The following is a 144,179-nucleotide window of genomic DNA, read 5'->3' on the forward strand; positions in this document are numbered from 1 at the left end:
AAGCAAACCATCAAAACCAACAACAAAACAGGAACATTTGAATTCAGTGTACTATGATGCATTCTAAAAAAATTATAAAAAATAAAATAAAAAGACAAGTCTCTGCAGATTATTACTAATGCACAGCCTTGTCAAAAAAAAACAAAAAACAAGACAATCTGTGTTTGAAACTATTTACAAACAATACAAGAGGTTAACAGTAGTTTGCAAAAGACCATCTTTGTCTGAATGCTCCAGTCCCTGTGGTACCTGCAATTCTTTCCCTCTACCCGTGATGATTTGTTTTTGTTTTATCATAATGGCAAAACAGTAAAGTAGGATGCTGACATTTAATGGTGTTGTGCATGTATTTAACTAGCAAGGGCCATTTTTAAATGCTTTGCATTTTTAATTTGTTTTTCTTTCAATCACCACTTGTTCTGAATATACATGAAAGGTGTGTTGACTAATTGAATATTCAATTATGTTTTAGTAGTAGCTGTTAGAACATGTTACAATTAAACTAATGAGTAAGAATTGCAGCCAGATAGCAAAGGCCTGTTTACAGGATAATGGACACACCTTTTAGATGTCAAATCATGTCTATATTTAATGTTTTTTGTTGTTAACACATGCTACATGGTATTGCTGAATTCAATTGTAGTGTCCTTCAATTCTCATGCAACATGATGTTTCATGACAAGGTTCTTTTGAACAACAATTGAAGCTAAAGCCCATTTGACACAAATATCTCCTTAGAATTGTATTCCAGGGCGACCTTCTATTGAACTGTCTTAATAAGGACTCCTCCATGAATGCAGGTGTTAATCCTAATTTTAGCACATACATATTTCACACCATGAAATGTCAAGCAAGGCTACTGACAGGGATGGGTTCTTGAGTTTGGGTGTCCTATACAAGTCCCAATGGGCTTTATAGTTATAAAACAGTGCAGATAAGATCTGAGTACGGGCTCAGATGTCCATGTTAAAGCTGACTTTTGACTCTTTTCCACTGCGATGAGTATACCCAGAACCACTTTATTCCATTATGACCAGAGCCACCACTGGTTGCGCGTTCTGAGCTTGTAGTTCCGCATTTCTTTATACCACTTACTGAGCAGGGCACCAAATTAGGTTCTGAGAACCTCGTCTGAAAACGAGACATATAGCGTGAGGAAACAAACGCAGAACCCGTCAAATACGTTGCATGGCACGGTGCACGGTTCACTTAAGTTCTTATAGCGGAAAACAGCCAATTCCGCCATGGCAGTTGAGCTTCAGTGTAGGGACTTGTGATTCTCTGAGTGTGCCCAGGGGTCACTAGAGCACCACCCAGAATGGCTACGTTCTTTAGAAAGAGCTTTGGATGGACATCATCAAACCCAGAAGACAGTGAGTGGACCCAGGAAGTCCTCTAGTCTGTGACGCAGGCAAGCCAAAGACAAAAACGTCTCCAAGAAAACAAAAACATGATGAAACGATGACTACTGTATGAAAAAAAATCTGTTGCCAAAATATCTTAAATAACATAATATATATAATATATACACTTTCATAAAGTTTATGACGCAGATAATACAAACGTCAACATACGCACACGCAAAACGGCAAACGACTACATATCTCTGGGGGGGGGGGGGGGGCAAAAAACAACAAAAAACTTGGAGAACCATCGATTCAAACATATTAAAAAAAAAAGAGAGAACAAAGTACTGTATATGTACACACCTTGTGGTCTTTGTCATCGTATGTGTTATGAGTTGGTGTGTTTGTGTGTGTTTATGAATATGGGTGTGTCTATATACTGGTGCATGATTCTGCATCGTATGTTTCCCCGTAGGAATTTGGCAAAAAATAAAAAATAAATCCAATACTGCGGTACATGGTGGAGAAGAGCAGTGGTTGGAAAGAGGGGTTTCCAAGGACCCCCGGGTTCCTTGAGGGGGGGGTCCAAAATGGACATGGTATGTAAAAGCACGGTTCATACTCCTTTCGACGTCAGAACATTTCTTCGGAAAGGGAGGTGATATAACTACAAAGTAACGTTATTCCGAGCTTCGGAAGGGGCGATCCCAGAACATTTCCTCAGAACCCGTGCACCTCCAGATGTCCTGATCCTTGAGCTATAGTTCGGAAATCCTGTCCGAACCGGAAGATTTTCCGATGTTTTGGCCTTGAATCTGAGAGCGTACAAATGGAACAAAATGGACCATTAATGCGTCCATTCGGTTCCATTTGTACACTCTCAGAGTTATTGGGGATCCTTGAAATAAATTAAAAAAGAAACGTGAGAACCACTGGAGTAAAGATGGGTAAATTGAAGTGATGGCTTCAGAAGCCAGTCCTCAGAGGGCTCAGCATGGTGGTGGTAGTGGTGCTGCTGTTGGAAGGAAGGGGGCTTCCACAGGGTCCCACGCAGTGACAGATTGTGTTTCAGCTGGCCCGCTCACAGCACTGCCTTCTGCACGTGTCACTTCTGCAGCTCCAGGTACTTTACTCCAAGGAGGAGGGAGGGAGAGAGGGGCGGACACATGTTAATAACATCATCACCAAGCAGGGAAAGCAAAACATTTTTCACGAACAGTTTTCACTGTTCGTAATGACATACCCAATAAAGTAATCGAATATTAACACCATGTAATTTTTATTTAATCGATTATTATTTTATCTGTTGCAGCCCTAATCTGAATATCAATTCATGATACTGACATAATAAATATCATAAATAAGAAAAAGAGGTTGCGCATCAGCAATGGTTGTAACTTTGTCCGCCATTTATTTACAGTTTTGGATGTGCTACCTTTTTGGAATTGTTTTAATTCCTGCTTTTTGATCATCCATATCATGTCAGTATCACCGTCACGGTCAGCATCATGGTCAGTGATGTGACAGGGCTACAGAAACCACAGCTCATTTGACTGCAGTTAATGTCTAGGATGAAATGAAGAAAATGTGCACTTGACTATATTAAAGAGCTAGAGATATATAACACTTGCGTTTAACAAGCACATACATATCACTCACCCTTTAATAACACAATTGCGCCTACATCTGGAAAATACCTGTGACTCCTTGAATTGACTTTTTGTTAGCTTAATGTGTTCAGACATTGTTGGCTAGGGTTCACCATGTGCTATTGTTTTGTGCAATAGTCCTATGTCATACTTGTTGCAGTTACCTGGTCGCTGGGAGCCTTCTGGTCCCCATTGACTCCCTTCAGGAGGACTACTTCCTCCGTCTTCGCCTCTGTCTTCATCTCCACAACTATGTCATCTTTGGTGGTCTTTTCTTTGGTGCTGCAGACAAAGTAATCTCAGAGTTATCATATCTGAAAGCTAGTGGAAGAAGTACTCAGATTATTTATTAATAATAATCTAAATCTAATAATCTAATAATTAATAATCTAAATATGCAAAGTAACTAGTAACTAAAGCTGTCAAAGAATTGTAGTGGAGTAAATAGTACAATAATTTCCTCTGAGATGTAAGTCGTTTCTGGTTGGCTGTAGGGCTGAAAGTCTCTCTGTATTCTCTACTTATATTTCTCCTTCTCGAATGGTGGTTGATTATAAGCAATGAAGCAGAACTGGGAGCATCTGACGGTACTTACATCTCCTGCTTTCCGGAGTGTCCGCAGGGAATCTTGCCCTTCTTATGGAGGAAGTAGAGAACACTGCCCAAGATGGCCAACAGCAGGATGCACAGGATAATCACTACGATGATCACCCCACTGCCTTCAGCTACACACAGAGAGAGAGAGAGAGAGAGAGAGAGAGATGTTAATAAGACGCTCATCAGCAGGATTGACTGACATTCAAGGTCCTGTAAACTTTTTTTTTTTTTTTTTTGAACTTTGTTTTTATTTCAAAAAATGAAACACGAACAATGAAACAGAAATCAAACATAAATGTGAATACAAGAAAACAAAAATACATAACAAAAACAGAGACAATAAAAGAAATCAAAGAAAAACAGAAAAACAGCTTGACAAACTTCAAAAACACAGCATTCTTCAGACAGTACAGGACAAGGCAGGGAACAGCAGGAGACATGACTCACAATACCATACAATATACAGCAGATATCCAACATTCGAAGCATTTTTATAGACTCAACAACCCCTACCCAGCACTCTTAGACCTCTACACATACACCGAAACACCCAAGTACAATATTACCGAAGTCCATTTAAGTGTGAAACTTTCCATTTTTAATTGTAACCTTGCCGTCATTTCCTCCATTATATAAACCTGCTTCAGTCTCTGTTTCCATTGGGTTATAGTAGGTGGTTTTACCTCCCTCCAATTTACTGTTATCATTTTCTTAGCAATCAGTAAAAGTATCCTTAATATGTAACTCCATCCACGCAACTCCTCGGGTATAATTCCCAGCAGAAATAACTCAGGTCCAGAAGGAATATTCAACCCCAAACACCTTTCAATTTCCTTTTTAACATTTTTCCAGAACCCTGAAATTATTGGACAATCCCAAAAAATGTGTGTATGGTCTCCAACTCCCCCACAATTTCTCCAACATAATTCTATGGATGGTGTTTTCACGTATGAAGAAATGACCAGAGGAGTATTGAAATATCTAGTTTTGAGTTTCCAATCAAATTCCTTCCACAACTGGCTATTTATTCCCTTGTGACAACCTTCACACATGTCCTCCCAGGTTTTGTCTTCAATTATTATATTTAATTCCAATTCCCATTTATCCTTAATGTACCATGTATTTTGAGAAACATCATCCAGTGCTTTATATAAATTAGAAACATGTTTTTTAGTTGGGAATTTTTTTTCTGCAATACCAATGAAATACACCTCAATTTCGTTTGGGGTTTTCCTAACCAGCTCTCTCTCTCTATGATCCATGATATAATGCCTTATTTGGAAATATCTAAATAAATCACTTGAAGGGAGTTTAAATTTCGTCTGGAGTTGAGCAAAGGATTTAAAAGTTGTTCCCTCAAATAACTGATTTATGGTTTTAAGACCCTTATCAGCCCAACGACTGAATCCAGTATCACTTATGGATGGAGAGAAATCAATGTTACCCACTATTGGCATTGCCCTTGAAACTGACCCTGGTCCCCACAGTGTTTTCCTAACTGCTTCCCACACCTTTAATGTATGCTTTATCCATTCATTTCCTATTTTAATTTTGTTTTTATCAATAGTTTTTTTATCAAGGAAGGGCAATGCTGACAGAGACACCCCTTTAATTGTGCTCTGTTCTATTCGGTTCCAACCTGTCTCTTCATCATTACCTATCCATGCGACAATTGCAGTCAGCTGAGCCGCCCAATAGTAATGCTTTAAATTGGGAAGGCCTAGGCCTCCCCTAATTTTTGGCAAAAGAAGTGTTTTGAGCCTTATCCTGGGCTTTTTATTTTGCCAAATAAATTTAGAAATCATTCGATCAAGTGCCTTAAAGGTGGAGATGGGTACTCTGACAGGCAAGGACTGAAACAAGAACAGAAGTCTAGGCAATACATTCATTTTCACCGTTTCAACTCTACCCAATAAAGAAAGGGGAAGAACATCCCATCTCCCCAGATCATTTTTAATGGCTCTAATTAATTTTGTATAGTTTGCATCAAATAATTGTGTGGGATTTGGTGTGATTATAATCCCCAAGTACCTAAACCCCTGTTTAGACCAACGATATGATACATCTTTGTTTAGTTGTGTAGGCCAGGACCCAGAAATCATCATTGCCTCCGATTTGCTTTCGTTAATCTTATAACCTGAAACGGATCCATAACTTTGCAGGCACTGCATGAGTGGGGGGATAGAGAGCAGTGGATTTCTTATGAAGAGCAAAACATCGTCAGCGAATAGCGCCACCTTGTGGACGAACCCACCATCGTCTGGAATGCCTTGGATCTGAGTATTTCGACGTATAGCTTCAGCCAAACATTCTATACTAATTGCGTAGAGAACAGGGGATAATGAATCTCCCTGTTTTACGCCCCTCTCAACCTTGAAAAATTCTGAACAGTGACCATTAACTCTAATTCTTGATTTGGAATTATTATATAGCAGATTAATCCAAGAAACAAATTCTTCTCTAAAACCCATTTCCTTTAAAGTCTCTTCTAAAAAGAGCCAATCTAATCTATCGAAGGCCTTAATCCCATCGAGGCTAAGGAGCATCGATGGGTCTTTATCTCTCGCTGCTAGTGACTGTATGTTTAATGCCCTCCTAATATTGTTTGTCCCTTGTCTAGTCCAGATGAACCCCGTTTGCTGAGGATTTATTAATTGTTTAATGTACTTTTGAATTCTATTCGCCAATATAGAGGTTAATATCTTATAATCCACGCACAAAAGACTGATTGGGCGGTAACTAGAACACTGTATGGGGTCTTTTCCTTCTTTATGTAGTACCGTGATGATGGCTTCTGACCACGACTTTGGGGGGTCTCCTGATGATAATACACAATTATATAATTTGCATAACCTAGGAGAAAGTTCATTTACAAAAACCTTGTAATATTCCCCTGAAAAGCCATCTGCACCTGGAGATTTGTTGTTTTTCAAGTTGGAAATGGTTTCTCTTATTTCCTCCTCAGTGATGTGCTTTATTAATTTGGATGCTTCCCCCTCTGCCAATTTATTTAATTCGAGAGGTCTCAAGAATTCAATAATCTTTTCTCTTTTAAATTCTTGTTCTTGACCCTTGTATAATTGTTCGTAAAATTTGGCAAAGGCATCCGAGATCTGCTTAGGCTGCGTTTCAACAAGGTTGGTTTCGGGGTGTCTGATTTTGGCCACAGCACGACCAGATTGGGCCTTCCGGAGTTGAAAGGCCAACAACCTGCTCGCCCTATTTCCCATTTCATAATATTTTCTGTTAGTGTACCTAAGTGCCCCCTCTGCCTTATACGTTAACAACTCATCCAATTGTTGTCTAATTTCTTTTAATTCTTCCAGTGTTTTCCCATTCCCAAATTGTTTGTGTTCTTTTTCTAGGATTTTTATTTTGTTTTCCAATTCTTGTTGTTTTGCAAGCCTTCGCTTTTTTATTCTCGCTCCTATAGAAATAATCTTCCCTCTGATTGTGGCCTTACCCGCATCCCAGACTACTGAGGGTGAAACACTCCCATCATCATTTATAGCAAAGTACTCAGAAATGGCACCCATTATTTCCTCCTTAATACTAGCATCTGATAGTAATGAGGCATTAAGCCTCCAGTACTTTAAGTGGTTGACTAACTCAAAGCCAACTTTCATAGAAACTGGGGCATGGTCTGAAATAGTGATCTGTCCCATTGTGCATTCCCTAATACGAAAAAGATCCTTCTTTGACACACAAAAGTAATCCAACCTAGAATAACTCCCATGTACTTGGGACATAAATGAAAAATCTCTTTCATTCGGGTGAAGATGTCGCCATGCATCCACCAAGCCCAACTCCCTCATCATGTTTGTTAAAGCCATTGCCTTTTTGGATAAAGGTTTCGTTGATGACGGTAGTTTATCCCACTTATTACTCAAAGTACAGTTCTGATCTCCTCCCATGATTATGAACCCCTCTCCGTTGTCTGCAATTAATGCAGCAATTTTTTTACTAAACAGAGGACAATCCTCGTTCGGGGCGTACACATTCAAAATTGTGACCTTTATGCCTCCTAGCGTCCCAACCACCATTACATACCTGCCCTCTTTATCCTGGAAGGTTTGCTCATTGCTGTAATATACAGATTTACTGAATAAAATAGCCACCCCTCTCTTCTTTCCACCCGCACACGATGCCCCGTACACTTGATCTACCCACTCTCTTTTAAGTTTTGAGTGTTCAATCTCAGACAAATGAGTTTCCTGAATCAAAGCCACAGAGCACTGCAATTTCTTCAATTGACTAAGTATCTTTTTCCTTTTTATAGGGTTGTTAAGTCCCTTTATATTATAGCTAATAAAATTTAAATCTGCCATATTTTTTGCTTTTCATTTTAACATGCCTCCCCTCCTCACCACACAAGCCCAAGTCTGCCTTACAAACACAAACAATGAATTTAAGCTGTATAAACACTGAGTCCCAAAAGTATGCCAAGAAAAATGAGAAAGTAAAGTAAAAACAACAATCCAAATTCCCCATAGAATGCTTCATCCCCAAAACAAAAACACACATAAAACCCCCCCCTATGAGCATTCTGGGTAGAGAGAAACTCTCTTGGTTTGCACAGAGTGCAGTTGCAACGGGCCTCCACCTGATGTCGCCCTCATCCCATTGCTTGATTCGCATATCTCTTAAACTTAGAGCATGCATAGGTTCCCCCCCCTACTCGCACTAAAACCTATCTGAAATTAAGAAAAAAGGAATACTTTGCCCCCCCCCCCCCCCCCCCCCTCGGCAGGCATCCCCCTTGATAATAAAATAAAACAATATTTGAGGATATTCCCTTGTCTCTCTGTCCCCAAAATATGCTTGTTACCCAACATACACTTGAGAGATTGTTATTAACCAAACAATAAACAAACAAAAAAAACCTCAGTATTTAGCCTGCCGCCCCTCCCCTAGAAGAGACAATCCAACACTGAACTAAAAAATTATGTCTACATTTGCTGTCCCTTCTTTACCCCCCCCCCCCCCCCTGGTAAGCCAAACCCTCATATGTACACACTCAAAAGATTAGCATAAATGTATTAGCCTCCCTGGCAGGATCATATATTATTTCACAAAATTCACATAAATCAAAAATAATACAAATTAACAAATCCTTAGACTGACTTCCGTTTTTACATATTTCCATCTGCCACCCCCCTCGCACCCTCACCCAAAGCATTCCCCTTCATTTCAAATAATAACCATTGCCTTATATATTTTTTACCTTAAGTCCTTATTATACTAACAAATGATTCAATTTATCACTACATCCCTTCAGATGATACTGACCTCCTGGACGTTCATAGATGTGATTCAGAATATCTAGATAACTCGCTGTCCTCGACGTCCCTGGATGAGATACTCTGTCTGTTGCTATTCTTGGTCGTCCTCTTGAATGGTGGGTCTGGTGTCATCGGGATTTAATTGACTGCCTCTTTTTATGGCTCTGATGTCCTCCAGGTTCAGCTGACGGCTCCTTCTTTTCCCTCCTTGCGTCTTCCACCCGTCCTGTGTCAGCTCCCTGTCGAACACGTCTTGTTCCTCAGCATCCACGATGATTCCAATCTGCTTCAGTGTCTCTCTAGCATCCAGTAGGGATGGGAAGACCTTCTCTCCGGTGTCCAAGAAGATCTTTATTTGGGCCGGATAGATGGTGCGGGCTTTGATTTTCTTTTCTTTCAGCTTTTTAATCACTTCCCACACCGCTTTTCTCTTTCTTTGTAAATTATGTGAATAGTCATGGTCAAACGCCACTCTTCTTCCCTCATACTGGATGTTTCCCTGTGACCACGCTTGCTCCAAGACTGTCTGTTTTACCCCATAGTCCAGGAATCGAACGATTATGGATCTTGGTGGTGCTGTCGGCTCTTTCGGTTTGGGCACAGTGGCCCTGTGCACTCTCACCACCCTTACAGACAGTTCTTCTTCCAAATGCAAAGTTTCACACATGAATCCTTGTATAAAGCCAGGCATATCATTCTTTTCTGCCCCTTCTTTAATTCCAAACAAACGAATGTTGTTGCGTCGTGACATATTTTCCATTTGATCACACTTAGCAGCCAGGCTGGCCTCCTTTTTTAGCAAGTAAGCTAATGCTCTGTCATGTAGCACGCTTCTGTCTTCTGTTTCACTCACTCTTTGCTCTGCCGTAGTGACTCTCTGGTCCAGCGTGTCCATCCGTTGTTTTATTTCAGTCATGGATGCCTCCAGTCTGCTCAACGAGGTCTTTGTGTCTCTATAAAAGTCACTGTTTTCCGCTCGGAGCTTCCGTAGCTCTGTTAGCATCTCCGACTCCACGTTCCCTCCACCAGCCATGGCTTGCGATGATTCACCGGTTAGCTTCAGCTGTGTTAGCCGTAGCTGCCTTGTGTTTGGTCTTAATTCGGACCCTTCTGTGCTTCCTTTGCTAGAATCTTTCGTAGTCTTGCCTTTCACCATTCTTTGACGACCATTTCAGTATATTTTCGAACTCATTTGTTAGGTTTTGATTAGTTTTAAGGCTATTTTTTAAATAGGTTCAGCGGAGCTAGTCTTTCACACGTCTGCCTCGGTCATGACGTCACCGGAACCTCAGGTCCTGTAAACTTTTGATCTGACTTTGTGTCCTTTTATGTTAGCCCTTGGTTGAGCCAAATTTAAAGGGCCGTAACAATGCTAGAAACTGATTTGTTTAGTGGGAAACGTGTATAAAGAACTTGATCCTGATCAAATCAGGTTCTTTACTCATGAATTGATAGATTATTTGATGTTGTACAACAGTGATTTTGAAACAAAGACTGATTTGGACACCTGGCCTTTCAGTTCAGGTTTTTTGTATCCTGAAAGGATTCCCTTGCATGGATGGTTCTGGTACCCAGACGAGAGACTGCTTTCCATGAACTGAACTGGGACTTTTCAAGTCAACAACTTAAAGTGGGCCCCATTTGTTTGTTTTTCATGAATGTTCAAAGCTGTTTATTTTCTCTGAAGTTTAATAATACTTTTTCAGTTAACCTTTAATCCCTGTTTCAGACTCATTTCATTGGTTTTCACTCATTGAGCATCAGATAGCCGTGAAAGAGCTGGCTGAGGAGGTGGAGAATGGAAGCTTCTGGCTGTGGATAAGGAGGAAGCATAAGAGTTGAGGGAACTAACATCACGTATAGGGCATCAGCAGGGGGTGGCAGGGGGGAGGGGGCATGAGTCCCCCTTTTAACCCCTTAGATCGCTACATACGTCATCGTAGGCTCTACTAGGCTGAATATAGATTATAACAGCCGATTAAAACAGCCGATCTACAAACTCACGTCACATGGGACCAGGCACGGACTGGCTAAGAAAATCGGCCCTGGCATCTCTGATGGTCTATGGCCCTATGACGTCATTACTGTATGTCAAAACCACGCACAAAAATGTTGACATATCCCATTACTTTGGGACATATAGTTTTACGGTTTAAATAACAGTGCAAATAGTGTTCTAAATGTATATAAAATGAAACATATCATTGTGTTAGTTAGTTGTATTTTGAATATTGCTTGTCAAACGTTTTAGGCTTAGTTAGCCTATTTAATCTGATTGGTATAGCTCTGCATGGTTGCTGCTTCTGATTAGTTACTAATTTACTAGACCAATTTAAAATAGTATTAGATGTTTTTCGTTAATAATAACCTATGCTAATTATTACTGAACCATTTTAGATGTTTATATTTCACCAACAGGCATGAATGATATGAATTTATAGGCCAGTGGCCGCCGGCCGGCTCCATTTTGCGCAGTACGGCACAATCACAGCTCAGTCCATAATATCATAGCGCTCACTTATCTATCAAATCATCTACTTGTACTCATTAATACTACAGCTTCATACTCCACAGAGAAAAAAAAACAACGGTCAACAACAACAACTGCCTGCTGACTTCATCCAGTCAGCCAGGCACCATACTCCCACTGAGCATGGCTTTACGCATAACCATCAAATAGCCTATAAATAATGCAAACGGAATAGTTACTCTTTCGCACGCAGACAAAGAGGCAAGAGCATGGCACAGCAGCAGCCAAACACTGTAACGCACACACCAACATTGCACTGCGTATGCAGTATACACAACAGCTTCTACATAATTATGATCAGCGACAAGCAGTGCTTAATTTCAGCCGGAGCTTGGCGGAGCTCAGCTCCGGTACCTGTCACTTGAGCTCCGGGAGCTCAAGCCACCTGTAGAGGCAGCTCCGGTAGTTGTAGAGGGCGCTCCGCCACCCCAAATGCACATTACAATATACAATACTCTCTATTATTATTTTAGTTTAATTTTAAAGTCAACTAGGCTTCTTCCTCGTCATAGTTACTTCTATTTCCAGTACGATTCCAAAATAAAACATGGCTTGAATGATCGCATTGCAAGTACAAACAAAAAAACACTCTTATTTTGAAATGTGTGCCCGTTTTGAGAGGAAATAGGTGGCTATGGAACCCCGGCGTCGTGTGGCTTGACGCCTCACTGTTGACGGTGTCGGATGCGTAAATAAAAACAACTCTCGTCTCGCACTTTTGCAATTTGCATCTGTTGTCGTTCGTTGCATATGGAATATGGAACTTTCATACTTTTATGGAGCAATAGATTAACTCATGCTACTTGGAGTTTAGCCTTGGGGACAGCATGCGTTTTGTTTTCAATACAACATGGACATGGTGAGTTATTATGAACAGAACTGACAAATCTCGCAAAGACACCCGGCTTTACAACATGGCTCGATCATAATCGAATATCATAACGCTTGCTTTGGTGGGCCCGAAATAAAAAAAGACTAGTACAGAATGAAGTAGTAGTAGCATTATTGAGTTGTCATCGGAGGAGGAGGGGGAGGAGGAGGTGGTTGGAGTCGGAGGAGGAGGCGGAGGAGGAACTTGGATAAGGACAACAACAACGCGCATGCAGGTATACATTGCGTACTGTTCTGATGATGGGCCACCCTAACTTAATACTGTATTTTATACAGTATTTAATATAACGTTGAGCCGCTGTGCCAACTGAACTGCAAATGCCTACTGTAGTTGTGAGCCGGCGGGCCCCTGTGTTAACTGCTGCTGCAAATGTTATTGATTGACTGATTGGAAATTTTATTCCGTTTGTAGAATGGGTACAGTTCAAACGAAAGCCTACACAGGTCAATACAAAATCTGACTGCTACGAGTATAAAACCAGAAAAAGCTTAAGACTTTTTACTTCAGGGTGCTCCATTTTCAATTCATCAGAACATTTAAAGACATATAAAAACGTCTATATGCCGACTCGATTGTGTTCTGATGGGTGGGCTGGCCGTTGGTTGTGCAGTGTGCAAAAAAAAGGCAAAAACATCCGGGATAAAAAAAACGAATTTTGCGCGTGCATGCGCGCGTGCACGTGCACGCACCCGAGCTCCGGCACCTAAGAATTTAGAAATTAAGCACTGGCGACAAGTCACAACTTCACTAACATTAGGCCGCCTACCTGCTTCTTTTTCAATCACTTCAGCCTCAGCCGTAACATTATTATTCTCCCCCGGTCCAAGTCCTCGGGCTCGGGGTCCTCGGGATTAACAATGCGCGGTGGTGGTGGTGGTGGAACCGGAGCAGCAGCGCTTGGTGAAACACCACCACCACCACCACCCGCAGCGGTGCTGCTAGTGCTAGCCGGCTCCTCTGCAGTTTCGTCGCCGACAACAACACGTCTTTTCTACCGGCTTTTTTTAATCCATAATGTCACTTTCCATTCACTTTTTCTTCCGCTGTGTTACCTGTTAATGTCCTTCACCGCGCCAGTCTTTTTTGAATTAGCATACGTCAGAGTAAAACGGAGCAAACCACTTCAGCGGCCGAGGGGGAACAGAGGCTCTACTACTCCTCCACCAATGTCACATTAACTTCAACCCCCCTATGAGATTATGGACAGAGTGGACTGGGCCGGCCCAATTAGCCGGCAGCAGGCCGGTGTTTTTTGTTTTGTTTGTTTGTTTCTTTTGCTTTTTTTCTGCGCTTGGGCCGGCCCCTCTGGCAAATGCCAGAATTGCCAGACTGCCCAGTCCGGGCCTGCATGGTACGCATGGCTGCCAGTTCCCACCTGATGTTGTGTGGGAGTTCAGACTGATCCAGGCCATACTGAATAACTGCCAGCTTGCATAAGGTTTTCAGTCTAGGACTCAAGTCTAGGACATACAGGTCATCATATAATGTATATGTTTTTCCTCCAAAGAGGATGATACGATCTCCCACCATGCAACAGCATACGTGGCTCCCTAATGGGTTAAACGTTCTTACACATGGAGCATTCCCTTTGGACTCAACCTTCTTCCAGGTGAAGGTCGCTGGACTGAATTTACACAGATCATAGAAGTACTGGTCATTGTTCCCGCCACCAAATATGTACAGCTCTCCATTGTAGGAAAAGGCTGAATGACAGTAGCGTTCTTCTGGAAGAGGCTGTGCAGAAGGAGTGAACCATTGGTTCGTCTCTGTCTCAAACATTCTGATGGTGTTGTTGGACAACCAGCCCCCAAATACAAACATCTTTGTCCCAATGATGGTGGCAGAGTGGTGTGCTGACAAAGGTGGAGGAGTTCCTCTGGTGTTGATTGAAGTCCAGACCATCGTGGTGGTGTCCAACTTGTAGATGTCATTATGCTCACTGTATATCTGTCCAGTTTCCTGGATGAATCCTCCATGGATAAACATGACCTTCCCAAAGACACAGGCTGAGTGGCCATACCTCCCCTTTGGAACAGTCCCAGAAACCTTGGGTGTGAGCATTCTGTGGTCATAGACATCAAATGCATAAAGCACCTTGCTGGTGTCATTACACCCCCCCCAGATGTAGATGAAAGGGCCAATCAGCACAGCTGTGCGGCTGGTGGTCATGGGGTGAACCTCAAGGGGGCGTTGTCCTCTTCCAGGCATCTCTGGGGGCAACTTGATCCAGCATAAAGACACTGTGTTGAAGACATGCACTTCAGTCCGACGCTTGGACTTGATAAAGTCTCCTCTAAAGCAGTACACTTTGTGGTCCACTGCTACAGCAGCATCATACGGTGTCTCTGGAAGCCATTTTAGGTGCACCGTCCAACGAAGCATTTCACACAGTAGTTGATAGGTTTATCCCTGTAAAATAATGCAGTACTTAATACCTTGAATGAATGACTTGAAGGAATGCAGTCCTACTGTGTGGGTCAGCACTTATATAGGTTAGCGGGCCTACGTGTGACGTAGACATGATGTCACATGTAGGCCAAGTTGGTGTGTCGTAGATGACTGACGTCATAGACTGACCTGCTACTACTCTGACAACTGCTACAGTGGTTATTTTTGAGGGGCGCTAGCCCCTCCTATGTCCAGCTTTGAGGGTGTTTGTAAACACAATCATTGTCCCAAAACAAACATTAAATGCCATTGATAATAATAAATTAATGTACGAGTTCCAATCTGGCTTCAGAACGTCCCACTCCACTGACACATGCCTTCTCTATTTGAGCGACCACATCAAACATGAGGTGGATGCTGGCAAATACTGCAAAGGCTTTTGACACCGTGAACCACTCCATACTGGTTAACAAGCTAAAAGCAATTGGTTTCGATAGCACATCAGTGAGCTGGATGCAATCCTACCTGGAGGGGAGAGAACAGATGGTGGAGGTGAATGGAACACTGTCCCCCCCCCTCCCAGTGAGCTGTGGTGTTCCACAAGGGAGCATACTAGGGCCTTTACTGTTCCTAATATATGTTAACGACATGACTTCAGCTTGTGACTGCAACTTGTTCCTGTTCGCAGATGACTCGGCACTGCTAGTCTCGGACAGGAACAAACTGCAGGTTGAAAAGGCCCTCAGCTCGGAACTCGGTAGAATCTGCACCTGGCCCGCTGATAACAAACTATCTTTACACCTGGGAAAAACTGAATCCATTCTCTTTGGCTCTAATAGTAATCTCAGCAAGGCAAATGGCTTCTTGGTTAGAGTGGGTGACAATGTTATCACACGTAAAGATGACATTACCTACCTAGGTTCCATCCTGGAGGCTAATCTTTCCGGTGATAAAATGGCCACCAACGTAATCAAAAAGGTCAACCATAGAACAAGATTCCTTTACAGGATCTCCTCACTGGTCGACAAAAACACCTTGAAGACCTTAACAGGAGCCCTTGTACAGGGTTTCTTTGACTATGCATGCACCTCCTGGTACCACAGCACCTCAAAGGCCCTTAAAACCAGGCTCCAGACTTCCCAAAACAAACTGGTCAGGCTCCTACTTGACCTCGCCCCCCGAACCCACCTCACCCCTGCCCACTTCGACAGGCTGGAATGGCTTAGGGTCGACGACAGAGTACAGCATCTTGCAATGGGTCTGGTCCACAAGATTCGATACACCACCAAGATACCCATGTACCTGTCTAGATACTTCCTTAATGTTAACGAAGTCCACACCCACAACACCAGAGGGAGTGCAACGAACCATGTACAACCCAGATTCGGCACAAACAAGGGACTAAATTATTTTCGCTCCTATGCCACCAAAATGTGGAACGCCCTACCAACAGTCATTAAGACATGCAAATTGACTCCTTCAAAACCGCTCTCAAAGGGCACCTACGGACGTCTGCAATTCGAAACTGGCCCCTGTAAAATCGGAATGCCTCAAACACGGACGCAAGGGCAACACAAGAGACGGTCGCGGCCACACAGCCAACTCAAGGTATGGCCACTGAGCCGACTTGGGGACCCAACACAAGGACAACACAAGAGACGGTCACGGCCACACAGCCAACTCAAGGTACGGCCACTGAGCCGACTTGGGGACCCAACACAAGGACAACACAAGAGATGGTCACGGCCACACAGCCAACTCAAGGTACGGCCACGGAGCCGACTTGGGGACCCAACGCAGCTCCTCCAAGGAAAACAAATAAATGAACGGAGCTGAACGTGAATCCCCCCCACCGCCCACCCCTTTTTTTCCCTCACTCACATGTTTCTTTTCCCTTTTTACCTCCTTTATGATGAATTCCTGTTTTGTCCTTATATAGAAGTGTCTATTTGTACGTCTCTAAATGTTTTTGATGAATTGAACATTGTTGTCTATTATACATTTGAAAAGGTGTACCCAACCCAGGAAAAGGGACCCAAAGTCAACAGCTACTACGTCACTCACACGCTGCAACACACACTGCAACAACACACTAAGACGTCACAGACTTACCCTCCGCGTCGATCCACGGCTATCTCCTCATGTCGCGCCGCACGCCCACACTCAACACCACCCGCGTCAAAATTGTCATTGCACTGCCACTAAAGCCGGCTCCCGTCCAGACTCACAAACAATATCAATATCAATAATAAACACAAGAGGGTTCCGGTGACGTCATGACCGAGGCAGACGTGTGAAAGACTAGCTCCGCTGAACCTATTTACAAAATAGCCTTAAAACTAATCAAAACCTAACAAATGAGTTCGAAAATATACTGAAATGGTCGTCAAAGAATGGTGAAAGGCAAGACTACGAAAGATTCTAGCAAAGGAAGCACAGAAGGGTCCGAATTAAGACCAAACACAAGGCAGCTACGGCTAACACAGCTGAAGCTAACCGGTGAATCATCGCAAGCCATGGCTGGTGGAGGGAACGTGGAGTCGGAGATGCTAACAGAGCTACGGAAGCTCCGAGCGGAAAACAGTGACTTTTATAGAGACACAAAGACCTCGTTGAGCAGACTGGAGGCATCCATGACTGAAATAAAACAACGGATGGACACGCTGGACCAGAGAGTCACTACGGCAGAGCAAAGAGTGAGTGAAACAGAAGACAGAAGCGTGCTACATGACAGAGCATTAGCTTACTTGCTCAAAAAGGAGGCCAGTCTGGCTGCTAAGTGTGATCAAATGGAAAATATGTCACGACGCAACAACATTCGTTTGTTTGGAATTAAAGAAGGGGCAGAAAAGAATGATATGCCTGGCTTTATACAAGGATTCATGTGTGAAAATTTGCATTTGGAAGAAGAACTGTCTGTAAGGGTGGTGAGAGTGCACAGGGCCACTGTGCCCAAACCGAAAGAGCCGACAGCACCACCAAGATCCATAATCGTTCGCTTCCTGGACTATGGGGTAAAACAGACAGTCTTGGAGCAAGCGTGGTCACAGGGAAACATCCAGTATGAGGGAAGAAGAGTGGCGTTTGACCATGACTATTCACATAATTTACAAAGAAAGAGAAAAGCGGTGTGGGAAGTGATTAAAAAGCTGAAAGAAAAGAAAATCAAAGCCCGCACCATCTATCCGGCCCAAATAAAGATCTTCTTGGACACCGGAGAGAAGGTCTTCCCATCTCTACTGGATGCTAGAGAGACACTGAAGCAGATTGGAATCAGCGTGGATGCTGAGGAACAAGACGTGTTCGACAGGGAGCTGACACAGGACGGGTGGAAGACGCAAGGAGGGAAAAGAAGGAGCCGTCAGCTGAACCTGGAGGACATCAGAGCCATAAAAAGAGGCAGTCAATTAAATCCCGATGACACCAGACCCACCATTCAAGAGGACGACCAAGAATAGCAACAGACAGAGTATCTCATCCAGGGACGTCGAGGACAGCGAGTTATCTAGATATTCTGAATCACATCTATGAACGTCCAGGAGGTCAGTATCATCTGAAGGGATGTAGTGATAAATTGAATCATTTGTTAGTATAATAAGGACTTAAGGTAAAAAATATATAAGGCAATGGTTATTATTTGAAATGAAGGGGAATGCTTTGGGTGAGGGTGCGAGGGGGGTGGCAGATGGAAATATGTAAAAACGGAAGTCAGTCTAAGGATTTGTTAATTTGTATTATTTTGATTTATGTGAATTTTGTGAAATAATATATGATCCTGCCAGGGAGGCTAATACATTTATGCTAATCTTTTGAGTGTGTACATATGAGGGTTTGGCTTACCAGGGGGGGGGGGGGGGGGGGGGGGGGGGTAAAGAAGGGACAGCAAATATAGACATAATTTTTTAGTTCAGTGTTGGATTGTCTCTTCTAGGGGAGGGGCGGCAGGCTAAATACTGAGGTTTTTTTTGTTTGTTTTTTGTTTGGTTAATAACAATCTCTCAAGTGTATGTTGGGTAACAAGCATATTTTGGGGACAGAGAGACAAGGGAATATCCTCAAATATTGTTTTATTTTATTATCAAGGGGGATGCCTGCCGAGGGGGGGGGGGGGGGGGGGCAAAGTATTCCTTTTTTCTTAATTTCAGATAGGTTTTAGTGCGAGTAGGGGGGGGAACCTATGCATGCTCTAAGTTTAAGAGATATGCGAATCAAGCAATGGGATGAGGGCGACATCAGGTGGAGGCCCGTTGCAACTGCACTCTGTGCAAACCAAGAGAGTTTCTCTCTACCCAGGATGCTCATAGGGGGTTTTATGTGTGTTTTTGTTTTGGGGATGAAGCATTCTATGGGGAATTTGGATTGTTGTTTTTACTTTACTTTCTCATTTTTCTTGACATACTTTTGGGACTCAGTGTTTATACAGCTTAAATTCATTGTTTGTGTTTGTAAGGCAGACTTGGGCTTGTGTGGTGAGGAGGGGAGGCATGTTAAAATGAAAAGCAAAAAATATGGCAGATTTAAATTTTATTAGCTATAATATAAAGGGACTTAACAACCCTATAAAAAGGAAAAAGATACTTAGTCAATTGAAGAAATTGCAGTGCTCTGTGGCTTTGATTCAGGAAACTCATTTGTCTGAGATTGAACACTCAAAACTTAAAAGAGAGTGGGTAGATCAAGTGTACGGGGCATCGTGTGCGGGTGGAAAGAAGAGAGGGGTGGCTATTTTATTCAGTAAATCTGTATATTACAGCAATGAGCAAACCTTCCAAGATAAAGAGGGCAGGTATGTAATGGTGGTTGGGACGCTAGGAGGCATAAAGGTCACAATTTTGAATGTGTACGCCCCGAACGAGGATTGTCCTGTTTAGTAAAAAAATTGCTGCATTATTGCAGACAACGGAGAGGGGTTCATAATCATGGGAGGAGATCAGAACTGTACTTTGAGTAATAAGTGGGATAAACTACCGTCATCAACGAAACCTTTATCCAAAAAGGCAATGGCTTTAACAAACATGATGAGGGAGTTGGGCTTGGTGGATGCATGGCGACATCTTCACCCGAATGAAAGAGATTTTTCATTTATGTCCCAAGTATATGGGAGTTATTCTAGGTTGGATTACTTTTGTGTGTCAAAGAAGGATCTTTTTCGTATTAGGGAATGCACAATGGGACAGATCACTATTTCAGACCATGCCCCAGTTTCTATGAAAGTTGGCTTTGAGTTAGTCAACCACTTAAAGTACTGGAGGCTTAATGCCTCATTACTATCAGATGCTAGTATTAAGGAGGAAATAATGGGTGCCATTTCTGAGTACTTTGCTATAAATGATGATGGGAGTGTTTCACCCTCAGTAGTCTGGAATGCGGGTAAGGCCACAATCAGAGGGAAGATTATTTCTATAGGAGCGAGAATAAAAAAGCGAAGGCTTGCAAAACAACAAGAATTGGAAAACAAAATAAAAATCCTAGAAAAAGAACACAAACAATTTGGGAATGGGAAAACACTGGAAGAATTAAAAGAAATTAGACAACAATTGGATGAGTTGTTAACGTATAAGGCAGAGGGGGCACTTAGGTACACTAACAGAAAATATTATGAAATGGGAAATAGGGCGAGCAGGTTGTTGGCCTTTCAACTCCGGAAGGCCCAATCTGGTCGTGCTGTGGCCAAAATCAGACACCCCGAAACCAACCTTGTTGAAACGCAGCCTAAGCAGATCTCGGATGCCTTTGCCAAATTTTACGAACAATTATACAAGGGTCAAGAACAAGAATTTAAAAGAGAAAAGATTATTGAATTCTTGAGACCTCTCAGAGGGGGAAGCATCCAAATTAATAAAGCGCATCACTGAGGAGGAAATAAGAGAAACCATTTCCAACTTGAAAAATAACAAATCTCCAGGTGCAGATGGTTTTTCAGGGGAATATTACAAGGTTTTTGTAAATGAACTTTCTCCTAGGTTATGCAAATTATATAATTGTGTATTATCATCAGGAGACCCCCCAAAGTCGTGGTCAGAAGCCATCATCACGGTACTACATAAAGAAGGAAAAGACCCCATACAGTGTTCTAGTTACCGCCCAATCAGTCTTTTGTGCGTGGATTATAAGATATTAACCTCTATATTGGCGAATAGAATTCAAAAGTACATTAAACAATTAATAAATCCTCAGCAAACGGGGTTCATCTGGACTAGACAAGGGACAAACAATATTAGGAGGGCATTAAACATACAGTCACTAGCAGCAAGAGATAAAGACCCATCGATGCTCCTTAGCCTCGATGGGATCAAGGCTTTCGATAGATTAGATTGGCTCTTTTTAGAAGAGACTTTAAAAGAAATGGGTTTTAGAGAAGAATTTGTTTCTTGGATTAATCTGCTATATAATAATTCCAAATCAAGAATTAGAGTTAATGGTCACTGTTCAGAATTTTTCAAGGTTGAGAGGGGCGTAAAACAGGGAGATTCATTATCCCCTGTTCTCTACGCAATTAGCATAGAATGTTTGGCTGAAGCTATACGTCGAAATACTCAGATCCAAGGCATTCCAGACGATGGTGGGTTCGTCCACAAGGTGGCGCTATTCGCTGACGATGTTTTGCTCTTCATAAGAAATCCACTGCTCTCTATCCCCCCACTCATGCAGTGCCTGCAAAGTTATGGATCCGTTTCAGGTTATAAAATTAACGAAAGCAAATCGGAGGCAATGATGATTTCTGGGTCCTGGCCTACACAACTAAACAAAGATGTATCATATCGTTGGTCTAAACAGGGGTTTAGGTACTTGGGGATTATAATCACACCAAATCCCACACAATTATTTGATGCAAACTATACAAAATTAATTAGAGCCATTAAAAATGATCTGGGGAGATGGGATGTTCTTCCCCTTTCTTTATTGGGTAGAGTTGAAACGGTGAAAATGAATGTATTGCCTAGACTTCTGTTCTTGTTTCAGTCCTTGCCTGTCAGAGTACCCATCTCCACCTTTAAGGCACTTGATCGAATGATTTCTAAATTTATTTGGCAAAATAAAAAGCCCAGGATAAGGCTCAAAACACTTCTTTTGCCAAAAATTAGGGGAGGCCTAGGCCTTCCCAATTTAAAGCATTACTATTGGGCGGCTCAGCTGACTGCAATTGTCGCATGGATAGGTAATGATGAAGAGACATGTTGGAACCGAATAGAACAGAGCACAATTAAAGGGGTGTCTCTGTCAACATTACCCTTCCTTGATAAAAAAACTATTGATAAAAACAAAATTAAAATAGGAAATGAATGGATAAAGCATACATTAAAGGTGTGGGAAGCAGTTAGGAAAACACTGTGGGGACCAGGGTCAGTTTCAAGGGCAATGCCAATAGTGGGTAACATTGATTTCTCTCCATCCATAAGTGATACTGGATTCAGTCGTTGGGCTGATAAGGGTCTTAAAACCATAAATCAGTTATTTGAGGGAACAACTTTTAAATCCTTTGCTCAACTCCAGACGAAATTTAAACTCCCTTCAAGTGATTTATTTAGATATTTCCAAATAAGGCATTATATCATGGATCATAGAGAGAGAGAGCTGGTTAGGAAAACCCCAAACGAAATTGAGGTGTATTTCATTGGTATTGCAGAAAAAAAATTCCCAACTAAAAAACACGTTTCTAATTTATATAAAGCGCTGGATGATGTTTCTCAAAATACATGGTACATTAAGGATAAATGGGAATTGGAATTAAATATAATAATTGAAGACAAAACATGGGAGGACATGTGTTGTCACAAGGGAATAAATAGCCAGTTGTGGAAGGAATTTGATTGGAAACTCAAAACTAGATATTTCAATACTCCTCTGGTCATTTCTTCATACGTGAAAACACCATCCATAGAATTATGTTGGAGAAATTGTGGGGGAGTTGGAGACCATACACACATTTTTTGGGATTGTCCAATAATTTCAGGGTTCTGGAAAAATGTTAAAAAGGAAATTGAAAAGTGTTTGGGGTTGAATATTCCTTCTGGACCAGAGTTATTTCTGCTGGGAATTATACCCGAGGAGTTGCGTGGATGGAGTTACATATTAAGGATACTTTTACTGATTGCTAAGAAAATGATAACAGTGAATTGGAGGGAGGTAAAACCACCTACTATAACCCAATGGAAACAGAGGGAAACAGAGACTGAAGCAGGTTTATATAATGGAGGAAATGACGCAAGGTTACAATTAAAAATGGAAAGTTTCATACTTAAATGGACTTCTGTAATATTGTACTTGGGTGTTTCGGTGTATGTGTAGAGGTCTAAGAGTGCTGAGTAGGGGTTGTTGAGTCTATAAAAATGCTTCGAATGTTGGATATCTGCTGTATATTGTATTGTATTGTGAGTCATGTCTCCTGCTGTTCCCTGCCTTGTCCTGTACTGTCTGAAGAATGCTGTATTTTTTAAGTTTGTCAAGCTGTTTTTCTGTTTTTCTTTGATTTCTTTTATTGTCTCTGTTTTTGTTATGTATTTTTGTTTTCTTGTATTCACATTTATGTTTGATTTCTGTTTCATTGTTCGTGTTTCATTTTTTGAAATAAAAACAAAGTTAAAAAAAAAATAATAATAAACACAAACACGCCACAAGCACCGTCACCCCCGCACGCACACACTCACACACGGGCCACGGAACACTGTTGCCAGGTCTATGCAAACAATCCCAGAAAACAACACGCTCCTCACACACACTACAACACGCTTAAAACTCGCGAACCTGGCAACACTGCATCCTTTTTTCCCATTGGCTACTGTTGCTAATTTGTTGCCACGTCTATGAAAACAAGCACAGAAAAAATGCCATTCAACACGTTACTTACACACACTACCACTCGCTTACAATACGCGGACCTGGCAACACTACATTCCCTCTCCCATTTGCTCAAAGCCCACCACGTGACCCACGAGAGTTTTTATGATACCTTTCTTACTTCCGATTGCACCACCGGACGTTACACACTACACACACACACACATTACAATATGAACAAGACGAACGCTTGCCAGCCACACACACAGCCACACACACACACACACACACACACACACACACACACACACACACACACACACACACACACACACACACACACACAGTGTACAGCCTGCCGCAAACCAAAAGTAGTAGAAGAAGAACAACAACACACCGCACACACTGATTCTAACTTGGATGGAGAGCGCCGCGATTACATACACAGTTAAAATAATGCAAACACGACAACAACGGGACGAACCGAGGCGCATATATGGATAAGAACAACAACACACACACGCTCGCGCGCCAACAACGCGCTGCAACACAAAACAGCTGCGTACAACGCACGTGGGTGTGTGTGTGCGTGCGCTGTGGGGGAATTTTGGATCGCCTCGCGATGCAGCTGAAATGGCACGCACACACACACACACGCCACAAAACGCTAATAATAATAATACAAAATAAGAACACAACACTAATAACTATAATATCAACAGTACAGAGTACAGTACAGTACATCAGAATATTAATCCATGTAATAATAATAATAATAATAATAATAAATAAGAACACAACACTAATAACAACTATAATATCAACAGTACAGAGTACAGTACAGTACATCAGAATATTAATCCATGTAATAATAATAATAATAAAAAATAAGAACACAACACTAATAACAACTATAATATCAACAGTACAGTACAGTACAGTACAGTACAGTACAGTACAGTACAGTACAGTACAGTACAGTACAGTACAGTACAGTACAGTACATCAGAATATTAATCCATGTAATAATAATAATAATAATACAAAATAAGAACACAACACTGTCCTGCGCCTTGCCATGCTCGCTTTCATACGCAAATACACAAAAACAAACAAGGCCACTCAGCCAGCTTGGCAACTTTGCGCTTTCCAAGCAAATGCATAAATGAAAACATCATGGCTTGCCATTGCCTTCTTCCCATTTGCGTATCGCATGGCGCTAGGATGAGCGGGCCGAAGGCCCGCAAAATTCTAGTTGGAAACAAGTGTAATGCTTAATTGGGTCGTCCACTCACAGTTAACAGCCTTTGTATTGAGTTTGTGCTTGAAATGTACTGTAATTCTGCAAACTGTTAATACATTTTTCAATCAATCAATCAAAAGTGTTTGTGTAAACACAAACATTGCGTAACACGAACATTGATGATGAAGGTGAGGACGCAACTTCTGATTGGCCGGAATGAGATGAGGTATGATGATGTACGATGATAAGAGCGCCCCTCACTTCACACAGGTGTGATTTTTATAAAACATTTCGAGTAATTGCAGGACTAATGAGAACCATGAAACTGATAATTCACTGATACAAAAAAAGAAAAGAAATACAAAAGATTTCTAATCAGCCAATCAGGGGACTTGTAGACAAGGTCATCAATGTTGTAGCTGGAGACCCTAAAGAGAAATGTGACGTCTCCCCCGGGACCCAAGCTAGTGAAAATAGACCATCTACAAGCTCACAACACGTGCTGTGAGCTTGTAGATCTGATATTTTCAGATCCACCCCCCCTCTAATTCATGTTTATTTTAGGCTATGTTTTTAAGAAATTAGACTTTTTTTTTTACTTCGGAAAAAGGGAATTTTCTTTAAAAATATTTTTACATAATTAAATACAAAATGTAGTCGCATTCACCTCCCTTTTGGCACGAAGGAGGATTCTGCTCATGTGGAAATCCCCTTCCCCTCCACCTATATCAAGCTTTAAGATGTTTTTCTTAAAGCTTGAAAAAGTTAAATTCACAATTGGAGGCTCAATCGAGAAATTCCATGCTAGATGGCAACCCTTCATATCTCACTTCAAGAACTTGGAAACACTCCCGAGCGATCAGTTGTAATTTAATTTAACTAATCAGCATCAATTTCAATGTCCCAAGGAAGTATATGCAGTAGGCTATATTATACAAATGTATAACTAAAGGACAAAGCAGTCCTGAAAGGACTTGGTCCTTTTTTGGAATTGCAATTTATTTTCTTCCGCCAAAAATAGCAGTTCTGGCTGAACCGTGCAGTCGGTTTTCGCGAAATTTGGAGATATGGTAGAGGGCCATGCCAAACGGTGAGGATGCGAAGCCCACAACCATTGGCCAAAGGGTGGCGCTATATTGAAAATGCAAACTTTGATCATGCATAGCTCATGAACCATTTGACCGTCGGCAATGAAACCTTGACACACATATGCGTCTCCTCATGCCGAACAAGTTCCGTGCTGTTACTTTTGACCTCTAGATCACCCGCCATTTTGAATTATATGAAAATCAATTAAAATGCATCTCCTCCCAGGATCTTTGATCAAAATGCACGAAAACATCTACACGTGAACTTTGGGAAAGTATAGTACGTTTTTTTAAGTGAAAAATGAAGGTTTTATGAGCCAATGAAAATTGCCGTTTTGTGAAATTCTGTCTTTACTTTGTTCTGTTGTAGTGCCTGTGGCTTTGCTGACCTATGCTGGTCTAAAGTGCCTCACCTGTCAATCACCTGAGAGTTCTAGCTGCCACACCCTTAGTCAGCTGTTCTTGATTAGTTGCAGGCTATATAAGTGGACCTGTGGCCAGCAGCTCATTGTCTCCCACACACCCAACAGGTGTGTTCCCTTTTTGTTGCTGTTATTACTTAACCCTTAGAAGAGCAAAGACGCCAATTGGCGTTAAGTAATTAAATTCCGGACGAGAGCAATGACGCCAATTGGCGTCTTTCTCGTTTTTTATTAATATGTTTAGATTAATATGCTCCGGAGCGCTGTTTATATTCCTGACCTTTATTTCGAACTCCATTACCCAGAATTCCTGTGTCACGTGACACACGTGTATGCTTTCCTATTGGAAACTGACGCCCAGCCCCCAGTAAACAGGGGGGTTGGTTGACTCCTCCGAGGTGGGCACTGGAGGAAGAGTTTTTCAGCCAGGTTTGCAGTCGCCGCAAAAAAATCAATCTGAAAAATGATCCATCCGTGTCCAGTGGCATTCTCCAGTCCCAGACCGTTGGCCGGGCTGCAACATCCACCCTCGCGGATTACACGTGTGCAATGTTTTTTCTTCTCCCCACCGGAGTTACCACCCAGGCTGATGCCTTCGCTAAAAGGTAATTTTATTGTATTCGAAAATGCCCTAATATGACATATGACATGTCTAGTAAGACGATCCCTATATTTGGCCCGAGCCGACCTAGTGCTGATATCAGATAGATGTGGTAGAACCATATATGGATAGATCTAACTGGTTTAGTCATCGTGACAGGCATAGTCGGAGAATATATAACAAGGGTCGGTACTATAGGTGATCGACGTAGCTAACAAAAACATCTTATCAAATTAATGTATTGTGCTGTGTCTTTGTGGGCCGAATCGTGGCATGATCGCTACAATTAGATGCTTGTATAATTAGTATCACGATAAAATAATATGGCGACGTTAGAATGACACACCAATGAGTGATCGCGGGTAATGTAGCTGCCCAGCGTATATCCAGCACCATCGCGTCACCACATTCCACTGGCTGTTGGCTAGTAGTAGTTGCTAACAAACACTGCACAAATGGTACTGGCTATTGGCCGGGCCACAAGCCCGGGCAATAGCCAGTACCAATGTGGCTGGATGATTGCGACGCAATGGTGCTGGATATACCCTGGGCAGCTAGCTACATCTGAACACTACACAGTGTAAATGCAGGCTCTTTTAAATGGCCCAACACAAAAACTATACATTTTATCAACTCAGTTAATTTTTAAGTTAAGTTTCAGATGGGCTGGTCGTAAGTATTATTTTGGGTGTCCATCAGTCCCTGTTTTGCAATGCAGGATTTTAAATTCTTAATGTGTAATATCCTTGTAAACTTTTGATCTGACTTTGTGTCCTTTTATGTTAGCCCTTGGTTGAGCCACATTTAAAGGGCTGTAACAATGCTAGAAACTGATTTGTTTAGTGGGAAAGGTGTATAAAGAACACAAATGTGGTAATCTGGTTCTCCAAATTGGAGAAAGAGACTGCTTTCCATGAACTGAACTGGGACTTTTCAAGTCAACAACTTAAAGTGGGCCCCATTTGTTTGTTTTTCATGAATGTTCAAAGCTGTTTATTTTCTCTGAAGTTTAATAATAATTTTTCAGTTAACCTTTAATCCCTGTTTCAGACTCATTTCATTGGTTTTCACTCATTGAGCTCCTCATCCGAATCTGGTATATTTTCTGGTTTATACGCAGTCAATTCATAAATCTTTATACCCACCTTATCATTAGTTATCCTTACGCAACTTGCTACAAAAACACTGAATGATTTTGCTTGTTAGCTCGGTTAGAGCTCTTGCCTTTGCAACACAAAGTCATGGGTTCAAATCTGGGCACCGCCAACTCTGTGTATGAGTCTTCAAGAACCCTTACCTGCCTCCCACTATAAAAAACCGACCCTGTCACAATTCCATGGTCTTTTGCTCAAGTTTAGTCTTCCATGTTTCTTGTGCATATTATTCTTATTGCCTTCCTGCGTGGTCCTGCCTTATCGCTGCTTGCAGCGATTAATTTCTAGTTTTTATTATTATTATATATATATATATATATATATATATATATATATATATTTTTTTTTTTACAAATTCTAGTCGTATCCCCTGTAAACGCTCCTCAGAAATGATAAACATTTGCATCACTTTTGTCTTTCCTGATTGAAAAGGGATTAACTACTTAAGCCCAATTGTGAAAATAGAGGATCTTCAAGCTCACAACTGATAGATAATTTTGGAGTTTGGTGGATGGAATTGTCAATTTCCCTTTGGCCCAGACCGTGTTCATATTTTGTCATCTTGCCCTTTTGTCATCAGTACTCTTAGCCTACTGCCTGTTTACTCTGGGTTGTTCTCCTTATCCTATTTATGTCATGTCACCATCCACGTGCCTAATCATCTCAGCCCTATATTATCCTTTATATTATTTTATCATTTATATTATGGATTGCCTGACGCCAAGTTCAGATTCACTGTCTGTCCCCAGTCAAAAGTTGGCTTGCATACTGAGAGGTCTGTTTTGATGTGACACTGCATGTATTTGACCTTGATGCCTAGTGAGAAAAGAGATAAGCTGCTCAGGGGGAGTCAGGGAGTATTTCTCTCTGTCGAAAGTTTACAGCTAACAGGGAAAGAAATGTTATCTTCAGGTTGCCATAGCAACGCCAGCCTCAGTGCTTTCCCGGTTTATGCAGGCCCTCAATGACGGAACCAAGGAAGCTGTCCCGATATCAGTCTCATCATCCATGTGCTGGTCCAATGAGCGCTTGACAACCAGTGCCAGCGTGGAATAGCGGAAACTAACTGTGTATTCAGCCAATCAATGTGTATCAACAATTGACGTATTCTACAGTATTAATGCCTGTGAAATGAATTGTTCGAGAGAGACTACCCTGTGCCTTTTGGTGGTACAGGGGAGAGTTATTTGGCTGTATGTGAGTATCATTCTGTCTCTCAGATCTGGAAAATGAATTAACTAAACCACAATGTTCTGACTCGACAATCATTCTTCTGGTGGACTCATCTTTTTAATTGAGTACTTAAGGTATTTTTCTAAAAGAGTATTTCCTGCTTAAAGTAATCCTGTTAAAGCTAATTGTGAACTTGGTCATCTAAAAGGTTTGGAAACCATTTTTACCATTGTGGTGCTGAGTATTTAGGTGTACTCTTTGAGTACTTTCTCAAAAGTATTTTTATAGTTATAGCTCTGTGTAGCTCAGTAATTCAGTATTATACAGTCCTTTATATCTTTGGTGAATCATTAATTGTCCCTTCTGCATTTTATATGCAACTAATTGGCCTTCCCTTATCTGTTATCTTGACAATTTATGTATCAAATTGGTCTTCGAGCCTTATAATTGGTTTTATCTTAATTATAAAGCCATCAACAACGCATTGCAACGTGACACGTGAACCTTCCCAAAATAGGAATACCAGGTTTTAAACAGCCGTGGAAATGTTGATCTCCCCTTCTCCTTCCAATGTACTACTTTGACTGTCTTTCCAGGCAGAGAGAGCAAGAGAGAAAGCGAGAGAGAGATCCCCTTCCGTGATGATGAAAGACACATGCAATAGGTCATGTGGATAATCTGACTCTGGTGATTAATTATTAAGGATGCAAGATAGTTGTAGGCACCTGAGGTAATGTTAGCCTACCAGCTTGCGTTACACAAATGTATCAAAAGTAGCAGATCCACCAGAACGTGGCGCGATGCGATGCATTTTGAGTTTGTCGATCTGCTACTTGAGTCCAGAAAAGTTACTGCTTTGGACATATGAGGTTCCCACCCGACAGAGACTATATTGAACAGCCCTTAATACTTGCACTGCCGTGCACTGCAGGCTCACTGATTAAGTGCTGCTGTGGATTCCAAGCCTGTGACAAAGTTCTGGCAGTTGTGGAAAACGTTGTGCCACAATCATGTAGTGTGACAGGTGATATAATTGCATCGCAGTGAGAAACATGGCAGAGAATGCCCACATGCTGGCACAGCATTGAAGGGGAAGTACTTTGAACTAAGAAAGAGCAAGGTGCACTGAAGAATGAAGGTACAGTGGAATAAGGGGATATCAGAATAATAATTAATTTCATAATGTCTATAATGTGGTGTTAAAAATGTTAACATGTGGCAGTTTGAGAATATTACTCGTATTGGTCAGTTCTGAGCTCATCATTTTAAAAGTATCTTTTCCTTTGATTTCAGAATATTACAGCTGCTCCAGATAGCCCTCTGATAAAAAGTTTACATTTTTTACAATGCCCTTAGGCACATTAGCTGTATGCTACATGGGTGGATTGATATGCCTCAATTATTCCAATACTACAGAAGCACTAGTCTGACAGCCAAACGAAAAGAGATCTCCGCCTACTGATTAGTCTCTGGGGAAATCTAAATTGAATGTAGGGACTAGAATAGTGGCGAGAACGGCTGCCTCGCATGGCTCATTCCCCCCTAAATGCATTCAACTGTGCTGCCACCAAAATGTGGAATGACCTACCAAAAGACATAAAGCTTTGCGACTCCATACCCTAACTCAAAACTAACCTAAAATAATTGTGAACATATAACTCCTTGAACATCTCGATAGTAGAATCCTCTGCCCCCCCTCCTTTCTCTGTATATACTGTACCGTATGATTCTACTGAGCTTTATTCCAATATGTTTTGTACTGTATTTGTATTGTATTGTATTACTGATTAATTTAGTGCATCGTTTTTGTTTAGCATAACCTTTGACTGTACTGTCTGTAATAATCATGATAAGGTATTCAATCAACCACAAACCTACACCTACTGCGTTGAAACACACAACAACAAACCAGTCCAGGACAACCCTTTAGTCTTTACATTGGTTCTACAATGCAGTTGTTTTTTTTAATTCTCAAATGTTTTAGCCCATTCACTGAATTTAGATGTCATTGTGAAGGACACAATTGCATTTAAACTACTGTATATTATCGATTAATAAAATCAATGGTAAAATTTGGAATGCCGTACAATTTAATTGGGGGTACAACATTAGATACTAAAGAATGACATTGGAAAACAATTCACAATCTGTAAAGAATAGAATGATCAATTATAATTTAGTACACAGAACATATTTCACTCCTGTTAGTTTGCATAGGATGGGTGTATCTGATTCTGACGTGTATGTTGGCATTGTAAACAGGAGCAAGGTATGTTTTATCACATGGTAAGGGCTCGCCTCGTACTAAAGTTAAAATCTTCTGGGAAAATGTTACACAATCTCTGAGTGAGATCATTGGCTACACGGTTGGTTGTGATCCTGTAATGTGTCTGTTGAATTGAATTATACGGTGGAAGGAATTTGGTCTAAACATAAACCGATAATAGCACGACTGATTGTGATTGCAACAAACTGTAAGGATGCAGATCATGGGGGGGGCTTTTTTCTGCCTTTATTTATAGTTAGAGTTATACTACAGTATAGTTTATAGTGGAGAGGGGGAGAGAGATGGGGAGAGACGTGCAGCAAAGGCTGTCAGGAACAGGACTTGAACCTGTGGTGTGCTGTCAGGCTACTGCCCAGACCGCAAGGCCAGCGGTCCTAGCCTGGAAACCAGACGAATATGCCACAGGAAAAAGAAAATCCCTGTGGAGATTGGTCTGGCACTCCTCAGTTTGAATCACATTTCTCTCACCCCAGAGTTGTGGGTGACCAATCAGAGCCCACTATTCAAAGTGAGACTTTTTTGCTGTGATGTTGGAATCTGTTAGTAACACGTATATTTATTCTACGTCCGAGCATAGACATGGTAACGCCCCGTCTGCCTCTGATTGGCCGAGCATAGACATGGTAACGCCCCGTCTGCCTCTGATTGGCCTACCGACACTGAGCATAGACATGGTAACGCCCCGTCTGCCTCTGATTGGCCTACCGACACTGAGCATAGACATGGTAACGCCCCGTCTGCCTCTGATTGGCCTACCGACACTGAGCATAGACATGGTAACGCCCCGTCTGCCTCTGATTGGCCTACCGACACTGCCGGCCTTACCAGACCTTCCTCCGATGTGGATTATTAGTCTGCCGCGAGGTTACTCCGTGGTGGGAAATAAATAATACAAGTACGATATAATACATGTGTACAAAACTTGAAACATTATTGTACTGCAAAAAAAGTCTCTTTTCCCTTGATCTTTATCTTTTTTAGTATACTGTAATAGTATTAGTTTACTATAATTACATTATACACAATAATCAACACTAACACTTTAATTTAGAACACACCCAAATCAAATCATACATCTCAAATCTCAATCAATCATTCAATCAAAGCAAACGGCTTTGATTTGCCTCTTCTACAAAAATAAATGTTACAAGTTACTGTTGTGTGTGCCAAGCTGTCATTCTCTTGTAGCCTACTTGTATTATTTATTTCCCACCACGGAGTAACCTCGCGTCTCGGATGACAGTCTGGTGAGACCATTAGGGCAAGGGTTAGTCAATCAGAGGCAGGCGGGGTGTTACCATGTCTATGCTCGGACGTAGAATAGATATAGGCGTTTGTAACCACCCCTTGAAAATAAATCTTCCACACCGAAGTTCCAGACTAATATCTAGATATTAGTCTGGCCATGCCAGGCTACAGCGGTCCAGGCCTTTTATTTATTTTAACTTTAAATTTAAAGGTGTAAACATTGTCATTTTAGTTTAGTTAGATTTAGGCTTTAATTTTGTGTACTGAAAAGAAAACCTAATAAAGTACAAAAAGAAAAAAATACGTATGATGGCATTTGTATCATTGGCCGCCTAGGCAGAGATCTCATTCAGAGAGATTCATGTACGTATATAATAATAATAATAATAATAATGTACCTTTATTGAAAGGATAAACCTGTTGAGATGTGTCATCTCATTTTTGTCGGGGTACAAAGAGTACAATAAACAGAGCAATACAACAAATACAGTCATACATAGACTAAAATAGAAAACCAAAGCTCTCCTGTAACTGGCCGATCCTACCCCACATAATCACCCCCAAAATGACAAACTAGAGCTGAGCAACAAACAGAATACATCATTGTCAATTTGACTTGACATGTTGCCTACACCCGCTTTCTGCATCCTTTGATCCATATTGTGTTGATTGATGTATGCTGTACATGGACTCAATCCAGCTTTGAACATTTACACCCCATATACATCATTGACCAGAGTTCTATACTAGGCCCTCCGCTCTTTTCTCTGTACCAAATCTTTGAAATCTCAGAAAATTGCGGGTGTGCTACATCTGCTATTTTTGTGAGCTTGTTGGTCTGCTATTCTCCCCATATGTTTGCTTCATAACAGGGATGATAGGGTTCACATTGTTAGAACAGCATTAAAAGCACTATAAAGACCGTGATACAGCATAGTTCACTGAAGCAAAGCAGAGTGGTCTCATCTTGGAATTTGAGTGGTTTGTCTGTTGATAGATCACGTGTCTCTAAACAGAGCCACGGCTACACTCAGACTGCGGTCTAACTCACATAATCTGTGGTCTTTTGTTAACAGAAACCAAAAAGGTTCGATGTCCAAAAGTTTATACACAGCAACATCCTCCGTCTTAATTTAACTCAGAGAGTGTAAGAATGGACCCACACTTTCTACACTATCAGGGTTATTTTAACATTCCTGATTTAGCTGTGCATGGAGTTTAATAGGATTTCAAGCCAACTTCACATTTTGATTTGACAAAACAAATAATAATTAGGACCAAGATGGACTGGCTGGGCAACAATCATTTTAAATGCTGGGTAGTGTGGGTGGGACAAAAAAAAAAAAAACTATACTTGTGTTATAATTTGCCATAAACAATACATGTTTTAGAAACGGATACTATCATATAATCAATATATATATTTTATTACATTTCTAGGTATCTGGTTTTGAATGCTAGAAATATATAATTTACGGTATATAAATTAGATCAATATTGAACCAAGTCTAAGGCCCTTTCCCAATTCCCCCCTTCTCCATGGCCCTTAGCCCTTCCCCTTGCTGATGCGCGTTCACGTGAGGAGGAAGGGTTTTCTCAATTCTCTTTGGAGCGAGGGTTAGGGCCGAGGGCGAGGGTTAGGATCCCCTTCAAACGAAGGGACTTCGCGACCAGACTTAAAACGGAGGGACATCACAGAGGGCGGAAGGCGGACGAGGTAAGACGCCTTTTCGTCCTTTATTATGGAAGAATATGATAATAACCAATATTATTTGAATGTGTTAACAATCTGCATCGCCAAAAATATCGCAATCTCTAGCAAAGGTTAATTAATTTGGCATCGGCGCTTTTTTATTTTTTATTTACCGCCGGTGCCCCGATGGAACAACTCGGATGCAAACTAGCTTAACTAGCAGGCATCAGTCCGACCCCCCAGACCACGATATGTCAACATTCTGCAGTGGAGCTCTTAAAAGCCGTGAAATAGCCTACTGTACCTACATAACGCTGTCGCTGCATAACGTTGGCTACTCGCTGCAGTGAAAGCTGGTATGGTTTTATCATGACCAATGTTATGCTAATCCCCACAAGTTGCAAAAGTTACATAACTAATTAGCAATGGTGTTGTTTTTTCCCCCAGGCAAACCAGCTATGGCAGTGTTTCCCAACCTTTTTGGTCCCAGGGCACACTTTTCATAGCCTAAAAATCTCAGGGCACACCTAGATATACGGTGTATAGGCCTATCTATATACATATACATACATATGTGTATGTATGTGTATATAATATATACAGTATATATATATATATATATATTCATCATTCAATATTTTGAACTAAAGTTCATGGTTCCAAAAAATGAACTATTTTAGTTATTTTTTGTTCTTTCTTTTTTGAATTATTATTATTATTATTATTACCACAGTACCACAGCCCATAGCCATATAGAACCTCAGACTTTATTGAATAAAAAAAACTTTGGGGGATTTAATAATACAAAATTAATTCCTTTAAAAAAATACATTTTGGAGAAAAAAAAGATCATATACAATGTGAAATGCCACCTAATTCTTAATCCTTTTCCTTGTCTTTATTATGGGCCAACTTGTGAAAGCTGCATGCTTTTATTGTGAAGGGTCTCAGTTCTCACAGCCTGCATATTTCCACGTGCTGAAAATAGCTGATCGACAAGCTCACAACGCGGTGCGTCCGCAACGCGTTGTGAGCTTGTAAATCAGCCATTTTCAGCATGGAACACGTGTACGACGAAGAATAAATCAGGAATCACTGCGCTTCTGTGGAGGGAGGGAGATATATTGTGTTGGCCGAACGAGGCGATCATGTATGGACACTTGGACAGTTGTTGGACAGCTATTTTTCAGCTATATGTTTATCACAACAACGTCACGTTTACTTTACCTCCTCAGTGTTTGGGTCGGGACATGTAGGACTGTATGTGTCTGCTGTCTATGTGCATATGCGCGAAATGTAGCGTCTTCTGGATGCATCTCTTTTGCATTAACATTTCAATGGCCGAGGGTCGTTAGAGTCTATTGTTCCGTCGTTATCGCACGTCTAATGGTTAGACGTGTGACAACAACAACGACGCAACAATAGGAAGCCTGCAGCCCAGTAGCTATAATATTGCTTTCGGGGGAGGGTTAGTGTTATTTTCGGTCAAATCAGGCGGAACACCTGGACACATCAAACGGCACAGTAAAGTGCCGCGGCACACAGGTTGGGAAACACTGAGCTATGGAACAGACTGCAAGCTGCTGTACAGCCTGTACATTGTATGGAGATGAATCACGATGACATTTCCATTGTCCTAAATGTTGTTGAATTTGAAACATTGTCATTCATATAATCATATGTAGCATACCACGACTTGTCATAGGACATGATAGAACATTCTATACTGTAAATTGTTTTTCCTTTTTCTAACCCTGTATATGATATAACTGTACCCATTCTATACAAACTGTTAATACAATATCAATTAATCAGGTACAACTGTTGAGCAGGTGTCAGAATGAGCTATATCTAGCTGAATTACATTCTGGTGGGCTACCAAGATGAGACAAAATTACAATATATTTATTTCATCATAACCACAGCAATGTTTACGTTCCATCACTTCTCCCAAAATAGCCGATCTACAGCTTATGGAAAGTGGTTTCCAAAGTGGGTTATGGGGACCCCCAGGGGTCCTTGGGAGAGTTCCAGGGGGTCCCCAGCTAAATTATAGTTTGTAACCAAATGGACCCATAAGGGTCCATTTATACACTCCGAGTTAATTAACATTGGGGGTCCATGGACTAGAGTTCTCATCGGGCCTGAAAATTAAGGCCCGGCCCTACCCTACCCTAACTGGCCCAGCCCGAGGCCCGGCCCGACCCTAACAATTACCATAATGTCAGGCCCGAAAACCCGAAAAAGCCCGAGTGAAAAAAAAGAAAAAAAGGAAAAAGAAAAATGCCACTATATGGCAGCGGCGCCGTGGATTATTGAGACGACCGTGTCAGAGAACGCACTAATAGTCTAGTCGCCGAAATAAAGGATTTATGTAACTCACGTTAATTGGCTGATAATTTTCCATTTCCAACATTCTAATGGTTTCCAGCAATTTCCAGGTGAGTAAACATCTTCTGAATCAAAGTAGCAGCGATCCTCTGAAGTGACGCAGTTAATTATGTCCAATAGGCTACTGTAGTGCAACTTTTTCATCATAGTTTACATTAATCATTGCCTCTCAAACCCACATACCACGCGTAATGTGCGTTGCCTAACCAAAAGAACAGACATACAAACCATCAACATGCCGCTCGTCGCTCGATGGCCTGTCGAGTCTGTCGACAGCTTGCAGATCTTTTATTTTGGGCAGTGGGCACACAACAAGGCGCGCTGCGCTACGATGGGGAAATTAAATGGCTGTACCTATAGCGTGCTGCGATACGATTTGTAAACCAAATAGCTGTAGCCTACAGTGTGACTGTAACATTGCTTGGTCATCATGTAACTATATTACGTGTATGCAGGCGATTTCATAGTTATATGGAGCATTTACCGTGGTGACGTTGATTAGGTAGCCTAATTTAGCTTATTCACCCAGCTGGGTTCAACGAGACAGCAGTGTCTCGTTAAGCCCCGACGTTTCCAAAACGAGCTATTGCGGATGAATCGATGGTCTTATAAAACATTTAAGCATATGGCAAGTTAACTTAAGTTATATAGTTGATGCTGAGCAGTAAGCAGCTCATTTGGTTGGCAAACCAGAGGCCAGCCAGCGGTAGCAAGTTCAACAACCACCGTTCTATTCTGTCACTTTGGTGCGCTGCTGCTGATCATCGCCTCCTCCTTCAGTATAGTATAATAGCCTAAACTGTAAAAGTTAATCGCCAACATTCACCAGCTCAGCCCTCTTCATATTAAATAAATACATTATACAAACAGAATTGTTATTTTTGTTATAATAAAATTATTTAAAAAAAATCACGGAAAATCACAGAGCCCGAGGCTCGGCCCGGCCCGACTAATTATCGTGCATTTTGGGCCCGGCCCTGCCCGAAAATGTCGGGCCGGGTCGGGCCGGGCCGGGTTCGGGCAGAGATTGAGAACTCTACCATGGACTAATGCATGTCACACTGGCGGTCCGTGACACTGCTAGATTCGTAAAAATCTATGGGGTCCCTGGCATATCTCTTCAAATGGGGGTCTGCGGGCTAATTATTGTCAATTTGGGGGTCCTTGACATGAAAAAGTTTGGGGACCACTGGCCTGTAGTGAGCTTGCAGATTTTCTGAGAACAGGTTGTATATCAATATATCAATATCTACAAGGGACGTTCAATATTTAGGGACGTTCCAATTCCTAGGGTGATGATTTATCCCCCTACCCCTTGACACTCATTATGTAGGGGCAAGGGGAAGGGGCAAGGGATGAGGGGTAGGGTTAAAAAAGGAATTGGGAAAGGGCCTAAGTCTAAATCTAGCAGCTTCCTCCACTCACAATCTCATTACTGTCAAACTCTATTCTGCTAACTGTAGGGTCACCATTTTAAAAGCGTTAATTTTAAGTAATTTCCATATGATGGGGAATATATATATACATTGCGTGTACAGGGTTTGATGAGGTCAGATCAACATATGGAATGTCAGAAACGGTCAGCTCCATACAGTATATGGAGATCTAAGGGTGGTAGAGGGGACATTCTCTTGAGGGTACAGGGTTTGATGAGGGTTCAGGTAGGGCCGGGCCTTCATTTTCGGGCCTGTTGAAAACTGTTTTTGCCGGCTGCCGGGCGCGGCTGCACTAATAACTTTGAGGTCAGGCCCGTCTAGAGTTTGAAATTTGAATGGACAGGTATCAAGAGACATAATAAGTCAAAAGGGAGACAATAATATAATAATAATAATATTATTATTTGTTTAAGTATACTAGACTAGATGTCCCTTATCTGTTGCCCCAAGTATAATCTCCCCCACCAACCACTCATATGCTCCCTAAATATAGGCTTCTTGTTTTTTTTATCAACTCAGCACTGCTCATGGTCTTCTTCTATATTCAGCACTTTCACTACTATTTTCCATTCTTTACCTCAACTCATGTTTTCTGTGTTTTTGTGTCCCTCTTCCAAACTATGTTATATGTGTGGATAGTGCTGATGATGTGTAGTCCTGCTGCCTATGAGATCCAATGGCTACTGTACAGTGAGGCCTCTATGTTCTCCATAAAGAAAGGACCAGTGGTTTAGTTTTTCTGGGATTATTCACTTATTCCTCTATAAATGTCGAGCAGCTCCTCCAACATATGGCACGCCTCCAAACCTCAGCCCACACATACAGCCAAGCTGCCTCTGAAGTCAAGTAATTCATTCTTTGTTTTGATTTGACTTCCTAAGAAGCCACCATCAGTGTTCTGTGCATACAAAACAACTCACAAAACTCAAAATTGCAATTCTACAGTCGTATTCCTCCATGCTGGAGACGTCAGTCGTGAATTTAAGAAGCTTAGAGGATATTTATGAACCTATGAGCCTATCATAAATCAGTTTTGTTTTTTTCAATGAAGTACCCCTTTTTTCAACCCTCAACTCTGGATCACAGCCATAGTCATTTGGGGGAAAACAACCCACTAGAATTTTCCTGTTAACAATACTCATCATTTTGACAATAACAATACTGTTTTGTGTTTCACGTCTCACATTCGACAGCAATTATGAAGTGCATAATTATGCAGCCAACATATTCCCTACAGACTGGTGAGGGTTTTAATGGTACGTGGGGACTGCTTTGTAAAGGAACGTGAGTAATACAGTCTCACTGCTGTGCCCCACTCACAGGCAACCACTCCACAGTGCAAATTGCTCCGTTATGTGAAAAATCCACAGTAAAAGGCAAACAGTGTGTTTTTTTTTACGGGATGGTAGCACAGAGTCAACAAAACAACGAACAATTTTCAATGTAATGATTCAACCCTTTTGGCTCGGTGTTGGCATTATCAGACGTTTCTTGAGGCAAACAAATAATATTTATCAGTGAAGAACATTTGGCGCTCTGCCAGCAGCTTTTTTAGATATCATGCGTAGTGTTGTCTTGCTCAGTTGGTGCTGCTGTTTTGATTCTGACTTTCCTTTTCCGATCACACAGAATATTTAATCTAGCCAGAGGCTACCCAGAAGCCCGAGCGCCATCTAAGACAGAGATAAATCCTGTGCTTGTGTTGCGCTGCTTGGATGAAAATCATGAAATATTGAGGCTGCGTCTGTGTCTTCCACTGTCACTGATGCACAGCACGGTGCAATGTTCACAGTTGTCTCTGTCCATCCCGTGTTTCATCATTGCGCACAATGTTCTGTTTGTTTCCCGTAAAAGAGATTTTTACACTGTAGTCCTACAACAAGTCAAATTCCTAGTACAAGTAATTGTTTCTGGCAATAAAAGTATTTCTGATTCTATTGCAATCCATCTTACATGGTAGTGACTTTGCAGTTTATTACCATTCTTACCATTTTCCACTATGCAGAGTGCAGACACATACTATATCTGGGGAACGGACGGCCCCAGCTGCCCCGCCGCATTGGTGTTTTTTGTTTGTTTTTTTAGATTTGTTTTTGGCTTTTATGCCTTTATTGATAGTATCAAGTGAAGATGGACAGGAAAGAGGGAGAGAGAGAAGGGGAGAGACATGCAGCAAAGGATGTCATGAACAGGACTCGAACACGCAACGCGCTGTCAGGCCAAAGCCCATGTGGCATGAGCCTGGACCACTTGGCCAGCGGGCGCCCCCGCATTGGTGGTTAATGTCCACCAATGCAACATATTCCCTCACTCTGTGAGGGAATATGTATGAGGGAACATAATAGACCTGGTATCGTTTAAGGCCAACATATCTATGATCACAGCAACTCTCTGGTCAACCAACGACAAAAAAATAATAATTTAATTGCTCAATCTCGTGTCCATCCCTGCCTTATTTGATCAAATCCACTGTCTCTTAAATAATGTCTGCAATTGCCAAATCTGTGTTCTGTGTCCCACGACAAATTTTGTATTTTGTATATTTTATCTTGTTTTGTACTGCGCATTGGAGCCCTTGAAAAAAGTATGTTGCATGTTTGTATGTTGTAATGTTCTATTGTCATGTGGGCCAGGTCGTTATTGCAAATGAGAACGGGTTCTCAATTAACTGATGAGGCTAAATAAAAGCTAAATTAAAAAAAAGAATGAAAGAAAGAAAATGAAAATTGTAGCAGATTATATAAAGTGGGACCAGAAGCCGAGATCAGAAAAATGAGCAATGAAATGGATTGGAAATGGCTGGTAGCGCAGAGACAGAGGACGAAGGACGCACAGAGCAGCATTCTAGGACAATGATCTTACCAGGCGAGTAGGGAGCTGCAGAGGTGACCATTGGAACTGTGAACAAGCACAACAACACGTAGGATGAGGACCGCTTTCCATGTCTATCAGGTTTACCACAAACATGGACAAATGTTTCCCATATTCCATGACCAGACCTCCCACACTTCTTTAGCGGTGATTCACATTCCCACATGCCATTATAAAAGCTCTCTGTAATACGGTGAGGGTAGTTTATCTGCATACAGCAGATGTGTAGGTGGTGTGTTCCCATACATTCCAAACAAATATTCTTATGTTTTCAAGTGTTACGTTCTGCCAGCGACAAGCCCGCCTCTCTCTTCCACAATTTCTGTCATCTCTTCAGACTGGAAGGTATTCAACCAATTTACGATACAGCATTCACCAAAAAATAAAATAAAACGTTTTAACCAATTGACTGCAGGGTCCCCCATGAATCTACCTGGTCCCCTCATTTAACCAATTGACTGCAGGGTCCCCCATGAATCTACCTGGTCCCCTCATGTATTACTGCAGGGTCCCTCATGGATCTACCTGGTCCCCTCATTTAACCAATTGACTGCAGGGTCCCCCATGAATCTACCTGGTCCCCTCATTTAACCAATTGACTGCAGGGTCCCCCATGAATCTACCTGGTCCTCTCATTTAACCAATTGACTGCAGGGTCCCCCATGAATCTACCTGGTCCCCTCATGTATTACTGCAGGGTCCCTCATGGATCTACCTGGTCCCCTCATGTATTACTGCAGGGTCCCTCATGGATCTACCTGGTCCCCTCATTTTCTACCACCAAATCTCTACAAATCTCTACCCTCTATACAAGCTCACAACACCATATGCTGTGAGTTTGCACAACTGTTTTTCCTTTATATACTTTCTATCTAGGCTTCATCAAATTTGTTATATATATTTATTATATATATGAATGCGTTATTTCATACGTAATCTCGTATGACAGCGTCATAGTAAATAGAGTACAAGCTCACAATAAATTCAATTACTTTTTAATGTTCTTTGTAAAATAGTACTAATATATTTATGTAATATACTGTATAATGACATGCCCAAAACAGGAACAACAGGTTGAAAGTGTTTTAGTCTGTCTCTGGGGTTTTAAAAATATTAGAAGAGCTTGATGAGTGAAGAATAACTACATTGGATCAAAGTTTTTTTTTTTTTTTTTAGGACATACAAGGTTTCCACTCCACAGTGAGATATGGTTCTGTGTGGTTTGTCTGCATCTCCTCTCTATCTCCTTGTTGCTCCTCCTTTAGCCTGGAGGGGGCGACAGTGGCTGACTGGACAGTGCGTCAACCTCAACCACTTGATTGCTACCTCCCGGTGTGTTCCCAGCCGGAGACCTGTGTCGCATGTCTCTTTACCCCTGGCATTACTGCCACCTCTCCTATCTATCCAAAATAAAGCAAAAAACTGCTTAAAAAGTAATATTTTTTTGTCAAAGTTATTTGTCCTGGCGGCTGCCTTGGTCTTGCCTTGTAATCCCTTCCGAGACGAGCTGTTATCTACAAGCCGAGGGAGAGAAAGACACTTACTGGCTTTGATGCTGAAGGCCTTGATCTCTGTTCCCATGTCGTTGGAGGCGTTGCACAGCGCGCTGACGTCTGAAGTCACTTTGACTGACACCACGCTGTGAGCTGTGTTCTCATTGGCCCTGTTCACCACCTCATGCCAGCTCTGTGGGCATCCAAAAACACATATGCATGCACATAAACATACTGTACGTTGTTGGTATTAATATACCTGTGAGGACCTTTTAGGATGGCAATTTTACCTGCGACGCCCCTGCATGCAACTAAGAATACATCAGGCATATCTATTCTATAACCCCTAAACCTACCCTCTAAATCAGGGGTTCTCAACCCGTGGGTCGCGACCCCTCGGGGGGTCGCCAATTTTTTTGTGGGGGGTCCCCAAATTATTTTCAAAAAAAAAAAGAGAAAACCCCCTTTTTTTCCCTTTTCTTTTGCAACTGAATGGCTGGAAAGTGGAAATGAAGAGTTTACATATAGTACACATAGTACATGCATACACCTTCCCTAATGATTATATCTGGTTTCAGTATTTATTTATGGTGTATTGTCTCTATTATTAAGGTTAGGGGAGGGGGCGGGGCGGGGGTCCCGAGACATTGCCAAAGCATTTCCGGGGGTCCCCGGCCAAAAACGTTGAGAACCCCTGCTCTAAATGCCTAATCCTAACCCCACCCTGAATCTTTTCTAATTGTACATCTAATTGTACATCTAAAACAAAAGATATTTTTAAACCATAAAAGAACCATTTCTCTTGGAGGATCAGGGATATTGTCTTCACAATGTCTATTTCTCAAATTCTTGGTCCTCTCAAGTATAGGATTACAAACACACACTCACATACGCGCGTGAGTGCACGCACACACAAAATCTAATTATTTGTCTCTACCCACCCACGCATATTCCAGCAGTTAACCCAAGGCTGGATGCCTGCATGTCTGTGTGAAGCTGTGTGTGTCATGCCTTACTATAGTTATCTCTTGCCTTGGGACATACAGTAACAGGCCCCCTAAGATTGACGAAATGTCTGCAAATGAATGGTCCTGGAGGCGTCCAGGTCTACCGCAGCCCAGCTTGGAATGATATGTTTAAAGGAGCATGAAACTCTAAGGGTTTTTCTAATTTGTTTTCCTGTACAGGTTAAAAACTGTTGAAAGGTAAACAAAACAAAAAATGTCAGCCAAGTAAGCAACGCAGCTGCTGCGCATACAATGTATAATCGATGTGTTTGATTTAGGAGTGTACAGACATCATGTGTGTACCAATGTGTAAACAGAAGTGTAGACAGAAGTCAACAATATTGCCAGTGTTCGACCAATTGGCACACATTCATCTACACCCATTAACCATTTGATTAGCTGCAGCTGTATGCGTATTATAAATGTTTTACCCTTCTGTAGTTTCTAACCGAAACCAACAAAAAACTGTCTTGGGTTTCCCCCCCCTTTAAATTGATTCCCAGCCCGTACAGAAATTCTAAAGCAATGAAAATATGCTATGTAACATAAAAACAGGAGTACTACCATGTTTTTATTTGAGTCCATTATTTGACTTTTTGGACGAAATGTTCTAACTATAAATGCACCAAGTTTCTGTTTGTCTGTGTGTGTGTGCTGTGTGTAATCCATGTAACTCGAGAACTGTTCGCCCCACGACTTCAAATCCAACACACGTGTTCCACACCCCCACAGGGAGTGTGTCGAGTCGGTCGGACCCACGGTTGTCCAGAACCGCCCTAAAAGGCCTCTGCCTGTTCTGGCATCATTCTGACGACATAGACTCCATATTTGGGCATGCCTGACAAAGAACTCCATATATGGGCATAAAAGGGACACAGACATAATATCTGGGTGGGGCATTCATTTTCAACTTGCATTGTTCCAAGTATCCCAGTTGCCCCATGGGCACCGCTGTACATCATACTAGTGTCATGTCAAGGGGGCGTACTTGTACATCAAGCTGCCCCTAACCTATGTATGGATCACATGGTTTGTTCATTGTATGATCAAAAATATATGTTCTTCGCATAATAATATTGAAGTGTAATATATTGTTGTCAATTGTTCTCAAATAGAAACTTGAATGGGTCGGACTCTAGTTTTTATTATGCTCTGATGAAGGCTCTACACAGCCAAGTAGCAGTAATCTCTCTGGTAGCCATTTCCAGTCTCTCTTGGTGGTTATTTATACTCAGTATTGAGTGTAGCTGAGCATCCACCAGCCAAAGAAGCAAACAGGAAGGAAAAGGAAAGCGCACCTGCTCTGTGTTTTGTTTTAAAAGCTATGTTTTCACCTGGATTACCTCCTCCTCCACCACATTGCAGTTTGACTCACACTTTCTGAGGCATTGGAGCTTGGCAATATTACCCAGGGATGAGGTTGGCAGCCAGCGCTGAATCAATAGGAACACCACGGCTGCACAGGGGTCGCACTATCTTTACACACACACCTGTGCAACCCAGGGAAACTATTAGAGTCTGTATTTGTATGATACGAGACGTGGGTGAGGTGTAAACAACAAGAGGGTATATATAATATACCACAGCCCATGGAGAATACATTACTCTGATAGGCCGTGGGGTGTTGTATTTTCAGACAACCGTGCACCGTCGATGTAGCAGCTTCATTGTTGTTTTAACTTAAAACATATGATAAAAATGGTACGATAGTTTTGACGTCTTTACCTACTTGGGCTCTCGGCGGCGAGAATGTCTTTTTAAATATAAACTGATTACGCTATACAACACTTTCTGCTGTGATGAAGAAAAAAAAACAGGGGAAAAAAACGGTTTTAGAATCCTAATATCTCGGATTCTTCTTCCAGGTTGCGTTTTGGATCAAAACAATCTTGATTTGCGGCTGATTTCTACAAACGATATGATCACGGCTATAAAATGTATGTTTTGGGTGAATTAAATTGGCGGGACCTGGCTGTTACATAGCAATTTTCCACTTCTCTGATTCAGAGAGAAACGGCTTTCAAAATAAGATGGTTAAGATTCAAGTGAACGGCAGCAGCCGTGGCAATCTACGAGTATCGATTCAGCCACCAGATGTCTGTGTCGGCGTGGAATGAGTTTTAATCGTGAAAATAAATGCATAGAGTAGACATTTCCGCTCATAGCCACGATCTGGCTTGAGCGTGGAAGAGGAAGTAATGAATCCATGAGGGTCACCATTGGTTATGACACTGCTTGTCAACGTGGGGTTGGTGGACCCATAGATATTATAAGAAATAGATGCCTCACTGGCCGTTGCAGTTCATTGGAGCGACGTGTATCCCAATGAAGGCGGAAGTGCAGTGCTGAAGGCTTTTTTTTTTTTTTTTAACAAATCTTTATAACAGTCATGACAATATACATTACAATACAAAACAAGACAAACAAACAAACACAAACAACAAAGTTATTAACAATACAACATCAGAGCCAGGGGGGATTAGATTACTAACAGAAAACATTAAAGAGTGAACACAAAGCAACAGTTCTCCGCAGCTTTCTTATTTAGAAGTGCTGAAGGCATTTGCTGAAGGCGACTGCGTCGCTGCCCAAGTGACGTCACTCATGCGACTCCTCCATGTCTCTCGCTGTCACTCAAGTGACTACTGGCCAATCACAGCGCGTCTTTTCCGGGACTTATGTTACGCACGCGGAAGCTTGACAAGCTTCCGCGAATGCTTTGCAAGGAATGTCGGGAAAATTGTGCCTTCAATGGTGACACGCGCCTCAGAGCCGGAAAGGGCGTCTACGTATATATGTCTATGGGTGGACCCCCAAGGGCCATTGATGGCTTTCCAGGTGATTCCTACAGTAGCTAATTGAGATTGAGATTGATGGTTAGGAACCAAATTGACCCTTAAAGGTCTGTAACTCAAGAAAGTGGAAAGAAATTGACCTGTATTTGTATGCTCTTTGAGTTAAATGAACACTAAAGATTTCACAGTGTAGATCTCAGAGATAAAAAAAATCGTATCAAATTGGTTGTCAATGACCTAATTCGTATCAAACTGGAGGTCCTTGAAATAAAAAGTAGAGAGAATCACTGATCTATGGCAACCATTGCAATAATGACTCGTAATTCGCAAGTACAGGTATATCTCCCGATAGTCCCATGATGCTGAGGGATGAACTAATAGTGATTAATTAAAACATATTTTCTCCCTAACTCAGTCCTTGTCAATTCCTTGTTCAACTAGCTGATCTACATCAACACGTTGTGAGCTTGTGGATCGTCTATTTGAGCTATTCAAAAATGTTTTTTAAAATAGTAAAAAAGGCAAAGAAGTTTAGGGATAAGTGACGAAAATAGGGCCCTTGGTGCCATGTCCCCTAAATCCCCTCCGTGCTGTAGCCCTGACCAGCCAGCAGGGGACACCAGCGCTGTGACAAGGACATGATCCCCCTCGCCAGTGTCCCATTCTGCAGACACTGCCAAACAGGTTGCATGGCTGCTGGGAATTCAACATGGGTCTCTGTGGTGCTGTGTTTTACCTCTATGTCATAGAAGCAGATGTCGTGCACTGTGTGTGCAGTGTGTGTGTGTGTGTGTGTGTGTGTGTGTGTGTGTGTGTGTGTGTGTGTGTGTGTGTGTGTGTGTGTGTGTGCTGTGTGGGGGGGGGCAATGATACATGTGCTTTCACACACATTCTCAAACTGGGTTCAGTGTCTTGCTCAAGGACACTTTGACACTGAGCCAGGAGTCGGCAATCCAACTGGGAACCTTCCCAATCCCAAGCGGCCGATCTACCTCCTGAGCCACTGCCGCTGTACAGTATGAGCATTCTGTGTGTGCAGAGTGTGTGTGTGTGTGTGTGTGTGTGTGTGTGTGTGTGTGTGTGTGTGTGTGTGTGTGTGTGCGTGTGTGCGTGTGTGCGTGCATGCGTGCGTGTGCGTGTGTGTGCATGTGTGCGTGTGTGTGTACCTGGCTGCCAATGATGTTCCAGGAGATGGTGGGCAGTGGGTGTCCGTGGGCCTCACAGCTCAGGTTGACCAGGCGGCCCTCTGCCTCCTCCAGTGCCACATCCTTGTCCTCGTCATTGAGCTGGGGTGCACCTGGACAACAATTTACAACAAATGTACAATTTAGGTATTTAGCAGACGCTGTTAATTCAGAGCGATTGACAGTACGCAAGAACAAAAACATGGTAATACATCAAATACATAAAAATTGTCATCAAGAATCGTACATAAGAACATAACAGTGGAATATCTATATAATGGGCTATGTCTACATAAAATGCTATCTAAGTTACATAGGTTGAGCCAACACATCACAACCAAGTAGCCAACACATCAACACACAGCATGTTATCCAGTGTTTATCAACTATTTGTATTCCTACTCCACTACATGACAGAGGAAAATATTCTACTTTCACCCCGCTGCAATTTTTTTGAGGGAAAACTAAGCCCTATTTTATACTTGTTAACCCATTCAGGCCTGACGTCGAAATAAACAAAAAAAAAGTTTTCTAAATCATGACAATTTTCGGAAAGATTTGAGGCACATTTTAACGATTAAAAAAAAATAGCAGACCTACAAGTTCATAGCGCGCCACTCGGTGGCGCGCTATGAGCTTGTAGATCTGCTATTTTTCAATAGCTAAATTATAACAATGTTTAAAACACCAAAACGGGTTCCCGCCCCAAAATGGGTTAATGGTTAATGTGGTTAAACGCTAACGTGACATGGATGCGTTCCAGGTCTCAATGGATTAAGCGTTGTAGATCAACGCAGAGAGTGAGAGTGCTTGTTTGCATTTGTGGTGATACTTTGTGGTACCGTTTTGCTTTGCAGCGATTAGTTTGGGCCTGTTTAAATACCAGGAAAGTTTATTTACTGTGATTACTCTTGATTTTTACAGATGTTTTAATTTAAAACCAAGCACATTTTCTCAGCAAGTACAACTCCTTCAGTAATCCCTTTATTCATTATGAATCTATCTTCTCTATCTAGGTTCCAGGGATCTCTGTGTGTCTTGTTTGCCAAATATGGACTATTATGGAGATTCCTATAACACCACAGCCCGGCCCTAAAACGTCGGGTCAGTCAGCCTGGTCGGGTTCGGGCAGAGTTTGAGAACTCTAGCATGCATCCCCCAACTTACATTGTTCCCGAGTAGGATGGAATATTGGAGCTTATTTAAATGTAAACTCATCTCAATGCTATGCACCTAATAGACAAAAAACAACCAGTATTGTGTCTGAAATTAAATCGAGCACAAGTTCTCAGTTGTGGCAGAATGCTTGGGCAAGGACAAATTGCAGACCCCCAGCCTACACTGACATAAACCTAAACTAAATTCTAAACGCATGTTTAGTGAGTGTAGTTCTTTCAGTGTAGTAGCTCTGTTGTGTTAGTGAATCCTCCTGGTCTGCCACTATCGGAAAACATGCAACACCGCGTCCCTGGGTGGGCTCGAACCACCATCCTCTCGGTTAACAGCCGAGCGCGCTAGCCTATTGCGCCACAGAGACTGTCCTACAACCTATCTTCTCTGTCCTACAACCTATCTCAAACCCTAACCCAAACTCCCACGGGGCAGCACACCTAAACCTAACCTTAACCCTAACCTTAACCCTCTCCCAAGGTCTCCCAACCCTTAAGGGTTGGGAGACCCCCAAGGTCATTTAGATGAAGCTAGATTCTGATTATGAATTAAGGTATAGATACATTTTTCGAATAGCCCTATATGCCGCACCGCTTACAATCTTACAAAAATGGTTAGATGAGGATCCCCCTGACATAAAATTATGGTATGAAAAACATATGTCGATTCTGCCAATGGAGAGGTTATGTATTAAGAGGCACTCTTGCTGACTTTGTTAGAGACTGGTCACCTATTGCAAGGTTTTTAAAAGAAGAATGGAAAAGAGTAATGGGAGTGACAACTGTATGAGAATAATTTAAACTGTATGATGGGAGTATACGTGACTGCTACTTTTTCTGTATTACTGTTTGCTGGCATGTTGTTGATTCTATCTTGTGTTTTTTCTTTTGCTTTTTGTACGAATTACACAGAAAGAGCAAGTATAAAGTATTCCGGAGAACATAGGGCCTCATGCGCCAATAAGTTCCTAACTTTTCCTCTTACATTTCTTCCTAAGTGAATTCCTAAGAGAAGTCCAGTCAGATTCATGAAACGTTCTTAAGTAGGCAGAATTGTTCGTAAGCATGTTCTTATGATGATGAATCCAAATCCTCGTAACTTGAAGGGGTGTGCCAGTTCATTCAAATTATCATAGGTAGACGCCCCACATATCCTAATTAGCATCCTAATTACCATAGGGAACCGCCCCACCAATCCCATATAAGGCATTGGGAATTCACTTTCCTACCTGTGTTCACATTACATTACATTACATTACATTACAGTCATTTAGCAGACGCTTTTATCCAAAGCGACTTACAATAAGTGTATTCAACATAGGTAGGGAACAAAAACTACTAATCACCAGAAGTCTTTAGTGCATTTTCTGCAAAAACAAGCAACCAAGAGTATACCTAGCGCTAAGGTAAAAGTGCAATATATCAGCTACCTATTTCCTTAACCAGATGAGACAAAATAGCTAAATCAAATGAGCATGAGCTAAAACAATTAAGTGTATCGACTAAACAAGATCCAATAAACAATACAACAATAGAAAACAAGCGTTCGTACAACTAGTTAACAACAAGTAGGTCAGGCAGAGAGGAAGGGTAGTGTTTCCTGAAGAGGTGGGTTTTCAACCTGCGGCGAAATATGGGCAGTGACTCTGCTGTCCTAACATCAGTGGGGAGTTCATTCCACCACTGTGGGGCCAGAACAGAAAAGAGTCGTGACCGTGTGGATCGGCCAGAAGGACCCTTGAGTGACGAGGCAATCAGTCGCCCCGAGGTGGCAGACCGAAGTGGTCGGGCAGGGGTGTAGGCATCGACCATAGCCCGGAGGTAGGAAGGAGCTGTTCCTTTCACTGCCCTATAGGCTAACACCAGGGTTTTGAACTGGATGCGGGCCGCTACGGGGAGCCAGTGTAGAGAACGGAGAAGGATGGTTGTGTGGGAGAACTTGGGGCGGTTGAACACCAGACGAGCCGCAGCTTTCTGAACAAGCTCCAGAGGTCTGATGGCAGATGCCGGAGCACCAGCAAGGAGGGAGTTGCAGTAGTCCAGGCGGGAGATGACGAGAGCCTGGATGAGCACCTGGGCTGCCTTCTCCGTGAGGAAGGGGCGAATCCTCCTGATGTTGTAGAGGAGGAATCTGCAGGACCTTGTCACTGATGCGATGTTTGCCGAGAACGTCAGTTGATCGTCCAGGGTCACACCCAGATTTTTCGCAGTCCGAGTTGAGGTCACCACAGCATTATCAATGGTGATGGCCATGTCTCGGTGCGGACAGCCCTTCCCCGGGAGGAACATCAGCTCGGTCTTGTCCAGGTTGAGCTTCAGGTGGTTTGTCGACATCCACGCCGAGATGTCAGCCAGACAAGCAGCAATGCGTGCCTCCACTTGGGTATCAGAGGGGGGGAATGAGAGGATCAGCTGGGTGTCATCGGCATAGCAGTGGTAGGAAAAGCCATGGGAGTGGATGACAGCACCCAGAGATGTAGTGTAGAGAGAGAAAAGAAGAGGACCCAGAACCGAGCCTTGGGGAACCCCAGTTGTGAGCCTGTGTGGTTCTGACACAGACCCTCTCAGCATCACCTGGTAGGAGCGACCCGTCAGGTAGGATGCAAACAGGGAGAGTGCAGAGCCCAGGTGGGTGTGGTTTTGCATGACTCCATGGCCTTGCCTGCAGTCACACCTGTGTGTGATTGCAGCTCACAGGACCTCACACATAGAAATAAAGTTGAGTGAAGTCAAGAATACCTAAACTAAAGTCTAAATATGGTGGAACACCAGACTCCAAACATTAAAAATCAATAATACTGTGGAGGTACTGAAGTGAACAGAAATTTTCACATTTTCAATATTTCAATATTTTAATATTTTCAATATTCATGAATGTATTTTATTATTTATCTCACAATAGTCAACTGGGGGGGGGGGGGGGGGGGGGGGGGGGTTATGTGGTGGGTATGGTGCGTTTGTTTGGGTTGGGTTGTGAACACTAAACCAGTGGTTCTCAAACATTTTCATGTCAAGGACCATTCTGCAGACCCCCATATGAAAATATTTTCTGCTAGGGTAATGTTTTGAAGATTTATCAAAATGTTTTGAAAATAGCCGATCTACAAGCTCAAAATGGGCAGTAATGGGACGCGTTTGTGAGCTTGTATATTGGCTATTTTCAAAGTATAAAATGGGATTAAAGTGGTAAAATATTCCATATTTTGCTGTGGACTGCCTGGAACTTCCTCAAGGACCCCTTGAGGTCCTCAGACCAAACTTTGAGCATCATGCAGATGGCGCTGTTTTCCCTTTATGTTTTCAGATTGCACTTAAGAACGAAAAAGGCACCCTAAGAGTGCTCCACAGTGTGCGTAGATTCTGTTCTTACCTACGAACAAATCACAGCTAAGAAAAGATTGAGGGATCCCAAAACCTTCTTAAAAACTTCCTAAGTGGGTCTAAGAACAAATTTCCTCTTAAGAACTTCTTAAGAACGGTTGGCGCATGAGGCCCTATAGAATCTAAGGAATATAGGGAAGACCCCAAGTTCTCAGTGTAGTAGCTCCTGGCCTGCCACTATTACAATTTGAAAACATTCAAAGTCTCATCCCTGGGTGGGCTCTAACCAACAGACGGGCGCGCTAGCCTATATAAAAAAAAAAAAAAAAAAACATGGTTTGGTATGAAAAGAGGTTTAAGTTTTTTATTAAGACATATTTAGAAAAACACATCAGCCTACATACATGTCCAGGAATGTAGGCTGACAGGTGCACACGACTCTGGTGGGACTCGAACCCACAACCTTTGAATGTCTTTACAAACATGCCTAGAAGTCCAATGCGCTATCCATTGCGCCACAGAGCCACACACCAACGTGGAAATACAGTGTAGGTATATATAGAAATCCAGTTTTCCAGAACCACAGATCCAATGTCCATATATGTGGCATGCCCATATATGGGCATAAAATGGACATGGACAGACCGATACAGACGTCTTCATATATGGGTATACTATAGACGGGACACAGGCTTAAAGACGAGCACAACGGGTACTCTGAAAATGGGTAGAGCAGGTACAATGGGTAATGGGTATAGCATAACGGGGAGGAGTATGCATTCCCAACTTGCATCGTTCCCCGAGTAGGCTAGTGCCCAATGGCCACCGGTCTAGTTAAGCTAAATGTGGAAACAAATAAATCATTCTCAATTGAAAAAGGGTTGCGGTTCAATGGGCTATATGCATAATTGCATATTATGCACACAGAATAACTCTTCCTACTTCCGGGCTGCTTCCCTACTTCCTTCACAGGTGTTTAGGTGTTAATTAAGGCTCTGTTCCATTTAGTGTGGAGTGGTTCTCAAACTTTTTAATTTCAAGGACCCCCATAACTCTGAGAGTGTACAAATGGTCCCTTAAGGGTCCATTTTGGTTCCTCTCAGAGTTACACATTCGTATAGGGCCATTTGGAACCCACTCAAGGGGTCCCACTGGTGTAGCAGTGTTTCCAGTGAGCCAACAAGCACAATAGCAGCACCCTGTCTCTATTTGACCAGAATGGAACAGAGCCCTCATTAGTATCAGCGGTAACACCTGTGAAGGAAGTAGGGACGTGGCCCAGGTTCATCCAAAATGGCATTTTTAAACTCTCAGAGTTTTTACATCCTCAGGATTGTTCTGTCTGTGTATATAATGCATGTGTTGCGGACATCAGTGATGACTGACCTTGGACGATGATGTGGACGGATCCAGTGGTGTGCAGGTCTGGCAGGGCAGGAACGGTCACCTTACACACATATTCTCCTGACGTGTCATACGTGGCGTCCTGCAGGGACAGCGTGTGGCCTTGTCCTACCTGCGTCCCGTCCTACACACAAACACATACACATTATGTACACATGAGCAAAGTTACACAACCACACTAGAGCCAGCCTAATACACTATGCACAGCTTTGTGTGTGTGTGTGTGTGTGTGTGTGTGTGTGTGTGTGTGTGTGTGTGTGTGTGTGTGTGTGTGTGTGTGTGTGTGTGTGTGTGTGTGTGTGTGTGTGTGTTTGTGGCACGGAATGTGATGATTTGATAGGCTGATGTATGATGATGTATAATGATAAGAGGGGCCCCTCACTTCACACGTGTGATTTTATTTTATTTTTTTACTTTTTTGAAGACATCAGTCCCAGTTTTTACATAATAAAAATGCAGCACATTTCAAGAGCACCAGGCGCCATCTTGTATGTAGCTGAAGTAGCTAGATGTAGCCAAAACACCCCAGAGGCGATTAACAACAACGGGAGGTATGAATAATTCTAACGCGACTAGCGACGGGACCGCGATGGGCCGTCACAAACATAATCTTTCATTAGAATCGGACGGATTGATTTAGATCAAGAGTTATTCACGTATTAAGATTTTCGGTCTCATCCACTAAAATGGGGGGGAACATTTTGGATGACATCCCAACCGGAAAGGACATCGAATGTTGCCCAACAGGCGCTCCCAGCCTGTGGAGCGATGTGCTCGGTTTTGATATCAATAATGTTCCGTCCTTTTATTAATCTCCGTCCTGAGCGTCGAGCGTTACTATTTGATAGGACGGAGAATTCCGTTTATGCCGCTCAGGGTGTTAACAGTCAGATTGTAACTCCAGCAGAGCTAACAACACTGTAGAGCTCAAGACCCTGACGCTAAACAGGGGGTGTGAAGGGCAGCGATTCAGGAATCCAGAGTCGGTGTCGGCCAGTCCGCACTCTCGCATCATATCTCATTGTAAGATCGGCAGTAGATCGGCAGTATTGACATTTTTGGAATAGGTCTTAAGTGGGTAAATATAGTACCGTTTATGTGTGTATTTTATATTTTATATGTAATTCAAGTTAAATGTTTTAATCGGTCAAAACATTAATAATAATAATGATAATTGGTTGTCTAGGACTCTCCAAAATCGTGATTCACAAGTATTGACTCTAAAAAAATGGGCTCTAAAACACATACTATACACAAATATAGATACACAAAGACTATACTATACACAAAGAGTAGCCAGGGACAGGGGAAGCAAATGAGTGTGACCACCGAACCAGTGTTGGATGGGAGTGAAAAGGAATGGCACGTCAGCTGCACTGTTGAAACTACAATCTCTATTTGCTGTTATCAGGGAGTGGGTTGAGTTCAGTCCAGTACTCCCTTCATTATTGTTCAAACAGATGGAAAATGTGCACATACAGTAGATTTCAAGGGTAACATCAGTTATACAAAACCCTTGGCAGTAGGATATGCACATAGATATGCACATAGATATGCACATAGATATGCACATAGATATGCACATAGATTTCAAGGGTAACATCAGTTCTACAAAACCCTTGGCAGTAGGATATGATGGCGGTCTTAGATTTCAAGGGTAACATCAGTTCTACAAAACCCTTGGCAGTAGGATATGATGGAAGGGTAACATCAGTTATACAAAACCCTTGGCAGTAGGATATGATGGAAGGGTAACATCAGTTATACAAAACCCTTGGCAGTAGGATATGATGGAAGGGTAACATCAGTTATACAAAACCCTTGGCAGTAGGATATGATGGAAGGGTAACATCAGTTATACAAAACCCTTGGCAGTAGGATATGATGGAAGGGTAACATCAGTTATACAAAACCCTTGGCAGTAGGATATGATGGAAGGGTAACATCAGTTATACAAAACCCTTGGCAGTAGGATATGATGGAAGGGTAACATCAGTTCTACAAAACCCTTGGCAGTAGGATATGATGGAAGGGTAACATCAGTTATACAAAACCCTTGGCAGTAGGATATGATGGAAGGGTAACATCAGTTATACAAAACCCTTGGCAGTAGGATATGATGGAAGGGTAACATCAGTTATACAAAACCCTTGGCAGTAGGATATGATGGCGGTCTGCCGGAAACCTCATATGTCTAAAACTGTTACTTTTCAGGATTCAAATAAAAAAATGTCAAAAGTAGAAAGAAACAGATCTTTCGAGCTTGCAGATGTGCTACTTTTGATACTTTTGTATGACTTTTGTATACAATCACGTTTTATTTTACAAAAAAATAAAAAATAAAATATGGAGATAAGAGGTTTCTGCTGAGCAAAGATATGGTGGCTGTTGGGAAACGTAGTAAAAATAGCCAATCTACATTACAAGCCCACGATTATAGATTTTCTAAACGGTATCACAACACCATTAGTAGGTCATTATTAATCGCCCCCCCCCCCAAAATAAAACAACGTTGAAAATAGAGATAAAAGGTTTCTTTCAGACAGCAACAATATGCTAAGTTTGTTATCTTTATGAGCTAGACGTGCCATCTTAGTTTGTTATCTTTATGAGCTAGACGTGCCATCTTAGTTTGTTATCTTTATGAGCTAGACGTGCCATCTTAGTTTGTTATCTTTATGAGCTAGACGTGCCATCTTAGTTTGTTATCTTTATGAGCTAGACGTGCCATCTTAGTTTGTTATCTTTATGAGCTAGACGTGCCATCTTAGTTTGTTATCTTTATGAGCTAGACGTGCCATCTTAGTTTGTTATCTTTATGAGCTAGACGTGCCATCTTAGTTTGTTATCTTTATGAGCTAGACGTGCCATCTTAGTTTGTTATCTTTATGAGCTAGACGTGCCATCTTAGTTTGTTATCTTTATGAGCTAGACGTGCCATCTTAGTTTGTTATCTTTATGAGCTAGACGTGCCATCTTAGTTTGTTATCTTTATGAGCTAGACGTGCCATCTTAGTTTGTTATCTTTATGAGCTAGACGTGCCATCTTAGTTTGTTATCTTTATGAGCTAGACGTGCCATCTTAGTTTGTTATCTTTATGAGCTAGACGTGCCATCTTAGTTTGTTATCTTTATGAGCTAGACGTGCCATCTTAGTTTGTTATCTTTATGAGCTAGACGTGCCATCTTAGTTTGTTATCTTTATGAGCTAGACGTGCCATCTTAGTTTGTTATCTTTATGAGCTAGACGTGCCATCTTAGTTTGTTATCTTTATGAGCTAGACGTGCCATCTTAGTTTGTTATCTTTATGAGCTAGACGTGCCATCTTAGTTTGTTATCTTTATGAGCTAGACGTGCCATCTTAGTTTGTTATCTTTATGAGCTAGACGTGCCATCTTAGTTTGTTATCTTTATGAGCTAGACGTGCCATCTTGAGTCAAGTGTTGACTGTTTAAACAATGAGCTGCCGACCGCCTTTCTATATGTGATTTGTTACTCTGATGAGACTGTTTTCACTGCTGACCTGAGCTGGCAGCACAAGACGCAACAATTGTTATCTGTAACAAGTACATGTTTCCCTGTATAATCTGTAGCTATTTGCGGATGTGGACAGTGGCAGTTTGAACATATAGATATGATAATATGATGTTCAGTGGTGAAGCCACACTATGCAGGCTGGATGCTTGTGTTCGACACCTTATTTGACCATTATGTATTGTAAGCATGAAATGTTTCACCAGATAAGGTCATTACACACTGGCGAATTAGCGACGCGAATTATTCGTGCGAATAATTCGCCTTTTTTTAAAACCAATTGAAGTCAATGCAAGCTTCCACATCAGTGGCGAATGTGCGAATGTGCGAAAATGCGACCGTTTTCGCTCTTTATTTGTTCGCTCCGGTGTTCGCTCCGGTGTCGAATTTTTTATTCGCGTCGCTAATTCGCCAGTGTGTAATGACCTTAACCACGGCAGTGTTTCACAGGAACAATTAGGGTTAAGAATTAACTAAGAATCATCAAAAATGAAATATGTTTATTTTATATGTATAGATTTTCAACTACAAACCAGCTTTCATGCTCTTTGTGATTGTGACTTCTCCAGGCATTCATGGCATGTAACAGCATGAGCAGTGATTGGTATACTTTTGATGGGACATACTGTACTGTTCTAGATCAGGGGTTCTCAACCCGTGGGTCGCGACCCCTCGGGGGGTCGCCAAATTATTTTGGGGGGTCCCCAAAATATTTTCCAAAAAAAAATAATAATAATAATAATTTAAAAAAAAATTATTTTCACGATTTTTCAAAAATAGCAGACCTACAAGTTCATAGCGCGCCACTCGGTGGCGCGCTATGAGCTTGTAGATCTGCTATTTTTCAATAGCTAAATTATAACAATGCTTAAAACATCAAAAGGGGTTCCCGCCCAAAATGGTTTAAGGTTATTGTAGCAGTCAATTTATATTGGGGGTCGGGAGGGGGCGGGGCGGGGGTCCCGAGACATTGCCAAAGCATTTCCGGGGGTCCCCGGCCAAAAACGTTGAGAACCCCTGTTCTAGATGACTTGGCCCACGGTCACGCTATAAAAATGCTCTGAGTCACATACTGTAGACTAAAGTAACATTAACTACCTAAAAGGTGATGTCACTGTTTCTCCCCTTGCTTTCACCACAATGAAGAATTACAATGAAGAATGACTTTCCACATGGAGGTGTGTTATTTCACCAAGCAATGAAAGTATCCCCCACCTTTCAAACACCTGTGTGTTCACTCATCATTGACAGTGTCCGGTCATTCTCAAAGTGGGGTCCAGGGTTTGTTAATGGACCAAGTCTGTAACTCTGAGTGTACAAATGGAACCAAATATGGACCCTTCCATTTGTACACTCTCAGAGTTATGCACAGGTCCTTGAATAAAAAACGTTGTGGAATTGGGTGAAACTCCAGTGAAGAGTACTGTACCTTGAACCAGACAGTGGAGGTGTCTAGAGAGGAGAGGGCGTTGCAAGACGCAGCCAGACTATCTCCTTTTAACACGATCTCAGATTCTTTGGGCATCATCACAGCTGGGTCCAGGTCTGGACAAGGAAAAAGATAACATGATGATGACGATCACACAAAATTCTCAAAAATGTACAATTATTGTTTACAAACTACGCAAATAAAAGTGAAGGGAAAATAAGAAACTCCATTCTATGAGTGTGGAGGCATCCATCATTTGTTCAAGTTAGTAATTGCCTTTATTTGATAAATCTCTACAAATGTAGAAAACTAGTAAATTACGATATTTTTTTTATTTTATTTTATAAGCGATGGTCTAATTGGAGATATTGAGATGATGCTGGTATTACATAGGTAATGACCAGGCCACCTTGAATCTTGAGCTGCATTAGGGGCATTCTACAGTCTATATTCTACAGTCCATAAATGTGCAGTATAACCAATACAATGTACAAAATTACATGTGTTGTCCTTACAGTGCACGGTGAGTTGCACATCTCCAGTGACTGTGTCGTATTCATCCTGAGAGCGACACTGATAGACTCCAGTGTCGCTGCGTGTCACTTCTGTCAGGACCAACGTGTCTCCGCTGCTGTCCAACCCCACCTCCGGCTCCTACGCACACACGCACGCACGCACGCACGCACGCACGCACGCACGCACGCACGCACACACACACACACACACACACACACACACACACACACACACACACACACACACACACACACACACACACACACACACACACACACACACACACACACACACACACACACACACACACACACACACACACACACACACACACACACACACACACACACAAAGACACCCCACCCATTAGAAACGTTCCCAACATCCTTTATCTGTATGATCGTTTCAAATGCAGGACAGAACACAGGCTGACCATGACTTATCATTCAATTGTATTCCAATTAATTAAATATATGGTTTATAGATCTCTGTCATTTGTATGACAATTAGGGGCTTTTAGAGTTCATCAAGAAGTGTTTCTTGTCTGTGAATTAACCACATGAACCCTAGCATCCCTTCTCTGAGCATTTCTTCGTAAGCGAACAAGGATAGCATATTTACAAGCTCACAACATATCACGACACGATTCATTGTGATGTGTTCTACTTCTGCTATTTTCAGCAAAATTGTGTAGAGGGAAAATAAGGGAGGGGACAAATATAGACCCATGGGGGACCTCGCTGAACTCAAGTATTTACGGTTTAAAGGGTTATACTGGAGGAGCTTAGGGATATTTTACGCTAACCCGTCTAAAAGCGGCAAATTATGCACAGATGTAGCCAAGCGCATGTTCTTAATGATTTAGCTAGGACGCCCAAGCCGGTGCTCGAGCCGGTGACCTTCGGTCCGCCACATCGGCCATATCCATATGGCCACCATTAGCAACCTAAATAAGGAAGAAGAAAAAACTTGTTTGGCTAAAAACGGCCATAGCCGTCATCACAAATGTGATGAGGTGGCTATGGCCGAATTAGATGAATTAGGGCGAAATATCCCTCATCTCTCCCTATGCTCTTCCACTATTAGTTCAGATCAGATAGATACTGGACACAAAAAATTGTTCCATGTGACAGAGGGGTCAAAAATGATGTATGGTAGAAATAGAAATAGGTCAACAATACAAATGACGCTAGTTTTGTGGATGGCAATGAATCACCAACACCCTCTAGTTGTCTATAGTGGGGGATTTCACTGCAGTGGACCCTGACATTGACCTTCATTAGGCGATGGTCATAATGATGCTTAACACTTTGATTGCTACAAGATCTCGACAGGCCTATTTGGATGTTGCTACCGTTTAACATTGCACAAAGGCCTTGTTCGGGGGCCCACAGCAAAATGTTCTCTTATAGCGAGAATCACACGCATACATCAAAAGAAAGCTGAACTTGTCCACTTCAATTTAAAAAATACATTTTGATTTTACCATGTTCCATTCTGGAGATATTGACCTTTTTGCAACACCTGCATTTGCCTGGAAGTGGTTATCTTGAACAGCGAGCAGAGTTATGGATGGTTTAAAGTCAGAGACATTGACAGGCAGATATAAAATTGAACCCAATAAATATCCTATACATCCTATACACCGAATGAAAGCCCTGAATGTGTACTTTTACGAGGAAAAGAGTAAACATTGATCCCATGTACAGTTAGACAGTAATTGGTTATTGAATGCAGCTTGTGCCCACCAGATAACTTCAGAGAAGACATGGACGTGAACTCCTCAATATTCACAAAATAAGGCCTATAACGACATATAAATACTATATACCGTATGAAACAGAAGACTCTCTGCTTTCATAAGAAAAAAACTTCTACTGTAGTAATAATAAAAATCACACCCATGTGAAGTGAGTGGTGCAACTCTGTCCCATATTCTGTTCTCTGCTTATTCAATACAGCTCGCTATATACGGACTGAGGCAGAAAGTCATGTAAACCTTTTATTTACAGTTTGGTCTGTAAACTTCTACTGTAATAATAAAAATCACACCCCTGTGAAGTGAGCGTTGCAACTGTTCTGTACTTATTCACTACAGCTCGCTATATACGGACTGAGACAGAAAGTCATGTAAACCTTTTATTTACAGTTTGGTCTGTAAACTTCTACTGTAATAATAAAAATCACACCCCTGTGAAGTGAGCGGTGCAACTGTAGAGAACAGTTTTTTTCTTATGAAAGCAGAGAGTCTTCTGTTTCATACGGTATATAGTATTTATATGTCGCTATAGGCCTTATTTTGTGAATATTGAGTACGGGTCCATGTCTTCTCTGCAGTTATATCTGGTGGGCGCAATGTGCATCCACCCAGTAACCAATTTATGACAGACTGTACATGGGATCAATGTTTACTCTTTTCCTCGTAAAAGTACACATTCAGGGCTTTCATTCGGTGTATAGTATGTATAGCATATTTATTGTGTTTATTGTTATATCTGCCTGTCAATGTCTGACTATAAACCTTCATAACTCTGCATCCTTTAGATGATGATGATGATTCACTGCTTTCATTGTTTTGATCGCAGTAACATGGGGGGGGGGGGGGGGGGGGGGGGGGGGGGTCATGGGCACATTGGGCAGCAAAAGTCTTGATCGTACGGCTATAAAAAGTCCCATTCCACCGTTCGGTTCAGAACTATAGTATAACGGTGAGACGCGTTGTCATCATGAGCTGATTTTGTTTTTCAAGCTAGTATAGGGAACATGCCTGGGCATGCACGGTTTAGGACGTGGAAAAGTTCGTTATACATTACACCCGGGTCGATTACGTCCCCGACGCGTTCATTGCGGTCTTATCACTACAATTATAATGAATAAAAAAGCGTTACAATCACACGTCTGAGCGATCTCCGATTATGACGGCTCTGCATGGCGATACGTGATCCACCAACGGTAGACTGTCTGTTGTCATGGCGGCCCCTCTCGATACTGTAGTTCGTTTGTTAGTTCGTAGTATTGTAGGCTCGGGGATCGTTTGGTCGCTACAGTATGAAGAAGTAAACATGCATCTGTCCATGTGTGTTGCCGATCTGGTGCAGAATCTGCAGATCATGTGTTAGGCAGCGTAACAGCGTTCCGTATGTTTTTTTCCGAGACATGAGCCCCCATCTCGCAAGGCCCTCCTCCTGCAGGAGAAACAGGAGGGGAGGGGGGAATCGAGTATAAAAGCCAATAGGTGGAGGAAAGCCTGGTGAGGCGAGGTTAGGTGAAATTTGATTCTTTTCACACACGGGCTACATCGGCATGGGCGCATCCATTCTACACTGGTTTATACACGTAAAGCGGCCCGCCCTCCTGTTTTCAGGAGGGGAGGGGTTTTTTTTTTTTTTTGGTTTTTTTTCTGATCACGTGAGCGGGACTAAGCAGCAATGATAGGGCGATGGTTCTTCATTGTCCGGGTGGGTAAAAAGATGAATGAAAGTATGCTATAAAAAAGTGATTGAAACGTATTGATACGTGATCCGCACCCGACGTTTGATTAATTGATAACGTATTGATACGCGATTCGCGTCGGCTGTGTTAACTAGAGAGCCTGATGTGAAATATGATTATATCGTGTTTGATGCGTTTTGATGTAAAGGAAATTGTGTAAATGCAATAATTGTCCATGTAGATTCACAGTGGTGATGTTGAAACATATACTGTACATGTGTTATATTGTAATAATTACAAATTAGCCAAATTATAGTGACAACTAGTCATTTGGCTGTGGACCCCCTGGGGGTCTGTCATGCACTGAATAATCTACTGCTCACTCAGTAATGTGGACCCAAATAGACCCGTAACGGTCTGTAACTCTGAGTGCACAAATAGAAACAAATGGACCTGTAACGGTCTGTAACTCTGAGTGCACAAATAGAAACAAATGGACCTGTAACGGTCTGTAACTCTGAGTGCACAAATAGAAACAAATGGACCTGTAACGGTCTGTAACTCTGAGTGCACAAATAGAACCAAATATATCCATTAGGGTAAGTATCTCTATTTGGTTCCATTCTGTACACTCTCAGAGTTACATTAACACTGAGGATTTTGCTGTGTGCACTTTCTTCTTAGCCTGCAACATGCCTGCTACTGTTTGCTGTGCTGTAATTCACTGTGACTGGGTGATTCAGTCTCCCGTTTACTGGAAAGCATTCCAGATGTGTAACAATGGACTGGAATGGACCCAAAGAGATGTGGTTGACTCACAACAACAACAATGACAACGGCCGCTCAACTGCATACTGTAGTCTGTGTAGTGAGTGTGTGTGTGTGCGTGCGTGCGTGCGTGCGTGCGTGCGTGCGTGCGTGCGTGCGTGCGTGCGTGCGTGCGTGCGTGCGTGCGTGAGTGAGTGAGTGAGTGAGTGAGTTAGGGATTTTTCACTTCTGATCCGATACCAATGTGGCACCATCAATTTACGATCCGATACCGATCCGATACAGCACATATTTAAGTCTCTCTATGCTGTGTATTGCTGCTGCTAAGGGGCATACGTAGACATCCCAACAGTCCAACAGTCATGAGGTAAAAATCACATGTGCTGCGGGTAAAAAAGCACCCATGCTGTGGGTTAAAAAATCACCAGTGCTGTGGGTTAGAAATCATCTGTGGCTCCCGACATGCATGGCGGGTTAAAACTAATCCGTGCTGCTGGTTAAACATCACCCGTGGCTTCCTGTGAGGTGGGTTTGGGGAGGGTGTCTGACTCATGGTGTGTTTGACTGTTGGTATGTCTAACTAAACACATGCACCCGCTGCTGCGTTCTGCCTGTGACTAGCAAACACTGTTATGATCACGTGGCCTCTACATGCTGCTACATGCTGGATCTGCTGGATAGAGGTGCTGGAGCGGACTACTGGAATGGATCGATTGGATCGGAGAGTTAAAATCGGTCCTTTTCGCTGCAGTCCGATCCGAGTGAGTGAGTGAGAGAGTGAGTAAGTGACTGAGATAAGTAAGTGTGAGCAAGTGACCGAGTGAGAGAGCAAGTGAGAGAGTGTGTGTGAGAGAGAGATTGAATGTGAGTGAGTGAGTGAGTGAGTGAGTGAGTGAGTGAGTGAGTGAGTGAGTGAGTGAGTGAGTGAGTGAGTGAGTGAGCGTGCGTGCGTGCGTGCGTGCCTGCGTGCGTGCGTGCGTGCGTGCGTGCGTGCGTGCGTGTGTGCGTGCGTGCGTGTGTGCGTGTGTGAGAGAGATAGAGAGAGGGTGCAAGGGAGAGCGAAAGAGTGAATATGTGTCTGTGTGTGTGAGAAAGACTGTGTGCATGTCAAAGCGATAACGTAAGTGGAAACATGTGTGCGCGTGTGTAAAAAGAATGAGCAAGTGTTTTTCTGAGTGTGTGTTCACATGTATGTGTATGTGTCTCTGTGTGTGTGTGTGTGTGTGTGTGTGTGTGTGTGTGTGTGTGTGTGTGTGCATGTGTGTGTGCGCACGTGTAGGTATGTGTGTGCGTGCGTGCATAATGCGTGTGAGACATGGGAACATGCTGTAATCCATGAGTCAGTGTGCAGACATCTCAGTGTGCTAAGTGAAGGGTCAGACATGCTGACAGGGGTCTTGTAGCGGGGGTCCGCGCAGTTCTGCATATCAAAAACATTCCCTGCGTGTCTCCTATTCTCTGCGTGTCCGTTGGGCTGTGTGGGGGGAAAAGAAAAGACCCCTCCGTTCTCCCCCCATTCTTACTTGTTCTCTGCTGAAGACCAGGGGTGGCGGGGGGTTTCCGTCTCCCTGGCAACGGAGCTCTACGGTGTCCCCCTCTTTGACCGGACCCCGGGGCGAGTCCTTCCACAGCTCCACCTTGGTGGTGGGATCTGTGTGCGCGCGCGCGTGCACACACACACACACACACACACACACACACACACACACACACACACACACACACACACACGTTTGTATTACTATACTTGAGCATTTAAATCAGCATTTTAGAACGGCAATTTTATTTTTTAACCCTGACCCTGAAGCAAAAAATAGCTGATCTGCAATCTCACAATGCGTTGCGCGGTGAGATTGTAGATCGGCTATTTTCGGAGCACCACAATAGCACACAATTATGTATACGTAAACAAGGCATAACTCCAACTCCAACCTGAATCATTCCCTAATTTTAACTCCAACATACAGGACCAGGAAAACTGTCCTCAGTGTCTGTTTCTGAACTTTTACTATACTTGTGAGGACATTTGGGCCTCACAAGTACGCGCACGCACGCACGCACGCACGCACGCACGCAGGCACGCACGCACGCACGCACGCACGCACGCACGCACGCACGCACGCACGCACACCACGCACAAACAAAGGTCAAAAGGCAGGCACATTCAGGGGGCTGGTAAAGTGGCTTTATGAGGGCAGTCATTTACTTCACTGACAACAGCTCTGGCTATACGTCTGTCACAGAATACTAAACAGACCTCAACAACAATATGCTGATTAAGCAAACAGAGCTATTCAGAAGGATCCATAGGCTGGTTAGCAGGCATTGGAAGTGACCCTGTATTACAATCAAAGACCCAGAGACATAACAACATTCTGGTAATGTATAGGTGTTATTATTATGTCATTATTTAAAATAGTTAATGCTATTATGAGGTATTGCATTAGAAAGGCTGGATAGATATGTTTTCTTGTATGTATTTATTGAACAAGCATTGCAATAAAAAAAGGTTTAAATGCATGTATGGATTAAATAATGACAGCAATGTCTTTTGGTGTTATCTTGCCCAATGGTAATGGGTTTTTAAAATAAGTTGTTATGCTGGACCATGGGGCAGTCCAAGAATAGCAAATGTCCTGACAGACTAATTGAGTCCTCAGTCATTATTGAAACACACTTTCTGCGGTGTACAGGTCAGGACAAGCAGCCAGTTTCTGCATGTTTCCAGACACAAGGCAACATGGAATCCAATTTTGTTACTCCATCATCCCACTGACAGAAATGTGCAGATATTGTGTTCAAAATGTAGTCAAGCGTTTAAATTTTCATGGCAAAGCAGAGTTCTGGAATACAGCATTTGGTGCTGTTTTGCTTTGGTTCTATTTGATTTCCCAATGTTGTCAGTAAAATGTGGAATTAGTCCTATTGCTTAACTATTTTCAGTATAGGTGATCATGTCCAACAAAAATAACAAGAAATAGTGTGTTGTGAGCTTGTAGATCTGCTATTTTCACACAACACCATTGCATGCATGAATAAAAAAATAAATGTTATAAAATAGTGCTTAACTTTATAACCACTGAAATAAACATCTGCTCAAGCTTCGACCATTTCCTCACTGTATTTTAAGCACTCGTGTTTCTACAGTGCGCCACTGAGAAAATAACTTCATGTCAAACTCAACTGAAGTAAGCCAGAGTTGAGCTAAGCTAAACCAAAGTAAGGCAACCTGAGTTACAGTACAGGGTCTTTCTTACAGTGCACAGTGATGTTGATGCGCTCGGACTCGGCCGTGCGGACGGCACCGGGCACAAAGAAGCTGACTTCACAGGAGAAGTGGCTGTCCTTGTCCTCCTTGGCCACCTTGTACTGCAGCTCGCTCTGCACCGTGTAGAAGCCAGTGGGCTGCCGCGTCATCAGGGTGACCAGGTTGACACCTGCGGGGTTGACAGACAGAGAGAGTACAGGCACGATTGTGACGTTCAGACTCAGTTGATGCAGGGTGACCTCCAGGGGATTACCACAGTTTTCACAATAAACGGTGTCCCTATGTTGGGCAAATAAATAAAAAAAGTCACTTTTTTTAATCTCATTTAGATAAAAGTGATTTGTCAGCAGTGATAATGTATACAATGTGTATAAACACAGACATGTGCATGCACGCACGCATGTGCGCCCGCACACACACGCACGCACGCATGTTAACACCAACAAATACCAGCAGTATTTCTGTGCCTCCCCCCAAGAAGTAAAGGTCATATATGTATCCTATACTAACAGGACATATATCACCATGCTCTATGACTTGAGCTCAGTCAACATAAATACCATTTTTCTTACTAAAAAGGTCACCACTGTGACTCAACGCAAAACCAACCAAGAACGATTCTCCACTGCTCAGATTATAAAGTGTGTGCATCAAAGAAAGAGAGGGACTTTTCAGCAGTGGTTCTCAAAGTGGGTCCGAGGTGGGGGAGGCAGTCTACGGAAAAATTAGTTAATGGCTATTCAAAAAAAACGGACCCCGTAAGGGTCCATTTGATTCCATTCGTATACTCTCAGAGTTACAGAGACCCGTAAGAGTTTATTTGGTTCCATCCGTTCACACAGGCAGACGCAAAGACAAAAGACAAAATGGGAGTATAATTTGGAGCAGCTAGATGCATCATTGCGTCTTTCCATCGTCATGTCGCTGGCTTCCATTGACAATGAATGGTAGACTGCGTCGTTGCGTCTGCCCGTGTGAACGCAACATCAGAGTTTACAGAGACCTGTAAATGGGTCCATTTGGACCGATGGTGGTCCAGGGACCCGACGTTGAGAACCAGTGGAACATGATGTGTTGCGTGTGTACTCACGTTGATGAGCGGGCAGCAGGGGCATGTCGTCCTTGTACCAGGTGATGTTGGCTTTGGGGAAACCGTTACGGGCCTCACAGGTTGCTACCTGCAGGACACACACGTTCACATGGACAAGCCTTTAACACCCCGAGCGGCATAAACGGAGTTCTCCGTCCTATCAAATAGTAACGCCCAGCGCTCAGGACGGAGATTAATAAAAGGACGGAGATTTATTGATATCAAAACCGATCGCATCGCTCCACAGGCTGAGAATGCTGTTGCGCAACATTAAATGTCATTTCCGGTTGGGACGTCATAGCGGATGAGACTAAAAATCTTACAAGGTGAATAACTCTTGATCTAAATCATTCAGTCCAATTCTAAGCAAAGATTATGTTTTAGACGGCCCATAGCGGTCCCGTCACTAGTCGCGTTAGAATGAATCATATCTCCCGTTGTTGTCGATCGCCTCGGGGGTGTTTTGGCTACATCAAGCTACTTCAGCTACATCCGGGATAGCTCCTGGTGCGTCGCTAAATGTGCTCCGTTGCTGTAAATCACTGGGCGCTCTGATTTAATGGTCCTAAATACCCCTGGGCGTTCATGGTGTTAATGATATACAGTAGATATATGTACTGTATACGTACAAACTAAACTTTTATAATTGATCTAAATCAATTAGTCTGAATAATCAATTAAGCCCCGTTTTATACTCTCGTACAACGGTGTAATGCAAAAATAGCAAACGTAGCTCATCTAAAAGCTCACAATAATATGTTGTGACGAGACGCTTGCAGCTTGTAGATGGTCTATAATGAAATGCCAAAATGAGGGGCTTGTTCTACAAGCAAAATAGGCGGTCAATGAGTTTAAAAAAAAGGGAAAGAAGAAGGGAAAAAAAGAATCCAATTTTTATTTTAAAGCCTTTTAGCCTGTTCCATCGTTGAAATCGCCTAGTTCGATTAAGTGTGCTGCAACACTTAATCGATACTGGACCAATTTCCCCACATAAGCACCATCAAACTTCTAGACTCTGAATACACAGGTTTAATTTAGGTTTGTGCTGACTTAACATAATTTCCAGACAGCTCGAGAAAGACAAATTAAGAGGTAAATCCCCCTCCTGTGTAATCTAGCCAGACATACACTCATCCCAGTATTTCCACACTATGGTTTTACACACACCCTGTGGTTGAGAAAAGGTAGCAAACAGAAGAGACAAAACACAGACAGATCATCACAAAGTATTTGTTCAGTAACAGGAGCCTTATATTTTTGGTTGGCATGCCAATTTATTTTCCTGTCAGGAGAGAGAATCCAACACAGACATGAGCTTCAATTTTACAGTGTTCCACTTCAAAATGTATCTGCTCATTTCTTTGTTACATAATTTCCAATTTTACTTTCCAGTGTTTATACAATATCCTGTATGCGTTCTCTCTCTTGATTGGATAGAATTAGTATCCTGCTAAACATCCTGGCTGTATAAACGTTTTGTGACGTCATGTGGGTCAATACATCATCATCATATTTTACTGACCGAGCTGATCGATGGAAATTAAAACCACACTTGCAATTTCCCAGAATTCCACCTGTATTTGCCCAGCTGTATAAATCATTCACCCTAAACATAAACTGTTTAGGGGCTCTGTGACGTCATGCGAGTCAATACATCATCATCATACATCATCATACTGTACATCATACAAGACTCAAAGCTTGAAATTGTCGGTGCAACCACACTTGCAATTTCCCAGAATTGCGCCTTTCTAGTTAGATATGCTTTTGTCGTTTGTTAAAGTTGTTGTTGATGATGATGATGATGATGATGATGATGATGATGATGATGATGACGACATCATAGACTATGATATGGTGCGTTCACACAGGCAGATGCAAAGATACAGTCTACCATTTATTGTCAATGGAATGCCAGCGACGTGAAGCTACGAATCCGACGTTCGTAGCTGCTGCAAAAGATACAAAGCTACAAATTGAAGCTGAGCTAGGTTCAACTTCCAGATGCAAAGCTACAAAGCTACAACTGTAGCTGCAATGCAATCTCCCCGCCGGCCGCCGACACACGTCACTGCGGACGCACACTTGATGACGTCAAGGACCGCGTGAGCAACAGATATACAAAGCGACAAAGTGACAAATATGCCTGTGATTTTTTGCATCTTTGCATAATATGCCTCGTGTGAACGCAACAATAGGCTGGGCTGGGGAGGACCTACCTTTGTCGGCAGCTCATTGGTCACAGAGATTCCAGTGAGGACACCCTCTATTAGCGGAGCCTCTGGCGGAGCTGGAGGGAAAAGGAGTCGTTAAGCTGATGAATTCTATGACAACGAGCGTGTCATTAACCATGAAAGCTCACTAATAACCCTAACACATCTGCATTATGTCACATGAAAGCTCACTAATAACCCTAACACATCTGCATTATGTCACATGAAAGAAAGATGAATGGATGGGTGACTCCTCTTTTGTGTTACTCCAGAGCAGTGTTTTCACTCCAATTGACTTGGACATATAGGTAAAATGCTGACATTTAACACAGAATTTTAAATATTTCCCATATTTTCTCGACTGACTCACTGTTGGTTTGAAAATAAAGAGTTGTTTATATAACTTTTTTTCAAAATGTGAACATAGATCAACTTAGAAATCGGCGCTCTTCAGAGTGCATGTCTCTGCCAAACCGGGTTGCCTAGCCAAGGGTGTGCAAGTCGTTGTTTTCAGCGGTCAGAAGAAACCATGGAAGCTGTGGGGCTAAATAGTGTTTCTATGACTATGGCGTGCCCTAAGGGCAGAAGTGGAAGTGTTTTTGGAAGAACACTATAGAGGCACCTTAATATGCATTTCCATTTTGGGGTTGATTGATGTTGCATTCTAATATGTGATTACATTTCATTTTTTTGTAAGACATAGGCCCTTCCCAATCCTACTAACTTTGGAAGCCAATTACAGGCAAACAGTATGGAATATCAAAGACCAGTTTGACACTAACTGATTCCCAAAATAATTTGTAATTTGTAAAAAAATAAATAAATAAAAATCATGTTTCTACTTTCTGCAACAAACAGTGGTAGTTGCAGCATTTGTGGTGGCCCCTATTGGTCTAAGTGGTCATTTGTGGTGGCCCCTATTGGTCTAAGTGGTCATTTGTGGTGGCCCCTATTGGTCTAAGTGGTCATTTGTGGTGGCCCCTATTGGTCTAAGTGAAATCACTTTTGGATTCTGTTGTTTAGCCCATTGAGACCTGAGGACGCATCTGTGTCATATTATAGCTTTAAACCCATTTTGGGCGGGAACCCCTTTTGGTGTTTTAACTAAGCATTATGTTATACTTTAGCTATTGAAAAATAGCAGATCTACAAGCTCATAGCGCGCCACCGAGTGGCGCGCTATGAACTTGTAGGTCTGCTATTTTTGAAAAATCGTAAAAATGCGGCACAAATCTTTGAATATATATTCTTTCAGAGCGAACGTTTTTTTTTATTTCGACGTCAGGCCTGAATGGTTTAGATATCCCTCAATCTGTGATTAAAATGTTCACTCAATCAGAAAATGCATATTTGCAATTCTTTGTGAAATAGGCCCCGTGCGGGAGTGGTTGTTTTGGGGTTGTTTTGGCTACAGGTATTTTAGTAATTGACTGTCCTACAGTACATGCACTACAGGTATGCAGGCCTCAATTACGTCATTGTAGTGATTGTACATGATATAAATAGATGTGTTCTACATCTCAGTATCATTTCTCACTAGTAATAAGTATAGTTAGGATTAATATAGTGTGTTCTAATGACCCAAAGTTGCTTTACATAAACATAGTAATAGTAACTAGATATCTCAAGAAGCTTGAAAATGAGTAGTAGCGGAAATGACAGTAAAGATCCTGGACAAGGAGGTGCTAAGCGTCACCGTAAGGTGCTTCGTGATAACATCCAGGGAATCACTAAGCCTGCTATCCGCCGTCTGGCTCGCCGTGGCGGTGTGAAACGTATCTCTGGTCCGATCTATGAGGAGACCCGCTCTGTTCTCAAGAATTTCCTGGAGAACGTGATCCATGATGCCGTGACCTACACTGAGCATGGCAAGAGAAAGACTGTGACCACAATGGATGTGGTTGATGCTCTGAAGAGACAGGGACGCACTCTGTACGGCTATGGAGGTTAGAATGTAAACAAATCACCCAAAGGCTCTTTTAAGTGCAACACACTCACAGGAGAGTTTGAAAACCATTGACGCAATTGTGCCAAAGAAAACAAACCACCACAGAGATGATCATGGACTAAAGGATGATGGGCAGAGAGCAAACCCCTTCTACATCAATGGCACTGCATTGGAGAGGGTCAGTGACTTCAAATTCTTTGGCGTCCACATCACTGAGAAACTCAGCCGGGACATACACACTGAATGAGTTGGTGAAGAAGGCAGAACAATGCCTCTACTTTCTCCAGAAGTATGGCATGGGACCCAAGGTCCTGTAGTGATAGGAGTTTAGTTCAAATCATTTCGTTCAATTCTCTAAAAAGATGAGTTCAACTTCAAATGATCCATTCACCATTCACTGTGCATCCAAAGTAGTTTGAAATGTGCCACTCGCAGGATGGGAGAGTCGCCAACTTACGGCAAGTTGACCAAAGTCATTGGAAATGCTCCAGCACATCAACTGTCAATCCGTCGCAGGAGGAGCCCTCGTCGCGTGGTTTACTCCAATAAGGAAACAGGAATGTCTTCAGCCAATCAAAGTGTTGCATTTTGCACTGGACAACTGAACACTAACAGGAAGTGAGCTAGTGCATTTCGTTGACCAAAAAGAACCCTCAAACAAGTCATTCACGACCGACACAACACTAGTCCTCAAGGACTACAGATGTACCACTGACTATAGTATGGGACATGTACCTCAACCTCAATGCAATGCAGAGGGTTGTGTGGACAGCCGAGCGCATCAGCTGATGTCTTCCCTCCATCCAGGACATATACTGTATATATGGGGAACATTGTGTCAGTAAAGCTTGCAGGCCCATTGAAAGATTCAATAACTATTTCATGTTAAACTGACAACTGACCAGAATAACTGTGGTTCTGTTCATTGATGGATAATTTTTGTGTTATTTATTAAGTACTGTACATAATTTATTTTGCCTTTGTGTAGCATTTGTGGTGCCCTCTATCGGTCTAAATTAAATCACTTTAAGGTCTGTGTTGTTCAGAGGCCCCTTAAGTCAGGGCCCGGGGTTCCCAAACTGTTGTTCAGAGGCCCCTTAAGTCAGGACCCGGGGTTCAGAGGCCCCTTAAGTCAGGGCCCGGGGTTCAGAGGCCCCTTAAGTCAGGGCCCGGGGTTCCCAAACTTTTTAGTTTGAGATCCAAAAGAGAAATTCCATGTCTACATGGGACCCAAACTTACAGTACAGTAGTTTTTGTTAGTAGAGTAGTATTTTAGTATAGTGAAAATAGACAATATACAAGCTACAAGGTTCTTTTTTTTAACATTATGTATTTGATAATTATATTTTTTTAATGTCAAAATGGGTACAGACCCATTGTTTGGGAAACCAAAAATAATCTCTGCCTCCCGGCCTTGCGGAGATAATTAATATGGAAATCACTGAAATATGCATGAATGTTGCTGACAAACTACAAACTTCAAAGTAATTTGTTCTGCATTCATTCAAAGTTTACAAAAGCCTGTACTTTTTTGTTTTGTTTTTTTTTGGTGCCAAAAATCTATTTTTGACATATACCCTCACAAATCCAATTGATCATTGTTCGTTGTATAACTCAATGGTTGGATTAAACGGCCATTTTTGGTACAGACAAGAGAGGGACACATTGTTTGCAATGGAAGAGCGTCATTGTGTGCTTGCTCACCAAACACCCTGAGGTGTGTCTTGCCCTCGGCGTTGCCTGCGGCCAGTCCGTTGACCTGGCAGAAGAACTCTCTCTCGTCAGACAGCTTAACATTCTGTATGATGAGCTGCGCGTCCTGCTGCTCTGAGATGGCGATGCGATCGCTGTACTCGGTGTTCTCGTCCACCTTCTGATTCAAGTCGTCACCGTAATAGATCCGCACGCGTGTGCCGCTGGCGGACCTCTGAGGGGACGACACACACATGAATTCACGTAAGAGACCAAATGCAGAATTGAACCCACTGTTTAAACACAAGACCCGAGACCAGACTCGACAAATGTCTTCTAAATCCTGATTGTTTTCTGAAAACCTATGTTTCTATGTCGGTGATGCTCAAACTGTTTCATGTGAAGGACCTCCAGAATTGTAATTGAAATGTATTCGGCCACCGACCCCCATCTGATAATATTTTGTTCCAGGGACCCCCCAGAAGCAAAGATTTGCGAAAAAACGTTCGCTGTGAAAGAATATATATTCAAAGATTCACAGTTTTTCAAAAATAGCAGATCTGCTATTTTTCAACAGCTAAAGTTTAAAATAATGGTTAAAGTGGTTAAAAGCTAAGGTCCCAGGTCTTAATAAGTTAACCACTTAAACCCTACGTATATACTTTCGCGGTGTGACACGGGTTTGATGATTGTGAACTGATTTGGTGCACTGTAGTGCAGGGGTTCTCAACCTTTTTGGCCGGGGACCCCCGAAAATGCTTTGGCAACGTCTCGGGACCCCTGCCCGCCCCCTCCCGACCCCCAATATAAATAATTATAATTTAGCTATTGAAAAATAGCAGATCTACAAGCTCATAGCGCGCCACCGAGTGGCGCGCTACGAGCTTGTAGGTCTGCTATTTTTGAAAAATCGTGAAAATAAAATTTAAAAAAAAATCTTTTTTTTGAAAATAATTTGGGGACCCCCTAAAATAATTTGGCGACCCCCCGAGGGGTCGCGACCCACGGGTTGAGAACCCCTGCTGTAGTGAACTTGACCTGCATGATTTTTCAATTGGACACTTTCTGGGGAGAAAAAACAAACAGCATCCGGTCTCCATGGGGGTTCCCAGAGGGTCTCCATGGGGGTCCCCAGAGGGTCTCCATGGGGAGGGTCTCCATGGGAGTTCCCTGAGGGTCTCCATGGAGGTTCCCAGAGGGTCTCCATGGGGGTTCCCAGAGGGTCTCCATGGGGGTTCCCAGAGGGTCTCCATGGGGAGGGTCTCCATGGGGGTTCCCAGAGGGTCTCCATGGAGGTTCCCAGAGGGTCTCCATGGGGGTTCCCAGAGGGTAAAACAAACAGCATCCGGTCTCCATGGGAGTTCCCAGAGGGTCATCCAGCCAGAGAGAGTGTGTGTGTGTTCTTACTCACCACAAACCACTGGATCATGACGAGGCTGGGTGTGTTGTCGTCTGTGAAGTTGTACTGGCAGGGGATATGTGCAGAGTCATCCAAGTACACCTCAATACTCTCCTCCATCGTCAGCTCCACTTTGGCCCACACTGGAGAACACACACACACACACACACACACACACACACACACACACACACACACACACACACACACACACACACACACACACACACACACACACACACACACACACACACACACACACACACACACACACACACACACACACACACACACACACACACACACATTAGATCAGCTGTTTCAGAAGGTAACCTAGGTGTAATAGTAATACTTTGTGGCACTAGTGTCGCACGATGACATGTACAGATGTTCAACTGAAAACAGAAAATGTTTTCAGTTGAAAATCTGTTATTTTCTATGAAACTGCAAACCTGTCAAATACAATATATGAATCTTTATCGTATGACAGTGTTTTTAGTATTTTTTACTATTCAGCTATGATGGCATGGCCAAAATAGCGACGGCAAGTTGAAAGTGGTTAGTAAATAAATCGCCATCTTCGCAGGCATGACACCCTTGATGAGAAATGTGTGAGGCATATTTTTGGCAGGACTGTTTTCATAGACAGTGCAAATGCCCAGCTATATCCAGTGTTCTCCAGTGTACGGTCAGTGAAGTGACAAGCCTGGCTGAGGACTTAACAGTATGTGTGGAATGTCTTCCCAGGCTGTCCCTGACCCAGTGTCCGGCAGTCTGGTGGGACAGATGAGCATGGTCGCCGACGCTGCCAGCTCCCATGGCACAGTTACCCTGGTTTCTCTCTCTCTCCAACCCACAATGCTTAGCCCTGGCCAAAAGAATCAGTTACCCAGCATTGTCGTGGGAACAGAGACATGCGACGGCGAGCCAGTGTGACACTGAGCTGCTGATGCAGCGAGCCAAGAAGTGCTTTTTCATTTGGCTCCTCGACACCGGCCAAGTCACACACAATGACGGAAGAACCCCAGATATTTTTTATACATGTCTTTCTTAACACAGAGATGCCTGAGTGAAAAGAGTCGACAGACCACTGCCCTTTTCATGCATTTAGGGCATTGTTTGGCTTCGTAAACGCCTTTTTGAACTTTCGAAGCACTGTGGCGTTCTGACGTGGTGGCCAAGAATCACTTCAACAAAATATTCTCTTGTGTTATTTGTCTACATAATGAAGAGCCCGGATCAAGTGGACACTTGACATAGAGGTATGTGAATGTTGTGTGGGGCTTGGTATTCCTGGCTTTTAGCAACACATCAGGGCATAGCAGAGACAGGTGTTCCAGTGAGGGGGTAAGTGGGGGTTCAAGTGGCTGGTAATCCGAATCCGGCTGGTGTTCTGCGGTCACTGACCCCACACATCACTGCGTGCCAAACACTCCCCACGGACTAGTGTCTCCAGCGTTGTTGGTGTTTATCACTATGCGCTGTGAGATCTGTCACACGTAGTGCAGACAGCACTGTCTGAGACTTGCGAAACGAGGACGTCAAATGCATCGTTTCATGGCACACCATCAAGCATAGGGAATGTAGTGTATGTCCAAGGACGTGTAGGCGATGACATTTTGTGGAGAAACACACAGAAGACATACATGTTTTTTTGGACGAAGACGGCATATACGCCAAGTTGCCATTTCATTATTTGACATTTTTGAGCGGTGCTAACCACTCCAACGACACGGCTTTGTGTGTAGGTCTCCCCCGGCGATAGCCCATCCTATGTCCAGCTTTTAGTGTATGTAACCAATTTTTTGTTCCAACACAAACATTAAATGCCTTTAACAATGAATGGACAATTCTGAGTGTTTGTGTAAACACAAACATTGCGTAACACAAACATTGATGATGAAGGTGGGGATGTGAATTGTGATTGGCCGGAATGAGATGATGTATGATAATGTACGATGATAAGAGCGCCCCTCACTTCAGATGGGTGTGATTTTTATTTTATCGTCCAATGTGGTTATGTATATTGTATACATATTTGTGTGCTTTGTTTTGCAACATGTCTGAACTGAGCTGTCATGATGAATCCTTGCATGAAAACATAATTCTGACGACGAGGATGGGATTCGAACCCACGCGTGCAGAGCACAATGGATTAGCAGTCCATCGCCTTAACCACTCGGCCACCTCGTCATATTCTTTGAGTGATTACACTCAAGGTGTGCTTTGCAAATTGACCAATGTGTTATTTGGTCATTTCAATATGCATACTGTACATACATGCAGTGTTTCTGTATCTACTCTACACCCAGACCCGAGCAGCAATCTGCATAGCAATTTGATCCCAGCCTTGACGAACATCAGCGTTTGTGTATTTGACAGGGCAGATCTGTAGTGAACATACATGCACAGACGAGAAGACCTATGGTTTTGTTTCTTTTTGGGGGTGCATGGCTGTCCGAAATTACGTCTTAGGAGGATATCTCCTCCTAAGTCCAGCTTTTGGTGTATGTGCACGAACTTTGTCCTAACACAAACATTACATCCCATTGACAATGAATGGACAATTTGGAGGTGAGGACGCAAATTCTGATTGGCCGGAATGAGATGATGTATGATCACTTCACACAGGTGTGATTTTTCATGGACATCCGAACATCAACATGCCCCCAAAAACACAGGTGTGATTTTATTTGTAAGAAGGTGGTTGAGGAGGAGGCGACGGATGAACTGCAAATTTAACTGACAAAAATAGCAATGCTAGAGTTCAGACAGACATTAAACTCCCTCAGTCTGGATGTGACCAATCAAACCTATGCCATGTCCTAATTTATACGTGATTTCACAAAAACTACACCATTATTTTTTACTGAAAATATTATCATTTAATTAACTTTTTCCAGCTTAACCCATTGAGACCTGGAACGCATCCATGTCACGTTAGCGTTTAACCACATTAACCATTAACCCATTTTGGGGCGGGAACCCCTTTTGGTGTTTTAAACATAATTTAGCTATTGAAAAATAGCAGATCTACAAGCTCATAGCGCGCCACCGAGTGGCGCGCTATTAACTTGTAGGTCTGCTATTTTTGAAAAATCGTTAAAATGTGCCTCAAATCTTTCCGAAAATTGTCATGATTTAGAAAACTTTCTTTTTTAAATTTCGACGTCAGGCCTGAATGGGTTAAAATATATATATATTTTTTTTAGGGTGACACCTATCAAAAACCTATAAGGGCTGTGCTGCGATGCGGCACATTAGCAGTTAGCTGTTCCTTTCAAGTGGACCTCATCTTGCTCTTGTGTACCGGAAATTGCAGACAAATGTTTTTCAGTTTAAACTGAATGGCTGAATTGGAAGCGAATGTGAATACTCATTACGCACGCACGCACACACGCACACGCACACACACACACACACACACACACACACACACACACACACACACACACACACAGCCCCTTGAAGCCCCTTCCCAACCTCCTTTGCACAGCACCAAGATGGGGCTTCATTCTCTTCTTTATGCACTAACTTCAGTGGTGGAAAGTAACTTTTACTGTACTTCAGCACAGTTTGAGGTATTTGTACTTGAGTATTTCCAATATCCAACACTTTTACTTCTACTCCACTACATCTCAGATCCAAATATTGTACTTTTAGTCCACTTTACATTTATTTGACAGCTTTAGTTACTAGTTACTTTGTAGATTTGGATTATTATTACAAAACATACATTACCATTTGAAAATGCCTTTGTCTATTTTCAAAAGATTTGTATACATTTGAGACATTCTGCAGAGTAAGAGTAAAGTAGTAAGAGTACTTTCTACTTTTGGTACATTAAGTACATTTTTACACCAATACTTTTGCACTTTTACTCAAGTATTCTGGACTTTTACTTGTAACAGAGTATTTCTACATTTCAGTATTGATACTTTTACTCAAGTACAAGATGTGAGTACCTTTTCCACCACTGTCCCTCCCACCCTCGCCCTGTGCCGTGAGGCCCCCAGAATGATATGCTCAACCAGCCGTGGCGCTCAGGATGACGCTCAAGCTATTGTTTCCCCACCTGCAGCAAGACAAAACAAGAATCCCCTCTAAATCCCTCCTCTTTCCCTCCCCTGCCAAGCAAAATATGTTTCCCAAAAAAGATTCTTTCCAAAAGGTTAAAGACTATTTATCGTGGATGTTTGTCTTTAAATGAGACTAGGTGTGATGGTGGGTGGGAGATAGTGGGTGTGGTGTGGACTGAGGTAAGAAGAGCTACACTGTCACGGAACGTGAATGTAAAAAAAAAGATGGTTTGGGGGTCCCGCAGCAGCGGTAACTTTTCATTTAATCCGATTAGCGCTGCAGACTCAGTGGGGATTTGACTTCCAAAGCCAACCTGGGGACAGCCTTATCTGGCCCTGTTTTGACTCTGCTGTGAGGACAAAGATACAAACATGTACCGTACACAGACACGCAAGCACGCACACATGACCTTGTGACACAATCCAAACTCCTGCCTGTATGTGTGTGTGTGTGTGTGTGTGTGTGTGTGTGTGTGTGTGTGTGTGTGTGTGTGTGTGTGTGTGTGTGTGTGTGTGTGTGTGTGTGTGTGTGTGTGAGCGTGGCGTGCATGCGTGCGTGCGTACGTACATGTGTGTGTCTACAAAACAGTAAATATTCCAAATGAATATTTGGACGTGTTGACAGGACCTGGCCAGTGACTCGACCATGAGACCCACAGTTATTGGCTTGTCATTGAACACAAGGAGAGAAAGAGGGGGGGGGGGTTGAGTCAGCTACAACTTCCAGGTAGACAGACAAACTGAGATTAAAATACGGCCTGGATTATTGTATTCTTTCATTCAAATGTAATATGTAATGATATTATTGTTGCCTAATTCCCTGGGGCGACCCGATAGCTGGCACATTCCCCAGTACTATAGTTAGCGTGCATACCACATAGCCTCTGATGCAGCTACCTGAGTCCTGGGTTCCATTCCTGAATACCACATAGCCTCTGATGCAGCTACCTGAGTCCTGGGTTCCATTCCTGAATACCACATAGCCTCTGATGCAGCTACCTGAGTCCTGGGTTCCATTCCTGAATACCACATAGCCTCTGATGCAGCTACCTGAGTCCTGGGTTCCATTCCTGAATACCACATAGCCTCTGATGCAGCTACCTGAGTCCTGGGTTCCATTCCTGAATACCACATAGCCTCTGATGAAGCTACCTGAGTCCTGGGTTCCATTCCTGAATACCACATAGCCTCTGATGCAGCTACCTGAGTCCTGGGTTCCATTCCTGAATACCACATAGCCTCTGATGCAGCTACCTGAGTCCTGGGTTCCATTCCTGGCCTGTTTGCTGCGAGTTGCTCTCTGATTCTCCCTGTTGCCTGTATCTCCCCACTGACTATCAAAATAATGACAGAAAAATAACATTTTCACATAAAACCTAAAAATGTTGCCTCTTTGTTGTTGTAACCAAATGCATCTATGACGGCTGTTGAAAATTGTCTCGTAGTATACAGATGAGCTCACTTCCAAGTGCAATCTGGAGATATTTTTGCTAACAGTCATATACTGTAGAGTATGAGCATTGGCAGGATCAGTCAGATGAATGGCTTTGTGCCCTGCATGTCAAGAGGAAGACTGGACGGTTGCACAGTTCAGTTTAACCACTTAAGCCCTATTTCATACTTCATCGCACAATGGTGTCATACAAGAATGGCAAAAAATAGCCGACCTACAAGCACATTTTTTACTTTTGATTTTATTTCTTAATTTTTTACAATTGTATCTATATAACATTACCACAATAAGATTGACGCCAGGTTGAAAGTGGTTAATGTTTGCAAAACACATATATAGAAATACAAATCTGACATAAATCCTTATGCTATATATGGTAAACAGAGAGGATACGTTTATGAAAATGGCCACACATTTATAAAAGCGATTAGAGACCAACAGTTTTTGGCTCGCACAGCATGGATGAGTTGGCCCTGTTAGTGGCAGCGACACAGCGATTGTGTTTTTTCCAAGAAAGACAATGGAGCTGAGACAATCCACACTGTTGGGGGTCGCCTGCCTCCGTCCTGACCCAGCTCTGTGCGTACAGTAGCTCATTATGGAGCTAATGCACACACAATAGCATCACACGCTAATCCTGGTCGTCACTACATTAGATGAAACCCATCAGCTTGGCTCTGTATCAGACGTCATGCTGCTCCTCATCTCCCTTATCTCCCTTATTCACCCCACCACAATGGTCCAGAATCACCTGTGACCGACCAGTCGGCCTCAATTGAATGGCTTAAGCCTTTGCACGCTTGGCCAGCCATGAAATAACGCCCTGTGCATGTGGCTGCTGATAAACTTTTGTCATCAACACTGATTTGAACGTGGCATTTTATAGGGACAAATTGTGGACAATGTGGAGGGGTGGGAGTGGGGGTAGTAGAATCAGGGAACATTACCAAATTATGCTGCCTAGCTTTTGGGGGAATGTGGATTGTGTCTGCTCTGCATATTTCTGTCTTATAGCTGCAGGCTAGCCCTGGGTAGTGCCCATAGACACACAGGGCTGTGGAATTCCCAAGCTCAGTTTAACCACATTAACCCTGGCATCAATATTGTGGGCACATTTAAAAAACGTTTTCAACATTTTTAAAACGTTGTCAGAAGATAAGATATTTTTTTCTGCCTTTATTGATAGGATGAAAGTAGTCTGACAGGAAATGGGGAGAGAGATGGGGGGGAAGACACGCGGCAAAGGCCGTCGGGATCGGGAGTCGAACACACGACACGTCGTCAGGCTGGCTCAGCAGCCTAGGTGCCCAGATGGTTGAGCTAACCATCCGGCCCTAATGTTCAGAAGATAACAGCAACTTAGCAAGCTAGCATTCATGACATGATTACAGTAAGTAAATGCGGTCTCCACCACTGTGCACATTACGTATCGTGTGCAGGGTGACTGATGCACAGCTATGAACAATGGAATCTGGGGTATTTTAAGTTGTGAAAACCATCACCTAAGCCTATGTTCTATGTTTGCAGGGGGGCCGGTGAGGGGGTTAATGTTAATACACAACATTGGTGTGGGCTCAGACACCTGGCAAATACTGCGCATGGCCTACAGTAGCTAACTTCAAAGTGCGCACGCACGCACGCACGCACGCACGCACGCACGCACGCACGCACGCACGCACGCACGCACACACGCACACACACACACGCACACACACACACACACACACACACACACACACACACACACACACACACACACACACACACACACACACACACACACACACAGAGCTCTATCTATGGTGACGATGAGAGGCGCCTGTCCCTACTGATGTGGAGTAGTTCTTTGTGAGGTAGCCTCTGGCACAAATCTTCCCAAAAGCCTGTTCTGTTCCCTGGGTGACAGTCATTCACAGAAAAGGGTTCAGGCCCCCTTCTTTCACGTAGAGAGATAAGGAAGTTACTGCAAATCTCATCAAAGATAGCCTCTTCATGTGCAATAAATCCTAGCCGTGGTGCTTGCCATTAACACAGGTCTGGTCTGTACCATCCCCATCATTTGTCTTTCTCCCACCGACATGCATGAACGCATATGCACTCTCTTTGTGTATAGTGGTTAGGTATTCCTTCTTTGGAAATCAAACTCTTTCATTATTTCTTTGCTATTTAGGCTTATGTATTTTGTGTCTTTGTTCATTTGCACTATTATTCTACATTTTGCATGCATTTATGTTCCTTCTTTAAAACACATTGAGGTCCCCTGTGTACTATGACATATAATTAAGTAAAAGTTGACTTGACTTGGCTTTCTACATCAGTAGAGAAACCCTCCCCCTTTAATTCCCTCAACTACCAGGCCATGATGACCCAGCATTCTCAGCTCCCCTGAATGCACCACAACACTCTATCTTGTGTCTTGACAGAAAAACAACGGCCGGCGCTACGAGTAGTGCCTGCGCACCCCCGGCACATCCCCAACTGCTGCCAGCAACAGCTCATCAAGCGGCGGAATACCAGAACACACAGAACACTGCGCGAGGGGGACGTTCCACCAACTTGTTACATGGGTTTCAATGCGTCTCCAAGGCACCGGCAAACAGTCCCGTGGTCTTTAAAGAACGTGTTAATTATTCCCGCTGGGCTGGCAACTTCTTAAGCCGGCACATTAATTTTTAAGCAGCTCACCCTGTGGCGGAGACTTCATTAAAAGAGAAAAAGGAATGTTTTATTTATTTTCGTGTCTGATGCTCGGCAGCGAATGGCAGTTGCTCCCCGGCACACAGCGGCAGCACGCATCAATACAGCCCCCACCGGCACTGCTCCACAACCACAGGACAGCTAATTAAAGGTCAACAGGCTAAACATTGTGTCTACATCAGGTGGGAGGGGGTTTCGCTATGAACAAAACTCTGTCAGCCTTTGCAAAGTACGACTATTGGATGGACAGTCGCCTAACTCTGCTGAGTAAATAAGGAAAGTTGTTAGCCACTATTAGCCAAGATATATTGTTTATAACTACATCATTGTTTGCTGTAGACACAGCAGAAGCTCTGGAGGCAGTTGTATTATTTGCTCGATACTGTGTAGTTCTAACCCACTGCAAAACAAGACAGTGACAGTTAACACACTGGCCTTGTTTTTTGCACAGTGATAGAAAAACTAGAGGAAGGGTGGGTTAAAGTGTCTTTTTTGCCCTGCTGGATTGTCACACACTGTGGTGAGACACCCACATGGATGGTGGCTAGTAGTGACTGTAGTACTGTACAGGAGTATATGTACATCACATACACAATCATATAATATCCATATACTCAACTAAACCCAGGTCTCCTGCATAGGAAACTAAACAGATACTGATTTCTTGGCCAAGGGATATATTAGGCTTCTGGCATAAAATTGCAACAGGCACTGAAAATAATACAGACAAAAGTATTCAGGAAACTACAGCCAAAATCTGTTCCAAAACCTGCCATTACTCCAGAGAAGGGGTGCTGAGGAAACCATGCTTTTGTTGGGAGCATCATATGAATCAATTGTCTTTCTTTCTTTCTTTTTTTTTTACACACATAAATCATTGCTGATGATGCTGCTTCCCATAATCACATTTCCTCCAAATAGATTTGACCGACCTACGATGAAGTAATGTTACTTAAGCAGGGGTCTATACTTTGTCCCCTCCTTTCTTCCTTTTACACCAAATCAAAGAAATAGCCAATGTACCAACTCAAAATACCATGTGTTGAGTTTGTAGGTCATCTATTTTTGCCGGATGTTCACCTAGTAGTATGACATGCCCAGAATAGGGACACATAGGGTTCATGTGGTTAACCACAGACATGGATTATACTGCCAAGATACACGTTTAAAAATAATAATAATAATGAAAACCTTTCCTAAAATGAAGTTCTGGAGCACTCTGAAGGTACTGTAGACGAAAATGGCATTCACACGTTTCGATGTTGGAGACAATAGAAGGTTGTGATTCCTCCACAATCTCAAATTAAAACGGGTGAAAGATGAGACATTAAGGTGGCAGGGCCAGGTGGGAGGCCTATTCCAACCCTATAAATGGAAGAGCTTGTTTCCCCATCATGTCTGTGACGACAGCACATTGACTCACGGGCACATTCTGACAAAGGCTCTCCTCATACCAGATCCTGTAGTCAACGTAGTAATAGGACAACTTGCTGGAGCTAGGGGCCAAATTCACAAGGTTTTGGTCAACAGACAAGCAGCGCAGTTGAACTGCTCAGTTGACGACGTATTCACGGCAGTGTGGTTGCTGAAACGTATACACACAGACAGACCTATGCACGCACGCATCCTCAAAGTGAGGGCACGATACAATGTGTACTAATCATCAATAATCTGTCTGGCTTCTCTTTTCAACATTCCAGTGCCCTAGCTGAACGTTGTGTGCCAATCTGCCCATGCATGTTTGAGGTTGAGTGTGTGTGTGTGTGTGTGTGTGTGTGTGTGTGTGTGTGTGTGTGTGTGTGTGCGTGCGTGCGTGCGTGCGTGCGTGCGTGCGTGCGTGCGTGCGTGCGTGCGTGCGTGCGTGCGTGCGTGCGTGCGTGCGTGCGTGCGTGCGTGCGTGCGTGCGTGCGTGCGTGCGTGCGTGCGTGCGTGTCTGTGTTGGTGTTTGCTGTTGAACCAGCCCCTGTCTCCACAACAAAGGCCTATCTGTGTACACCCTGTCCTTTCATCCTGTCCGTCAGACGTTAGAGGGGGAGTCGTCAGCCGCCCTAGCGTGCCACGCCCAAAGACGCGCCATCAAACTGGCAGCGTTGCTCTGGTCTCTGAAACCCCTCCACCCCCCCACGTACCACGCTGAGCTGGCTTAAAGAGCTCAAAGAGAATAGTAGAGTGATCACAGGTGCCTCTGTGGCGGTAATGAGTGGGAGAGTCTACCCCCTGATCCCAGGCCAGTCCTAATACTCAAGACCCTCCCAACCCCCTGCTACCCCAATCTCCCACCGCGGACACTGATGTCAGGCTGAATCCTAATCTTTTATTGGGTCCGGGATTGTTCTAATAGAGTTTGGGATAAGCCGCGCGGCCTGCTAGATTAAGGGGTGGCGGATGATTTTTTTTTCTTCTTTTTTTTTGTTGAGATAAAAACATTACATTGTGCCATTGTAAATGAAAGATTGCCTTGATTGCGTCAAAATTACCTAACTTCCCTCAAATATGAGGATGAAAGAGAGTGATGATGCAACACAGGGTGTAGGATTCAGACCCCTGGCATTACATAGGTCTGTGTCAGCTAGCTGAGCCACCTGGCACACACAGGTGCTAGTCACATGGCTCTCGGGGAAGCTGTTAGGGGTTAATTGCTTTGCTCGGGGACACTTTGACACATGACGAGCCATAAGGGTCGAACCGGCAACCTTCCAATACCCTTGCAGCCTCTCTACACAACTGTACAGTATATGCATTGTGCAATACAGCTAAAATGTTGATTCTAAATTGACATATTCCCCCAAATCTGAAAAAGTTGGCACATCTAAAATGTGGAGGACAAAATATCACATTTCACATATTTATTTGGCTCACATCACACAGTGCCTTTTTCAGAGCAATTGAAACAGGTGTGATGGTATGATGGTATCTATGTAATGCCAGGGGTCTGAATCCTACACCGTGTTGCATCATCACTCTCTTTCCATCTAACAATACCATCAACCCTTCAACTCACTTTGCGGCCTGGGCCGGTTTAGCAGTCCAGGCACCTTGGCTGGTAATCCAGCATAACAGTGTGTCGCAGGTTCGAGTCCCGATCCCGACGAATTTTACTGTGTGTCTTCCCCCCATCTCGCTCTCCGTTTCCTGTCTACCTACTATACATCTATCAATAAAGGCAAAAAATATCTTAAAAAAGAAAAAAAAACACACTGGGGGTGTTTTCTTACTTTATATACCAGATTTACAACACCTAACGTTTTATTATGTAAATGTGGTTACATGCTCAACATTTGGAACATTTGTGTGCGCGTGCGTGTGTGTGTGCGTGTGTGTGTGTGTGTGTGCGTGTGTGTGTGTGTGTGTGTGTGTGTGCGCGCACACGCATGCACACGTGATTGCGAGCATGTGAGTGTGTGCATGCATGTGAGTGAGTGAGAACGTGTGTTTTCTTACTTTATATATCAATGAAATGTATAGCACTTTTATTATGTAAACGTGTTTACATGCTCAACATTTGGAGCATGTGTGTGTGTGTGTGTGTGTGTGTGTGTGTGTGTGTGTGTGTGTGTGTGTGTGTGTGCGTGTGAGTGTGTATGTGTGCGTATGTGAGTGAGGGCATAGGGGTGTGCTTTTTTGAGTGGTGTAAACCACTCCTACAACTGGCTTTTTTGAGTGGTGTAAACCACTCCTACAACTGGCTTTTGTGTGCAGAAAAAAATGACCACGGTTGCTATGTTAAAAATAATTTCTGACGTAATTAAATCACACCCGGGTGAACTGGATGACCGTAGCAACCGTGGTCATTTTCTCTGCACAGAAATAGCCAGTTGTGAAATCACATCCAGGTGTGATTTCATTACGTCAGATCAGAGCTGATCAGGCTATATAATACCTTACCTTATTTCATTACGTCAGACATTACGTCAGACCACAGCTGATCATGCTATATAAAACCTTACACCACTCAGTTCACACGGGTGTGATTTTTTGCTAAACAAAGCCAAAAGAGAGATGGTAGAGAGAGGTGGTGAATTACATCAGTGGTCGTGAGCTGCATTTGAACCTTTGACACTGGTACCAGCTCCCTCCCTGTGATCTAATTGTTAGCTCTAATGCATGGCACTTTGATATAGGTGATCACTGATTTCTGCCTTGATGCAGCCTGAGATGTTTAGCCCCAAAGGCACAGTGGGAGCTCAGACAGCTAACAGACACAACACGTGTCAGGCAATAATCAATGTGTCCTGAGGTCCCATAAATAGGGCTCATGAGATGTGCTCTGCACCTTATTCCCTTGTCCTGTCCTACAGCATTATTATTGAAATACATGTGGCTGATTTGTACGGGAAATGAAAATTGCTTTTTATAGGAGGAAGGAGAGGCCAGGCCTGCACGCACCCACCCTGCACCTATCTCTTATCTGAAATCTGAATTCTTATCAACTGCTCAGAGAATCAGAGTTCTGTTGTAGAGCCTTGTTTACATACTGTAACTCAAGCACTATAGTAAAAACAAAAATCCAATTAGATTTATTATTTAAAAAAAAAAAATGTAATGCCCAAAATACGGATGCCAGTTTGAAATGAGATATTCCGTCTCCCCAGGCTCAACAAGTGCCAGAAAGACGAGATGTTGTGTTTTCAGTGGTTTTACGCTAACCTATGAGTCACCGTTTAACCCTCAGCCAAATATGGAACCAGGAAATCACGTGATCGCTAAATATCGCCTGCCATACATTCCAATGTTAGAGCATTTTCTAGAACGCTCATCCTGGATCGTTCCACTACACCCACGACCACCATTCAATTTTCAATCGACTCTAGCTATTCGACTCTAACTCGACTCACATTGTTTTTCATTCCTTTTTCCACGAATGCCCAGCGAACTGCATTGTACTAGTGTACTTATCAACATTCGAACTGCATTGTACTAGTGTACTTATCAACATTCGAACTGCATTGTACTAGTGTACTTATCAACATTCGGGGTGTAACGGTCAGTTATTTCTATCACAGTTACCAACATTTCACAGGGTATTAATGATCCTCCTTTAAAGATAAAATTGATAGGTTTCAAAAGTGTAGCATACCCTGAATGCTTTACATATAAACCACTGACACCAACACAGAAATAAGTCTCAGATAAATAAGATTATCTATATGCAATCAATCAAGAATGACAATCAAGTTACAACAGAGTTCATCATGACAGGTTAAATATTATCGTGTTTAATCACGGAAGCGTCACGTCCTGTCAATCAATCAATCAATCAATCAATCTCCTTCCTGACCCTCCAAAACATAAACAAAAACAAAACATATACCTCTCACAGAAAATAGGACATTACACATAAGAATGGATATAGTGTTAAGGAATATTTTGAGCCATGCCCTTTTAAATGACATTTTAAAAGAAACCCTTAATGAATAATGTGTGGCAGAGCTACAGGGGGATCGATCGTAGTGGACATAAATATTATGTGACTACTTTAAAGGTTATGAGAAACGGAAAATCTCTGGCACTGCGTGAATCAAATAATGATTTACTTGTGGCAGTCAAAGAGTTTGTTATAATGCTGGATAACTAGATGGATAAGGCAGCAGGATGTGCTTTGCTATGCATTAGGCCTACAAATACAACTAACCCACATCACTGTGGGATCTATGATGATTATTTTGTCTAGAAAAATCACAAAATCATTGTTTGGCAAGCCTTAGCATCTGCTGCGGGTTGGTGGAGGACAAGCACTCGCAGGTGCGGACATGTGGAGTGTGGAGGAGAGGCAGCAGGTGTGTGTGTGTGTGTGGGGGGGGGGCACTAGAGCAGTGGTTCCCAAACTTTTTAGCCCCAAAAGAGACATTTTATGTTAAGTGAAAGTAGCCCATCTAAAAGTTTATTTAGATTTCAATGTTCAAATTGAAAACATTGTAGGAATATTTACTGCGATGCAAAATGGCTCTCGACCCACTGTTTGTGAAACACTGCACTAGAGGTATATAGCAGTTTAAGAATGAAGACATGAAACACTTTCACTTTCACCTTCACTGCAGCCTCAGACATCCCCAGACTAGGGAATGTGCATCTGTTTTCACAACAAACTTACATATATCACGTTGAAACACCCTTCTGGGGGCGAACCCCCCCCCCCCCCCCCCCCCCCCCCCCCCCCAGCGGTAGCTAGCCAGGCAAAGTCAAGCACAATGACAGATGTGTTTTCTGAACGCAGCGACCAGCTGCACAAGTTGTGACATAACAGCTCCCGAACCTTCCGTTTTATCTCAATCTCTAGACTGCGTGACTCCAGCTCCTCAGCATGCAATATCAACAGTTTACTTTATTGACTCTGCTGTGAGTGACGCGCCGAAGACCTTGAGGAGACGTTGTGGTCATGGCAGGCTGCCTGGTGGTTTGGGCGGCGCACTGTGTCCTCCTGCCGTTCTGCCAGTGGAGGAAGGGGGCAGGTGAGGGGGAGCCCTGAGAAGTGTAAGTGATCCGGGGCTCACGGGGGGCAAGAGGACGAAGAGGTGGGCTTCATGCTGACACAGCAGCTGTTAACGATGGGGAACGTCAGTCCCTCATTCCCATGCTAAAGGAGGACAAGGCACAGCTGGGGGGGCAAGGGGACCTCTTCCAGCTGCACCTGTGGCCTGAGACATTTGTCAAGTGATTTGTGGGAAGTGGTATACTACTACTGAAGTAGGAGGCAGGGTGAGGGGGAGGGGCAGGTGCACAGGACCACACATACAAGTATTGTACTGTTCAATCCTCTCCCTCAAGCCTGCCACACCTGTGTGGCCATGACAAATCCTACGCTTCCCCTATCGCAATTTGAGAGTAGTACTACTTCCACCCTCCTTGTGTGTTTTCATTGCTGGAGTCAGTGGTGAAGTTAAGTGTGACAGGTGGCATGACCTCTGGGTTTTACATCCTGGCTGGCTTGTCAACAGCCGGTGTTTAGCAGCATTCAGCTGGACAGGACTTCTTGGCAACTTCTTCGTTTTGGCCACTGAATTCATGGCCTCTATTCTCTTTAGATTCCACGATGCCGTTACGATCACGGTGAAGGTTTTGTGTTGCCATCAATGCTCAGTCCCTTCCACATTGTAAGCAGACACACAATGCCTTGAACAACCCCTAAACTGATTAGATTGTTTGCGAGAGGAACTGACACTGGAGGTCTTCCTCTTAACACAATTCAGCATTATCTCTTCACTCACAAGCTGCCACACAACAAAGAGCCTTGTGCTCCTGACACCGTACCGATTGCTGTGACAGTGGAGCGTTGTTAAAAGCACAGGTTTAAGCACCCAGAGCACTTAAAGACAGAGGTATTATTAGGCTGCACCTCTTTTTAAATCTTAAACGAAAATTGTTAATACAACGTAACTAGCACAACTGTGGTGGTTTTCCTGCTCTTCTACTGAGACATTTAGATCGTGTGGTCAGGTAGGACCACTACTGGTTGACAAGAGGTATTGCCTTTCCTTACAGGCTCTCCGTTAGCTCAACAGTTCAAAGTTTGGCACTCACACGGTTCAAAATCTGATTAGAGCATGAAAGTTGTGCTTTGTGGCTATATCCATATATCCATATATCCATATATGTCATTACAGACAAAAAAAGTATCATTTTATTTTACAAAAATGCAGAAAATCTACCAACTTGTCCATCTGCTATTTTCGCCATGGGACATCATCGTATAATGAAGTGTAAAATAGGGCTTTAGTGCTTAATGAAGCACACAGGCACTATGCACCAACAACACATGCTGCATTCAAAGCAGAGATGCTCTGACCTGGATTTCTGGGCCTGATACTGAATGCTGATCTCATGTAATGTAAGCAGTATATGCAGATACCAACCCAGTCAGCACGGTAGATTCAATGAGCTTTGAAACATCCTGCAGCAACCCCTCTAACAAGTGACTACGTGTGAAGTGGAAACGTATCATTTTGGCCAATCTTAGAGAATCACTAAACATTTGCGTATGGTCAGCAGTACCTGCCTACAATCATCATTTTTTCATTCTGAATTAGGGTCGGTGATCTTTTAACAGCTTCTAATATATAGGGAGGAGGTGGGGGGTGTAAGGACCTGATATTTAAGCATCTATTTATCCCCCTCCCTTTGAAACATCAAGTTCAAAGATCTGAGCCAATCGCCTTGATCTGTGAGCTGAGACGACCCAAAGCATCACCAAAGCAACTCTCAACACACAGCAGAGGCCACAGCTTTGTTGGTGGTTTTGCGAGAAAGCACTCAAGTATTATTAACCACTTAAAACCCTGTATACTTCAGTTGACCGGGGTCCCCCAGGGGGAACTATACTTAATCCCTCCTTTTCTCCCCACCAAATATCCGATCTGCAAGCTCATACAACACAAGTTTGTAGATCTGCAATTTTTGCAGAATGTTTACCTATAAGGTTCATGTGGTTAACAGGAATCATATAGAGGTAGGCCGACAGCATGTACACATTCTTTTGACCCCCCCCCCCCCCCCCCCCCCCCCCCCCAACCCCCCAAATGCCCCTGTCTGACTTCCCTAATCAAGTCAAAGCCTTGTTTCCAGTGTGATGAAACGCTCATTGCATGTCTGGGGCCTTTTTCTAATCAAATTCAAGTTATTCAATTAGGATTCCTTCCAAAGCAGTCTCTCTGATGTGCAAAACACACACTTCTCCCAGAGGCTGCGGAGCGCATAATCCCCCTTCGATCCGTGTGGTTTTTGAAAATGTGCACACTTATACAATAATCAAAAGTTTTGGGCTACAGTACAGCGGAGCAACATGCAGCGCTGGCTTATCCAAACTAACACGATGGTTAGGACGGAAAAAAGGATTGCTAAGTGGGTCCAGAAATGTGGGCAGAGTGTCAGATGCATGTGTGAAGCCCTGCCAGTTAATACGTCCAGGCTCTTTGGTAGCACCAGATGATGTCCCACTGCACTGTGACTGAAACCCGGCCAGACAGCACGCTGAAACACCATTGATATGTCATGGCCAAAACAATAGCAACATTATACCACAATAGCATGCCGTTTTTGTACTGTCTTGTAAATCAAGTCTTTTAGTGTGTGGTCCAGTCAGTCTATTGTGCACAATGGAAATGAGGGGGAGGGGCTGATTGCTTTACAGTACAAATGGACATTTTGGAGTTTTGGGGGGTGAATGTGTAGGCTACACTTCCATGGTTAACTGTAGCGCGACATCGTATTTATACCGATTAACATTGCAGAGCACATCGTGAGCCTTGAACACAGTAACTACAGGCGTCAGTACTTGAAACGCAGTAAACGAAGCCAACCGTCTCATTGCAGACAGACCCTACAAGGTGAACAGCGTCCAAATAAAGTTAAACAGTCATCTGTCTTCCCTTTTCCTGCAATTGAGTGTGATTACTTCTAAGACTTGGTGATTGCTTTGCTACTCAACAAAACAACGCAATTGCTATGTACTCTGAATAGATAGCCTATGTGAGAGAATAGATCCACTGCAAACAGTGATATACAAATTTCAGTACGATACAGTTGGATATTGTCCTTTTCTTTTTGCTGAGGTTTGCGTGATCTGCGCAAAAGGACAGTTAACCCATTTTGGGCGGGAACCCCTTTTGGTGTTTTAAACATTGTTATAATTTAGCTATTGAAAAATAGCAGATCTACAAGCTCATAGCGCGCCACCGAGTGGCGCGCTACGAGCTTGTAGGTCTGCTATTTTTTTTAAATCGTGAAAATATTTATTTCAGAAAACTGGAGGATTTAGAAGGATTTTTTTAAATTTTGAGGTCAGGCCTAAATGGGTCAAATGATAAGGGACAATATCGGTGGCACCCAACTGTAAGTCACCATTGTATTCACACTGGAGAGAAATCTACTCTAATCGGTTACATAAAATGAAGGAACATCTGCTTAAGTGCTCATCCACACCTTTGCCAGAGGATGCTGAAAACACCAACACAAACATGGCCTGTTGAAATGACCCGGTCTACAGACAGACTACCTTTTGTATTTGTGTGTGCCTATTTTCACATAATGAATAATGTTGTTAGCATATTATGACAGGGACTCAAGGATACATGTCTTTTAAAGGGCATGACAATTGACTTATCACAATTGTAGCCAGCAACATCTTATCAAAGAGCTCAACATATGTGGCTATGTTTAGATGACGCTGTAGGATGGTGGCGCTTATAGAGCATTGCATTTTGGTTCCACTGCGAAATTGGCCATTCGTTTTTTCCCATAGAGATTTACAAATATATGTATATCTTAAGCCTAGAATCTGGCTTGATTCTAGGCTTAAAATAATGAATATGTTTGTAAATCTCTATGGGAAAAATGAATGGACGATTTTTCAGTGTAACCAGAAAACCACGACCACTGCTATGCCCTATATGGAAACATACAATTTGCAAGCCAAAAAACAAATGTGCCAAAAAATAGCAAGAACTAACTAATGTCTGCTTGCATTATAAGTAAGACATTAACCTGTGTGTGCCATCACCATGTGTGTGTGTGCTCCCTATGAGGAGCACTGACATGCTTACTGTGGCTTGTCGATATGAGCGTTCCTGCTTTCTGCTGGGTGGCAGATGCCCACTCGGCTGGGGGTGGAGGTTACCCCACTGTGCTGTGACTCCTCCAGCCCTGCAGGGGGGCCTGCAGGCTCAGGGCTTACTGAACACACGTCTGCTGGCGCACAACCAGATTTATGGATATTTTAGGGACCTGGCTTCCATGAACCCGTTGCACTCCTGCTTTGCAAGTAAACCACTTAGTTGACCATCTTGTTTCACTGTGTCATCAGTCTCTCAAGGCAGATACCTATTACCCAATATTTGAATGGTATAGTCTGTAACTCCACGATCTGCCTTGTAAGTTATGACAATAAGCTGTCATCTTGTCAATTCTGTTCAAATAAATATTGAATTTTCTGCTTTCTTGAATTTTCTGCTCAGCAACAAGCTTTGGTTTTCCAGTAAGACTATTTTTTTTTCAACGTATTGTTTTTATTGTCATTGTCTGGGTAAACAATACATTTTATACACAAGCATCATAGCATCATTCAGTTCTCAGTACAAAATTGTCTCCCCAAGGAGACAGCAGCAACATTAAAAGTAACATATTTGAAAAATAATAATCATAAATAATAATACTAATAATAATAAAGTGAAGAAATGTAAACATGAAAGACAACATCTGATCGAGTAGTTCAGTCAACGGACATGAAAGAAAAAGAAAAGAATAATAATAATAAAGAAAGAAAAGGAAAGAGGGGGGGGGGGGGGGGGGTCCATCAATCAAAGAGAATAAATAGTATATGCGAGTTACAGAACGTACCATACATATTTTTATAAATACTGTCACAGTGCGCATCTACCCACATATTGTACAATCATATCACATTAAACATTCATAATCTCTTTGTAGAAATACATCTTGGTAATGTTAAATCTCGATGCGTGCGAAGGGCGTCCATTTCTTAATAAATTGCTCATTTTGTAGCCTCACCAAATAAGTAATTTCTTCCATGTCTCTAATTTCTTTTACTTTATTCAGCCATTGTTCGTGGGTTGGAGGGTGTTTTCCTAGCCAATTTATTGTGATAGTCTTTTTGGCCGCTGTTAACAATATCTGGAGGAGGTACACCTTTTTCCTACCTTCAAACCCAGTCGGCACCAAGTAAGACTATTTTTATTATTCAACTGCAAAGGTTTAATGGAAGTTTCAACATTAACATTTCAGCATTCCGGATGTACATATTATTTGGCGGGAGCATTTGAAAATTGTGTGAGCCAACAGGTCTGTCTTGAGAGACTACTTCGTTGCTTGCCGTCATACACGGCTTATGGAGAAAGAGAAGCAAGCAGCTGGTGATGGAGTAGCACTTCAGGAGGCATCAATTATTCAGAGGGACTTGGGATGGGGTCTGTTCTTGCACAAACACTAGGTTCATATTACTGTACATACTGTAAGTACAAGGCAGATTATAAGTAACCATATGGGACTAATCCCCTGTCCACATTGTTCTTACAGCTTAGGGAGCTCATTGGCATTGTCTCAACTGCCTGGATTCTCAATGTCAGGGAATTATTACTAAAAAAAGCAGAATTAACAAGCAATTGAATACATTTGTGTCCAGTGTGTGTGTGTGTGTGTGTGTGTGTGTGTGTGTGTGTGTGTGTGTGTGTGTGTGTGTGTGTGTGTGTGTGTGTGTGTGTGTGTGTGTGTGTGTGTGTGTGTGTGTGCGTGTATGTGTGCGTGCGTGTGTACAGTGCATGGAAAATACAAGTTGAAATCAGCCTGCGTCATCTGACCAGCATCAATACCTAATACTAATCGTGGATGCAAAAGCCTTTCAGATCTTCCACAGCCTGTCCAACAAACAGTCCCATTGTGAATACACCAGGGACACAACTTGTGACTCCCTAATGGCGTACCTGATTGGTAACGCCTAATAATGACAATTTCAATTCATTAACTCTGAAGAGAACCCAAGACGTAAATGCAGAGGTTCAGCATGGTGGGCCCCAGCAGGAACAACTCGGCAATGTTCCTGAGATTCAGCAAACAAAAAGAAAAACTATTAAAATCTGACTTTTTCTTGTGACATGATTTATTTATTTTAAACTACTTTTTATTATTATTTTTTCATTCCTAAGCCAAAAATGTTATGACGAGTCTTCATTGAACTCTGCAGGTCATCAAATTATTGGCTTAGGAATGCAACAAAAACAAACTAAAATCTCCATGAATTCAAGGCTTCAAGGGGTGTGTAATTGATATAAAATAAGTAATTTGTTTTGGGTGAACTACTTTGAATTGTTGAAATAGCTCAGAGGCTTGTAGAACAGTTATTTTCACAGCGTGACACCATCATACGACAATGTATAAAATAGGGCTTAAGTGGTTATGAATAATTAAATTATTACGTTTCGGTATGGGTTTGGTGATGTTAAGGTTATGGTCATGGTGAAGATCTGTGGAGGACGTTCACAGCACCTGGAAGTCCAGCCTCTTTCTCTATGGATGTGTAGGCTGTATTTATGTGAGCTGTGATTTATGATGGGAGGGACTGAGCTCTATGAACACAGTTTAATAAAAGAGAAGGTGCACACTTTCAACTAGCTCACATCAAAAGAGCCCAGCATTTCAAATGGCTCTGCATCGCAAACAGCGAGGGTCTTCAATTTGGCAGCATTTCAGCTAAGTCTAAGATTTGTTAGTGTCTCTGAATCCAAAGACTTATTGTGAGTGAATTTATAACCTGCCCTTGGTGTGGAGGGTTGAAACCTTGGCACCAAAACATCATCAATCTAAACAACCTAAAAAGGCCACAATCAAGATTTTCAGCATTACGTATATCTGTATAAAGTAGGCCTATTTATTGTAGGATTAATGTTCCATTAGCTGTCATAACGTGTGTGTGTGTGTGTGTGTGTGTGTGTGTGTGTGTGTGTGTGTGTGTGTGTGTGCGTGCGTGCGTGCGTGCGTGCGTGCGTGCGTGCGTGCGTGCGTGCGTGCGTCTCTAAAACACTAAATTGTCCAGTGTCATTGAATGTGAAAACAGCAACCCCATGCTGCTTGAAATTCATCATGGGTATTATGGAAGAAGAAAGTCTCTGTCAATATGGATGTAACTAAGTATCGTAAATATTATTGTTTCTAGTACAGACTACATGACAATGAACTTAAATTCACATCAACAGAGTGAGTGGCCCATTAAAATTAATTTATGTTTTGACGAAAAAGTGTAAGTTAAGCCTTGACCAGCATGACAAGAGGAGTAGAAAAAGACATCTGTTGTGTGACTATGAGGGGAATAATTCACATCTAATAGCTGCTTTCGCTGAGGGCATTGACATTAGTTCTTGCCTGGACAGAGACAACACAGAGAAAGAGATGTTTTGGAGGGATGACATTTCTCTGAGGAGGGGAGCAGAGTTGAGAGGTTACATACCTAAACCATAAATATCATAACCACTACAAGAGTCTCCAAGTCTCCAAGACAGCACAATGCTGAGAAGGCAATTATGTCAGCAAAGACAAATGGCTTAGAACAGGGTTCTTTCATAGTCCCAATCTCAATACTATAGTCATAGTGCCTTGTTCAAGATATGAGAAGCCATCATGTTGATGTCCAGTAGTCTACACAGTACTACACAGTATTTCCACAACAAGGTGGTGGAAATACCTCACATCCTGTCATTTACTGTACACGAAAAAGGTGTAACAGATAAAAGGTTACATACTGCATAGTGCAAGTGCATACATCCTCCTTCTGTTAAATATGAAACAGGATTGGCATGAGATTGTGATCCAATGTCTTGGTCACCTCCGTGTCCCTTATGTTCGTCTGGGAGGGATGACACATACATGAATCCTGGAAGACAGCTGGGATCTAGAGAGCACGCACAAGGAGCTTCTTTCTTAGGCCAACTAAGAGGAGTAAACAGATTCTCCATGTTGGCTGTTTATAGCTCTTAATGTAAAACACAAGCCAACGCAAGTGCCAAATGAAAACTAAAACACATGACAGACGACGTTGTTTGCTTCTGGAGCTGCCTGGCGTATAGAGCCCTTACGATGCAGGCAGACAGTGTTTGTGATACCTAAACAAGACTCTGGTACATATTTGGAAGATGTGATGTCTGTTTACTTTTGGCTTGCATTAAAGCAAGTGATACTGTTTTTGGTTATGAGATGAGGAAGTTAAACGAGCATATTCATTACCTGAAAATCTCTCTTTCAACCATCTACATTCATTTAAACGGAATGAACAATATGCTCCAAAAAATATTGGAAATGTTAATATAAAACATTGCAACATTGCAACATTCAAATATCATGCCACTATCACACACAGCCAGCTGAGCAAAGAAATGGTACCACAAACAGTGAGTCTACAGATATAATGTTTGTGTCAAATGTGCCACAACTCTTGTGACATGTAAGCACTGTTTCTGTGATTGATTGCAGTTGTTCAAGTGCCTGCTGGGCAGATTCCAACCGTGTAAATCTAAGCCGCAGAAGTCTCACATTACAGCACTTCTTTGACAGGCTTTTAAAAAGTTCACTGGATGTGGCTAGTGGTCCAACACGTACAGATCCCTTAATGTGATGTCCACAATACAATAATACATCATCCCAATTTCTTAATAACAAAGCCTGTCTCTCTTTGATCAGCATCATATTTCCAGCTAAAGAGATCGAGGTGAAGATTTAGAAGCAAGCATACAGAAAAAAGAAAAAAAAAGACAACCAAATCTTTTTTGAGCAGCCAAGTAGCAAAAGCACTTTAGTTATTTGGTGAAACTGAACAGGAACTCCCCCAGAGCTCTTTAGTTATTTGGTGAAACTGAACAGGAACTCCCCCAGAGCTCTTTGGCAACCAAATGTGTTCTGTAAAAGCTAATGTTATGTTCTGTCACACTGGTGCAAAATGTATAATGCAAAGACCACATAGGGGGAGACGCAACCAACTAAAAGATGTGTGATGGGGAATCCATTACTTTGTTTACCCTGCTGGTTTTTCCCCCAATCCTCTCTCTTCTTTTTTCCTTATCCTCTTTGACTGCCCAATTCAGCAATTAAAGGACCACTTCACCACTTTTCAACATCTCTTCATATAATTGGTCCTCACTAATGTTCATGATAAAACACCACCATTTTTTTCTACTCTGTCTGTGTCTCATAGGAGGGCTGTGGACAGTTCAGAAACCAGTCCACCAGTGACATCATCGTTAGGCAGATTTGTTTTAAACAAGATTTGTTTTGAAATATATTTAGATTTGTATTATCGTAAGAACGATGGCTTCCATTTTTGCATTGCAACTTTTCAGGAAAAGAAAGCCTGCAGTTTCTATTAGCTTGGATTCCCCATCGATGATGTCACTGGTGGACGGGTTTCTGAACTGCCCACAGCCCTCCTATGAGACACAGACTGAGTAGAATTTTTTGGGGGTATTTTGAAAAGTTGAAAAGTGGTGAAGTGGTCCTTTAAGAAGCATTATTTCTTGAGAAAGTCAAGTGCACAGTGACCGCAATTCACCATTCAAAAATTACAACAAGCAGCACTGCCTAACCTAGCATGGGGTGCGAAGCGTTAGTCCGGTGTCCCAATAAGCCAACACCCATAAATTCGACTACCCAATATTCCTATTTCCTAACTAACCCTTAACCTGACTCCGCCAGATTGCGGCAGTATTGAGTTCACAAGTTCCCTCCTCCTACCTTGATCTGGTCTATCTCAAGCAGAAACGATGAACCGGAAGCAGTGGGACACAAATCTGATATCTCCATAATAATTTCGAGTTGTAGTCTTGTTAGGGCCGATTCATACTCCTATTTTAGAGCCGAATAAAAGTCGGTTCGGCTCTGTAGAGCCTACAATGTGACGTCATTTTAGGTTCGGGGGGGCGGGTACCGTCTTAACCCTTAGAAGATGAAAGACGCCAATTGGCGTCTTCATCAGAATTCCGTAAATGATCAATGACGCCAATTGGCGTCTTCACGGTTTTTGATGAATCTAAACATATTAATATGCTCCGAAGCGCTGTTTAAATTCCTGAGCTTATATTCCAACTACATTACCCAGAAAACCCGTGTCACGTGACACACGTGTACGTGTTGCCATTGGAAGCTGGTCCCACCCCCTGTAAACAGTGGGGGCAGAGGGAGTCTTCATAGTTATCATTGTTTTGCCTGTTTGCCGTCTCGCCCGAGCGATTTTCTAGCAGAAAAAGTTGAAAGCAGTACTATTTATTTGAGCGAGTTTTGTGGTAGTAGTATTGATCCATACGCGTCCCAGTCGCCTTCTCCAGGCGGAGTAGCCCTGGTCCAGTGCTTACAGCGAGACTCGCTGCTCCCTCCCTCCTTTTTTCATTGTCTCCCCATCGTCGTCCGATGAGCTATACCGGGAAACCATTGAAGAAGACGATCAACCCGGAATGTTTTGAGGTAATCTTATTGTAGAAAATGCCCTTCTATAGTGATCAGAAATCATAAGATGATCGCTACAAATAGATGCTTGGATAATTACTACTACTAGTCAGATCATGACGCCAGAATGACTCACCACGATGGCCCCCAGCCATTAGCCAGCACCGAAGGTGCTGGCTAATGGTGTTGGTCGGTGCATTGGTGCTGGCTAAGGGCTGGAGGGGGGGTTGGTGTCGATCGGTTGGTTGATGCAGTACAAATGTATCGTAGCAGGCATGCACGCATGGCAGTACAAGTATTTTATATTGTAGCGTGCCTTATAGGCGATCTGATCTTTAGAGTAATGTTCGCTCCTTTTATTTACTGTCTACAAAGACGGAGAACAAACATGCATCGTTTACTGAAGCAACGCGTGGTTATGATGACGTTGCTACAAGGATCGGAGGGGGGACGGGGAGTGAAGCTAACAGTAGCGTATTATATAAGATCTGTATGACGTTTCATTGACGTCTGAGCTTGCATGATAATTGCATTCATTGTATATTGTATACAATCATGATTGTACATTGTTTAGTGTGTCTCCGTGTGATGATGATGATGACGATGATGTCAGATAGCCTACGTCCCCCCCCCCCCCCAACTGGCTATTGGCCGGGCTGACTACAGCTAAATGTTTATTTTTTATATATTTAGAACTGGCATCAGATGAGGAGGATGATGATGATGATGATGATGATGAAGACGAAGAGTCAAGACTGCGATGGAGTTCTCCGACACTGAACCGGATGCATTCATTCATTTCAGTTGTTGTTTTTTTTAAATTTAGCCTACACACACACACACCGTCAAGAACAACTGGAATGCAGTGGTTTGGGGACACTGGGGAGTTTGGGGACAACTGTTTTGTATGTAGGCCTATTTATTTTCTGTAATATTTATTATAATTGTATTATGTTAGTCATAAAAAATAAAAGACAAGCTTTTACAATGAGTTAGACCTGTCATGGCTATTTTGTTCACTAGTCTGAGGTTTATGGTTTGACTAAGCGAGTTTCAACTGTGATTTACTCTGTAACGGTAGATGGTAAGAACCCAATTTTTTTTGTTATAATACAGTATACATTCAAGTCTATATTTTGATACATATCATGGGCACAAAGTCATATCAAAACAATGTCCTTGGATGAGTTTTTTATCAAAACTGTTTCTTCACAACAGGTTTTTGAGATACATGCATGAATAGACACGGTACTGGTAAGACTATGTAAACATGGTATATATCAAAATGTGCGTTAGAATGTCTAATTTTACCCCAAAAAAGAATTGAGTTTATATGATGTTCCATTTCAGAGCTAGGGGGACTTTTAGCTGGATAGGTCAGATTGATCATGACTGACCATGCTATTTATAGATGGCAAAATATCTACAGTGGTACATGTGAGAAACTTTTTATTTTATTTTAATTGAACTAGACAACTCACCCTTTAAAATGAGATATTGCATGGCTATGTACGCCCAGCAGAAAAAAAGTTATTTAGAAAATAAAACTTCAACCGGTCATAACTTTTTTTGTTGTCCTAGAAACACTACCCAGTGTAAATGCAGGCTCTTTTAAATGGCTTCCAACACCACAACTAAACATTTTATCAACTCAGTTCATTTTTTTCCTGGAAGCAGACAAGCCAAGCTTTCTCTGAAGGTCTTTCGTTGTCACACATTCACAGCAGAGAATTTTCAATAAATCATTCAAAAACGCCATTCTGCCATAGAGAAGTCTAAAAACTATATAGAAATCCATGAAACTCTCAAAGAGTTAAAGTCGGCACTTCGGTGCTACTGAAAATTACCGAAATCATTTCGGCACTATAGCGCCGAAACAGCGGTAAAATAGGAGTATGAATCGGCCCTTAGCTTGTGTTTACATTTGCGCTGTGGCACAGCTACAATACGTCACCAGTCTCGCGTTGATCCCGCCTCTAGCGGCCGCATATCGCTCCGATCAGATTTTGTTCAGAGTACATCGTCTCAGCCCGAGAGAGACCAGATGGGAGCAGGAGGAGGAACTCACTGCAGCCACCAGCTGGTGGAGTCAGGTTAACTAACCCTATCCCCAAACCCTAACCGCATGCAGAGGCCACGGGTGAGTCTCAACCGGCCACATAGTCGGACTATGTGGCCCCCACTAGCATTAAACATGCTGCAGCATGGAAGATACAAGGAAAGACGTTTTATTGTTGAGGGATTCCTGTGGGAACTATGCAGGAAAACAAATTTCACAATTTTTTTTTACTTCTGTAAACCTGTGATGTGATAATAAAGCTGATTCTGATTCAGTTGCCTGTGTTGTTGTGATGTTGTCAGTTCAGCCGATTCACAATTCAATTTACACTTTTTACACTGCTTATCTACAACAATTGAAGATGATAATGAGGGTGATAATGATTAATACAAGTCCGTAAAGGGTGTTGGGGTGTTCCTGATGTTTCATGGTATTGGTACAAACAGTGGACATCTCTGGAAATGGTGGAAAAACTAATCATATAAAAACGAAAAATAGCACACGCAAACTCTAGTCTTGATGCACATGTGAACATAACTCACCTTTTTATTATCTGACCAAAATTAAATTATCTGTCCAAAATGGCCAGATAATAAAGTTTGCATCTAGAGCTAGAGTATGTGGTTTCTGTTTTTATGTTTTATGGTATCTCAACAGATCTGGGAACTGATTAGGCTAACAGCTTCCTGTATCTTAGATGAGATTTACAGTAGCATCTAGGACTAATGACCGGACCTGATGTTTGTCCTTGGGAGCTGAACGCTGTTCACTCCCTGACTCCTGAGACATGGACTGCAGAGATATAACCACACGTTTTGCTTTTAGCTCACACACAAAATAAATATGAAACATTATTATTGATCAGATGGAGACTTCGGTGTATTCCTGGATCCATTGCATCACGTTGCAGAATCTCTGAGTCCAGCTCATGACTTGTGTTACAATCCCTCCCTCTCTCTCTACCCTTCATTTCCTGTCAATGCGTTGCATGTTCATATAAAACCATAAAAAACGAAGAAAAAAAGAAATGGTTGTCTGAAAATATTTCAGAGAACTTCCAACAGTAGTGGTGATTTATTTTGTTATGTGTTACTTAAGTAAAAGTTGCAATACCACATATGAAGAAAATGTCCTGCATCCAAAATGTAAGTAAATTAAAGTCAGTACTCTTACACCTTTAAAATATATATATATTATATATATATTTATATAAATATATAAATCAGTAAAGTAACTAGTTGTAGTGGAGCAAAAACTAAAAATCACACCCGTGTGAAGTGAGTGGTGCAACTCCGTGTGGGGGTCCCCGGGAGTTCCAGACCCACAGGAACGCACCCAGGGTGCCGGCCCGATTCCGGCGAGCCGCCCCGCGTCCAAAACGGTTGAGAAATGACAGAGTTACCGTGTGGGGGTCCCTCTACTGTACCCTGTACTGTACTGTACTGTACTGTACTGTACTGTACTGTACTGTACTGTACTGTACTGTACTGTACTGTACTGTACTGTACTGTACTGTACTGTACTGTACTGGCACACCCAAAATCACCATATACAGTTAATATGTGCGTGTGTGTTTGTGTGTGTGTTAGGTTGCGCACAAGTGGTGAAAAACAGCCATGCTGTTTTCGTGCTCAGACGCACCCACCCACCCACCCACACACATAGCTCCGTAAGGGAGTGGTTGCACCACTCAAAAAAGTCAACTATTTGCTTCTGAGATAAGTAAAGTACTTGAGTAAATGTGACTTCCCCCCACGAACTATCAATATTATGTGATCAACAGGCAGTTCCTCCTGCTATGCGGTACCCTTGAGAGGTGCTGAAACAAAAAGGCTTGTCCCATGGGGCGCTGGGCCAACACTGCTACATAAACAAATGCTCTGGCAGAGGATATAAAAAGCGAATTTAATGTTCAACCTCCATCATCATGGCAGTCGTTGACAGCCTCCAGGGCTGCCATGGCTGTGGACAATACACTGTATTTCTGCTGTCAGCCTTTAATAGGCTGACAGGCCTCAGTAATGTTATGTAGATATATTTTTGGAATATTCCTGAAGTAGCATGATACCCCCAATCCAAATCCAATGCAGGTTATATTTCTTAAACCCTGGAGATGATATTGCAATATTTTGGTGGGACAAAATTGTGCTAGTAGAATTTTGGACGTCATCCAAGATGGGCAGAAGAGCAATTACTCCAGTTTGGATGGATATCTGACAAACATCTCCTCACACAAGGCCTCTTCCCCTCCCTGCTGCTCAGACTCCAGGCTTTTAGGCCACTATTAACCACATTTAAAAGTTATTTCAGGAAGGCACTGTATGCTGATTATGTGCTACTCAAATATTTGGCAAAGATGGACCAGTAATCAAGTGCTTCTGGTCTGAAACAAAGACAGAAACGTACAAATATATTTTACACAACAACACTAACAGCTTTTCAACCATGCTGTTAGAGACATTCAATATACAGTAGATACTTTACAGTCTGTCTGGCTTTCATTACTAGATAGTCCAGCATAAATGTCTTCACCAGCAGCGCTCTTCCCAGCCACACTGACCCAACTAAAGCAGTCCAGTGAGTGAATGCTCCTTTTTAAGGCAACACTGTACAATAATGACTTACAGTATATTCCATTTTGGGAGTTCCTGACCTAAGAACTTGAGTTAATATCTTGACTGCATTAGCACCTACTGTCACATGTAGGTTTAATTTGCTGAGGGGTATGGACGGGTGGGTGGGGGCTGTCCATGCCCTTGCTTTTGATATCACCCGCTCTAGTCATTAACTTGTATCGCCGGTGGGGATACAAGATTTTATTCGTGCTTCTGAAGACTGAATTAAATACTCTACATGCATTTCCCTTTGAGAAATGTTTGATAAGTTTGAATCAATGTAACTGTGGCACCTCACGTTTGTATCCATTCTGGAACTAAATCTCAACTCCACTGCTGCGTAATTTGCCTTCCATAGATGTGCTTGCTGCAGTGGACACATTCTCTCACAGTGAAGGTGAGCCTCTCATCACCCCAGCATTCCATGTATTACTACACTATGTCTGGAACTCAGTGGCCCTCAGTTGGATGTATTACTGCACTATGTCTGGAACTCAGTGGCCCTCAGTTGGATGCTGTATTACTACACTATGTCTGGAACTCAGTGGCCCTCAGTTGGATGTATTACTACACTATGTCTGGAACTCAGTGGCCCTCAGTTGGATGTATTACTACACTATGTCTGGAACTCAGTGGCCCTCAGTTGGATGTATTACTACACTATGTCTGGAACTCAGTGGCCCTCAGTTGGATGTATTACTACACTATGTCTGGAACTCAGTGGCCCTCAGTTGGATGTATTACTACACTATGTCTGGAACTCAGTGGCCCTCAGTTGGATGCTGTATTACTACACTATGTCTGGAACTCAGTGGCCCTCAGTTGGATGTATTACTACACTATGTCTGGAACTCAGTGGCCCTCAGTTGGATGCTGTATTACTACACTATGTCTGGAACTCAGTGGCCCTCAGTTGGATGCTGTATTACTACACTATGTCTGGAACTCAGTGGCCCTCAGTTGGATGTATTACTACAGTATGTCTGGAACTCAGTGGCCCTCAGTTGGATGTATTACTACACTATGTCTGGAACTCAGTGGCCCTCAGTTGGATGTATTACTACACTATGTCTGGAACTCAGTGGCCCTCAGTTGGATGTATTACTACACTATGTCTGGAACTCAGTGGCCCTCAGTTGGATGTATTACTACACTATGTCTGGAACTCAGTGGCCCTCAGTTGGATGTATTACTACACTATGTCTGGAACTCAGTGGCCCTCAGTTGGATGCTGTATTACTACACTATGTCTGGAACTCAGTGGCCCTCAGTTGGATGCTGTATTACTACACTATGTCTGGAACTCAGTGGCCCTCAGTTGGATGCTGTATTACTACACTATGTCTGGAACTCAGTGGCCCTCAGTTGGATGATGAAGATTTATTTCATATCATAACTCATGAGCAGAAGAGTCCACTATGCGCGCGCGCGCACACACACACACACACACACACACACACACACACACACACACACACACACACACACACACACACACACACACACACACACACACACACACACGATGTTAATGGCATGGCCCATTAGTGAGTGAAGTACGTCAAATACAGAGGAAGGCTTTTCTTTAACCCCGGGGCCACCATGAATATTCATGTACATATGTGGAGCCTACTATGCAGCAGCAGAATCATCCTAGATTCATCCTGGACTCATGATAATTAGACTAGATGTTAATGTATGGGATTGCTGCCGAACGTGACATGTGGTTGGCACTGTGCCAGATGCAGAATAAAATGCATTTCCATACACCCCTATTATCAGAAGGAACTAGACATGTATACTGAGATATAAAGTTGAACACCAAGCAAAAATACAATATCACTGACAGATAATTTAATAGTTTAACAGATTCCAATAGCCGAGTGGTTAGGGACCAGGGTGCATACCACATGGGCTGAAAACTAGGTATACGCAAATAACATGTATTTTAAAACTGCTTTTAATATTTAATATCATATTGTCTATGTCCCTCAAAGTTATTTCTAATGGTTTGAGCCTCAATCACCACTCTGATATAACCAGTCCTTGTCATTTCTTTCTGGACTTTGAAAGCAGTTTTAGCTGCAGTACCACAATGTCCTGAGGTGGTGGGGGTGCTGATATGCAGATTATTTAATATTTGAGTCATTATAATACTGACGCTAGATAAAACCAGGCTTGTTTCCATTCCATGCCAGCTTGGAAAATCAACATTGGTGGACATTGTAAACAAAGTGGAAATGCAAATGTGGAACTGAAGACTGAAGAAGAGGAGGAATTATACAAAGTAGGGTGACATTGATGACATCACGATGAGGACAAAATCAGTTGAGCTGTTCCTGAGAGCAATTTCCATTAAAGCACCTATATGATATGAAAGCCTGATTGTTCAAAATTGGTTATTTGTGGGGATAGAAAACACATATGGGAGCCCCAAAAACACAAAAGAAATGGAAAAAGTTGAATTTTATGTTATATGTCCTTTAACAGTTTGACGGCCGAGAATTGTTTACTCCAGTGTTCCGATGCTGCGTAATACGACATGGCCGCTGGTGCATCTGATCATAACAAGACGAACGACCATTCTTTAACCGATTTTCACGGATCAAACGCCCAAATACTTCAGCGTATGCTCCAAAGGTAATAAAACAATCCAGGCAGCGTAGAATATTTGATTAAAAGGCGGGTTCCGTGGGGTATGGCGTCAAACTGCCACATAAAAACATAATTTTAACACTTTCTGTTCCTCTTATATTAGTATAAATGGTGCATTTAAATAGCGCCAATGCACAAAAACAAACTTCACCCACTCTTTTACTTTGTAAATCTGTGATGTGAGAATTAAGCTGATTCTGATTCTCAAATGCCTGACAGTGAGTCCCCGGTTTGATTCCTGGCCAGCTGGACCATTTGCTGCAGATTTGTCCACTGCACCTATCAAATAGTCTCAGAGAAAGCCCCAAAGTATAACTTGTAAAAGCTTAGGCCTACAATCGGTAGTTGGTAAGGGCTGACACTTCAGGTTTACTAGTCTGAGCAAGCATGTTGAGTGGGACTCAAAGTTTAGCTTGGCTGGCATTATTGAAAAGCATGCAGAAAACTTGGACTCGGCTAAATGCTTATTTGACATATTGTCTCTGGAGAACATGAAGACTAAACACCAAGCCTGGTTTATGTTCACATATTAAAATATCCTTGTCCATACTTATATTAAAACCTGCAACAGCTGAGGCAAATATTGGCCTCAGTTTGAATGTCAAGTCTTCTCATTTCAGTTGGCAATTAATGTAAGGGTAACTTCTTTTTTTTAATTTTAATTATAGCCAAATCGAAAGGTGACAGCAAGCCACCAGTAACCCCAGAGAACAAAAGTAAGAAGAAGACTTGACATTCCTGGAGACAAAGACATGGTCTGAGGGGATGTACGGAGATAACATGACTAAGAGACGCTGGCATTACATTGTTCTCTGAAGAAACATTATCATATCAATTACCAAAGTTCACAACGTAAAGACAGAAATATAGCCTCCAACTAATGACATAATGCTGGGGTCAAATTTCACAAACCCCACCACGCTTTAGGCATTTAATGCTGAGTGTTTTTCTTACACTAGGAATGTTTTCTCAACTTACCTCACCATGTGAGTAACTACAAACTCATTACCACTGTATTATGTAGTCTTTTTTGCAAAGGGTTAACGAAAACAGCACAAAGTTTTAGAAATCCATAAAAATAAACTTCCCAGCAACTCTTGAAATTGGCTGGCAGTGGTCTATGCTAATGCATTCTGCTTAATATATTCTCACACGTTTTTACATTATTCATTTTTGTTTCACTTTCAGATGCTTCCAACATGTCCATACCAGCTTTATTAGCATGTTTCCCTTGATTTGTGGCTTCTGTAAAAAATAGTCTGTATGTGGAAAAACAGAGGCTGAAAGGGTGATATTATGTATTGGATACTATACAGAGTAGCATCATGCTGTTGGAGAATTGGAGTTGCTTTTCTTTTATTAATGTTGACTAGATATGGAATATAAATTTGTTCTGTTTTCATTCTACCCCAAGATCCCATGTTCTCCACCTGAGAGAGGCTGGAGCCATTCTAACTGGTATGTAGAGCTTGATGTACTAACACTTTGATAGTGTTTTACTTTGTAGTGCCAAGATTTACTTTACTGTACTTGCCAGCGTCTGATAAAGCTGACCTTAATTAGGAACCTTGTGGATCCTTTCAGCACAGAGGTTGTAGGGAGTGAAAACAGGCAACTTCAGCCAGGCATGCGAGGTCCTTCATTCTGTATTGAGTTACTGCATTATCGTTGTCGAACTTGTCGAGCGGAAAACCTTGTACTAAAGAGTTACTTTTCAGGAAATTGAAAAAACTAACCTGTGTTTTAAATGTATCCAATGTAGTTACTGTATAATTTAGTCATAAGCTCAATACTTCATTGGTGAAATATTTATAAAAACCCACTTCAGACTTAACCATTTCAAACCTGGTCATGTCATTCGGTGAAAAGTTAAACACACTCACTTCACACCCATGTGAAGTGAGTGGCTCATCATACATCATCTCATTCCGGCCAATCACAGCTTGCGTCCTCACCTTCGTCTTCAATGTTTGTATTTACACAAAACACAAAAACACTCAAAGCTGGCCATTCATTGTGAATGGCATTCGATGTTTGCGTTAACACAATGTTAGCGTTTGCACAAACCCTCAAAGCTGGACATAGGAGGGGCTAGCGCCCCTCAAAAAGATCTACAATCACAACCTACTATTTTTGCTACGCTTTTGCACAACACTGTCATACGACTAAATAACTAACTAATAAATAAAACATTTAGATAAATGAAATATGGAGAGACTTTTTTTTTTCCCTGCCCAACAGCGACAATAAATAAACACAGGCAACGATCCAAAAGATACCTTACCTCCCTGAACTTCCAGACTGACCCCTTTAACTGCATATATTATTACTGCATTACTTACTGCTTTCTCTTAACACGGATATTTCGATCCTTAATCAATACACAAAAGAACCGTAGTATATCATCCTCAGGCTCTCCCAGCAGGCACACCAGGAAAAAACAAACAGGGTTGAGGCCGAGGTGTGTGGGGAGTCGGGCTCAGCGGGTGGGGGCGAGGCCGAGGGGTAAAAGATTGAGAGAAGATTGAGAAGGAGGGGTAAGACCTCGTTGTGGTGTACGATTTCTGTGTAACTTGAGCTTTGCACACCGAAATCCCCTGCTTCCCCCAAATCTGCCCGCTCTTATGAATTGGGGAGCCAGGTGTGTGCAGCTGCCGGTGTTTGCAGACAAAGAGCGAGAGAATCGGAGAAAGGAAAGGAAAGGGGGGGAGGGATGGGGGGGGGGGGGGGGGGGTATTTTCTGAAAAGAAAAAAAAAGCGACATCAGAGAGGTTTTTTTGCGGGTCCCTCTGGCATTGGCAGGATTTGTGCCAAGGCTCGGATCCTGGCCCGAGAGAGTGTGCCATGTGTCCCACAGATGGGAGGAGAGCTCAAAATATGAAGGGACATCAAGTAGTACAGATGGCCAACTCCACCTATGATCTGTTGAGACTCTAAAATGATATGTAAATGACAGCATGCCAATGGCAGCTCCAACCGTAATGAAGGCTATGCATTGTGTCGCGTATACGAAACATATAAACTGAACGTTATTTTAAGTTTATTTTACGACTTGTGGTGGGCTTAATGATTCACACGGGACGGTTGGTAAAGAATACCCGATTAGCACACAATGGATGTTCATATAAAGAAGGTTGGGCATGTCATAATTGGCATACATTTGGCGAAAATAAACAAACATGCATATAGCCGATCTACAAGCTCACAACGCATCACAACGAGATGCATTGTGAGCTTGTAGATCAGAGCTCTACTTTTGCGGGGGAAGAGTTTTGGTCGAGGGGGAAAAAAGAGGGGACCAAGGATAGACCCCTGGGGAGCCTATATAAGTGGATGAAGTCAACAGCCTGCTCCACTCAGTAGAAGCTTCTTTACTGAGACAGATAGTAGGAAGCGAGAGAGTTGTGGCAAGCAAAAATGGGAAAACCTCTGGTTAGGTAGGATCTGATCCAAGGCCATTAGGGCTACTGTGGTTCTGAGGGTGAGACAGATAGTGTAACCACCGCACCACAACAGGCATGCAATTAGACCTAGCTGGTATCAAAACAACAGTGATAATTATGTTTTAATACAATGCTAACTTCCCACTTGTGGCTTCTGCAGTGAATTATACACATTCTAGCAGTTGATTATTCACATTGAAAACTGATAGTGTCCAAAGCAAAACAAATTGTAAGACAATCGATCCAAAGCCAGCAAGAATTTGAAAAACCTTTGTTGTGTGTGAAAAGATTCTAACTTGGCACCAAAATGCACTTCCTACTGAATTAAGCAACAAATAAATGTTCTTTCATGGGCTGCAGACATTGTGTGGTTTTCTGACAGTGTGAGAGTTGCCCTGATAATGCCCTGGCATTATTCCACTACATTCTCAACCCCCCTCCAAGCACATGGTCGCCTGTTCTTCCCTCTCACGGCCAATTACCACTGTTAAGTCTAACCGTCTGACTTTGCTAAACATCCATCTCCAGTTGCTAAAAAAAGGGCGCTATCTTCTGTGAAGGCAAATTTCTCACCCTGCATACATTCCCCTCTGCTGAAAGGACCCTGGGTAGAACAGCTAAAACTCGAGAGGATTGTTTTCTGGTCTTTTTGGTGCTGAAGGGTGATGGTTGATGCATAGGAGGAAATTCCCCCAAATAGAGCAGGGGATGAAGTTAGACCACTTCATACAGAGGCAGCTGTTTGATATCAAACCCCACTCTGAAACCAATGATCCACAGACTGGAGATATGTACTGTGTGCCTGGCAAAGCCCTTAGCTTCTTAGATTTCTGTTCAAGGGGTGGAAGTCTGTTCATACAAATCTGGCAGCTTGTATGTGCAGGGGTTACGCATTTCACAATAGGCCAAAGACTTCAATGCAGCACCAAGACAAACAACGTGAGCAGACTCTTTGATAGGTGAACTTTTGCAAGCGAGGCTTACTCAAAATCATGCTTGTGCAGTACTGCACTGCGGTAACTTGTTTCACTGACCGTCTCCCCTGCCCCCAACCTAAGCTGTCACAGAACAACCTGAGGCCATGAGAAGCCCCTGCCCATTGTTTGGGCCCACACTTCGACGATCAACTTCAAATGGCACAAGGGTGGGGGAGTTGGGGTGCGGGGGGGGGGGGGGGGGGTGATGTGACGCTTGGCTTAGCCCCCCATGTCCCTGTCTTGGCTGCTCCAGGGCTTTAGCAAGAAGGCTGAGAGCTGAGGCATTAATGTCACAGCCTTGATCAAGTAGACTCCAGAAAGAGACATGTCACAGTTAGCTTACCTCCCCTGAAGGCAGACATCAGAGTTGAAAATGTCAGATCTGGAAACCGGACGATGTGACTTCTGTTCTTTGCTGTGTAGAAAGTCCATGTCTTTTCATGAGAGCACTTTTTTTGGACATTTCTGCCTTTTCAGACAGTGGGGAGAGGGGGTGACACATGCCATGGGCCACATTTCAAACTCAGAACATGGTACCCAACCTACCTACTGTACAGTATGTACACTGTACAGTTGAACTATGCATGATAATTGCTTGAGCCTTGAGGGTGCCCGGGAAGCCAATTACTTTGACCGCAATAATTTATCTGACGTTTATATACAGTCCTAATCAATGTCAGTCTCACAATTGCTTCTAATGCTACGACAACATGGAGTTACAATGCCATGTGGTACTATAAGGCACACTCTCTTTAATGAAAACAATGAGTCAGTGTGTTAGATTATGTGCCTGTCATGCCTGGCTGTCACTCATGTCTAATGCAGTAATCCGGCGTGAGCAATTGAAGCCAACAGCTGCCCACAACCCTGCTGCCTTCAGGACCGCTCAAAGGACAAAACACGCTCCCTCACACAGCGCCCGCCAAGACGTGAAGAAAAGGGGGCTGGAGTCACGAAACGGACGGAACCGCTGCTTGTGCTCTGCCTCTTCTCATCGCTTGCAGACAGAGGAGGGGAGGGGGGGGTCATGAATAGGATAAGCATTGTTCCGAGCAGACAGGCATTCTCTCAAGTTTGGCTTCAATAAAATAAACATATTTTCTCTTACAGTAGATGTTAGCTACGTGTGTTGGGGTGGTGAGGAAAGACATGCCTCAAGTCCCCCGGGGGGGAATTAATTAAACGTCTGAAAGTGTACTTTAAGCACAAGTGTGTTTATCTTCCTAAACGACCATCTAGAATGAATAATACTCATGCTGGCTCCTACAGCAGCAACATCACACTTTGTGACAAAAGTGACGCTAAGCAGTCATTTATGATACACTAATGTATCGCAAATGACTACAAGTAAAGTTAACAGATCAGTGCTTCATCCGGGGGGCTGGTGTTACTGATGTATCTTATCTTGATCTATGTGTGCGGCAACGAAAAGCAGCTGTGTGTGTCAGGCTGAGGCTACAACATTGTCACCATGGTTTGTATCAAGACGTGTTAAACAAAAGAACAGAGCACAAGACTACTATTAATTTATTCAGATGTTTGTTGAGAGGTGTACTTAAGATTTCTTGCAAAATCATCTTTCTTCGACCGTATATTTATCTATAGCCTATGTGGTTGCTTCACCAACAGAGGAAGACCTGGATCCTATCCTTTTTCCCTGCTGAAATACCCTTTGTGCATGACACTAAAGGATGCTGTCCTGTGTCTGATCTTATGGTCACATGCACCTCTACGAGAGAGCCACTTAAAAGAATTTCCCTACAGGGATTATAAGTTAACAATATCATAAAACTATCAAAATAAAAACACAACTATAAGACACTGACATTATTTAACCTGCATTGCTGCTCCATTTTTAGTACTGTATCTAAAATCACTGGTGATAATGGTGAAACTAAAGGCAATAACTGTTGTGCTTAATGTGCTATAAAAGCCATGGGTACGCTTACAAGGAGGCAGATGGCAGGGTGTTGGAGTGAGTTAGGAGCTGGAATGTGTCCATTTTGTTCCAGAGCCATCTGACGTTTTGAAAGTCGAACTGGCGGGAATAGTGCTGCCATGGTGGTTCAAGCAGTTAGTGTGTGCATCACATGATTCCAACAGCACAGGCTTGAATCTGGCTCAGTTAGTGTGTGCATCACATGATTCCAACAGTACAGGCTTGAATCTGGCTCTAGACGCATCTCTTTTCTCCTGTCTCTCTTCACTGAATATCTAATGATGCAGAGATAACTCAAAATAACCTCTGAACAAATTACAGTTGGGTGCCACCGATATTGTCCCTTATCATTTGACCCATTTAGGCCTGACCTCAACATTTTAAAAAATCCTTCTAAATCCTCCAGTTTTCTGAAATAAATATTTTCACGTTTTTTTCAAAAATAGCAGACCTACAAGCTCGTAGCGCGCCACTCGGTGGCGCGCTATGAGCTTGTAGATCTGCTATTTTTCAATAGCTAAATTATAACATAATGTTTAAAACACCAAAAGGGGTTCCCGCCCAAAATGGGTTAACTGTCCTTTTGCGCAGATCACGCAAACCTCAGCAAAAAGAAAAGGACAATATCGATGGCCTCCAACTGTAACTCAAAATAACCTCAAATTAGGCCACTACAGGTACTAGTCTCATAAATAGAGCTAGAACCAACCCTCTCATTAGTCATTAATAGTCCATTCTTACTGGTCCTACACATAATTTACACTTGACATTATACTGCCATGATTTCATTATGAAATATGCGTTTCCTATATTCGTGTTTTCAATTAGGTGGCGTCTGGGTGGGATGCTTGGCATCATTTTGGATCCATTTAAAATTAGAACAGTAGTGTGCAACGAAGAAGCGAGGTCTGTAGCGGGATCTGCCATGTGCGCTGCCATCTTGCTACAGGACAAAAATCCATCACCCAAGTTCTTATTATCTCAAGCAGCTGTCCAAATGGGCTGGGGGCAAACACCCTGCTGCAGTAAATCTCTTCCCAAACATCACCCATGTTTAAATGAAGATCTCTCCCAGAGAGGGTAAGAAAAATGGGGATTGGTCTATTAGTCTACCAATTAGTTGCCGTACATCAGTATCATTGCATTACATTTGACCTCTCAACCTGGCATCCGTATTTTGGGCAAACATAGCAGATCTAATAAGATCTAAGCTCGCTAGTTTCTAGAACAACTACTTTGGACAAGTGACACCATTGTTGATTGTACAAGGAAGTATAAAATCGGGCTCAAACGGTTCAACTCTGTTTGTTTTGGCCGCTATAGCACTACTGTGTCTGTCCACACAGTTGTGTATCACATGTTTCCCAGCATGTGCACCAGGACGCAGGAGCAGCTCATGAACATGGGGGGTGACAGGGACCTGTCAATAAAAATTAGGAGCGGGGGGGGTTGGGCGGTGCCGCATGCCAAGCCACTTAACTGAACTGAAATCCGGTTGTAAATACAGTAACAATGTCAACATTGAATGTTGCACATTGTATGAGGTAATAAATCCTCGTGTACTTGTATTTATTTATACAATATGTAAATGAATTAATCTTTCTGGCTTGGACAGATGAGGTAGCACTGAATGCAAAATGTAGTACGCACTACTCACTCACTCACTTACTCGCACGCACGCACGCACGCACGCACGCACACACACACACTTAAGTTAAAACATTGATCTGATCAATGAATCTGAAAACGAAAAATACATTAAATCCAATGAGAAATACCGTACAGACAAAGAAAAGAAAAGTATTGGTGTGATCTGGGCTCCACATGGGGCAGTAGAGTTTTATATGAGGCCCTTTTATTCGAAGTCCTTTCATACTCACTATCTTGCCATCTGGGGTCAGTTAAGCTCAGTGAGAAAGGCTCATTTGAAAACTGTAATAATTCTCCATTATCAAGTGGAAAGCACAATTCTTTTGTTGTGGGCGTTTGCCACCGGTCCCCCCAGCAGCAACAGCCTGGCATTGTGTGTGCCTTGGACTGAGGTCAGGGAGCACTTCATCTAGCAGGAAGTGGAATTTTTCCCAGCACCGTTCGCTGAAGAAAGTGTTCTGCCACAACACACGCCCATGGTTCTAGGACGGCTTATGGCCATCCAGCACACAGACCTACTCATGTATTACAGTCAAGCCAACAACCCATTATTTTGTCATTCTTCACCACCATTACTGCTTTAGAGTTTTAATATCTTAAAGCGACACGGCTATGCATTGTTTGAGACTGTGACTCAATACACCAAGTCGTTTTGCCTGACCCTCAAGTTGTCTAGTACAGCCCTGTATTTCTCTCATTAGCACTTCCCAGGTTGCGTACTGCGGCTACTGCCCCCAACAATCAACGGGTTAAGTTTAGGTTTAGGACTATGATTGGAGTAAAGGTTTGTGAAAAGATATGTGTGAACGATCTTGCCGACGTGCTAATGGAGGACCATTTAACCCATTTTGGGTTAAATGGGTTAAATCGAGCTTGTAGGTCTGCTATTTTTGAAAATCGTTAAAATGTGCCTCAAATCTTTCCAAAAATTGTCATGATTTAGAAAACATTTTTTTTTAATTTCGACGTCAGGCCTGAATGGGTTAAAACTAAGGAAGCTTGCATGCTGTAATTTGCTACTAAACAGACATTTGCATGCACAAGGGCTGCCAAAGTAGGCTATTTTTTGTTGTTTTTCTTGTTTTTTCGCCCCCCCTCTTAAAAGTTGGACTAGGCCAGCTCTAAACTGACGGCCCGCGTGGCCCAATGGACCCTACGCCGGTGATTTATATACTGCTTTTATCCAAAGCACTTTAGGATTGTGCATTACATTCATCCATTCGCACGGCGGTAGAAACCATGCAAGGCACCAACCTGCACATCAGGAGCGATTAGGGGTTCAGAGTTTTGCTCAAGGACACTTCGACACTAACTCTGGGGAACTGGCAACCTAACGGTTCCTATCCAGCCACTCTACCGGCCACCCTACGCAACCCCACCCCAGAGCCACTGCCACCCCAGATAGAGTCCTATGGTAGCACAAAAATCCTCTGCAGACTTCTCACCCAATCAATGGCAATGTACAGTATCCCTTTAAACTGCTGTTCTCCCAATGGAGAAACTGAAATTGAAATCTAACTGAAGGCACAGAAGAAGTACCGTTCATGGCCAATGAAGGTACTCCAGCAAACTTGCAAACTTGTATAGTATCCCTTTTAAGCTATAAAGCAGAGCTGACCTAAAAATAATCTGTGAAACAAATAAATGATTGTTGTCTACAGATTTACAGGAGCAAAAGTTATTGCCTTAAAGAATGGCACTTTCCAACTTGGCTCTCCATAACCAACTGGAAGTGGCTGAGGTTGGACCTCTACTTTCCTGCCTGGCTCAATGCTGGGCCTTATAGGAGAACTACAGCAGCACCAGTCCGAGGCCACACACCTGGAGCTAGTTTTGGACCTGTAGAGCACTTTGCAGAAAAGGGGCTATGTTATAATTCCTCCCCGTGTGGTTGACTACGGCAGGAGAGACCTCATGCATACTGGAATAACTGGCTTTTGGGATTGGACGTCTGCTGATTCAGTGAGCCATAACTCATAAGTCTGTTGGCTGACCAGTCAGCCAGAAAGTCACCAAAGTGGAACCATGGGGTGGCCAGGCAGTTCATCCAGTCAGAGTGCATACCGCACAGACACCCTCTCTATCTATCTTCCTGCCTGCCTTTCTGCATTGGGCTGGGCAAGGGCAATAAAGCACAAATGTCATAAAATAATCTTTAGAATTGGGCCCAAACAAGTAGATAGATAATTACATGCCTTGCATGGGCCCGGCTTTTTGTTCTTTTCAGTTGTGTTGTTTTCACAATAAAAGCCCCCTGGCTGTTGCTCAACAGGGAACAGCATCGCTTGTATTCATGTTTCAATACTGTTCAACAACACTGTTCTTACAAGGCTTGATACTGTGCCCTTTCCCGTTGCACTATACCACCAGAATACAAATGGCAAACATACAGTATTTAGGATCAATAAAAGTCAGTCTACATAACCTGAAGGATATATATGGATCTTTAGGACTGATTTCCATGCGGGAGCAATGCTTTTAGTCAGAAATTGTATTTGAAGTAAGTGCTCTCATGATGTATTAGGGAGTCGATGCTTTTTCTAACAATGGTTGTTTTTGAAGGCTTCTCAAAGGACCAGGGTCTCTGTCGCTGTGGTCAATAGCTTAATCCAAAAACAGACGGATTTACTCAGTCTGCGACAGAGGCGAGGAGGAAATGAGGATTACATGGACATGACCCAATTAAGGCAAGGTTAGGCAAGGGAAAAAAAGGGATTTAAGCGAAAAAGAGGGCTAAGGGGCGGCTGGAGTGAGCACTGCCCTCCCGAGGTGTTAGATGCAGGGTAAGGTTTCATTCAAGCACAATTAATGTACTATATATATATATATATCTCACACACACACACACACACACAACTAGAACAGTGAAAACAGGAGGAACTGTAAGGTTGAGGGCAGCAGTAGTAAATTATCAAGTAATCAGGTAAATTGAATTCAAGTGCTACAGTAAAATACCAGTATTATATTCTCTCATCAATATAAAACCTAAGCTACCCATCATAAATATGCATGCTGCTGATGGGAGAAGCTATATTATTTTCAGAATTGTAGCATCACAGATTGGGGAGACCCACCAGCAAGCACTTCATAACAACACATTATCCTATTGCTCCAATGGCATAACTGTCAACACCAGCCACACATGCTTCTCACGAGTGAGAAGTGAGTTACACCGACATTGGTGACATATTGAAGTACTGTCTGTATGTCACTTAAGAAGTGGCTGAATCAGAATTGTTCTGCAAAAAGTCTATACACAGATATTTCCCTAGCTGTAGACAATATTGAGAGTAAGCGTTTTAACGATATTAGTCTCCAGGAAGTGCTGTGGCCTTAACATTCCAAACGTGGCCAACACAAACAACCCGCAAACAGAAAAGTCATCATGCCAGCCATTAGTCAGAAAGTCTCCATTGTGCAACAGGAGACCCACTGTCGAAACAGCAAATGCGACCTCTGGCGGCACATAATCCGACAGGTCTCTGATGTCGGTGTAGCACGTGTACCCTATTCTTCTCAATCCAAGCAATTTAATCAAGATGTGGACTACTGTAAGAAAGTAGCTACTATTAGTAGTATGAAAACATTTATTTACAAAAGCAAGATAGCGTTTAGACTTAGGCTACTTGGAATTGGGGTTTCCATATAATTAATAGTCAAGAAATACTTAAGGCTATCATCTGGCGGTTACAGTCAATTTATGAAACTCAAGTCTGGTGTGCTAGTTGCGTTAGTTAAAACCCAACGCCGGGACAATCATGACATTAACGTCCAATGGCGCATTTGTGATAATAAGGCTTCAATTAAAGTTAATTAGGCTTGTACCAACAGCACAGTTCAAACGAACACATTATTTCATGTAAAATGATTACTGTAAAAACCTGAGCTTATAAAATATATAAACCCCATTTAGTGTTTATAAGACGGTCAACTTTAAGGCAGACTAGAACTAAGAACATCATGAAGTTGACTAAAATGTGAACAAAATCAATTTGTTCGAGCGCCCAATTTGCACATGAGGAGGGTCGCAGTTCAAATGTACTAAACAAGAGACGATGAGTTAAAAACCAACAATTTAGTCATTAATATGACGAAAATATATCACACTGTTTCGTTTAGAAACAACAACACAAATATGTATCAACAACAACACGGTCGTGTCGCAGGCATGCAGCATCCTCCAGACAAAAACACGCTGCGGTTCACTTCACTGCGACACGCGCGCATCTCATCCCATTGAAACTGCGCGAAAGTATACGGCTCCAAAACTTTACAACAACAAAGTACACTTTAAATCGCATTTCGTTTAATTTCCTGTCCTGTAGTGTACTCACCACTGCAGGTCAGGGAACACACGTGTAGAAGAAGCAGAAAGGCATGATGGTTGAAAGCCATGGTGTTGATGTTATGTTGTTGCTGTAGTACTCTCCTAGATACAGTGCACAATGAAGTGGAGGTAGAGAGACGGAGGCAGTGTGGAGAGGAGAGAGGAGAGAGGAGGAGGGAGGGAGGGAGGGAGGGAGGAGGCAGGGAGGGGGGTTAGGAGCAGTGGTGGAACAAGCACACCAAGACATTTTGCAATGTATGTAGAAATACTCTGTTACAAGTAAAAGTTAGGAATTCAATATGTACTGAAGTATAAAAGTATTGGACTGCATGGTATCAAAATGTACTTTTAATGTGCCAAGCATAAGGAAGCCTATTCATTAGACAGAATGTCCCATTTCAACTTTTCAAATGCATAAACATTTAACAAGTGAGCTTGTAGATCGACTATTTTCGAATGGCTGAAAAGTATAAATAGGGCTGAAATGGTAATGTATGTTTTGTTTTGTAACAATAATACAAAGGCTAACTAGAGTTTTCAAATAATTGTAGTGGAGTAAATAGGCAAACAATATGGCTCTGAGATGTAGTGGAGTAGAAGTGAAGAAACAAGTTAAATAAAATAAAAATTCACCACTGGATTGGAGGAGGGTCGACTTGCACAAAAGTCAAGATACGACGTGTTGTTAAGCTTGTCGATCAGTTCTTTTTGGAAAGCGACATGGTTGAACGACGAAATATAATTCAGGCTTAAATTAGGCTTCAGTCTGGAGTTGTTCTTTTGGCTCTGTAGGAGAGAAATTTGAGGGGAGGGGGTCAAACTCTCTGGATGTGTTTTCATGGTAGAAATGTCCTGTGCACCAGTACTAGGCTGCTACATCATCTCATTCCTGTTAAATGGTATGCATGCATAGGCCTTTAGACAGCAGGCAAGCTGCAAAGGTGGGTTTGCAACATGAACCTACAGGTATTAGGAGAACAGTCACAAGTTTCACAACCACCCAGTGATCCACTGCTAAATCTCACTTTAGGAATCCTGATATGCAGATACTAGTCCTGTCAGGCATACTAGATCAGAAGTGGGTCAAACAAAAACAGACAAAACACTATCTGATAAGGGAATATAAGAACCCGACAGAGTTTTCGCAACGTGGTTTATAAAGGAAGCTGTGTGGCGCCACAACACAGTAGTTAGACATGTGTAGTAGCGCAGGCTACTCTGCCCCACAAACATTTCTTGCTCCAAAGAAACTTCTGTGGCCAGTGAAAGACAAAATAGCCTAATTTCAGGCCCGTGGCAGGATTTCCCCTCAGCGTGTAACCTTATATCCCTCGATCCCCCTGCACCATGTCTCCACAGCTGTAGGCTGATGTATGGAGGGGCGTCTGGACGTCTGTTCCAGCCAGGCTCCACTACAGGGTGCCTCTCACTTGCAGCTGTTGGCCCAAGAAGTGGAAGTCAAACTAAGTCACTGATGGAACTGCGGTGCCTGCTGTGAGTCCAGTGCAATCCCCAAAGTGTGGTGTGGTGGTGGCACAAGTTCCCACAAACACGCTAACTGTAGCGCCTTTGAGTCCAGTGTGTAATCCCAAAGGTTGGTGGCAGTGGCACAAGTTCCCATCAACACGTTGAAAATGCAAATAAGCCTAGATCAAAAGATAGAACAACCATAATGTGACATGGTTTTGGTACTGTGTAGACCAAGAACATTATTATTTGTGGAAGGAAATTACCCACATGTACCCTTGTCCCAATTCTGGGGTGACCATTTGGCCAAAAAATTATAATAACATAACGCGCCACATTGTGACATGTTGTGAGCTTTTAGATCGGCTTGGTGTACTCGAGGGAAAAAAGGAGGTGGTCAAGTTCAGACCTGGTCCACAGTCAACAAAGTATAGGGTTTAAGTGCAGGTTAAAATGTGAAGAATGGGGATAATTTGTCTGTCCTGATGAAGGTCTAATCGACCGAAACGTCGACCTAATAAAGAGCAACATTTTGGCAAGTGTGCGGGACCTTTTCTTTGTTTTTCAAAGATACCCTTTTTAAAGAATGGGGATAATACCTGCAGAATTATCATTTGAAAATGTCACAAATATATGGCTGCACTTTAAAACTTCTGTTACATCTGAGACATGTTAAATATCAAAGGATCTGTGGCGAGCATACTTGGGGCTTTCTCGTAAGTCTAGTAACAACATTTCAAGACACTGTGGTTTGTTATTAACATTACAACGTCCATAATTTCCCCCTCGGAACTCAGGGCTAGCCAGCTTGAAGGTCAGATCGCACAACTGCTGGCCCTCGGGACTAAGGTCTACAGTTGGAGGCCATCGATATTGTCCTTTTCTTTTTGCTGAGGTTTGCGTGATCTGCGCAAAAGGACAGTTAACCCATTTTGGGCGGGAACCCCTTTTGGTGTTTTAAACATTATGTTATAATTTAGCTATTGAAAAATAGCAGATCTACAAGCTCATAGCGCGCCACTGAGTGGCGCGCTACGAGCTTGTAGGTCTGCTATTTTTGAAAAATCGTGAAAATTTAGAAGGATTTTTTCAGGATTTAGAAGGATTTTTTAAAGTTTTGAGGTCAGGCCTAAATGGGTCAAATGATAAGGGACAATATCGGTGGCACCCAACTGTATTATCTCCTACAGTGGAAAGAAAATCTGAGGGCTACATGAAACGCCATTTGAAACAACCCGTGACTCCAGACCGAATCAAACATCTTCTCTCCCTATGATGGAGAGTTAAGAGAAACAGAAAATATATAATCCATCAGTTCCATCACCCCCCCCCCCCCCCCCCTTACTTAGGTTCATGCTATCTTTTTGTTTCATCAGCCAATTCCCCCACCCCCCTTTTTCTGTTATATCTTGGATCCCAGTTGTCTGTTGCACTGTTGTGGCACTGGACGAAGAGCAAACAGAGGGAGGGAGGAGGGAGAGAAAGGGGTGTGACAGTTGGGATTTAATGGTCAAACACCATTAAAGACCACCATGTTTACACACACACACACACACACACACACACACACACACACACACACACACACAGAGTGACAGGACACAGGTGTCAGCTGAAATGCTCCACACACTCTCCTGTTAAATGTACCAAGTTGACTTTTCCACAAATGATTGTGAACTGGTAAAACAAGCACGATCTTTGTTAACTAAAGAGTAAGCAGACCTAAACAATGGCGTTTGACATTGTATGCAGAATACAGATTCAGTAAGAGTATAAGATAGTATAAGACTTGTTGTGATTTGACACTTTAAAAACATTGAATTGAATTGAAAAAGATCATTGTATTGGTATAATCACGGTGGCCCCTTTTACTTTATGGGTGCTGCAGAATTTATAATTAGAAGAATCAGATTCAAACATTAAGTCATTTTTAAGACATAGGCTACAGCGAAGAGAGGCAGGACAGAATAAATGAATTATAAGGTTAGATATGTTCTTAAGCAGTTGTGTAGATCATCTGTTCCAACTATTACCCTTTATAGAGTGACAACACTCCATCTTTGGTATAATACAGTAAAATCTCTGATCATTTTACAGTGCATGGCAACGCCTGTCAGCTGGCAGAAGAACAAAGAACGCTCTCCACACAATAAAATGAACCGAGCAGTTCTGAGTGACAGGAAATTTCACAGGCATATTGGTGTCCTACAGAAGAAAACACATCTTAAATGTTTGAGTCAAACTTACTAATGTCACAGCCTCATGGTGGGACATCCCCCTCTAGCCTGGTCACATTGAGGCGGAATGGCGTATTTTACGCATTGTCAGCCATTTTTGCTGTTTGTCTTACATGAGTTCCCAGAAGTTCTCGGAGGAGTGAGAACAGTAAGTATAGAGCTTAAGTGGTTACATCTTATTGCAATATCATTATTATTTGTGAATATATGAAAATCAAACATTTTTTTGTATGTAGGTCACCCACCCTGCTAAACAGGCTAGATACATAATAGTAGGTTTTGAACACTTGTTTAAAACCTACCTTTATGTTTTTAGCTAGCCTTGGAGGGAACTCCCATCCGTGACCTTTCCTGGGATTCCACTTGTCTGTCTCCCTTTCAGATGTTCTAAATGGTTGATCTGAGTGAAAAAAGCAAAGCACAGGTGGATGGCATACTTCTCTCTCATACAAGTATTAAATATTGAGAGCAGTGATTGACAGCATATTTGCTGTATTTGTTCAGAATCAGATCCAGGGCAGCTGTTTAGTATAAACAGTGCTATACAGCTGAGTATAGCACATTGTTGGCTATTAAAAAATAGCAGATATACAAGCTCATAGCGCGGCCCGAAGGTCTGCTATGAAGGATTATGAAAATGTGTGCAAATGTTTGATATATATTATTTTAAAGCGAACTTTTTAAACTTTGCTTCTGGGGGCCCCTGGAACAAAATATGTTGAGATGGCTATAATGAATATACCAGTAAGACGCCTGAGGGCGAGAAGCGACCTCGCCCTTAAAGCCCAAACCACACCAAAGGGTCGGGTTGGGACAAAACTGTTTATTTTTTTTGTAGCCTTTGCCTTAATTTTATATTTTTTATAGAGGGATAGATAGTAGGCTGACAGGAAATGGGGAGAGAGATGGGGGGTGACCGTCGTGATCGGGAGTCGAACCCGTACACTGCCAGACTGGACTACCAGCCAGGGACCGCTGAGCCACAGCCGAGGCCGGACAAAACAGTTTTTAAGGTAGACCACACCAATGCAACTCATTGCAACTCAATGAGTTGCATTGATGTGGTTTACCTAAAAGAACGTTTTGTGACCAGAAGCAGGAAGCCTATCCCCACCGGCCATAAAAACGAATGACCAGAGGCAGGGATATAAAAAGAAGAGGCAAATCAAACCCTAGTTATACTGGTCTGGTGGTGATATTTCAAAGTGAAGTATTTATGACAGGATTCCGTCTTGTCAAGATTTATATATGAGGAAGAGATTCCTTTACATTAGAGAAATATATCATGTAAAAGTGACAGCATCATGTTCTGGCATCCTGTCTCTGCAAATAATGATTATTCTTGGACAGAGATTCTTCTTATCTTTATTGCAATGGCCTGCAGCTCATTGGCCTTTATGGACTCTTTCAAAGGCTTTCAGAACATATTCTCCATATTGACATGAAAGAAAGCCATGGAATCTTGTAATCACTGATGTTCTTTTAGCTGTGGGACCCCTAGCCCCATATGTGCCCTCTCCCTACGCTCATTCTGTAGCTCCGAGATGAGGTCACACCCTGGGCCCCTCCCATCGCGGTTCAGAAACGGTGCATGTTTCCACAAGGAACGCTTCTTACCCTTTTCTGCACAATTAATCCAAAAAGTGAAGGGCCAAAAAGCTTTTACACTAATTCAAATTTAGTGTAAAAGTTTGAATTAGTGTTGAATTAGTGTAAAAGCTTTTTAGCCCTTAACTTTTTGGAGTCATTGTGCAGAAAAGGGTAAGAAGCGTTCCTTGTGGAAACATGCGCCGTTTCTGAACCGCGGTGGGAGGGGCCCAGGGTGTGACCTCATCTTGGAGCTACAGAATGAGCGTAGTGCTGAGGGAACATACTGGGGCTATGGGACCCCATGCAGCAAAGTACTGTAGGTTAACTTCTGGATTGGAGGTTAGGCTATAGATGGAGTTTTTTTGTATAATAAAAAATATAACAGCATTCTGGAGGAGGCCACATTAAAGGATGAAACCATGGTAATTATTTCTATATCATTTTAAAAGGATTGTGTTATCCTTTTAGCATACTGTAATTGTGCTTACCGTTTGCAACTTGTTAATATAGTATCCACTCAATCAATCAATCAATCAATCAATCAATCAATCAATCAATCAATCAATCAATCAATCAACCAATCAAAACCTGTCGTGAGGTCAGAGTTTAGTTCAGTGGTTTACTGGTCCATGCTCCCAAAGTGGAGTTGAGGATGTCCACAGGTTACATTGCAGACAAACAGACCATATTTATTCCCTTTAATGGCTTCATTTTTGCACATGTATACATTTTGATCCATTATCCATTATAATCTATTTAAAAAATGTACAAAATGTACTTGAAAATGAAAATAAATGAGACCACGTTGATATTTAATGTAGCCTATTTCTGCTCCTGAATATTCTGAACAATCTTTTAAACTAATCGTTTTAAATGTGAATATGAAGCCATTTTGAGAAACTGAATGGTCTATTTCTCACCTAAAATGTTATCAGAAACGGTTTTGTGATAACACTGCGTGGGCTGCTTCTCAAGGTCAGGATCCTCCCCTTCCATCTGTTCATTTCTACACTGTGTGTTATTGTTAACCATTTCAACCGGTTGACCCTATTTTGGGTTTTTAAGTTAAAAAACAAAAACAAGACTTAAAGGACCACTTCACCACTTTTCAACCTACAGTCCTCACTAATAATCATAATAAAACGGCACAAGTTTCTTCTACTCAGTCTGTGTCTCATAGGAGGGCTTTGGGCAGTTCAGAAACCCGTACACCAGTGACATCATCATTAGGCAATTTCTTTTTTTTACAAAAATGTTTAGATTTTTATTATTGTGAGAATGATGGCTTCCATTTTCGCATTGCAACTTTTCAGGACTAGAAAGCCTGCAGTTTCTATTAGCTTGGATTCCCCATCGATGATGTCACTGGTGGACAGGTTTCTGAACTGCCTACAGCCATCCTATGAGACACAGACCGAGTAGGGAAAAAAATTGCATTTTATCATGATTATTAGTGAGGACCTATTATATGAAGATAGGTTGAAAAGTGGTGAAGTGGTCCTTTAAACATAATATCAAATAACTTATCAGAGATATGTGGGGTTTGTTCAACTTCAATTCCTGTCTATTCAAAAGTCTACAGCCTTGAATGAGTATAGCAGAAAAACGTAATCACCTCTCTGAGTCTCTGAAGTTTGGTGGAGGCTTTTACCAGGTTGTGTTTCACCCCCAAAAAACTTTTTTTCTATGAATTACACACCCCATGAAGCCTTGAATTCATTGAGATTATTCTTTTTTATTATTGCAGCTGTAGAGTCCCTTCTGATCCGCCTGATGCCAACAGCCTTTAATTAATACAGCCCAGACAGTAGCTGTGTCACTTCAGTAGATCCATACAGACAGAACTGTTCTTGGTCCAGTTGAACTTCTTGCTGTGCCATTAACCTATTATACTCAGTGCAGACTGACAAAGAAACCAAGTTAACTTTTGGTTTAATTTCCTCAGAAATCATGACATCAGAGGTTATTATAGTGCTGTGTGTGGATATCAGTGTGTTTAATTGTGTATAGTTGAACATGGTTAAAGAGAAGAAATACACCGTCTCATCATCTCAACACACACGCATGCCTGCGCCCGCACACGCGCGCGCACGCACACACACACACACACACACACACACACACACACACACACACACACACACACACACACACACACACACACACACACACACACACACACACACACACACACACACACACACACACACACACACACACACACACACACACACACACACACACACACACGTGTGGCAGAGATAATTAATACATATACAGTACAGTCAGTGGTTCTCATGTGCTGTATGCAGGGATTACGGTTTGATCCCAGCGGAGTAAAGCTGCCATTGGTGGATCTAAGTAGAGTAGTTATTGGCTAATCCCCCGAGTGTCCCATCCAAGAGAAACGGATGTTGAGGGAGGAATAGAACCACATGTCAAGCTGAGTGTAGAAAACCATGCTTCTAATATACAGTGACTTCAGACTTCTGCTAAAACCTTCATACATTTTTACAAACTTGGAGGATGGAGAAGGCTAGGAGGCAGAAACTTGGCATAATTTGGCTCTTGTTATGACACAATTATATCTGCTCTGGCTTGTAACGTATTGCCACATTATAATAAATGTATATGTTTGATCATCTACTTGACCGTGTGCCTTTGGCAGAGGAACCAAGCCACAGCGGTGGGTAGTGGCATCATCTTGCTACACTGGCACCTGAACATGAATCTGATGACAATTAGGCGAAGGGACACAGAAGGCTCCCCTAGACGACATACTAGTGTCCTTTGAGGACAGCAGGAAATATCCTATGAGATCCAGTGGTTTGGGGAGAAGCAGTGTCCATGGGGGGCCACAGCACTGTCCCCAAGGGCCAGACACCCGACCCCTCCCCAGCAACAGCTGAAGTCAACGCTGGTGTCTGGGAAGCAGCGCATCATCCACGGCAGCCAACTGCCTGTGGCTACTGGCTAGTGACCCCGCCAAGGAGGCACCATCATGACCCTGCTGCCACTCTAAACAACTATACTGGCTAGTGGCTACCAACTAAGAAAGCCTGTTTCTTCAGGAACAGTTGTGTGTAATGTTATAATCTATCTATAAATAAAAAAGTCTCTGTACGTACGTGTGTACGGCTGTAATCCACGAGAACCGTTCGCCCCACAGGGAGTGCAGTGCCCGGTGTCGAGTCGGTCGGACCCACGGTTGTCCAGAACCTCCACAAAAGGCCTCTGCACGGGCTCTGGACAGGGCCCAAAACATGATCATCAGGTACTATGATTATACTAGGAGGAAGATTGTTTAAAAGAAAAAGTGTACAGAAAGTGTTATTTTGTTTTTGAGTGGTGTAAACCACTCCTACAACTGGCTTTGTTAGTCTGTGCAGAAAAAATGAGCATGGTTGCTATGTTCACCCTGTTCACCCGGGTGTGATTTCATTACGTCAGACAGGCTATATAAGACCTTACACCACTCAGTTCACACGGGTGTGATTTTTATTTTTATGTGGCCACTCACCAGTTACCTGGTTTTCACCTTAGCACCACCCACCCATGATAATGGGGGAGGGGTTAGGGGAGGGGATGATTTTAGTGTTAATATTAACTCCATAGACACATACAAAACAGAAAAATACAAAACTATGGCACTCCATCTTTAAAGATGCCTTGACAGTCAAACGGGCCAATGAAATAAACAGTAATATATAGTGACATCACACTATCAGCCCCTCCCCTAACCCCTCCCCCTTTATCATACAACTACAGCTGTGGCTTCAGTTCAGGTGGATCACCACCCATCACCACCCACCAGGCAAACCAGGCATACTTCATGAACTGGTGGGCGTGCCCACATAAAAAACAACATTTTAACAAATGCTGTACACTTAGCTTCCATATTTCATGAAAACTACGAGCTCTATAGGAATCCAAATGATTTATTTTGTATGACCCTTAAAGGAAATCAAACGTTTCATCATTCATATTGGTCTGTGCGTTTATGGGTAATTCCTTTTGAGCATTGATCGTCATTGGGTTATTTCCATTTTGATTAATTTTCTAGAGTGAATCGGAACAGATCCAGATCCATTCTAAAGTGACTACCACATCATTCAGCATGAAATCCAAGCGGATTCTGGGCGGGGAATAAATGTGAATGGTGGAATTTTCATTCATGCTCCTCAAGAAAATAAAAGTACGTGAAATTGGGGTGGGAAAATTCACTCAAATATCGTGCCACGATATTTAAAATAGATTTTAAAGTTCAGAATCACAATTAAAAACATACAGTACATTAAAGTGTATGATTGAACTTGTAACTGGGGGGGGGGGGGGGGGGGGGGTCAAATATTGAATCGCAATCGCTGAATCATAATATAATTAAGTAGCGCAATATACATTGAATTAGCACCCTAGGTATCTGTATCTAGATCATAGCGAATCAGGAGGTAAGTGAATCATCCCAACCCTAAGGAGAGTAGACATCTCTGACATCAAACTGACAGCCTAATGCATTCACACAATAACAAGGCATTGCATTTAGGACAAATAGTCTCCTGGCTTTTACTGATTACCATGCTTATACACTGTGTATGTTATTATTATGTTAACCTGCACATGCAATCTATAGCAGCTCTATTCTGGGCATGTCATAATAGACAAATTCTCTGCAAAATATTGTGTAATACTGTATATGTATTTTTCCGTCCTCATTACTAAAAGTATTAGTTATAGGCTATATATTATATAGGCTATATATTATATCTGATTTGGCTTGATCATGTGATCAAGCCAAATCAGTTGGCTACGATGTATTGTCTCCACCAGGCCGAAGGCATGGGGAGAGAGTATGTTTTGCACTCCGTCCGTGTGTGTGTGTGTGTGTGTGTCCGTCCGTCCTTCCGTCCGTCCGTTACCAGCTAATCTCCGGCACCGTTAACCCGGTTGATGCCAAACTTTGCACACACACTCCCTGGATGCCAACGATAAACCTCTGCCCCGCATTTTCCAGAACGGCCTTTTATAGCGCCACCAGGAGGCCGACTTTTGTAAAACCCATTTTTTGATATTACTCCTCCAGATTCTGTCCAAAAATCTCACAAATCGTTACACAGTATCTCTATGGTCATGTGCTCAAGTCGGATCTGTCTGATATTTCATATTCCATCCTAATTGGCTATAATTGGCTTTCACAGTTTGCAAGATTGCCCCGTTTTGAACAAAAGCCTCAAATCATGAACGCAGCATGCAATTTACGTGAAATCTTTCACACATTTTCTTACTAGGCTGGGGAATATATCCCACCCTTTTCACATTGGCCTGTTATAGCGACACCAACAGGTTGATTTTTGCAAAACACATTGTTGGAACAAAATGCCTCAAGTCATCCAATTGCCATCAAAGGCAAACATGTTTATATTACTCCTAAACATTTTGCCAAACATCTCACACAGTCCTATCCTCCTGGTGGAGACCTGTGCCCAGAAGGGCACTTTTTTGATTTGATTTGATTTTTATTTAACCTTTATTTAACCAGTAAAAGCCACATTGAGACTAATTTACAAGTGTGAACTGGCCAATAGAAGAGGCAAAAAATGTTACAAAGCTCTGCCAGTAACGACAAATACAAGACAAACAGACACAGACACAGTACCCATAAGAAGCTCAAGGACAAACAATGTCTCATGACCAATAAAGGCTAATATAAAAACTAAGCAACAACATTTGCTAATAGGCCTACACTAATAAAAAATCACACCCGTGTGAACTGAGTGGTGCAAGGTCTTATATAGCCTGATCAGCTGTGGTCTGACGTAATGTCAGTGACCATAGTAACCATGCTCATTCTTTTGAGGGACAGGTACACAAACACACACACACAGGTACTAACAAAGCTTGTTGGAGTGGTTTGCACCACTCAAAAACTAGAGAAACAACATTCGCTATACGTCAAAGCAGGTGCAGTGTCTAGGAAGTGTGCCCATGGTAATCCTTTTCAAATTTACTAGGGGGATCAGATTGGCTTCTAAGATTTGCATGAGTGGCCCATTTTGCACAAAATGCCACAAATGCCTGGCGAGGATCTAAGTATACTTTTTTCTTTTTGTTTCCTTTTTTGAGAATGCCAACGTATAACCTATAGGCAGGCGTACTATTTATTCACATTAGTTTAATATATGAAAAATAAAATAATGATTTGCCTTTAAGTGGTTAACTAGAAGATAGATGACATTGACAAGCATGTGGACTTGAAACCACCACAGCCTAACCAGTCCCATGAACCCATGAAACACACACCAACTGGCTGCTTCCACCAGCTATAAGCCCCTTGAACCAGAACTCGTTTGATTAGCTTCAGTATCCACGACGTCCACTTTGCCTGGGGTGAGACTCAACCCAGATTGGGAGCAGAGTGTGTCACCACAGGGGTGTCAGACACAGCCAAGCCGAGGACCAGTGGCTGTAAAGGTGAAAATCTCAAAACATGGCATCATTACCATAGAAACAAGCTCTGCCAGTCTCTGGGAGAAACTCCCATGGGGAAGGTCTTCTTTTTATTTTATTTTATCTTTTCTTTTCGTTATTTCTTTTTCACCAAGGAGAAGAGGGCAGACAACATTGGAATAAAAAGATGGTTGTGTTGTTTGGCGCTGCAGCATTTTAAAAACACGGGTTGTTGGACGGGTTGTTGTTGCCATGGCATTTTTGGACAAAATGAAGATGGACAGGTGTCTCTGATCACGGACAGACACCACTACAGTAAAATGTTTCACAACGGGTCCATTCTGTCAGATCAGTTAAGTTCAGGATTTGTCAAATCAAAAAACAAAAAACTATGGCCCACCACTGCACAAGGACTTTCCACAAACGACCCCCCCCCCCAGACAGGACAGACAGATATAGAGAGCTCTATGGGCATAAAAGGGATACAGGCAGACAGTCAGATATCATCTCCATATATGGGCACAAACGGGACACAGACCGACAGACAGACAGACAGACAGACAGACAGACAGACAGACAGACAGACAGACAGACAGACAGACAGACAGACAGACAGACAGACAGACAGACAGATACAGAAAGAGACAGACAGAGACAGACAGACAGACAGACAGACAGACAGACACAGACAGACAATATAATAAATTAGGCTCTCAAAATAATGGTCGTACCGGGTTTAAATCCCAGTGTGTTCAGTGGCAATTTTTTGAATGGATCACTGTGACCCCCTGCTGTTGTTGGCCAACTGTCGGCCTGGTGCATTTCCAGCTCCATGTGCTACCGTGTTCCTTGCTCTAGCTTTTTGAGATAGTGTCTGTTGGAAGCTATTGACAGTCATAGCTGGTGGCCTTGTGTTGTGACAGCCAGGACACAATCAGCACACAAAAAAATCTGCTCGCTTGCATGCTGAGTGAAACGACGCTTAAGATCAGAAGACGACTGTCAAGATCTTCCTCCATCCCCAGATTTCTCCAGATTTGTCCTGTACAGGCATTGAGGTTATTTGGTGGGAGGGTGGTTGATCCAACAAATGGGCCTGGGGTCGGCGTGACCTTATTAAGCGATGCATGTTACGGTAACACATGAGAGTGCTAGGTAACCTTGAGGCATGGCCATGGGCAGTGCAGGGAGTTAATCATGGAACGTGCTGTCCTCTGCAGTCTGCTCTGCTGTAAGGAAAGCAAGTCAGAGCCTTTGAAATCAGGAGCAGCATTGATACAATGTACACTGTCTCTCATGCCCACCGGTCTCACTGCCAAACACAGGAAGACAGGCGAAAAGCCAAACATCTCTCCCACTCTCTCTATAAGTACAGTACACACACACATACATACACACACACATGTACACTGCAAGACTCTTTCTTCGCCTTTGATGAGGCCTGCTTGTTAATTAATTCCCTTCCTTTTCATGTTTGTACGTGGTAAAAATTGTCAATTTATTTCAATTCAGTTCAGTTTTCACTTTTTGTCTTGCTACCTCAGTGTTGAGATATTTGTATGTACACTGTACTGCATGTATTTGTATATATTATTATCATTCACTACCATTAGCTTCCATATTTATTGAGCATAACATACCATATTGAGCAGTAAATTAATCGAGTTGATTTATTTTGCATGCCTCCCTGGAATGAAAATCAAACATTTCATTCTTCTTATTACTGTAGGTCAGTCGGCGCATTTATGGATATTCCCTTTTGAGTATTGATCATTATTCAATGGGTTATTTTTATTACCATTTTGATTCATCTACTAGAGTGAATGCAGGCCCAGTCCAGTCCACCCCGCTATAGTGATTACCATTTTATTCACCATGAAATCCAAACCGAATCCGGGCAGAGGGGAAATACAAAGGGTGGAACTTGCCACATTTCAAAGAACTGTCCGAAATGTTCCCCTTCATTTAATTTTATTAGATTACAACCACGTGATCTAGAACCACTTCACCATAGTGTGTGTGTGTGTGTGTGTGTGTGTGTGTGTGTGTGTGTGTGTGTGTGTGTGTGTGTGTGTGTGTGTGAGTGCAAGCGAGCAGGTCTGTTAAGAGTGAATGAATGGGGGGAAAGACAGGGGGCCCTCCGGTGGCTTATGGGGGAGGGGTAATGACTCCACCTCCATTAGTCAGCCCCAGTGACAAGGTCTGCCCTGAAGGGGACCGTCAACACCACTCTGACCTCCCCAGAAGAAGCGTTACCATGGCCACAGGACGCCATAATTAACTAATGAATCACGGCGGTGCACCTCAGCCCTCAGACACATCAGCGTCTTGTTGGATGGATGGAAGGAGGGATAAAAAAGGGGGAGAATTCAACCGGATTTATCGTTTGTCGATCTCCAAGCTCACAACACTTCAAGGATGCACCGGGTTGTGAGCTTGGAGATTGGGTGCTTTTGGTGAGTGACACCTTTGTGCGATAAAGTATAAATTAGGCTATAGTAAGGGAGGGAGGGGCCGGGCCTACACCCCGACACAATAACTAGCATGGGTTTGAAGATGGAGAGGCAGGCCCTTACCAAAGGGGGACCCAGGTGGCCAATTGTCCCCAAATATACTGCATAAAAATTGGGTCACGGCACCTCTTAATCATCGGTAGACACATCCATGCTTCACATTCATTTTTTTCCTCTTCTGTGATCATATTACACTGCACCTTCTCAAAGCGGTCATTATCAATTTTCTCTTCTCATTACAGAGAGAGTGGAAATAGAGTTGTTCCTAAACGCCCGGAGGGCCCCGGCGTAGAGTGAAAATGCCCTGAACTACGTTCACATGGTCTGTGGTTTGAGACGTTTGTTCTATATCATATATTATTTGATCTCTTTGCATTTTGGAGGAAAGTACCCAGAGCTGCACAATTGAATTTAGGTATGAAACTAACAAACAAGCAATGTAGCCTAATAAAAAATAACAAAACACTGACTGAAATATCAGTGTGATGGGAGACCACCATAAAAGTCTTTCCACACTGTAAAATCCAGGATTAATTTAAGAACCATATTAACCCTGTCGTCCCTATTTTGGGCATGTCATTATTGAAGAAAACATTCAAAAACCTTCAAACATAAAAAAAAGGTCCCCTCCAAAAATAGCTTAATTAGCCTACTTAGTTACAACTCACAAACAAAACGCATCACATCATGTATATATCGGCTTGTAGATCGGCTATTTATTGTACGATGAAGTATATGTAAGGACTATTATACATGTAGTCCATATGAATGGACCCATAAGTATATGTAAGGACTATTATACATGTAGTCCATATGAATGGACCCATAAGTATATGTAAGGACTATTATACATGTAGTCCATATGAATGGACCCATAAGGACTATTATACATGTAGTCCATATGAATGGACCCATAAGATGAAGTATATGTAAGGACTATTATACATGTAGTCCATATGAATGTATATGTAAGGACTATTATACATGTAGTCCATATGAATGTATATGTAAGGACTATTATACATGTAGTCCATATGAATGTATATGTAAGGACTATTATACATGTAGTCCATATGAATGGACCCATAAGTATATGTAAGGACTATTATACATGTAGTCCATATGAATGGACCCATAAGTATATGTAAGGACTATTATACATGTAGTCCATATGAATGGACCCATAAGGGTCAATCGTTACGCTGTCCAGATCTTACTTTGTACCTCAAAGCGTTCCACAGGAATTCCAGAGATCCAGTTTTCCACTTAGAAGACTACAGTACTTCAGTACTAAAACAAGACCAAGCTAAATGTTGTGAGATATTTCAGACGTTCATATTTCTTGGCAAAAATACACAGAACAGAATTTATGAACGACTAACCCCTGGTCCTACTTCTCAGATGTCTACTACATGTGTTCCGTGGTCCCTCTGATATTTCATTTACACAACGAGGGCGTGAGTTGCCTTCAGGCAACTCTGATAAGGCAGTTTAGAGCCCCCCATCCCTGCACACAGGACAAGGGCAAAACCATTTGGTTGTTTTGGACCCCATAGCATGGCCCTGTGCGCATGGACCGAGAAAAGCAATTACAGCTCAGCTGTTCTTCAGCGGGGGTGATTTTCACTGGCCCACTCTGCAAAATAGTACAAGGACATGACAACATAAAAACTATGTCTTTTTAATGATTTTCTTACCACCCGAGTAGCTTTTCACACACACATACTGATATGAGAAACTATAGTTTTTGATTTCAGTACAAACTGTGTTTTTGTTCTTTAGAACTGCGTTTCCCAAACAATGGGAATTGGGACCCATTTTTATGAAGAGAAAACCCCATTATTTCAAAAGATTTTCAAAAATCAATACAAAAAATATAATTTTTCCATTTAAAAAAGAAGATCTACAAGCTCACAACGTGTCACATCGCGGCACGGCCTGCGACTTTGTCTTTAAAAATCATTATGGCGCTTTATCGCCTCATTCAACACACCCTCACTCCCCAAAATGCATATTGTGACTTGTTTTAATCGTATAATCGCACAGAATAAACGCTCGTGGTGTGTACAGACCTTTAAGTGGTTCATTCATCAAGTTTCTGTGTATGTTTGGGTCCCATGCAGGGAGACATTAGATTAGTTTCTGTGTATGTTTGGGTCCCATGCAGGGAGACATTAGATGAGTTAGTTTCTGTGTATGTTTGGGTCCCATGCAGGGAGACATTAGATTAGTTAGTTTCTGTGTATGTTTGGGTCCCATGCAGGGAGACATTAGATTAGTTAGTTTCTGTGTATGTTTGGGTCCCATGCAGGGAGACATTAGATTAGTTTCTGTGTATGTTTGGGTCCCATGCAGGGAGACATTAGATTAGTTAGTTTCTGTGTATGTTTGGGTCCCATGCAGGGAGACATTAGATTAGTTTCTGTGTATGTTTGGGTCCCATGCAGGGAGACATTAGATTAGTTAGTTTCTGTGTATGTTTGGGTCCCATGCAGGGAGACATTAGATTAGTTAGTTTCTGTGTATGTTTGGGTCCCATGCAGGGAGACATTAGATTAGTTTCTGTGTATGTTTGGGTCCCATGCAGGGAGACATTAGATTAGTTAGTTTCTGTGTATGTTTGGGTCCCATGCAGGGAGACATTAGATTAGTTAGTTTCTGTGTATGTTTGGGTCCCATGCAGGGAGACATTAGATTAGTTCGTTTCTGTGTATGTTTGGGTCCCATGCAGGGAGACATTAGATTAGTTAGTTTCTGTGTATGTTTGGGTCCCATGCAGGGAGACATTAGATTAGTTAGTTTCTGTGTATGTTTGGGTCCCATGCAGGGAGACATTAGATTAGTTAGTTTCTGTGTATGTTTGGGTCCCATGCAGGGAGACATTAGATTAGTTAGTTTCTGTGTATGTTTGGGTCCCATGCAGGGAGACATTAGATGAGTTAGTTTCTGTGTATGTTTGGGTCCCATGCAGGGAGACATTAGATGAGTTAGTTTCTGTGTATGTTTGGGTCCCATGCAGGGAGACATTAGATTAGTTAGTTTCTGTGTATGTTTGGGTCCCATGCAGGGAGACATTAGATTAGTTAGTTTCTGTGTATGTTTGGGTCCCATGCAGGGAGACATTAGATTAGTTAGTTTCTGTGTATGTTTGGGTCCCATGCAGGGAGACATTAGATGAGTTAGTTTCTGTGTATGTTTGGGTCCCATGCAGGGAGACATTAGATTAGTTTCTGTGTATGTTTGGGTCCCATGCAGGGAGACATTAGATTAGTTAGTTTCTGTGTATGTTTGGGTCCCATGCAGGGAGACATTAGATTAGTTAGTTTCTGTGTATGTTTGGGTCCCATGCAGGGAGACATTAGATTAGTTAGTTTCTGTGTATGTTTGGGTCCCATGCAGGGAGACATTAGATTAGTTAGTTTCTGTGTATGTTTGGGTCCCATGCAGGGAGACATTAGATTTCTCTTTTGGGTCTTGGAACAGAAAAGGTTTTCGAACCCCTTCTTTAGAGCAAAACCTTTTTCGTGCCGAGGACCCCCAAATTGTACTTGGCCGCGAACCCCGATCTGAAAGTGTTTTGTGCCAGGGACCCCCAGAAGAGAAGATTTGCGTTAATATCAAAATTATTTAAAAAAAATCCAAACACGATATATTTCAAAAACATAAAAAAAATAACTGATGTACAAGCTGCAGCACAGCCCAAAGGGACATGCTGTGAGCTTGTAGATCTGCTATTTTTGAATAGCCAAAGTATTCAAATATGGCTAAAAGTATTGTGGTGCTATATATATTATTAACAAATTTGCTGGAAACCCCTCAGGGGGGACCCCACTTTGAGAACCCATGCATTAGGCCTGAGGTACCAGTTGGTCCCATCATCAACAATCGCACCCAGTAAATCTGACTGAACACCCCAGGTGCTATTTGAACTCCCAGTGGTCTTGTAAAAAAAAAAAGGTCAAAAAGTATGTTATACAATACACTCAAAATTATGAGCTTTACATAGCTTTAGTGTTTAGCACTGTGAATATTTTGAATAATGAATAAATAATCATCACTCGTACAAATGTTTTCCCACATAACTGTAACTATAAAGGTTTATATCATAAAGAACATGTATTTACGTGCACACATATTGCATAAATGAAATCACCATAATATAAAATGAGACTGTCTCACAGCTGAAGATCCTCAACAGTGACACGTTGTGTTTATTTGAATGTATCTAACAACATTTTCCACGTTGTCTTCATTTTGTCTGCGGCTTCCAGTATTGCCCCTTGTTATTTTCCTTCTTGGTCATATTTGTCTTCAGACAGTCATAACGTATAATCTCCTCAATGGCTTAAGTAGAGAGTTGTTTTTTTCTTGGTGAGAAAATGACTGTCGTGTGAATACACAAGTGGTACACCAGTACCACAACAAAAGTAGAATGGTTGACTGAAAACCTCTCTTGCGAGGGACATGATCAGAGGTGGAAAGACTGTTCGAATATCTTAACCACTTGAACCCTACCGTCCCTATGCTGGGCATATCATAATTGCCGAACATTCGGCGAAGATAGCTGATCTGCAAACTATCCACAACACAAGGTAAAGCAATGCGTTGTGAGCTTGTTGACCGGCTTAGTGTACAGGGGAAAAAGGAGATGACCAAGTATAGAATCAGGGGGACCCCGTCACCCCGGTCAACGAAGTACAGTATATAGCCAGGGTTTAAATTAAGTAGGCGTACTGTTACTTGGCTTAAATATTACTCAAGTAGTTTAACAGTTACTGTAGAGGCATCTTCATGTAACCAATGCAATATGAACAACACAGCCCTGCCAACCAATCCATCTCCAACTCAGCGATGCCCTCAATAGATCTGACCATATTTTATTTATGAGAAAGATCTCTCAAAGAAAAGAGGTTCAAAGCAAACTTCAATAGAATCTCCTCCTGACTGGGTAATAGCAGCAGAACCGTAGCTTCTGGAATCCTTAACATTCATAGTTACAGTACAAAACAAGCTACAGTGAAACCAGAAATATAGAAGGTACAGTATTTCTGTAAATGTACAAAAAAAACAGCTTCTCAATTACAGTAACGAGAGTAGGCTACTTGAAATTGGTTACTTGAATGTTTTGTGAGGTGTAAATTTGGCAGAAAGGGAGACTATTTGACTGTATGAGGGATGGTTGGATGTGCAAATGGGTGTCAGAGAGCCTCTTTTACCACAGTGGGTTTGAAGGAATGCGGGCAGCTGTAATAAGATGGGGCTGTGAAAAGAACAGAAGAATAGAGGACTATAGGATGAGTGCAGCTGTCTGGAACAGGTCTAGAAAGAAAGAAAAACAAAAAAACAACATTATGAAAGGGAACTGGACGATTTGTCAGGACGTGTTCACACTATCGGTGATACAGCAACAACACCATCAAAGTAATTTTCAATGGAAGCAGCGACATGAAGCTACAAACTAATGCCAGACACTTGTCGCTGCCGGACTGACGTGATGAGCTACAACATAGCCTAAACTAAAAAATAGACCTCAACCTTTTTTTTTTTTTGCATTCCAATGACGATTGAAGCATAAATCAATCATGTTTTTGTTTCACCATTCCCACTCCCCTTCTCTCTCCCCATAATTCCTGCTCCATTCCGTGAAAGGAAGAAAAACGAATTCTTGCCATTCATTTCACTGTGTTATCTAACCCTACCCTACTCATTCATGTTCAGCGCGGCTAGTATGAGCAACATTTCAGCGGTGACTCTCCAGCAATGTACTGTACATCAGGCCACACTTGACCATTTTGTAGCGTAAAAAAATAATAACTGTCTCAGGTCAATTTTTACACTTTTTTGCAAATTAATACACTTACATAACTCTGGAATGAGCAGTATATCGCACATCACTGCAGACATGGACCACTGGCTAAAGTGGCTATTGGTTACCAACTGCCCTTGAGGCCACTCCACAACATACCACAATGTCACATGAAGACCCAATGAACATGACGTATGGCTGAGGTCATTTGTCAACAAACACCATATCCACAGTCTCAGTCACACCCAGGTATGTGAGCAGGCTTGAGATAACAGAACATGATATATGTTGCCAGTAGGCTTGAGAACATTCAAAAATAGACCTCGAGAAATCTTGAGAAACCCACACTGATTTGAACAATAGAACAATAGTTGATAATGTCGCTACTGGTTTTTGCCTTGAACTTCTTGTGATCCACCTGTGTTTCTCTGAGAAGCACGATATCAAAAGACGGCGCAGACATGCACTACAAGCACTATAATTGAACCGTGGCCACTGGCCAGGCCTACCATGAAACGTATTTCACAGAGTCTGGGTTTGTTCCACATGCTACAGCTTGGTTTCAGATAAGCTTATGAGGACCTAATTTGGGTCCTGCTCAGGAAATAGATTTTTCAAAAACAGCAGATCTACAGGCTCATAACGCATCGCAAAGTGACACGTTGTGAGCTTGTAAATTTGTTATTTGAAAAAATAAAGAAAAATAATTATGATGTAGCCTACAGTACCTCTGCCTTTAGGGGTGGTTCTGGTTATAATGGAAAACGTAAATAAAAAAAATGGACTTTGGACTTTCCATGTTCTGCAACGTTCCAGGTTATGGAAGGTTGGGCTACCCTTCGTAGTTGAAAAGAGCCACTAGTGACTTGTTAGTGGTTTCTGATTGAATCGTTAAAAGTGACTCCATGGTCACGTTGCATCTACAGCTCTATATGCTGTGTTGTCACTCAAGAGTCGCCAGCAGAAAGTTATTGCTGCCCTAAAATTCTCCAAGATAGTTCTGCTATACAGCTTCAACTTTCGAGCATACAGATTACAGAGACAGAAACTCAAATGTAATTCTGCAATATCATTCAATTTCTGCTACGCTCTTTACCATTTGAAGCAAGAAGACATTTTCGTGGGAATGGGTGTTAAAGAGCCTCTTATTTTAAACCCAGACTATATGGATAACATTGACACCCCTGAATGCCTGAGGTCTCTATAGGTTTAGGGTGTCACATTTTGTGAGGCTGTGATTACCCTTGAGGTCACAGGAGGTCATTTCCATGTGAAAGTGCTAACTAATGACCAGCAGTTGGAGACACAAGAGCCTCAGATATTCAATTCATGTTATATTTATGATTCTGCCACAAAGATGAAGGCCCTCTAGCAAATTGTATTTAACTGTTGACATTGCTCTACTCCTGATAACGTTCAAGGACAACAAAGTGTTCGATTTAACATTTCGAACCAGGAAATGTCTAAGTGATTAATAAAGCATAAATAGTTCCCCCCCCCCATTCAAACAAACACATGCATGCACGTACACACGCAGGTTCACACTGTTGAGTACAAAATTAATTTGACTGCAATGAGGCTACTCGCTGTATTGGTGTGTGCATCGATTGTGAGTGAACTTGAACTTGAGTCAACATGAAACGACCAGGAAACAAAATATATCGTTCCAGTCTGCCAGACTGCTGACACGTCATTGCACACTGGTGTCTCTTAAAAGAGAAGACTCTATGATAAATGGTTGGAGTCTCTTTTTGGTAATGTTCCAAAGTCTATCCACTCCCAACATTTCCCAACATTCCCTGCTTGTACCTGTATGAGTAGGTGAGAAATAAATCCCTCTTTTAATTTTTTTTCCCAAGTCCAGAAATTGAGGTGTACACAGTCCCATCTGATTGAGTGGGGGATCGTAGAAGAGGTTCCAGGAGGTTCCCAACTAAATTAATATAGCACCAAATCAGTTTAGCCACGTTAACTCTATATAGATTTGAAAATAGCTGATCTGCAAGCTTACCTTTTCACCCAGTGTCAATTATCTAATGTAATCCTGGGCGCTACACTCCCTCTGCCAACCTGGGAAGAGCAACGGACTGACCTCATGCTTCCGTCTATGCATGAGTATTCCAAGCCGCTTCTTTTCACACAGGGGGGAGTTTCCCCGATTGGACGTAGCTTGTGGAAGGAACACGTTATTCCAACCAGTTCCTTTCCCCTCCATCAGGCTCCCCGGCTGGCCAGGGTGAGGCAGTATAGACTATAGAGAACAGGATTACTGCATGATTTTTGTGAGAGTTTCACAGGGAGAACATGCAAACTCCACACAGAAAGGCCCTTTTGCCAACCCCACCCAGGGTATGGGCACTGATGCATGGGCACTGATGACACGGAGGAGAGAACACACTCACAGTGCCCACAGTGTCCCCAGCAGGAATCGAACCCAGGACCTTAGCTGTGAGGCGACAGCACTACCGACTGCGCCACCGTGCCCCTGAATTTGGTGGTCCTTGACATGAAAAAGTTTGAGAACCACTGGTATAGAAACCCATCTTTCTTTGTGTCAAAACTCATTCTGAAAAAGGGATCTTTACTAGCCTGCATGGTTCGCTAGCAACGCCCATTAAAAAAGAATGTTCTGGCGATGGTTGACAAAAGTGCTGTACAGATGAAAACAAAGCATCAACATATACAAAAAATGTGTGCCCACTGCCAACATACATTCAAAACATACATAGGCTACACGTAAAATGAAATTAACAAGATAGGCTCAGATGTGATTAAAAACCAGGGAAAAGAAGTGAGTCTTAAGTAAAGATTTAAAACCCTCATATTACTCTATATCATAGTGCCGTTGTCCTGTCCTCTCCATAGGGACGATGCCAGATGACCTACAGTCGACCACCGTTAATCTTTACTGACAAAACGGTGGCTTAAAATGTGGGTCACACTGACAAAAAAAAAGGTTTCTCGATTTGATGATTTTTATACATTGATTGATTGATGATTGTTATACGGTTTTCATATACATTTATATTATTGTAGAATCCAGTGCAATAGGCTGTCCCAGGATCCACAATTCCAAGCGACGCCTGATTTATATAGGCTACTAATACACCGTGTCGCACACCGAAATTAGCCGATCTACAAGCTCACAGCACGTCACACAAGTCGCGACATTGGATGGTGCTTAGGGCTGTGGGCCCCTTGTGCAACTCTCCAGAGACAGTTGTACAATTGTGTTTGCTCAGTGTAGACGCGAATTACCTGTAAATGCTCAGTGGGAGGTATATGTGGGGGATGGTTCCTTTGCTGCAGGGCTGTATGTTCTGAGGTCATTGCATTCAAACGTGGGGAAATTGTGTCCCGCTTAATTTTCTGTTGGATTTGACCAAAATCGACCATCTGTCATACAAGAAAGAGACAAGGTGAGGAGGAGTGGTCCTGTTGACCCAGTCTCAGTCGGGTGGTTGGTCTCTGCGTGCCTTACAGTGGAATTTGCTTATTACGTGACAAATGACATTGGCGGCGCTTCAGAGGGCATGGGTGGCTGGCCACGGGGTCAGGGACGTATCTATAGATGTGTACAGTACAGGTTATTTTAGGGGTATACGGTCTTTAAAAAGAACCTTGACTAACAGCCGGGCCATTTGTTTAGTCAGTGTTTGATGATGAATGTGTTTTCTATCTTTTGGTCTCCTTTTTTTCTCCTTGAGGTTGACAATTCATCTACTTTTGACAGCACAAACGTTATATTCTCAACTCCCCTTCCTACACTAGTAAAAACACAATTACCCAGCTAAATGTGGCATGGTCATCAGATGTATACATTATTGTATTGTACATCACTCACTCATTCTAACATGTCTAATCCTATGTTGTGACTGACACGCAAGTGCACACACAGTTTGCACACACACACACACAGAGAAAGAGAGAGCGAGCGTGCGTTTGTTGTCTGTTGACATACACTTATGTGTGTGCTTGGATTTGGTGTCTCGGAACAGGGAGTATAAACAAGACTCGAGAGTCTAAAAGCCCTGCTAGACGTGCCTAGAGGGCCAGGCTGGTGCTGCTCTTTACACCCAACTATGTTGGCTAAAGCCCTGCTAGACGTGCCTAGAGGGCCAGGCTGGTGCTGCTCTTTACACCCAACTATGTTGGCTAAAGTGTGGCGCTTGAAGAAATGCCACGTAATCACCACAATCAGTATGATTCAAGTTGCAATCTGCCTAACAGATTATTAGATTAGGAGATATCCTGTGTGCAAACATGACATTTTGGCTCGATGGTGGCAGTAGAGGAAAGGCATTGGGGTCAGTCAATCAGTTAGTATGAATGGGGGTTTGGGCCACAGAGTTACAGATCAGTTTAAGGGTCCATCTGGACCCCGAACCTGATGCTGAGAACCAGTGAAATAAAGTAAAAATCACCACAAGTAGAGGGCAATTAAAGCAAGTCAACTTCTAGGCATCTGCTATTTTTCCCTGCTACGTTGCTATAGGAACGTGTGCATGACCCAAACTCCCAGAAAGGCAGAATCCATGCAATCATCTGCAGTGTGTGGGGGAAGTCC

At 42.4% G+C, this 144,179-nt stretch overlaps 1 protein-coding gene across 1 annotated transcript; it reads right to left on the bottom strand.

The window, feature by feature from the left end:
• Positions 1–2,245: 2,245 nt before the first annotated feature.
• Positions 2,246–95,005, bottom strand: LOC306928779 (cell surface glycoprotein MUC18-like; the record flags this gene model as incomplete). Its single annotated transcript, XM_079509052.1, has 18 exons — positions 2,246–2,472; positions 3,160–3,277; positions 3,591–3,720; positions 41,061–41,096; positions 42,614–42,755; positions 47,531–47,661; positions 53,425–53,566; positions 58,407–58,522; positions 58,922–59,060; positions 64,646–64,773; positions 66,380–66,559; positions 67,481–67,568; positions 69,700–69,770; positions 73,346–73,568; positions 74,745–74,875; positions 79,709–80,145; positions 93,497–93,638; positions 94,984–95,005. 18 exons carry the CDS (start codon positions 95,003–95,005, stop codon positions 2,452–2,454), a joined length of 2,397 nt encoding a protein of 798 aa, XP_079365178.1. The 3' UTR covers positions 2,246–2,451.
• Between the last annotated feature and the right edge of the window lie 49,174 nt (positions 95,006–144,179).

Source organism: Electrona antarctica (genome assembly GCF_951216825.1).
Source record: "Electrona antarctica genome assembly, chromosome: 8".
NCBI classification, from domain to species: Eukaryota; Metazoa; Chordata; class Actinopteri; order Myctophiformes; family Myctophidae; genus Electrona; species Electrona antarctica.